Source organism: Dreissena polymorpha, chromosome 11, assembly GCF_020536995.1.
Source record: "Dreissena polymorpha isolate Duluth1 chromosome 11, UMN_Dpol_1.0, whole genome shotgun sequence".
Classification (NCBI taxonomy): Eukaryota; Metazoa; Mollusca; class Bivalvia; order Myida; family Dreissenidae; genus Dreissena; species Dreissena polymorpha.
The window spans coordinates 81,687,365-81,801,389 of record NC_068365.1 but is presented as its reverse complement, the minus strand read 5'-3'; the positions used below and the strand labels follow the sequence as shown (position 1 = coordinate 81,801,389).

At 35.8% G+C, this 114,025-nt stretch overlaps 3 protein-coding genes across 18 annotated transcripts; all 3 read left to right on the top strand.

Annotated features, from left to right (window-relative positions):
• Positions 1-12,425: 12,425 nt before the first annotated feature.
• Positions 12,426-92,872, top strand: LOC127850383 (disintegrin and metalloproteinase domain-containing protein unc-71-like). The gene is made up of 25 exons (XM_052383376.1): positions 12,426-12,464; positions 20,293-20,444; positions 21,245-21,327; positions 31,963-32,035; positions 48,202-48,284; positions 59,297-59,360; positions 62,886-63,026; positions 64,197-64,346; positions 66,014-66,180; positions 66,841-66,922; positions 67,935-68,022; positions 69,627-69,653; positions 72,755-72,806; positions 74,251-74,356; positions 74,987-75,058; positions 75,605-75,700; positions 78,313-78,393; positions 79,286-79,400; positions 80,611-80,722; positions 81,410-81,526; positions 83,292-83,463; positions 85,082-85,310; positions 87,274-87,376; positions 87,635-87,748; positions 90,435-92,872. The coding sequence occupies exons 1-25, from the start codon at positions 12,443-12,445 to the stop codon at positions 92,248-92,250; spliced, it is 4,317 nt and encodes a 1,438-aa protein (XP_052239336.1). The 5' UTR covers positions 12,426-12,442; the 3' UTR covers positions 92,251-92,872.
• A 188-nt stretch (positions 92,873-93,060) lies between these two features.
• LOC127850384 (uncharacterized) lies at positions 93,061-95,746 on the top strand. Of its 16 annotated transcripts, none has more exons than XM_052383393.1 (4): positions 93,061-94,446; positions 94,493-94,537; positions 94,763-94,852; positions 94,897-95,746. In XM_052383393.1, the coding sequence occupies exons 1-4, from the start codon at positions 93,970-93,972 to the stop codon at positions 95,215-95,217; spliced, it is 933 nt and encodes a 310-aa protein (XP_052239353.1). In that variant the 5' UTR covers positions 93,061-93,969; the 3' UTR covers positions 95,218-95,746. The 16 variants fall into 16 exon arrangements, with proteins under 16 accessions (XP_052239353.1, XP_052239350.1, XP_052239345.1 ...); XM_052383390.1 differs by having other exon boundaries at positions 94,673-94,852; XM_052383385.1 differs by having other exon boundaries at positions 94,628-94,852.
• Positions 95,747-99,073: 3,327 nt separating this feature from the next.
• Positions 99,074-106,759, top strand: LOC127850786 (thrombospondin-1-like). Its single transcript, XM_052384097.1, has 10 exons — positions 99,074-99,193; positions 99,280-99,324; positions 99,643-99,722; positions 100,078-100,146; positions 101,686-101,815; positions 102,188-102,310; positions 102,507-102,677; positions 102,893-103,060; positions 103,167-103,328; positions 105,638-106,759. Exons 1-10 carry the CDS (start codon positions 99,181-99,183, stop codon positions 106,054-106,056), a joined length of 1,380 nt encoding a protein of 459 aa, XP_052240057.1. The 5' UTR covers positions 99,074-99,180; the 3' UTR covers positions 106,057-106,759.
• Positions 106,760-114,025: the final 7,266 nt, after the last annotated feature.

Here is a 114,025-nt window from a genome sequence, read left to right as displayed (position 1 = left end):
ACTGTAGTTTTGATATGTTTCAAAAGCTAGTACTGTAGTTTTGATATGTTTCAAAGCTAGCTTAGTTTACACTGTAGTTTGATATGTTTCAAAAAGCTAGACTGTACGTTTCGATATGTTTCAAAAGCTAGTACTGTAGTTTCGATATGTTTCAAAAGCTAGTACTGTAGTTTCGATATGTTTCAAAAGCAGTACTGTAGTTTGATATGTTTCAAAACGTACTAGTTACTGTAGTTTTGATATGTTTCAAAAGCTAGTACTGTAGTTTTAATATGTTTCAAAAGCTAGTACTGCAGTTTTGGTGATCCATATTACCAGTTTCAAGCTAGTATGTTTGCAAAACATTAACAAAGGTTTTGGGGTACTCTTTTCTGATAATTGTTACACCCTTATTTGTATTCAAAAATAATTATTTTTGACCACTCATTTTTCGCACGTCCTGTTGTACATACATATTAAAGACTCTTAATTTCTGACACTTGCATTTTATCAGAATGTAATGATGTTTAATCATACGAAGAACATGTTTTAAATCAAAGAATACAAGTCATAAAAAACAGTGGACCTTTACAAAATCATTATATAAGGTAGTTTCTACCCAGGAAACGGACTTATGAGCATCTCAATAACTCTTTCATTTTCTATGCAAGTAACACTAAAATATAAAGGTTTAAAATAAAAATAACATACAGCCCTTTTAAAACAACCACTAACAAAAATAGTATACACCTGCAGGATATATGAGTGCTTACGTGAACACAAACTGGGTGAGACCTCGTCTCCTGCAGTATATATGAGTGCTTACGTGAACACCTACTGGGTGAGACCTCGTCTCCTGCAGTATATATGAGTGCTTACGTGAACACATACTGGGTGAGACCTCGTCTACTGCAGTATTTATGAGTGCTTACGTGAACACAAACTGGGTGAGACCTCGTCTCCTGCAGTATTTATGAGTGCTTACGTGAACACAAACTGGGTGAGACCTCGTCTTCTGCAGGATATATGAGTGCTTACGTGAACACAAACTGGGTGAGACCTCGTCTCCTGCAGTATTTATGAGTGCTTACGTGAACACAAACTGGGTGAGACCTCGTCTGTTGCTCAGCTTAAGACTGCTCTGAGTGAGACATAGTATCCCACGATCCTTCAGTGGCGCCATCTGTCGAATGTCGTCCCTGTGCACTTGGAATGATGTGTACTTCTGCAGGTGGGGACCATAATAGGATGTGACATGGCCCTGAAGAGTTATGAAGATGGCCACTATTCTCCATACTTAAATTAACATCTGAATATTGTATTCCTGTATCTTAGGGTTGGAAATGAAGGTTTTTAAACCTTGAATCTAGTAAAAAAAAGTCTTAAATTAATTTTAATTTTCTAATGGGCTACAAACGTGTCAAAGGCTATCTGAGTGGTAAAGGGTTCATGTTTACAGCAGAAAACAAAACTAACCCCTTGGTTCCCATCCACAAGAGCTCCTGGGTGTCAAAGCACAGGCAGGAAACCCCGAATCTGTCGCCACCATCCACCATGAAGCTGTGTAGCTCTCGGTATTCCTGGCTCTGCAGGGCAGACGCTTCACCTCCCGGAAACAGGGCCTGTAATATAGGTAAGGAATGCATAAAGAAACATTGTCTCTAGGTGGACTGCAAAGGCTAATCTTTGACGACACTAAGGCACACGCATTAAGCCCCAATTTCCCAAAGTGTGGCTCAAATATAAGTAACAAACATCAATTTTATCATAGTAAGATGAAGCCAACAACAACTTAAGCAACTTGCAGCAATATTTATCCAATTCTTAAATTTAAGTATTCAAATGCATTACCCAATCACTGTATTACATAACAAGAGCACCACATAACGGATGCCACGCTCGGCTGCGAAAGCTTGTCAGAATTTTGTAATTTTTTTTTTTTTAGAGGTCACATTGACCTTGACCTTTGACCTAGTGACCCAAAACTGGGTGTGGCGTGTAGAACTCATCAAGGTGCATCTACATATGAAGTTTCAAAGTTGTAGGTGGAAGCACTTTGATTTTAGAGCCTATGTTAAAGTTTTATATTAGAGTTCACAAAGACCTTGACCTTTGACCCAGTGACCCAGAAATGGGTGTGGCGTGTAGAACTCATCAAGGTGCATCTACATATGAAGTTTCAAAGTTGTAGGTGGAAGTACTTTGACTTTAGAGTCTATTTTAAAGTTTTATATTAGAGGTCACAGTGACCTTGACCTTTGACTAGTGACCCAAAAATGGGTGTGGCGTGTAGAACTCATCAAGGTGCATCTACATATTAAACTTCAAAGTTGTAGGTGGAAGCACTTTGATTTTAGAGCCAATGTTAAGGTTTTAGCATGTTGCCTACGGCAGAAGGCAGACGACGAGCTGGCTATGACAATACCTCGGGTTTTCTCCGATAACAGCCGAGCTAAAAATCATACAACAGTTTCGTATTACTTATGAGGCATATGGGTTTGGCATCATACAACAGTTTAGTATTACTTGTGAGGCATATGGGTTTGGCATCATACAACAGTTCAGTATTACTTGTGAGGCATATGGGTTTGGCATCATACAACAGTTCAGTATTACTTGTGAGGCATATGGGTTTGGCATCATACAACAGTTCAGTATTACTTGTGAGGCATATGGGTTTGGCATCATATCCATCATAGCTGCTCCCTGGGGTGACTCCATGTGCAATTCCTGTCCAGCATACGGGTGCAAGGGGTGCTGACTGAAGTCCTTTAGCATTCTGCAGACAAAAATATTAAATTATTTCTGAGACAGAATTTTCTACATTTTCTACAATTTAAAAAAAACCTTATCATATATCATTCAAGTCTTAATGCATGCAATACTAAATATGCAATGCTTTACAAGTGTTTTGTTTCAGTTGGTGTTTGCATACAAATATTAATGGATATCAATTCTTTTTATAATGTGTCAAGGTCCATTTGACTCAGCTAAAAGAGCTAAAGATAACTGATAACCTTACCTACTTTATTTGAACATGTGGATTCATAATTAATTGTTATAAGATGTCGAATAATAATGCAAACACAACAAGGGACAAAATTGTCACAAAACCAGGTTTTTATTGTGAAAAAAAAATCTGATAAAGGGAGAAAACTCAAACTGAACTTTTGAAATGAACAAACAAAATTAACCCCCTTTGTAAGTTTGTTTTTAAAAAAATATTTTTAGTCGTGGCGACCTTGACATTGGAGATATTGACGTGATTCTTTCGTGCGACACACCGTCCCATGATGGTGAACAAATGTGCCAAATGATTTAAAATCTCACAATGAATGACATAGTTATGGCCAGGACAAGCTCATTTATGGCCATTTTTGACCTTTGAACTCAAAGTGTGACCTTGACCTTGGAGATATCGACGTAATTATTTCGCGCGACACACCGTCCAATGATGGTGAACAAATGTGCCAAATGATTTAAAATCTGACAATGAACGACATAGTTATGGCCTGGACAAGCTTGTTCCGCCCGCCCGCCAGCCAGCCCGCCCGCATTCGCCAATCTAATAACCAGTTTTTTCCTTCGGAAAACCTGGTTAAAAACTCGCTGAATTGTTCTCACGTCTTTATTTAGTTGTTAACACAAGGTTTCCAAATCCATATACTACTCTCCAATTAACTAAAAACGTACCAAGGACATAACAAAGTCGGCCGTTATAAAAGGGTTGATGCTGTATTACCACTTAAACAACAAAATGAACTGGTCTTCTCTATAGATGTTAGATTATCTACTGCGTGGCCAAGATAGGTCTGCTTAAAACTTCTTAGCCATAACAATGCATAAAGAAATGTTAATTACATCTACTGTAAACGTATAGAATTTGTTGGTATAAAATTTCGTGGTTTAATGAAAAACAACTAATTTGTTGACACGTAATTTCGTGGATTTCAAATTTTCGGGGACGACTGACCGTCATAATAATTATACTTTTATTAAAACAACCAGAGTATAAAGAAGCATAATCTGCTTTTCTGTGTTGACAGCAAGACTTGAGGTTAATGAAAGCATGAAAGTGTTGCCGATAATTGTCGATAAGAGCGATAAAGCGGCGCACTTGTGGGTCCCAGCTCGCTAATTGCCATCGATGTTGTTTTGACAATATTTGCACTTTTCAGCGCAATCGGTCCACTAGTTAAAACACTTGCCTAATAAGGTCCCCAAAATACATGTGTGAAAAACGGTTATGTCTCTTTTAAATTTAATTTGCGCATATTTACATATATGATAAATCTGCAAACTGTTAATTGTATGACGTCACGTAAAAGAAATTTGTTTTTCTTCACAATGGTAATGCTATTTATTATCTTTATTTCATGATTTATAAAACGTACATTAACGATGATGAATAAAAAAAAGAAAAACTGATAGATATAGTGTAATGTGAACTACTGAAGTGAAGTAACTATTACAAAAACAAATATCTCGGATAACTGACAACACTAAAAAATGTCAGAAACGACATTCGGAAATGACCGATTTAGGATTAAAAATGTATAAATAATCGTTGATACTTGAATTCGTGGTTCAGTGGACCAACGAAATCCACGAAAATTCGTACCACACGAAATTTAATGGTTTTACAGTATTTGACAAGTACATTTTGTCATCCAATATGAAGACCAACACAAATTTATCATGTAATATTGTCATCATATGTAATTGAAACAACCTTAACGCAATTGCAAGCATGTTAGGGCTCCCGCTGCCATTTGCATTTGTCGCCAAATGCGAAAGTTTTAGAAAAGTGGCCAAACAATCTGTCAATATGCGAAAAACAAGTGGCCATTTAAATCAATTAGATTTTCAGAATGGCCGGTCAATAAATTACAGGTTGTGCAAAGTTTAAAATTGAAATGGACAATCGGAGCAATTAGACTTCTTGAAATTGTTCAAAGATGATGCATTGATTAATTGCCATGTGCCATTTAACTATGCTGCTGCAGTTAAATGGCCCATTAAAACAACAGTCAGGAATGAGAAAATGGGAAGAGGTAACCTCTAAGACTTTCCTGGTTCTGGCAGCCAGCCCCCTCACACTACTTTGGGGGAAGGGGTCCGCAGCCCTTAGGAGGGGGAATTTCTTGTAAATGGGGGAATTTTTATAACAAGACATAACAACTGTGTTTAACTGTTATAAACATATATTTCTATATATGTGAATGTCATCAGGACAGAAAGGTGTACTTAAACTCAATCTATATAGCAGTAATCTTATTTAAAAGTCCACCATTATGTCCTTTTTGTTCCTATAACAAGCTAGTGCTGTGTCCAGTTGCATGAAAAGTTTGTCTTAAAACTTGTATTCACACTGCAACTCCAATATAGCACTGTTGAAGGGGTCCAACGATCGTGACTGATATATCTGGCGCGCGATAAAAATTGTCAGGTTATTCATGCATGTTTTTATATGCATTAGCATAGTTTGGCAATCTCAAAACACGCTATTTACCTACCTTATTGAAGTATGTGGTATATCTATATGTTATTCATTGGTTTACATGTAACACAAAACATTATTCCATTCAAGTATTTTCAAATGCGTATAATTTAATTTGTAATAAAAAAAAAATTGCCAAGTTTTATTGTTCATATGCCCAAACTGTGCTTAGATTGCATGCCTTTGATGACTTTTTACATATTCACACAATTAAAACGGGTCTACCCTTCACTCTTTTCAACGATAAGCCACGGGAATTGTCCCTTCCACTCTGTTCAATGTTTGTTTTTTTGTTAAAGTTTGGACCTGTCGGGTCGCGTTTTTTTATATAGCTTTCCTACTGTGTCGGCAACTGAACATACAACATCGTATAAGATCTTTTCTATAATGTCTTTCTTAACATTCACCTTCGGCTCACTGTGACTTGAAAATAATTTGTAATTACGAAATTACGATCCTTATCTGGAGCTCTGATATATATTTGATTAAATATTTAAATGCGTAATATTTACAAGAAGATAAAAAGACACTTAACATAACTGGTTAAATCACAATTTGTGTAATTAATACAGGTACAAATAAAAAAAATCAAAAATGTTAAAAGTACCATCAAAATCAAGAATCAATGCCAAATAAGAAGAATATAGGGTTTTCAATGGTTATAAGAATTTTCAGTTCATAAAACTGGTTTAAGTAATATTTGTCAGGTCTGGTTCATTTAACAAGTTTACTAACCAGTGTCTACGAGAATTTTTGTGTGTATAGAACATATATGCTAGTTCTTCTTGAATGCCGTGAGCTTTTATTTGTACATATGTACACACCTGGAGAGTCAGTAGCTGGGGGTTGATGTATTGAAACTATTGTCCAGCCCTGACATGTGGAAATGTAAAACATGTTGATACAAAAACTGTTAGTTAAAATTTGTATTTTGTTTTAACATAAATTATTTAAGTGCAATGAGACATCCCATGAAATGCCGACCCATATAAAACAAGAGATTGCCAAGCAATATTGCCCCTACCGGTGTAACTCCACCCGTAGGCAGTATTTTTTTTAATTTGTTGCCATAGCAAACCATAATTTTTGACGTAGGAACAACATGAATTGCATAATCTCCATATTGCCATCTGTCCATGTTTCAAGTTTCATGAAAAAAAAATGAAGAACTTTTAAAATTATCCCAGGGATACAGAAATGTGTGATGGACTGACAGACTGACAGACCGACTAACACACAGAGCGAAAACAATAAGTCCCCTCTGGTTCACAGGGTAGCAGGTAGGGGACAATAAAATTGCACTACAAAAGAGAGTTGGTATTTACCATACTATCAGATCATTACAACAACGACAGCTCAGCAATATCTCTAATTGTTTTAATTTGAGATTTAAACAAAGTATTCATCTTCGCGCATACAATCTTCTTGTAAGACTAATGTGTTTTCCCTCGAATACAAGTTTCGGTCAGCATGTCCGAATATTATGCATATAATTCCTTACACAAATGCATAATTGATCTGATGTCATTCGATTGCAACATGCAAATAATAACCACACAATGCTTTACCTTTTAAATTAAGCTTACTTTGTCTTCATACGTAGGAACTCGTTGGAATCACATTAAACAAATACTGTGTAGTTGATGTTTGACATACGCAAAATCTTTATGTTGTAAAAATCGTCGAAAATTGGTAAAAGCGTGTGCCTAATAAAAACCTACCATACTGTACTTTATAATTCGTTACCGTCTTATACCATTATCCTCTGGAGCATTGGCGCCATTTGACTATTCAAATAGTTTTTGGCCTGGGTAAACCAGTACAGTCGTTTGGGGAGATCATAAGAACGCTCCCACACTGGGGATCGAACTCATGACCTCCTAGAAGGCGGACACATGTCCACTACACAACGGCGACCTGTTGATAACACACTTCTCACATAGGTAATCCAGGTTCAATCCCCACCATACCCGGACAGGTTGGATATTCCTCTGGGTACTCTGGCTTCTCCTCACCACACAAACCACACCAAAATTGTATGCCTTTCAGTAAATAATAAATTCAGCTAAACTTCAAAATAATTCTAAATTAATTCCAAGATTTGAGAGTCGGGTAGGTTAATTAGGTAGGAGTGCTGTGACAAAACTCTTGGTACTCATAAAACGCAGCCTCCGTATGGACCTTCCACACAATGCATAGTCAAGTAGTTATATAATATACAATTAAGGGATGGATATAAATATGTTGTCTTCTTCTTTGGAAAATTGCAAGAAGTGTCACTTTTACCAAAGAAGAAACAGTCAGCATATGAATAATACTATGGTATTTGCATAATTTACAAAACATAATACATTTTACATTTAATGAATCACTCTTCACAAGATAAATAAGATAATAGGAAGAAAAAAACAACATGCAGTATCTATTACAATTCACAATGTGCAAAGCCCCAACATTAACCGGATATTTATACACATAGTTATATGCTTGAACTCTGAATATATTCATGGGCTAGTGTGTTTGTGATTGTGTTTCATAAAATGAAAACATATACTCAGTAACAGTTAGAATGTGGCGCGACAATTCAGCCCTAGTCTACTAAGATAAGTAAAGTATTCCTCATAACGGTACTTTTATTCATGCATGCTTGAACAATTGCTATGACGTCATCTTTTCTCACTGCACCCTAAATTTAATATTTACGCGGTAGCCAAACAATATTAGGTTTTCGTAATTTAAGGAAAATGGCGTTTGTTATAGTAATGCTTAGCACTAGCAAAGCATGCAATACTCTAATAATATAATAAAATTAATTCTCTAGTTTATTTTAACAATGCTGTGTGTTCATCTTTTACAAAAACAAATAATAACATTCTTTGCGGATCTCGTGCGCATGAGATATCAAAATTGACCAAGCAGATATTGGTGAGTTCATATCACCATTCTAATAATAGAATCTCGCACAGCATGAACTTTTGTCATGAAAATTAAACATTTTAATCCTATAAAAATTAGCCAATAAATGTAAATGTTTAATGCGTTGCATGACGACACGTAAAAAATCTTTAACCGTGACATTGTTTTTCGCCTGCAATATCTGATTATTTTAGTGGAATCTAGCCCGCAGTACTATTCGGCGGCAAGATTCTTGTATTGGATTTTACCAAGGTCAATTATCTTGCACGGATCAGCGGCTTCTTTGAAGTTAGTCACTTCACGAACGCGAGTGTGTGAGTGATTGTAAACGTAAAAAATGTTGGAGTTATCGTCGAAACTAACTTAAAATGGGATTAGGAACAACTTAAAAGATTCATCATAGTGTGGAGTTTGTTCAACGGAATAATTTGTAACGATCAATGTAACCCTTTCAAAATTTTTGTAGCACTATTTTTGTACTTAGAATGTAAACAAAGCGAAAGACGAAAGTGTTTGATTCTTGTTCGTGACACATAATATGTCCGTTTGTTGTTTGATATACACACAAACAGTAAAATTTGCTGACTTTTATCTTCACATTTACTAAATTTGTGTGACTTACTGCAGACCTTACTTTGCGACGTTGGACATATCGAAACATTAATATTGCACATATTTTAATTACATTTGATTTATATTTAAAACTATGAAAACCTCGTTTTATGGTGTTTGTCACTTAATTGTTCTATCCCTTATTTTGCTTTGCCATCATTTGTACTTCACATAACTACTTCACATAAATACATTCTTAACAAGTCAAGCGCTTTCTCACTCGCCCTTTATGGAAATTTTTCACCTTGCCGTATTAAATCCTGGTTTGGGAACTGCTGAGGACTTTCATTCATGGTAATTTTGCAATTAACTATTACTTGCTCACAGGTTTTGTTACATGACATCCAAAATTGAAGCCATGAACTGTAAAAAATACCAATACAGTCGGTCGGGTAGTTCCGGATCACTAGCGTAAATAATGGTGTTAAATTTTTAAAAGAAAGCAATTGCTTTCAAAATACATGGATTGTTGAGGCAAATATTTCATCTTTCAGGCCATATTAAAATAGTAATACTTACTAGTACATTTTTGATTCCAATTTGAACTTATTCACTTGCATCAAGTCGGCTAGTTCCGAATCGAGTGCGGTAATTTCGGATCACTCGGACTATTTGGAAGATGTAGGTCAGGGAGCATCTCGAAACTTATTTTGACTGTCAAAAATTATTTTGACTGTCAAAACAAATGATGCATGTATTAAATAAACATCAAATAGGTTCGTTTGTTTCAGTTTAACAACTGTCTGACAATTTAAAAACATTATAGGGTGTGTGTCTGTACACAAGACGAATAAATCTGTTTGAAAGTATTTATGTTTTGATTTGAAATGGATTTCTCTGTATTATTGGGTTATATAAAACAAACACAAATACTCAATACAAGCAATTTTTCTTGGGGAAATAACATAGTATGATAACATTGAACACAATTAGAATCACAATAATGTAAAAAAAATGTATGAAAATACGACATAATATATGCTTATAACTAGAACATTTTATGTATGACTAGAAAATATTTTTATAACTAAGGTCCCTAAAAATACAGAACTTTATATAAATGTATTTATAACTAAGAGATGTGTTTGTCAGGAACTCAATGCCCCCTATTGCGCCGCTTTGATTTTTTTGATCATTTGGCAGGTACAGATAATTATCTCCCTTTAAAGCTTATAACTTCCCTTGGATTTTTTGTTACCTTGAACAATGAAACGATGACCTTGACCTTTCACCACTCAAATGTGCAGCTCCGTGAAATACACATGCATGCCAAATATCAAGTTTCTATCTTAAATATTGCAAAAGTTATCGCAAAACTTTAACTAAGATTTAAGTTTTGGGACAGGAATGACAGACAGACAGGCCAAAACCAATATGCCCCCGATCATTCGATCCGGGGGCATAAAAATGACAACTGAACATAAACAAGTACCTCTGGATTGCATTTGCTAATAATTGGATCAAAATAATGTAAAAATATATATAAGTATCCATAAAATTATTACAATAAACCAGTACCTCTGGAATAAATTTGCTAAAGAAATGGAAAACAATACTAGATATCAAGTTACTTTCTTGGTAAATAACATAGAATGATAACATGTAACAATAATACGATCACAATAATGTAAAATAATGTAATAAAAGTATCCAAAAATTTTTTAACATAAACCAGTACCTTTGGGATAAAAATGGTAAAGAAATGGAAAACAAAACTAGATACAATGTATCAAGTTAAATTTTTGGTAAATATTAACATATTATGACAACATTTAACAATAATAGGATCACAATAATGAAAAATATATAAAAGTATCCGCTTCAGCCTCTTTGCCAATGACTGTGCAGAGCACCCGTGCTTTTTAGGACCCATCAGTCCAACTTGACTATTATCTGAAATGCAAAATCACAGCATAAATACACATTAAAAATAGGATAAATATTTAAAATATTACCAATCTCCTTCCAGCACTACATCTTACCATTATTTATTAATCTATATATTTTTCTATAGTACAGTTTTTAGCACTCCGCTGGTTTTTTATTACTCCGCTATTATACCTTTAAATATTATAACTTATTACTACACACATAAACATAAAAACAAACCATGATGCATGCAACAAATGCTTACTGTATGTGTTAGCCTTGACCTTGTGACTTAGACCTAATGCCTCATAACTGGTTTGCATATTAGATCTTAATCAGATACATGAACATGTAAAGTTTGGAGAACCAGGTCCGTAAAGTTTCATTTTATGAGCAATTAAGGTTACAGTTTTGGGGCAGACAGACAGACAGAATAAACAAAAGTCAATCTTATTCTCTGTATTTCTCGACATTGAAGTCACAAAATAGTATTATAATTAAATAATTCCAATGAAACAATATGTCAAATTTATGAGAAACTAGGCACTTTTCATTTCATATATATACACAAACTTTTGTGGTGGCTAGAGCTTTAAAATATTACAAACACAGTATTTAAACAATAAACAACTGTTTTGAGATTTTCCCCAATCAGCTGATCCGCAACTGACATGTACACGAGGTGCAAGTTCCATGCTTTATTTCCAATAATCATTAACATATACTAAAATCACTCACAGGAATTAAAAAATAATAATAAATAAACAAATTCATACCAAATGTACAAGCATTTACCAAGGAAATGTGCTTCTAAATCGTCTTTCAATTGTTGACGCGTGTTATAGATAGACGGTGCGACGGTAAAATGACACGACTGTGATAGTTACCAAATCGTGATTTTCAATGAAAACACCGTTGAAATAAGAAGCAAAACTTTGTTATTGCTTGAAATCGATCACATTTTCCAAAAATCACAGTTATATTTATATGTCAATATCTTTAAGACTAATATTTTAATTAAAATCATAGAGTTGATTCGGAATTACCCGAGATCCGGAACTACCCGATCGACTGTATCCAACACTTTGAAATTTAAACGTTGACTAATGTCCCTTTGTGCAAGCTTTGATCGCAATTAAAAGTCTACAATGTGTCTTAACAGTAACACCAGTTTATTGAGTGAACAATATAAATAAAATTAAAGCTTTACTTTAATTAAGAGCAGAGGTTGAATCTGTGAAATTTGTTTTGTTCATATCATACTTAATACTTTCCAAACTTCCATAATTATGTCAATATGTGTTGAAACTTTCAAAATTGTATTTCCGGTACTTACAACTTCCAATTTTGAGAAGTTATAAAAAGCCCTGTTTACTGTCATGCAAAACTGTTACCTAGGGAAGCAAAATATAATTCATGATGACAGTGGGTCATTTGAGCTTTGAAATTCAGTAGGAATGGTTATGTTTATTCTCACATTTGATTAAATTAATTGCATTTAAAAGTTGTACATGTACATTAATCATTGTTTCAATGCAACCGACAGAGGTGCACAATAAAACATAAATGGTACATGTACCTGAAATAGGTAAGATAACTGTACATGCTTGGTGAAACATCATGCACAATATAAATTAATTTGATCCAAGTGGAACCATTCAGGGCCCTCTACACTTTGAGGGATTGGGGCCGGGGCCCTTAGAGGGGGGAATTTCGCATTGTTTTGGGCGAAAAGGGGAATTTTAGAACATCTTTTCACCAACCATTCAACACCTCAAATTGCTATATTTTAATGTGATTTACATATATATACATTTAATCAAAGGTTAGTAGCACGATACCAGCTGGCAACATAGGTAAAAAAAGTTTTTAAAAAAAATTCATGGGGGAATTTTTAGCTGAAATAGGGGAAAAGGGTATACTTTTTCATGGGGGAAACCGCCGATATTCGGCGGTAAAAAGAGCCAAACGAGGGCCCTGCCATTGCCAAACATGCTTAATAATATGTGATAAATGCAACTTCAGGTTTGGAAAAATTTTCACCAACAGTCCACTACCGGTAATTTGGGAAAAACTATTTTCATGTGACATTTTTACAATGATTTAAATTATAAGAACACAATCATATTAATTATAGCTGTATACTTTGTTAGATCAATTAAAATAAAATTGACATATAATTATAATATTACACTATTTAAAAAAAAAAATGGAGATTTTTTACCATATCTGACTTTGGGAATAGTACATGGAGCTTTAAACGGACCTGTAGATATGCCAGGAAAAAGCCTGAAACAGGTATTTTTAGCACTTGTTTATAAACAAGAGAGAAGGCTCCTATTCTCAACAAATTATAGTAAGATTGGATGAACAGTGCGGCAGACAGCAAAATATGTGCACAGATTTCTCAGGGTTTTGATTACCAGTATTTGCCCTGCAGGGCAATTACAAATTCATTATGTAAACAATCAATTAATTAACTGTATCAATTATTCAGTGTACGGTGTCTTCTGGATTGCCTTAGATTTCCCCAATACTAAAATGGGATTTAAGTAGCAGTAGTATACTATTTACTAGTGAATGCCCTGTATGGTAAAGGAAATTCAGGGATTTCAAATATAATTGAATGTTAGGCGTTTAATTGATTGAAATTTGCTGAGGTTTAAATACTTCAGCCATTGGTTTATTTGTTTCTGAATGTTTGTTAACTACCCTGAAAATATTGTTTTGCATTACTGAAGTGAAATACTATGCAAACAACACAAATTGTGTGAGAAAAATTATATACTGGTGATTTTGGTAACATTTACGTCAAAGTTATCTAAGTCAGCACTAAGTATTTTCACTATTTTGTTCAAAACACTTATTCTAAATGTAAAAGCATTTGTAAGCAAAGCAACCACAAAACTAATTTCTCAATTTTAGTCAAAAGGCAGCAATTTTTCCCAATCAAATGGCACCAGGCCCCATTCCCAAAAGGGTGGAAAAAACACTGTATGTATTGTAATAAAATGAAGGCCATGCATGCCATATGTTTCGCGGGTTTTGGGAGGTTTGTCCAGCGGCAAGACACAAAATCGAATTTTCATAAAAATCTCTTGGTCGGAAATGTTATGGCAAGTATAAGTTTGGTGTATTTCAATTTCGATGATGTCATGGTGATTTTTTGTTGGCTTTTATTGTAGTTGAAAATGAAACTACAACATTACTGCTGTTATCTGATGAGCACTACAACAGCTCGTAGGAAACCAACAATTTGTGCATGTTTGTATCAGAATAACCCTTACCCACTCAGAAGCAAACTGAAACCTTCATGTGCAAACAGCATAAAACCAGAACAGTTGTTCCAGTGCCCCCATTGGTTCATGCCAAGGGTTGCCATCAGTCCGTGCCAAGTTAGGACCCTCAATCTATCAAATCTGCGGCCAAATTTGGGCCGCAGTCCCCCGCATCAAAAGTTTTTTTCCCCCTTTTCCCCCCTAAAATTATCTTTCTATAAAAGAAAAAAAAAAAATTTATAGAAAGAGGTGTCTCGTGATTATTATATCTCAATTCTATTTCAATTAAGTCTTGTCAAACATACTAAATTATGAAAAACAGGGGTTTTCAGCACTGTCTGCGCCTCCGGAAAACAGAGGCACTCCTAAAGCAAATGGACCCGATCCCAAACAGAAATTATAAAAAACATTCCCAATTTCCAAAAAAAAAAAATTTTTTTTTTTTTTTTTTTTTAAGAATGAAGTGTCTTATAATATGTGTGACTAACCAGTGTTTGTTTTGGTCACAAATATCTGCTATAAGGTTTTGACTGTACAGTTCTTATCTCAGAGAGTAACTGTAACTGAAAAACAAAACTGCAGTACTTGAATAAACATTGAACATGCCCAATATTGCATCTGTTTATATAAAGAAGACAAAATAACAAATAAAAACAAATTTATTTGTTAAACCACTGAATTATTTAAGCATGATAAATTCCCAAAATTTTTCCAAATGAGCCGTTTCATCGAAGCAAAAATTCCCAAAATGGCCAATTATGTCGATAAAAAATTCCCAATGTGGTCACACTCCTTTTCCCAAAATAGGCAGAAAAAACCCTGAAAAAAGAAATGAATATAGTGCAAACATGTACAAATGTAATAATGAGAGTCAGTAAGTAAAAAATCCCCCAAAATGGAAAACACTGCAAAAATTCCCCCTCATGAGGGTATCGACCCGCTTCCCCTAAAATGGATTGAGGGCCCTGCAAGTGTCCACACTTGTCCATGCAAATAAAGCTCCTGCTCTATCATCCCCCTTCCCTGTTGGCCTTGATTTCTCTCCCACCAATTACCCTGTATCTTAGTTTGCTGCTATTGATTCTTCTGGGACTAATCTTGAATTGCCTGTTACCATGATTTACAAGATACTGTCATCTCTCAGACCCAACACTCAGTGGATCAAGCATTAAACTGCTGTATATACTTGATGATGCCTGTATCCATACTATAGTTGCACACTGAAAATGACCAAACCCTTCCTGCATGTGCTAATCTTGTAAAAATTGTATCTGGCAACATAAGTGTTTGTTGCTATCTTTTGTGAGGAATAATGTTGACATTCCCCTTGACAATCGTGATGACACAGTTAAACCATTAATTGATCACTATTAAGTTTACACGATTAGGCAGTTTCTGAGAGAGCAACAGTCAGATTGGCTGAAAACATGACATGGTAGTGGTAGCATCTGCCAAATGGTATCTTGAGACTGGTTTGGCAGAAGTGTAATCATTCTAACTTTTATGTTTGTTAGCTTGGTGAATTTGATTCAGTGAATTGCATCTTAAAGAAAAATGGAATAATATTAACATGGCAGACATAGATGTTTTGCTGTAATTGCCCCATAATATCACATTAATCTCTAGAAGAATTTTTTTTCAAATGTTACAAAAGACTTAAGTCCTTAAAAAACCACTGAAACTTTTTGTATTATTACATTTCTCATTATTAAAAATGCAATTGTTTTGCTGTCATTAGATAGAGTTCCTATAATTCTCTAGTTCTGAAGAGCCATCTCTAGCCCTTTCATCTGAAGTGCTGACGATACAATTATTTTATTTGCATTAGCAGAACTATTTTCTGAATCCATTTAACAACGGAAATTATATGCTCCTCCCTGGCACATGTTTCAGCACACATTATTTAGTTGCATGATTGTATCATTTTGTAGAATGTGAGATGACTCAAACATGAATGGCTCAGAAATCAATAGGATCGATGTGAGGTCTGACCCAGCTTGTAAGGTGTTTGTAATATCAGAGTGACATGCACTTGAGTGCCAAGATGGGTTAATGTGGGTTTCCTGTAGAGGCAATGAAAACACTGCTAATTTGTTCAGCCCTTGTTAAATGTTAGTGACAACTATTGATTATTACCTGTCCAATTAGTAAAGGATTTGATGAAGAATTAAATGCTTTTGCATTTCTGTTATTGACTTATAAAGTTATTCTCAGTGTATTCAGTTTTAGATGTGACTCAATCATACAGCTGGTAAGTATACATGTATGGCTAAATTATGATTAGTACTGTGTCCCCAATTTCGGTGTAAAATGAAAACAGTCAAACAAATTAGAGCTACTGGTACTGGTTATCATTTGTGCATTTATACAATTCTGCCTATAAAATTTGCGATTATGTATCAAACATTGAGTCCAGTGCATACTTGTCCGATTTTTATTATAGCAACATTTCATCGACTGTCAAGTCTACTGACGCAAGCCTGGTTCAGTCAGAGGAAGGTTATCCTACAGAACCTGAGGCCCACAGTCCCGATTTAGACAGTCGATACACTGAAGCAAAGCTTCAGTTGAAAGAATGTTTAGTTGAAAAAACTCATTGTTTAGTGTTAATAGAAACAGGATTTTGCTGTAAAATCACTAACCACATTGATGATTATGTGCAACTCATTATTTGTACATGTTTAATGAAGTTTTCAGCATAATTAATCATTTTCCCAATTTGGATGAAACAAAGCTAATATTCACAATTTGACTGGTACTGGTACCATTTCCAAAGTGGTGAGGAAAACTGCTGTGTGACATTGTTCCCTGGTTCCACCACCTGTGAACATTTGTTGCTTCTATTGAAATCTATTGTGAATTCATTGAATATGACACATTTTATTCAAGGTGACATCCTCTTATAAAATTGCATCCCATAAATGATTTACCCATATACCATAAAACTGTGTTAGGAATTGCATCCCATAAATGATTTACCCATATACCATAAAACTGTGTTAGGGATTGCATCCCATAAATGATTTACCCATATACCATAAAACTGTGTTAGGGATTGCATCCCATAAATGATTTACCCATATACATGTACCATAAAACTGTGTTAGGGATTGCATCCCATAAATGATTTACCCATATACCATAAAACTGTGTTAGGGATTGCATCCCATAAATGATTTACCCATATACCATAAAACTGTGTTAGGGATTGCATCCCATAAATGATTTACCCATATACCATAAAACTGTGTTAGGGATTGCATCCCATAAATGATTTACCCATATACCATAAAACTGTGTTAGGGATTGCATCCCATAAATGATTTACCCATATACCATAAAACTGTGTTAGGGATTGCATCCCATAAATGATTTACCCATATACCATAAAACTGTGTTAGGGATTGCATCCCATAAATGATTTACCCATATACCAGGGCTTTCCTTAGACCTCCAATCTCAAGAGTCAATGACTCTTGGGACCAAATTTTCAAGAGTCAAAATCAAATTTGTATGAGTCATAATAATAACGCAGGAGAGTCAATGATCTTTTGTACTTAAAGCGAATTACTGAGATATATATATATATATAAAGCAACAAATTTACAAATATCTAAACATTTATTTCTTAATATATTCCAGTCAATATAAGAGATAATGCAAACATACATTGTGACCAACATTGTGAAAAATACACTCGCACTTGTAGTGACATACATGTAATATATATCAGGGGTGTCAATTGTCCCAAATTTGAAATACGGAAAATTAAGCAGAGATTCAGAGACCGTAGGATAAAGGGAATAGAGGGCAGAGCCCCTCCAGCCCTTGCTTATTGTTATTCTTTATTTTCTTTCTATGTGCAATTTCTTGCGAGTACAATGCAAAATTTTATCAATCAGACCATCCGTAACACCGCATGTGTATTTGTCATTCTATAAAAAATGTTATAAAGACCGTTGGAAATAAATTAAAATCGACGAACCATACTGTATCCGAAAACGGGTAGAGATACGTCGTTTGCGAATGAAATAAAATATGTGTTTTGTTTGTCTGCAGAAAATGAAAGGCAGTAATAAGTAACCTAGCAAATACGCAATTAGTATATAATTCGGTGGACATATTGTTTTAAGTATGATATTGCAGTGCTTTACTTTGCTAATAGATAATTTATAGTTGGCGGACAACTATAGCAACGTTCGTAGAATGGTACGGTTTTGGGAAAGTAGCGAAGATGTTTTAAAACAAAACAAAAAGATGTTTCGTCAGTTACTTCTCATGTCAGTGCCAGCCGTTGACCATCAAAATACCTCCTTAAACTAACTAATTGGATTTCCTATCATCTCAAAATCGACCCTGGACGGCTCAAATCCGGATTTAATTATTTCATGTGCCATCTTTACCGAGGACGTGCGACAAACACGCCAATTTTCTATGCCGTCTCAAATGGTCAATTATTACACCTATGTTGTAATCAATTAGCAGATGCAGCATCCAAATTTGTCACTTTGCCACACGGTCAGTTATACCAGTTCTATGGTTATTATTAGCAACTCTGATGCAAAGCATGTAAATTTACTTTGTAGACAGTACATAATTATGCCAGCATAACTTTCGCGCGTCTTTGAACGGAGCAAACATGGAATAAAACAGTGTTGGGTACACTGTATTCAGCATTGGAAATACATTCTGACATATTGTGGAAGTATTTCTCAAAATATTGTGGATAGGGATGTTATAATTATATATTGGATATTATTAAAACTGACGCGGGTGAGTCCATTCTGTTTTGGTGGGTTGAATACATGTCGTTTCTGCAAACAGCTGATAACAAACGCTCAGATAAATAATGGAACGTTGATACACGCGTCATCGAACCAGCAGTGTTTTAATTGGTCATTATTAGATTTCTCAATGGGCAAAACTCCGCCTAATGGGCGGACTTGTGCTTCAAACGGGCGATATAGGTTAGCATCTACCAAAAGATACTCCGCCCCAAGCCAATTATCGATTACTCTTAATAACTTTTGATCTCTTTGACGCAAGTCGGTACATCCACGGGTCAAATGTGACGCATGACGTAATTTTCTCAAGAGTCAAACTAGGGTATTCTGTAATTTTCAAGCGTCAAAACCCGGGAGCTCGGGTCAAAGGAAAGCCCTGTATACCATAAAACTGTGTTAGGGATTGCATCCCATAAATGATTTACCCATATACCATAAAACTGGGTTAGGGATTGCATCCCATAAATGATTTACCCATATACCATAAAACTGTGTTAGGGATTGCATCCCATAAATGATTTACCCATAAACCAAAAAACTGTGTTAGGGATTGCATCCCATAAATGATTTACCCATATACCATAAAACTGTGTTAGGGATTGCATCCCATAAATGATTTACCCATATACCATAAAACTGTGTTAGGGATTGCATCCCATAAATGATTTACCCATATACCATAAAACTGTGTTAGGGATTGCATCCCATAAATGATTTACCCATATACCATAAAACTGTGTTAGGGATTGCATCCCATAAATGATTTACCCATATACCATAAAACTGTGTTAGGGATTGCATCCCATAAATGATTTACCCATATACCATAAAACTGTGTTAGGGATTTCTATTGAAGGTTCTGATGTCCGCTTTTTGATGCAAGTATTTTGAAGTGTTCTCAAATAATCACAGTGCATTATTTTGGCTCCTATTCATGTAACCAAGAAACTTTTTTTTATGTCATACATATTCTATTTTGTATGTCCCTTAATAAGTTTTTGCAAAGCAACATTTGCAAACTATTTAACAACTATGCAGAAACAAATACATGTACAAATGATCCTTAAACATTTCAAGTACAGGGTGGGGGGGGATAATTTGTGTGACTCCTAATTTTCAAAATGACATGCAATGCATAGTTTTATATTCATTTTAAGTTTAATGTCATAATCTTGCAGTAAAAACATACTTTCAAAGCCAATACTTTTTGCTTTTAATGGAATTTTTCGTTTACTGGAAGTCTGTTCTAAACAAAAAAAAGTTAAGGTGGAAATTTAAGTCAAGTGTCATCCCTGATTCAAGTTCCAAGCTCAAGAGATTTTTTTCTACATATACACCATATGTCTGTTTTCAGAGTTAGATGTGTCAAGCCTGCTGCGGAAGCACCCGTTCAACCAGTTCCTGTTTAGCACGGTTCCCAAACCGTTCCACATCGTGAACCCCAAGCAGGTCGTGCGACAGAGCCTGGAACCAGTGGACACGCGTGAACGACAGCTTCCTCACCATGTGAGCACTGAACTTGTGATGTGTTGCTCTTGTGTTCTTCTCTTTATTAGAGCCTGTTCTCAGAAAACCGGGTTTCATGCATGTGCATTAAGTGTTGTCTCAGACTAGCCAGTGAAGTCCGCTCAGGCTAATCATGGATGCGAATTCTGCTTTTATGGATTTTTGTTGTTGAAAAAAAGTCTCTTCCTAATGAAAGTTTAGTTAGGCAGAAAGTGTCAGCCCTGATTTGCCTATGTGGAGTGCACAGGCTTATCTGAGACAAGTCATTTTAGGCACATGCATTAAGACATATTGGAGTCGCTCTTAAAGTTTGTCTGGATGATATTTTGTTTATAGTTTGTAAGCATAAACTGTTATCACTTTGTAGAGCAAACTATTTCTACATTTCTTTAGATTTAAATTAAATTATGTCATCACCATGACCAATGACCCGCACTTTCTGGGGATGTTTTCCCTTGACTAGAGGTGACAAAGCAGTGTTTGTGGGGGTGTGGGGTGATTTTTCAACCTCTTATTTAAGATTATATGCATAAATGTCTTTTGAGACAATCTTGAGTCTATTTCCTTCATAGAATATATTCTGGATGTCAATCCAGACAGGTCTGGGTAATACTTTTGGAGTAATTAGCCAATAACCTCCCCAACAATAGGAGGGCCTTTATTTCCACTACAACACAACAACCATAGTTCCAGTGATTTCATATCATTTTGGATAGTAGAATAGGATGAATTGCCATTTATTTCAATTCGTTGTTCTTATTTGTAGAGTTCATACTTTTCATCCTATCTTTTTTTTACAGGGAATCTATGAGCATGCAGAGCAAGTGACATTTCAGATAGTTATTGACAAAAAGAAGCACAAGTTAAAATTACAGAGAAATGAGTAAGTTGCTATTAGAAATGCCATCACTTGTTATTTGTATTTCCAAAATGACAAAACATTATTTTCTTTTTTTTATTCAATATAACACATACAATGTATACATGTATTTGGTCATAAAACAAAGTGATACCATGTAGCAGCAATAATGTTCAAAACATGTTATACAATATATGCTAATATATATTTTTTTACCTTGTGGTTTCCTTTTGGTTAAAAAAAGTTTAATATGTATGTATTTCTTTGGTTGTTTGTGATAGGTGTTTTTTGAGAAAAAAAAGAAAAACAATATAATAGTTATGAATAAGAATGGGTTGCATAAAATGGGTAGAAAGCATACTAGACTTGTTTATGCAATTTTAATGTGTTTCCATTTTTGTTCAAATATATAAAGTGTATCATTGTTTAGGGCAATTTCTCTTTCAATTTGAATCTTCAGTTTTAAATAATTGATAAAACAGTTCATTGTGGGTATTTGTTTTCTGTTTTTCATGCTGAAAATAAAATAGTTCATTAATATAATTATGTAATTTACAGCATTTGCTGACAAAACATTCTTATCTGCCCCCATACTTTGTCATTTAAATGTAATGTTTGTAATCCCGCAGACTTAAGATTTGAGCCTTATTCTCAGAAAACTGGTCTGAATGCGTGTGCATAAAGTGTTGTCCCAGATGCCTGTGTAGCAGGACAGGCTGCGTGTTCATAAAGTGTTGTCCCAGATGCCTGTGTAGCAGGACATGTTGTCCCAGATGCCTGTGTAGCAGGACATGTTGTCCCAGATGCCTGTGTAGCAGGACATGTTGTCTCAGATGCCTGTGTAGCAGGACATGTTGTCCCAGATGCCTGTGTAGCAGGACATGTTGTCCCAGATGCCTGTGTAGCAGGACATGTTGTCCCAGATGCCTGTGTAGCAGGACATGTTGTCCCAGATGCCTGTGTAGCAGGACATGTTGTCCCAGATGCCTGTGTAGCAGGACATGTTGTCCCAGATGCCTGTGTAGCAGGACATGTTGTCCCAGATGCCTGTGTAGCAGGACAGGCTTATCAGGGGTGACTCTTTCTGCTTTTATATGTGTTTTCATTTAAAGGAAGTATATTTTTAGCGAAAATCCAGCTTAGACAGAAAGTGTCATCCCTGATTAGCCTGTGCAGACTGCACAGGCTCATCTAGGATTACTGTTTTGGCACGAGCATTAAGCCCCATTTTCCCTGAGCAAGGCTCTTTTTGTATAGAATCTAAAATACTCTCGCATCAAAGACATTTTTACTTGCCAGATCCAGGTGTTATTATTATTTTGTTAAGTTGCGAATTTGTGATTTGAATTTTACTGTAATAATTTCAGGCATGACGTTGAAATGCACTACTTTTCAGCTCATTTTCTATGTAAATAATTTTTTATTTCTTTCATTTTAAGAAGGTGTTGAGTATTCACAGATCTGTGTGAATTTGGAGTGTGGAAAGGGCATTTTAAATATTTGTCAAATACTCCATTACCTTGCCTTATCCTGTAATTTCGTTTATAATGCTTTTTAAGGTGCACTTTATTTTATGTGTTAAACATGCAATTGATACAATAGGATTTCTTTGATGTTCTGTAATCGCACTTTAGTTGAATGCACATTGTCTTGTACATGTATGTGCAGTCTTTTACCCAAGTAAACACTCTTGTCAAACATTGAGATATCAAATTTTGCAAGGTGAGCCCTATCTAGTAATTATCCTGTTTCAATTACACAGAAATTATGCACTTGCTGTAAACTTAAAAAGAAATTAGATACTTCAATTATTTGTCACTTATTTTCTTTTAAGTAGAATATTCCCATTCCCTTTCATTTTCAAGTTAACAGGTTTTCTTCTGTCACTTTCATGTTTTTCAGTTTTTCATTAATTGGTTTAATACATGTATGCCACGATATGTGTGTTATTATTGTGATCATAGAATGAAAGTCATGAACACTAAATAATTGATATTGATTTCTCGACTTTTGCTAGATCTATTGTGAGTCATATACCTGAATAATTACATTAACTTTCTATTGATACTTTTATCTTTGATTATTTGATTAAACTGCATTCAATATTTCTAACATGATAACAACAAATAATGCTTGAAATTAAAAAACACTCTTTTATTTAAGTGTTTTGTTTAAAAATAATGGAAGACAATTAACAATTACATAAATGCCCTTTCACTGGGTTGAGGTTATAATATACTAAATGTCTGAGACTGATTGAATGATGGAGGAAGTCCTAATACACACAAGAGCTCTTCATATTTTACAAGCAAGTTATTTGGAATTTTTGGGAGAAGATATTGTTTAAAAAATGAGCGAAGCCAGAGTTTTTATTGGTAATATGTTTTCCAGGCGTTTGTCTGAGAGTTTATGAGGTAATTCTTCCCCCAAGACTTAAGAGTCTTGGCAAAATACCAAACATATGGATTTGAACATTTCAGAGTTGCCTGTTATGAAACAGTTTCTCCCTGTTGTGTGTGTACAATACTTTGTCAGTTGAAATGTTTGTTGCATACTTCGATTTCCAGAGATTTCCATTTTGAAGGCCCACTTATGTGTACTTGAATCTAATTAAAATGTAGCATTATCCCCTAATTTCTAATCCCCACTTCATCTCGATACCTGTAATGATTTCTCTGTTTGCTAACACTTTATTAAAACATAGGCAACAAATCTTGAGATAAGAACACAATGTGATTAAAATTGTCTAAATAAATCAAGAAAAACAGAGATTTTATCTGAGCAAGAAATGCAGCATTAAGAGTTAATCTTCAAAATCAACACAGACAGATCTAAGCCCTGATGTGACATAAATAGTGGGTACCGGTAGCCTGCTATGGTTGCCTGGGCATGATGTGCTACATGTATGGTTTCACAGGCTGATGACACACCATATTATGTCATGTTGGACTGATTGGGACAATCTATGAACCACGTGCTTCACAGCCATGACAGGCTTATAAATGAACTATAATATCTGATAGGTAAATGTTGAGTACATACAACAATTACAGCTTCTCCCCAAATTCTACATTTGACAACCATTCAACCATACTGTTGTTCGCTTCTTCAAACATTAAATCATCAGTGTGCAGTCTGTAACCACTTTGATTTTCGAAGTGTACAGACATATTGATTATTTTCTTGTTGTGCATGGCAGTTGCATCATTTCACAGAGTGGCAAACAAAGCCTCCCCATCTGTGCCAGCTAACTTTCCATAATTTGTTGCCCAACTTATGGTCATAGTGAACAGTTTGGTTATCTTAAGCCCCCAATAGAACATCTGAGAACAGCTGTTACAGTAGTAAAAGAGGACCTTAAGATATAATTTTTTAATACTACATGTATATTAACCCATGTTTGTTGTTGTTGTTGGTTGAATTATTTTCTAAGGAAAATTTGAACATTTCATAACAAGATGCTTATGAAACAAGGAATTAACTTTTTGGAAAACATAAATTGGGGATGATACAGGGCTCGCGCTGTCGTTCGCCACTTGAGCCATTTGCGAAAATATTGAGAATTTGGCTCAAGAAAAATCAGATTTGCGAAAATGCTAAAATCTCGTAAAATTTCATTGAAAACAGCCGCCATTTAAACCCGAAACTGGTTTTCTATATTTTTCTCTTTGTTTCAATGAAAGTATTCGCAATTTGAACAGTGAACGAAAACCGGTCTGCACCTGTATCGAGACATCGCTTGACCTTATTGTTATTGAAGTGCACATGGTAGCTGGCCAATCAAAACTGAGCTGGCTTACACATGAAATGACGTTGTCGAATGAAACGTAAAAATGGGTGGAGCTATGAATACACAGTTAATATTGTCGTCTGCAAACAAAATAGCGGATGGTCGCAAATGTCGTATTATAAGATTAAAAATTAAAATAAGCGTGACAATAAATTAATTATTTCCAAGCTGACTATCGATCTAAATTAAAGAGTTATAATTAAGTAATTAGTTCTATGTCGTTGATGTTACAACTTTCTGCTGATTTTCGATTGAAATGAAAAGGTGTTAATTAATTAATTTGATCGTTTTACTCACACACTATGATAACTAACAGCGGCGTATTTTAATCAAAGGAAAACGTGAAAAACACGCGCGGTTTAATTGCAATTAAAATTTAATTAAAGTTATGAATTTTGTAACGCATAGGAAGACTAATTTACAGTACACTTCACGCGTTTTCCCCAATTTCCCTCCATACTCCGCGGGTTTCGACCTGGAGGGAGATTAAGAAAATCCCGCTATACGCGGCGTTTGCATGATTTTGGACGCGGCGGTTAACGATCGGCAAAACTGATAAGCCGAAGCGGCGGCCCTCGGCGTTGGCAACGCGGGGGAAACTCCGCGTTTTACGAGATAACGATCAATTTAATTTTGTTTGACTTCCTGATTTTCAAATAAAATTACATTTTTTACAAGTACATACATGTACATGTAGTATAATATTTACAATTAAAAATAACAACCAAGATAGATCGATCCCGACGTGGTTGTAGAAGTAGTTGTTGTTGTATAGAAAACTCGTTGATTTACGACACACAAAACGTCGTCTTTTAACTAATACTTACCAATTAATATATATACACAGTTTGCAACATTGTTTTTATTTTGATAATTTAATCCAAAGTTTTCATGTTAGCAGGTGATTTTCTATACTGAACATTATACAAATGATCTCGCAAATCTGTGTGAATTGACAGTTTGACGTAATCAAAGAAAAGCCGCTTCCTGTCTACAGGAATAACTTACTCAAGTAAACACGTTCAACGAATGCATAAGGAATGGTTTTAATTGTCGGAACAAAGTCAATTCTCTGCTCGCTAATGTATTGACTTTCTCTTTGTTTGTACAGTACACTCCACGCGTTTTCCCCAAAAAACGCGCTCCCTCCGCGGGTTTTTTCTGCTAGCGAGTGTTCACGCGGCGTTGGAAGAGCTAGGTGAACTCGATAAAACGCTCGGCGTTACGCCGCGTTCGCTAATTCCCGCGGCGTGTATTACTTTAGACTAGTCGGTAAATGCAGACACCTTCCGTTCTTATCAGTGATCGCCGCGCAACGCCGCGTTAGCAGTGTGCTACTGGGCATGCCAAAAAATAAAAACATTGTTATAATAAATTGTTTAAATACTGTAGTACATGTATAAAAAGATAATTGTATAGAAAATTAATACGTATAAAAATTATGTTTTTTAATTCACAGGTACGTCTACAATATGAATTAGTCTAATATAATACATTTGACAAATTAATATTTAAATCATAACACATACGACACAAGAATAAATGTTCCGTAAAATTTCCAAATGAGAATAATAATTAGTAATCCGAAACACACTGCGATTTTTAATTGTTAACACGACGTTTACAAATGCTTCCAATATACAGTCATGTATATTTCCCGACAAAAGCGCGCGAAAATTATGCTGCAATGTACAAGGTCAAGGTACAATGTATACTCCTGCAAAGCGTGCGTGTATTGAATTTTTTTATACAAACTTTGTAGCGCAGAGAACATTGTTGATTCCGGTTAAAAGTTTCTTTGGTATTTATTAACGAAATTATATCGCGAATAAGTTGATATTTCCTCTAAAATAATTTCAAATCGAACACGCCGAATCTTTATCGTTACGGTATTTTAGTAGAGTAATTATTTCAACACTAATTGTACTGTAAACTGATTACAGAAGACATCTGGGCGGAACTGGATTTTAAGTGTTTGACGTTATGAAAACACGCAAAGCTTGTCTACTGACCTATTGTGTAGACTGCTGTATTCGGTGTTTTGACAAAAGGGATTAACATGTGTGAATGTCACTCTGCCGATTTGGTCCATAATTACTGGTAAACATTGTTTAGAATGTCGACGCAACAAGAATACAACTGTGAATATTAAATGCAATTATCAACTCAATAGTTACCACCTTTTAGCAACCAATGGAATAACCTACAAACAAAGAGAAAATCAATGCATTAGCGAGCAGAGAATAGACTTTGTTCCGACAATTAAAACCATTCCTTATGCATTCGTTGAACGTGTTTACTTGAGTAAGTTATGCCTTTAGACAGGAAGCGGCTTTTCTTTGATTACGTCAAACTGTCAATTCACACAGATTTGCGAGATTTTTAGGGTCCTTGGTCATTTGTATACATGTTCATTATAGAAAATCACCTGCTAACATGAAAACTTTGGATTAAATTATCAAAATAAAAACAATGTTGCAAACTGTGTTTATATTAATTGGTAAGTATTAGTTAAAAGACGACGTTTTGTGTGTCGTAAATCAACGAGTTTTCTATACAACCACAACTACTTCTACAACCACGTCGGGATCGATCTATCTTGTTTGTTTTTTTTAATTGTAAATATTATACTACATGTACATGTATGTACTTGTAATAAATGTAATTTTATTTGAAAATCAGGAAGTCAAACAAAATTAAATTGATCGTTATCTCGTAAAACGCGGAGTTTCCCCCGCGTTGCCAACGCCGAGGGCCGCCGAGGGCCGCCGCGTCGGTTTATCAGTTTTGCCGATCGTTAACCGCCGCGTCCAAAATCATGCAAACGCCGCGTATAGCGGGATTTTCTTAATCTCCCTCCAGGTCGAAACCCGCGGAGTATGGAGGGAAATTGGGGAAAACGCGTGGAGTGTACTGTAGGTTATTCCATTGATTGCTAAAAGGTGGTAACTATTGAGATGATAATTGCATTTAATATTCACAGTTGTATTCTTGTTGCGTCGACATTCTAAACAATGTTTATCAGTAATTATGGACCAAATCGGCAGAGTGACATTCACACATGTTAATCCCTTTTGTCAAAACACCGCAGACAGCAGTCTACACAATAGGTCAGTAGACAATCTTTGCGTGTTTTCATAACGTCAAACACTTAAAATCCAGTTCCGCCCAGATGTCTTCTTTAATCAGTTTACTATACAATTAGTGTTAAAATAATTACTCTACTAAAATACCGTAACGATAAAGATTCGGCGTGTTCGATTTGAAATTATTAAAGAGGAAATATTAACTTATTCGCGATATAATTTCGTTAATAAATACCAAAGAAACTTTTAACCGAAATCAAGAAAATTCAATGTTCTCTGCGCTACAAAGTTTGTATAAAAAAAAATCAATACACGCACGCTTTGCAGGAGTATACATTGTACCTTGACCTTGTACATTGCAGCATAATTTTCGCGCGCTTTTGTCTGGAAATATACATGACTGTATATTGGAAGCATTTGTAAACGTCGTGTTAACAATTAAAAATCGTAGTGTGTTTCGGATTACGAATTATTATTCTCATTTGAAAATTTTACGAAACATTTATTCTTGTGTCATATGTGTCATGATTTAAATATTAATTTGTCAAATGTATTATATAAGACTAATTCATATTGTAGACGTACCTGTGAATTAAAAAACATAATTTTTATACGTATTAATTTTCTATACAATTATCTTTTTTATACATGTACTACAGTGTTTAAACAATTAATTATAACAATGTTTTTATTTTTTGGCATGCCCAGTAGCACACTGCTAACGCGGCGTTGCGCGGCGATCACTGATAAGAACGGAAAGTGTCAGCATTTACCGACTAGCCTAAAGTAATACACGCCGCGGGAATTAGCGAATGCGGCGTAACGCCGAGCGTTTTATCGAGTTCACCTCGCTCTTCCAACGCCGCGTGAACACTCGCAAGCAGAAAAAAACCCGCGGAGGGAGCGCGTTTTTTGGGGAAAACGCGTGGAGTGTACTGTATGTCGTCTACTATATAAATGGAAGTAACCACTTTGTCCGTACAGTCGCTAACATGACTTCTTTAACCTTAAATCGACGAAAATGAGTCTGAACAAACAAACACAATAATTAAAACACAAAAAACTAGAGCATTCCAAGAGTCATGGAAAGTTGATAATAATTGGCTTCGCTTTGAGAATGAATCAAAATCAATGTACTGTGACCTATGCATTAAGGCGCAGAATTCCAACACGTTCACTGTAGGTTGCAGTATCCTAAAAAAAGACTCGGTGACGAAACATGCAAAGTCTAAAGGTAAGATTTTGAAGATGAGAGGAATTTTTATTTGAAATTACTTTGAAATGCTATAGTCTAACTATATGTATATATGCAGATTGACTATGTATTATTTTTTTATATTTTCAGATCACACTCATGCCGTCGATGCCAGCAAGCAGTAAAGCAGCAAAACAATGTATTTTGTGAATGAAATGTATGCTTGTATTTTACATGCCATTCATCATGTTGTTAAAAATGCGCTGTATTAAAATATCTCTATTACTATGAAAATTGTGATGTGATGTATATTATGATATGTGACATGTGCTTGTTGTCATTAAAAGAAATATGAAAAATCTATAGTATATATTGTTATTTGATTTGAAATTGTATTGTATTGATGCATTTATGATGCACCTTTTTATGTCCCCCACTATAGTAGTGGGGGACATATTGTTTTTGCCTTGTCTGTTGGTCTGTCTGTTGGTCTGTCTGTTTGCGCCAACTTTAACATTTTTCAATAACTTTTGCTATATTGAAGATAGCAACTTCATATTTGGCATGCATGTGTATCTCATGAAGCTGCACATTTTGAGTGGTGAAAGGTCAAGGTCATCCTTCAAGGTCAGAGGTCAAATATATGTGGCCAAAATCGCTCATTTTATGAATACTTTTGCAATATTGATGATAGCAACTTGATATTTGGCATGCATGTGTATCTCATGGAGCTGCACATTTTGAGTGGTGAAAGGTCAAGGTCAAGGTCATCCTTCAAGGTCAGAGGTCAAATAAATGTGGCCCTAATCGCTTATTTTATAAATACTTTTGCAATATTGAAGATAGCAACTTGATATTTGGCATGCATGTGCATGTCATGGAGCTGCACATTATGAGTGGTGACAGGTCAAGGTCAAGGTCATCCTTCAAGGTCAGAGATCAAATATATGTGGCCCAAATCGCTTATTTTATGAATACTTTTGCAATATTGAATATAGCAACTTGATATTTGGCATGCATGTGTATCTCATGGAGCTGCACATTTTGAGTGGTGAAAGGTCAAGGTCAAGGTCATCCTTCACAATGTCAAGGTCATCCTACAAGGTCAAACATCATATAGGGGGACATTGTGTTTCACAAACACATCTTGTTGATTCATGCAGTTCATGGATATAAGCCGTGCTCTAGCAAAACGGGGTCTAATGCATTTGCGCAATGTGTCATTCCAGACTAGCCTGTGCAGTCAATACAGGCTAAGCAGGGATGACACTTTGCGTTTGAATGGAACTTTTTGTTAAAAAGAAGTAAATCCTCTAAGCAAAAATCTAGTTTAGGTAAAAAAGTGTAGTCCCTGAGTAGCCTATGCCTAGGCAGAGAAGTGTAGTCCCTGAGTAGCCTATGCCTAGGCAGAGTGTAGTCCCTGAGTAGCCTATGCCTTGGCAGAGAAGTGTAGTCCCTGAGTAGCCTATGCCTAGGCAGAGTGTAGTCCCTGAGTAGCCTATGCCTAGGCAGAGTGTAGTCCCTGAGTAGCCTATGCCTTGGCAAAGAAGTGTAGTCCCTGAGTAGCCTATGCCTAGGCAGAGTGTAGTCCCTGAGTAGCCTATGCCTAGGCAGAGAAGTGTAGTCCCTGAGTAGCCTATGCCTAGGCAGAGAAGTGTAGTCCCTGAGTAGCCTATGCCTAGGCAGAGTGTAGTCCCTGAGTAGCCTATGCCTTGGCAGAGAAGTGTAGTCCCTGAGTAGCCTATGCCTAGGCAGAGAAGTGTAGTCCCTGAGTAGCCTATGCCTAGGCAGAGTGTAGTCCCTGAGTAGCCTATGCCTTGGCAGAGAAGTGTAGTCCCTGAGTAGCCTATGCCTAGGCAGAGAAGTGTAGTCCCTGAGTAGCCTATGCCTAGGCAGAGTGTAGTCCCTGAGTAGCCTATGCCTAGGCAGAGAAGTGTTGTCCCTGAGTAGCCTATGCCTAGGCAGAGAAGTGTAGTCCCTGAGTAGCCTATGCCTAGGCAGAGAAGTGTAGTCCCTGAGTAGCCTATGCCTAGGCAGAGAAGTGTAGTCCCTGAGTAGCCTATGCCTAGGCAGAGTGTAGTCCCTGAGTAGCCTATGCCTAGGCAGAGAAGTGTTGTCCCTGAGTAGCCTATGCCTAGGCAGAGTGTAGTCCCTGAGTAGCCTATGCCTAGGCAGAGTGTAGTCCCTGAGTAACCTATGCCTAGGCAGAGTGTAGTCCCTGAGTAGCCTATGCCTTGGCAGAGAAGTGTTGTCCCTGAGTAGCCTATGCCTTGGCAGAGAAGTGTAGTCCCTGAGTAGCCTATGCCTAGGCAGAGAAGTGTAGTCCCTGAGTAGCCTATGCCTAGGCAGAGTGTAGTCCCTGAGTAGCCTATGCCTAGGCAGAGTGTAGTCCCTGAGTAGCCTATGCCTTGGCAGAGAAGTGTAGTCCCTGAGTAGCCTATGCCTAGGCAGAGAAGTGTAGTCCCTGAGTAGCCTATGCCTAGGCAGAGGCTAATCTAGGATGACTTTTTACGTACATGAATAAACCCTGTTTTCACAGAATGGGGCTCATTTGTATTCACCAATGACCGTCCATGTTTGTGTTTCAGTAAGCTGTTTTCTGCGGGTATCCAGGTGAAGTACTTTCAAGATGAGAAGTCGCAGAGGGAGATCGTAACCAAGGTGAGGGCAGTGCACACAACTGCAAACTGTAAAATTTCATATGCAACAATTATCAATTATGACAAATATTAAATATTTGTTCCAATGCTTGTCATCAAATCACTCAGGTTAACAATCACATGCTTTAATTCCTTCACATTGGAAATAGAAATAATTATTACTGCAATAACTAACTCTAATATGTAGCTAAAAAAATTAATAGATATATAACAATTTAATGCCCCTATTGAACAATTCCTAGCAGAGGTTTACAATTCTTAAAATGCTAGAATGACAGGGCAAGTGCATTTTTCACATGAAAAACACAAAAAAGCTGGGGAAAAAAACTTTAAAAAAACGTCAACTTGACAGGGCATGTGTCTTTGTCTTGAAATACTTGGGAAATACAGAATATTGTACATGGGCAACTCTGAAATAGAACAAGGCTGGGGACAAGAAATGACTTTATATGGGCAAGTAGGTACAGAACAGGCACCGTGCACTTAAACAAAAACGCCTGTCCGCAGTGTTCACTTTTCCTGATGGGTGACATTTCGCGGGGGGCGGACACGCTACTGACCGCTGTGTTTAGTGAACACCCTAAATCGCTGCGATTGCACGCTATCGTTAACGGGAAACACACGGGAACACCCGTGATCACCGCGATGACTTTCTTCCGAAGTGTATAGAACTCGTGTTTCTTATCCCTAAATGTTAAATAGATGTAAGCATGTGCACTATTAATTATTATGTTGGTCAGTACAAGAGGCCTATAGAAAACTGCTGACTGCATCTTTGTTTTATTTCCCAATCAAGCACCCAAAATCCAATATTCTATGTATTACGAAACACAAACTTTAGACAGGTATGTGTATTATTATTGTTAATACACATACCTGCTTTAGATAAGCACGTGTCGTCTGTCAAAACAATGATTGAACATGTCAGTAATTAATCGAAGTAATTTTCGTATATGATCTTGGAAACGGGACATGCTTTAAACATTAACAATTATGATATTTATTTTCATAAGATTTGCTTAAAACAAATAAGAACCAAACAAACGTACATAGACGACACAAACTATAAATAATTATGACAAATTAAATTTAAAAACGTTGGTTTGTTTTCGAAAATCGCTTTAACTTTCTCCGGATTTTCAGAAAATGACTTATACATGTTGAATGAAATCTTAATATAGATGAAGCTGTTAATTGGTCGTTGTAAAAGAATATTCATGAACTGTACACGTCACTTTGTGTGCAATCATATACAGTACAATAATTGTTGCAATATTGAACGAACTCAAAGATGATAATGACACAGCATTTTTATTAACCAGGTTTTCCGAAGGAAAAAACTGGTTATTAGATTGGCGAATGCGGGCGGGCTGGCTGGCTGGCTGGCTGGCTGGCTGGCTGGCTGGCTGGCTGGCTGGCTGGCTGGCTGGCTGGCTGGCTGGCTGGCTGGCTGGCGGGTGGAACAAGCTTGTCCGGGCCATAACTATGTTGTTCATTGTCAGATTTTAAAATCATTTGGCACATTTGTTCACCATCATTGGACGGTGTGTCGCGCGAAATAATTACGTCGATATCTCCAAGGTCAAGGTCACACTTTGAGTTCAAAGGTCAAAAATGGCCATAAATGAGCTTGTCCTGGCCATAACTATGTCATTCATTGTGAGATTTTAAAATCATTTGGCACATTTGTTCACCATCATGGGACGGTGTGTCGCACGAAAGAATCACGTCAATATCTCCAATGTCAAGGTCGCCACGACTAAAAATAGATTTTTTTTAAAAACAAACTTACAAAGGGGGTTAATTTTGTTTGTTCTTTTCAAAAGTTCAGTTTGAGTTTTCTCCCTTTATCAGATTTTTTCTTCACAATGAAAACCTGGTTTTGTGACAATTTTGTCCCTTGTTGCCTTTTATTTTTGGCTGAGGGAATGTCAATTCCAAATAATTTGCGAGATACCCTGATACTTAAATTCACTAGAGGTACGAAGCTTTTACAATGTTGATTGTTGTCTGCTCTTCGCAGTTTTTTGTGTATTAATTAATACACCACGCCTATTTTTGCGCGCTTTTTGTCAAGACAAAAACTGGACACGAAAATATCATGGGCATATACATGTATTTATTTACGGCTACAATTTTTAACAGAACATGAACTGTACACGATGCGCGCTTACAACGTTAAGTGATTTGCGTATGTTGGAATATCCTTGTCCCGATTGGACGCTTATTTCATCAAATCTTTAAATAGAAAGTTCAAACATATACGTTAATGTTCAATTTTTTTATTTTTAGAGAACACGATGAACACCGTGGTAGGTATTATGGGTCCGCGGTGATTTACGGTTTTCGCCTTATGGAAAACGGCCCCCGCGATATTTGATCTGAACACCTCATTTGGTAAACGAACACAGTGAGATGAACACCGCGGCGAGTGGCGTTTGTTTAAGTACACGGTTCCCGTAATGTATTTCCAATAATGTTTCACCCATGACTGTCCATAAAAATATTGATACTCTAAATCAATGATTATCTGATATACAACTTTATATGATTTCTTAATTATTATAATAAACACTCAACTCATGTTTTAAAGTACACATCGATTCTTTTAATTGATATTTTCCTAACCTTACCAATTTTGCTTCTCATGTCTCTGGTGAAAGACCCAGGGAATACTCTGACACCATTATACCCGTGGCATACTCTGACACCATTATACCCGGGGCATACTCTGACACCATTACACCCGGGGCATACTCCGACACCATTATACCCGGGGCATACTCTGACACCATTATACCTGGGGCATACTCTGACACCATTATACCCGGGGCATACTCTGACACCATTATACCCGGGGCATACTCTGACACCATTATAACTCGCCAGACATTAATTTTGGGTTATTTCATCAGTAGGCTGATTGACGAATTTAAACCTTAACCCCTTATAAACGCACTTTGATGCATTTGTAGTCCATTAGAAAATCTAATAAAATTAATTATTTTTTAATAGAATCATGTTTTAAAGGCTTCATTTCCAACCTTTAGATACTGATGAGCAGCAAACATCATAAAGCCTGAACAGACTAGAAATCCGCGAACAGCAGTGCCAACAAAATAGTCATTTTTTGATAAAAGACAATATTTCATGCCGACAAAATCAAATGGTTTCACAGTATAGGCTCTCTTGCTTTATACAAATGCACTATATACAAAATATTGAGAATGAATGAGATGAAAGAAGAAGTATTGTTAATTTCAAACACATGGATTTTAATACCTAGGACTAGGAGTCATTTTGGTTATGTGGATGAGCAAAGAAAATTAGCTCTTAAGCCAAGCCTTATTAATAGAGCTTTTCACTCACAGAATGTAATGGAATAGTCAAGATTTGTGGTAGCTACAAGGTATTCATGATTCAGACAAATTTCAGAAAAACGATTTTGCCTCTTCTTTTTCGGCGTAAGCTGTATTAAGCCAGCTTTTCACCCTGACTTGACCTTTGTAAGTGTCCAATAATACTCAAATAAAATTTCCCGCGGCTAGGTACGAATGAATACACTTCATTTATTCCATTGGCTGATTTGAGTATAACACCAGAACATTGGAAACATATCCGCGTCTTTGTAACACTGTTTTTCTGCATGAAACAATTTTATCTCTAATGAAAAGGCTCAATAGATAGAACAGTTTTTCAATCAATTTTCGGCATAAATACAGTTTGTGCGTTCACCTTTTATTTTCAGAGAATTACCAGCGCAAAAGCGTTTATACTAAAGGCTATGTTGTCATATTTAGTACTTACTTGCATTGCATTTCAACCCGCGAGGTTTCGGGTCAAGTCGCGGCCATTTGTGAAAGTCAGAGTTTATATACAGTTCATCACCGGAGTTCGCAGAAGGGGTTGCGATCATTGTGTTACACCGGTCTTACTGACAATAACGTAGTGACTATAATGCATTGCATTCCAATCCGCAAGGTATCAAGGTCAGTTTGCGGTCAGTTGCAGAAATCTTTATATAAACGCCGTCTCGTAAACTTTGTGCACTTGAAGTCTGTTTTGATCAGAGAGATACTAAATAAAGATATTCGGCAATATTATTGTGGTATGTCAATCATCGATTTTTAATATGGTTTCAACCATGATAAGGGCCAATTTTGATAAAATTAACTAGAAATATTTATCCATTTAGACCAGTTTATTAAGCAAGAGCACAATAATTCACTATACTATAATTATGCAATTAAATAAGATTCGAGTATTGCCGGCTGACCTATATGCACTCGTTTATTTTCATGTTTCTTGTGTTTTACTATTATGTAAATATAGATATCTGAGTAATAATATCACATAAAGCAAAATAAGCCACGAAATCTGGCGCAACACCCCGTAATTGATTTGCTTATGATGTAGCTAAGAACTGCGCAGAAAAAAGGCATCCGCTACTTTTTATCTCATAGAGATAACTTTTGATCGTTCATAAACATCGACCACAATCAACGCCGTATATCTTTTTTAAAGATATTTCTTGTTAGAATTGCATTAATTTTGTTAAAATGAATCATGTTCTGAGAAAACTGGGCATAATGCATGTGCGTAAAAGCTCATTCCAGATTAGTCTGTGCAGTCCAGGGCAACAGATAAGGTTTGTTTTATCGTTTTTACGATTTGTATTCTACAGAAAACAAATTGAAATTAAAAATCAATCGTACAGAAAACGATAGTGCAAATGGAAAACAAATTAAAATCTATTCTTTGTCGTTTAAGTTATTCTGTTTTCCGCTGTACCGCGTTTAATGATAATTAGTGTATTGTAACCTTTAAGTGCGGCTGTAATATTTTCAGTTAGTTCATATAGACACCGTTTTAGGCTGGTGTAAATATAAAGTTACTTCCGCCGAAATAAGTTCGGGAAAAGCTTCTCTGTTAAACTCGGTCGGGTTTGGAAACTTTCATAAACGGCGTGCGCGCCCAATATTTTACAAATCATTACGAGACCCAAACCCCCAGGAAAAGACATTGTAAAGAGTATACTATCACATTAAATAGCGCAGGTGGTGACAGATTCTCAAATACTAGGCTCAAAACACTGCTGCGATTCCGTGTCTCAAAAACTAACAACATTGTGATTTCTACTGGTTTGTTGTTGATGGAGAGGGTTTGGCAATGTAGGTGAGCTCTGAGACTGAAAGGCAGGAGTGTTGAAACTGGTTCAAACAAATGACTCCATCATCCATTTGTCAATGCACAATAAGTACTTATATCCAAAAACAACCATTGTCAGCGTGAATTTATAATGACTTAATTGGAATAAGAATTGCTGAGAATTACCAATATCCAAAAATGAAGCGCTAATTTGATCCAGAAATATATGTATGTTTTGATCAAATTGTAAAAAACTAATTGACAAAATAGTTCTAAGGGAAAAAACTAATTGTTACAAAAAGCTTGCTGTGTAATGAAGTCTCTTCTGAGCAAAAATCCCATTAAGGCAGAAAGTGTCATCCCTGATTAGCATGTGCGGACTGCAAGTGCATTATGCCCAGTTTTCTCAGAACCCTCAGAACATCTTATACAAAAATATACCAAATGAGCCTTGATCAGGGAACACGGTGTTTAATTGATGTGCATAAAGTGTCATCCCGGAGTAGCCTGTGCAGTACAAACAGGCTCATAAGGGACGATTCTTTCTGATTTTATGTTGCTGTTTTTTTATTTAAAGTAGCTCAGGCTAATCAGGGATGACACTTTCCGCTTTTATAATATTTTTGTTTAAAGAAAGTCTCTTCTTAGCAAAAATCCCATTAAGGTGGAAAGTGTTGTCCCTGATTAGCCTGTGTGGACTGCACAGGCTAATCTGGGATGACACTTTACGCACATGCAATAAACCCCATTTTCACAGAGCCCGACTCAAATAATGTTTACAGCAAAACTATGGTAGTTATAGTATAAGAAAAAACAATGTTGTAAATGAACATACAGCCCATAAGAATTAAGATACACCTACAATGCGTAACACATGCTATATTGCAATTGTAAGAGGGATAATACAGTACTTCCATTAAGGGAGGTCCAGTTAAATTACTATTAACATAAAATGATTGGAATCCCTGCCTTTGAACTGTCAATTCAAAGTATTAGGGTTTAATACCTTGTGAAATATGCATAAGACAAGGATGACTTGCTGGAATGTCTATCGAAACAATAAATGAAGATTTTTTGTTTGTTCTGAACTAAAATTCTTAAGATAATTTAAAAATTAAATACTATTACAAAGATTATTTAATAGCATTCATGAGGATGAAATGGTGTAGCAGATATGGTGTCAGCCTAGCCACAGGGAGGTCATGGGTTCAATGGTGTAGCAGATATGGTGTCAGCCTAGCCATGGGGAGGTCAAGGGTTCAATCCCACTGTTGAGAGTGTTTTTTAGATCTCCCTCAAAGACAACAAGTACTGGTTCTACCCAGGAAATAAACTTGAAAGTATTTCAATTAGCCTTTGGCTGTTGATGCAATCAAGCTGAAATAAATAGGTTTAAACTAATCAAATAATATTTTCAATAGCACATACCACTAAATTGGATAATAAAACTGTAAAAATGATCTCAAAAGAATAGCTAAAATCTTTTAAGCAATCTTTTTCAATCTGTATTACAAAACACACTTTGAAAAGCTAGAATCAGGAATGCTGTTAACTCGGAGATCAAACCAGCAAACTTCATAGTTAGCATGCTGTTGTATTTTTCCTGCTGCACCGCACTGAATACCCAGCGATCATCAATCACAATTCCTAGCGGAATAATCCCTGCCAGCTAACACAGACATAACAGGCCTGCTGTGATCTAAGAGACTATTTGTTGCTCTTGTGATTGCAGGTTTCCCCTCAAGTCATGTTTCCTTGATATTGGAGACCTGGAGCCTTTCAGCTATCTCTTTTATTCTTGGTTCAACAGACAGATGATGTGTCTTTGATTTCATTGTAAATTGTTTGCCTACACCCACCATTTATCAACAACACATGCAACTGAAGAAAGGCAATCTGATGTAGAACCTAATGCCATGTTGTTCCTTGCTGTATAGCACCATTGTTACAATTTTAGTTCATTTTTGTGAGGGATATTTTACCAGGATGAAAAAGAAGGGTGCCGCAATATTACTTATAACTTGCACAGGCTTATCAGGGAAAATAGGTTCTGCAGAGACTAAATTTTTGTTTTTGAAGAGACTTACACAAATATATGCATATAAGTGGAAAGTGCACTTTACACACATGCATTAAGCCCACCATGTTATTTCCCACTAAATCTTTCCCAAGTATGCTGAAATCCACACTCTACTCTCTGATATTTCATGGGTCTTTGCCTCCTGATAGCTTGGCATCCTCAACAATGCCTCAGTACCATGTAATAATAGTTGGCATCTGGTTTATGAACAATAAAACATAATTGCTTGTTTTAAATCTTCCTATTTTGATGTTTCTTGGAGTAAGTTTTGTGCTCTGGTGCTAGTGTTTAGCCTTTCCCCCCATAAGAAGCAAAATGAAAATGGCTTTTGCAACCAGCATAAAACCAGAGCAGCCTGCAAGTAACTCGCAGTCTGTTCAGGTTTTATGCTGTTTGCTGCTCATCAGTAATTAAGGTTTAAAAACATGACAACGTTTCAACACTCTAATCTTGCTTACATTTTAATTTTGAAATTTGGAACAGTGTAAATATTTGGCACCTGTTCGACATAGTTATCAACTTAGGTTACATCAAATATTACGATGTGCAAAAGATTGATGTACTGCGACCTTACCGGTAGCAACACTTTTTGTCGGCAACATTGCGACCGTTTCCCAACCGTGGATAGAGCGTGCTGAAAAATAACAAAGTAAATAAAAAGCAATTATTTCTTGATTTAATAGTACCATTTGCATGAGTTTGAGCTTTAAACGGTAAAGACTGATAAGTTTTTGAAGTATCAGTGTTCCTTAGCATTTTCAGTGGTGATCAAATTTTGCACCTTTGGACAAAAGATGACGCATTGCAACTCTCACCAACCCTTTGGGTTACATAAAGCTTAGAGTGGAATTATTGCATCCGGTTGGATCAGTGGTATTTAACACCAATTTTGTTGTAATAATGATAACTTTGATGAACATATTTTTGTTATTGATTGAATACCTTTTACAAAAGGTTGGGCCAGTGGTATTAAAAAACAATGTTGTTGTAAAAATGATAATTCTGATGAACATAGTTTTGTTATTGATTGAATACCTCTTACCAAAAAGGTAATTGATGTAGTATACTGTTTCACATCGCAGTCAAGTTTGGCATTGTAAGATGATTTGTTTTTTCGGCGTAAGCTGTATTAAGCCAGCTTTTCACCTGACCTGACCTTTGTAAGTGTCCAATAATATTCAAATAAAATTTCCCGCGGCTAGGTACGAATGAATATACTTCATTTATTCCATTGGCTGATTTGAGTATAACACCAGAACATTGGAAACATATCCGCGTTATTGTAACACTGTTTTACTGCATGAAACAATATTATCTCTAATGAAAAGGCTCAATAGATAGAACAGTTTTACAATCAATTCTCGACATAAATACAGTTTGTGCGTACACCTTTTATTTTCGGAGAATTACCAGCGCAAAAGCGTTTATACTAAAGGCTATGCATTGCATTTCAACCAGCGAGGTTTCGGGTCAATTCGCGGCCAGTGTGTGAAAGTCAGAGTTTATATACAGTTCATCACCGGAGTTCGCAGCCAGTAAAATAATCGTTATATAATAAAGACTCTATCCGTGAACTAGGTGATCTGGAATTTTCTTTAGACCAGAAATATGTTAAATGAAGATATTCAGCAATATAATTATGATATGTCAATAATAGATTATTAATGTGTTTTCAACAATACAATGATAAATATTATTTTAGATTAATTTAACAATAATTATTCCACCATATTGACTATTGTATTAAGCATGAGCGCGATGATTCTCAAAACTGTTAATAATCGAATCATATAGCAATGCCGGACAAACCACTAAAACAGGTTTGTTCGAAGAACGCGCCTATAAATACGGATACTTCGCGTGTGGCCGGTTGACTCGTATGTTTTAATTTAACTTCCATTCTTCTTTTGGTTTTCTGTTTTGTATCTAAAGGTTTATGACCAGCAATATGTTATAATGTAAAATAAGCCGCGAAAACTCCGCGTAACATCCCTTACTGCGTGTGATGCAGCTATGAACTGCACAGAAAAAGACATTCGCTATCATTGATCTCATTCATTGAACTATCAACGCCGTTTATCTTTTTTAAATATATTTCTTGTCTTCTATAACTGGTCAGTAGTTTTACTTTTTGCCTTTACTAATGGGGGGGGGGGGGGGCAGTTTAATGTTATGTTTGTCTAATAATTATATCCTGCATGCCTATTACATTCAGATATTTACTGGTATTGTGTCTGTTTGATATTTTGTGTGTATAGCATCTTTACAGTTCTCATCAACTTGATTACTTTATGTATTAAAGAATTTGAAGGTATTAGCACTAGCACTTAAATACACACTTACATTACTTGATAGATCAAGTGATACAAAAATTGTTAACTTTAAATTATTATTCTCTTATCATAAAATAGACAAGTGGTTGAGGGAATAAAACTTAATTGCCCCAAAAAAATTGAACATTTGTTAAGATATGTGTTGGATAAATACTTTTGAAGAGATTTAAAACAGATTAGCTATGACAGTGCCAATTTTTAGTGATTGATGAAGCACAGATATTTGTGATTGTTTTTCCAGCCTGTTCTCCCAGAATTTAGATCTGGGGAACAAGTATATACTTTTTGTAACTGCCAAAAAAGCAATTACCGTTACCGGTTTGCTAGCTTTGAACATCAAAGATGCTTAAATTAATTGCTGAAATATGAAGAGGAAACAAGAAATTTGTTTTATTTCTTATGATTTTAGTTTACCCAAAAGATACTTCTTACAAATACAAACACCATAATATTTATCTGCTGCAATGCATTAGCATCGCAGTATCGTAAAATATGGGTGATCATATATGTGTTAACCTTGCAACGTTTCTAGAAGTCACATTTATGACCAAATGGTGATGAAACTTTTGCAGAACTATCTTGACGATATCTAGGTCAGGTTCTAAACTTATCTAGGTCAGGTTCTAAACTTATCTAGGTCAGGTTCAATTTTTTTTTAAGTCAGGTTCAAAACTTATCTAGGCCAGGTGCAAAACTGGGCCATGTGTGTACAAAAAATATGTTACTAGGTAAAATCTTTGAAAACTATATTGCATTTCTAGAAGCCATATTGAACTCGATCTTGATAAAACATGTTTAGCATGTTTATCTTGAAAAAATCAAGGTTATTTTTTAATATGGGTCACAAAGTGTAAAGAAACATCAGGACAAGTCTTCTACAAATAGTGCACTTCCAATTCTGGTGAGCACTTTATTGTGGTACTTTTTTTTTAATTAAGGTATAACATAAAGTACTTTAAGACAAAATGTTCATTGGATGATTGGCTGGGTTGTGGCTGCATTTAAGTTTTTGTTTGTTTATTTTTGTCTGTTTGATTTGCAGTCTTAATAAAAAATCATAAAAACAAATTGATTATCATGCTGTAAATTTTATGGAATGTAATGATTATTGACAGTAGATGGAGGATCTAACTCAATAATAGAATAGGCTTCCACTATATGTTTGAGGATCTGACTCAATAATAGAATAGGCTTCCACTATATGTTTGAGGATCTGACTCAATAATAGAATAGGCTTCCACTATATGTTTGAGGATCTGACTCAATAATAGAATAGGCTTCCACTATATGTTGGAGGATCTGACTCAATAATAGAATAGGCTTCCACTATATGTTTGAGGATCTGACTCAATAATAGAATAGGCTTCCACGTTATGTTGGAGGATCTGACTCAATAATAGAATAGGCTTCCACGTTATGTTTAAACAAATATTTTTTTTGTACATATATGAGCTTCACTCTGGGAAAACTATGAATGTGTGTAAAGTGTCATCCTTTATAGGCCCAAGTAGTCGTATAGCCATGCATGTGTGTAAAGTGTCATCCTTTATAAGCCCAAGTAGTCGTAAAGCCATGCATGTGTGTAAAGTGTCATCCTTTATAAGCCAAAGTAGTCGTATAGACATGCATGTGTGTAAAGTGTCATCCTTTATAAGCCCAAGTAGTCGTATAGCCATGTGTGTGTGTAAAGTGTCATCCTTTATAAGCCCAAGTAGTCGTAAAGCCATGCATGTGTGTAAAGTGTCATCCTTTATAAGCCCAGGTAGTCGTATAGCCATGCATGTGTGTAAAGTGTCATCCTTTATAAGCCCAAGTAGTCGTATAGCCATGCATGTCTGTAAAGTGTCATCCTTTATAAGCCCAAGTAGTCGTATAGCCAGGGATCATATTTTCCCGCAACATCAATCGGTCGGATATAAATGGGGAAAAGTATCCGAAAATGTGTATCCGAAATCATAACAAATTACGTTAAAATATATACCATTGATTTTGCCATTCATGAAGGTGGTATAATACATGAGCAAGTAAAATTCCCTTAGGCATTTTATTTTAAATGGAATGAGTTTTCTCAACTGGTTTTATCATTTGGTATTTCATTGTTGTTGCGTGTGCTGTTTTATCAGACTTTTTTCATCGTTGTCAATATTATTAATCTGTGTAAGTCTATACCGATGTTTAAAATTGTTGTCAATTCGATAATATCTTACAAACATGCACTGAACCAAACAAATGTCTGTGCGTAGGTTGGCTACTGACAACAACATACCAAATAATTAAGAAATAATTTGTTGTCAAATAACCCACGTCCGATGGTTTAGATGCGTAGGGATTTACGAGAGCGAAGCATTTGAAACCACGCATCTAATTTTCCGGTCGTGAGTTATTCAACAACAAAGTATAAAGTACACGAATTATTTCGATTCTAACACGGTTTTACTAAAGATTTATTCAATGTATATTATTTTTCTTGTGTACTATTTTATTTGAAGTTCCGCCCATAAAAATAACTTTCGGCTGTTCTGTCGATCAGATCCGCGACTTTCATTCATAATTATATTACCTCATTATAACGCTGGTGGGAAATGTATCGGCATGTTTTGTTTAGTAACAGCGCGTGCATTCAGACGCGTCTTTTCGGATGCGTCTTTAATCCGCTGTTCACAAGTTTTTTATTCTTGGTCTGACGTGCAATAAACCGGTCCTGACCGGTTTAGAGACTGCAGCGAATGGTTTATAACACCTAATTGAGATAAGAATGTCATTAGGGTGTGTAAACATGTACACTGTGTATTCGATTTCATGACATGGGAATTTTAATAGCAACAAGAATCGGACCGACTGATTGTGATTTTCAATCGGTCTTTCATGACCCCAATCGGTCTAGGACCGACAAAACCGAAAAAAAATATGATCCCTGCGTATAGCCATGCATGTGTGTAAAGTGTCATCCTTTATAAGCCCAAGTAGTCGTATAGCCATGCATGTGTGTAAAGTGCATAGGTGTCAAAGTTCAGGATTATTCCTGAATTCAGGATTTAGGCCCTCAAAAACTGCTTTGATATTGATAAAAATTTGAGAATTTTTGTTCTGGTATTTAAAGATTTTTGTCACAAAATGTCATTTTAAACACAAATTATTTTAATTTGACATATTGTTAACACATTTAACATAATTAAATGAATTATTAACCCTCTTTTGGCACTGGCCCCCACATGTAAGGCCTATTTTCAGGATTTTAGATTTTGGGCAATTGACACCCCTGAAAGTGTCATCCTTTATAAGCCCAAGTAGTCGTATAGCCATGTGTGTGTGTAAAGTGTCATCCTTTATAAGCCCAAGTAGTCGTATAGCCATGAATGTGTGTAAAGTGTCATCCTTTATAAGCCCATGTAGTCCTATAGCCATGCATGTGTGTAAAGTGTCATCCTTTATAAGCCCAAGTAGTTGTATAGTAATGAATGTGTGTAAAGTGTCATCCTTTATAAGCCCAAGTAGTCGTATAGCCATGCATGTGTGTAAAGTGTCATCCTTTATAAGCCCAAGTAGTCGTATAGCCATGCATGTGTGTAAAGTGTCATCCTTTATAAGCCCAAGTAGTCGTATAGCCATGCATGTGTGTAAAGTGTCATCCTTTATAAGCCCAAGTAGTCGTACAGCCATGCATGTGTGTAAAGTGTCATCCTTTATAAGCTCAAGTAGTCGTATAGCCATGCATGTGTGTAAAGTGTCATCCTTTATAAGCCCAAGTAGTCGTATAGCCATGCATGTGTGTAAGTGTCATCCTTTATAAGCCCAAGTAGTCGTAAAGCCATGCATGTGTGTAAGTGTCATCCTTTATAAGCCCAAGTAGTCGTATAGCCATGCATGTGTGTAAAGTGTCATCCTTTATAAGCCCAAGTAGTCGTATAGCCATGCATGCGTGTAAAGTGTCATCCTTTATAAGCTCAAGTAGTCGTATAGCCATGAATGTGTGTAAAGTGTCATCCTTTATAAGCCCATGTAGTCGTATAGCCATGCATGCGTGTAAAGTGTCATCCTTTATAAGCTCAAGTAGTCGTATAGCCATGCATGTGTGTAAAGTGTCATCCTTTATAAGCCCAAGTAGTCGTATAGCCATGCATGTATGTAAAGTGTCATCCTTTATAAGCCCAAGTAGTCGTATAGACATGCATGTGTGTAAAGTGTCATCCTTTATAAGCCCAAGTAGTCGTACAGCCATGCATGTGTGTAAAGTGTCATCCTTTATAAGCTCAAGTAGTCGTATAGACATGCATGTGTGTAAAGTGTCATCCTTTATAAGCTCAAGTAGTCGTATAGCCATGCATGTGTGTAAAGTGTCATCCTTTATAAGCCCAAGTAGTCGTATAGCCATGCATGTGTGTAAAGTGTCATCCTTTATAAGCCCAAGTAGTCGTATAGCCATGCATATGTGTAAAGTGTCATCCTTTATAAGCTCAAGTAGTCGTATAGCCATGCATGTGTGTAAAGTGTCATCCTTTATAAGCCCAAGTAGTCGTATAGCCATGCATGTGTGTAAAGTGTCATCCTTTATAAGCCCAAGTAGTCGTATAGCCATGCATGTGTGTAAGTGTCATCCTTTATAAGCCCAAGTAGTCGTATAGCCATGCATGTGTGTAAAGTGTCATCCTTTATAAGCCCAAGTAGTCGTATAGCCATGCATGTGTGTAAAGTGTCATCCTTTATAAGCCCATGTAGTCCTATAGCCATGCATGTATGTAAAGTGTCATCCTTTATAAGCCCAAGTAGTCGTATAGCCATGCATGTCTGTAAAGTGTCATCCTTTATAAGCCCAAGTAGTCGTATAGCCATGCATGTATGTAAAGTGTCATCCTTTATAAGCCCAAGTAGTCGTATAGACATGCATGTGTGTAAGTGTCATCCTTTATAAGCCCAAGTAGTCGTATAGCCATGCATGTGTGTAAAGTGTCATCCTTTATAAGCCCAAGTAGTCGTATAGCCATGCATGTGTGTAAAGTGTCATCCTTTATAAGCTCAAGTAGTCGTATAGACATCAGGGGTGTGATTTTTCCGTGGATCCGCGGATTTCCGCGGATCGGGTTGTCCCGGATGTCACTTCTGAGATTTGCGTAAATTCGTTTTAAAAAATGTGGGGGAGAGGGGCTACCACCGATTCCGCGGACGTATTTCATAAGCGGCCCGAAATATCCGCGGCCTGCGAAATCTCACCGCATTTTACACTGGTAGAATCTGCCTAAGCATTTTTAAAACGAGCCATATAATTGGCTGTCGTTTCCCAATCTTCCAATTAAAATCGTGTTCTTTAAATGCACGTAGCTGATTTGTTTGCAAATGGCGCCGTTGTGAAGAGAAAATTAAGATTATTGAAATAACAAATAGCTATCGAATAAACGACTGACATCACCTAGTCTGATAGGAATAATGAAATGTGTTTGTCAAAAAAAAAAGACTACGTTTTAGATCCAAGCAACACATATTTTGTTAAGAAATGTGCCCACTGAATTTGTGTCACGGAAACCAGTGTTTGCAAATTGGAGTTTAGTCTACTCGCGAAGTAAAACAATTCAGAAGAGTATCGTTCGAACATGGAAATAGACAAACATGATTTGATTTATATGTCTGTGGGTCTGTGTATAATCAGATTCATATGCATATTCTGCTTTATTATGTTTGTCACGCTGTTCAGTTAACTGAAATAGCTTTGAACTGAGTGAAGATGTGAAAAGCAAGATATTGAAAGGTAAACAAATTAAATATATTAATTTAACTCAGTTAATACATCATTAACACCAGAAGAACACTCAAGTGTGTTTGTTTATATTTAGTCTATTAACTGTAATTCAATACATTGAAAAACTGCTGCTATTGATCACAATAAATACTTAACTGTTTACTTTGCATCCTCAGTATGTTAAATGTGAAGTTTAACAGGTTTTTATAAAGAAATATTGTTATGAAGTTCAAAAAGTTGTTTATTTTAATGTCTGTATTTAGGTTTGTCATTGCGTAATGCGCGCCATTCGCGTAGTCAAAATCAGTCAACAGAATTTTCCTCCCCTCTGACTTTGCCTCAATCACACCCCTGGACATGCATGTGTGTAAAGTGTCATCCTTTATAAGCCCAAGTAGTTGTATAGCCATGCATGTGTGTAAAGTGTCATCCTTTATAAGCCCAAGTAGTCGTATAGACATGCATGTGTGTAAAGTGTCATCCTTTATAAGCCCAAGTAGTCGTATAGCCATGCATGCGTGTAAAGTGTCATCCTTTTTAAGCCCATGTAGTCGTATAGCCATGTATGTGTGTTAAATGTCATCCTTTATAAGCCCAAGTAGTCGCATAGCCATGCTTGTGCGTAATGTGCAGACCTTGATTATCCCAAGCAGTCTGTACAGGCCAATCATGAATGACCCTTTCTGCCTAGATTAGTTTTTCATCTAGAAGAGACTTCCTTTGAACAAAACAAATTTGGTTGAGCGAAAAGTGTTTTCCCTGATCAACCTTTGCAGACTGCACAGGCTTATCTGGGACAATTTTTAACACATATGAATTCAGCCTGGTTTTCCGAGAACTTGGCTCATATTTATATTACATGTTATGTGTTTCAGACGGTGGAGCACTGCTACTACCAGGGCACTGTGAGGAGGGATGAGTGGTCGGCAGTGGCCGTGTCCACATGTCAGGGAATACGGTAAGCTGATATTGTGATGTGTGGGGCACTGTGAGGAGAGATGAGTGGTCCGCAGTGGCCGTGTCCACATGTCAGGGAATACGGTAAGCTGATATTGTGATATGTGGGGCACTGTGAGGAGGGATGAGTGGTCCGCAGTGGCTGTGTCTACCTGTCAGAGAATACGGTAAGCTGATATTGTGATGTGTGGGGCACTGTGAGGAGAGATGAGTGGTCCGCAGTGGCTGTGTCCACCTGTCAGGGAATACAGTAAGCTGATATTGTGATGTGTGGGGCACTGTGAGGAGGGATGAGTGGTCCGCAGTGGCTGTGTCCACATGTCAGGGAATACAGTAAGCTGATATTGTGATGTGTGGGGCACTGTGAGGAGAGATGAGTGGTCAGCAGTGGCCGTGTCCACATGTCAGGGAATACGGTAAGCTGATATTGTGATGTGTGGGGCACTGTGAGGAGGAATGAGTGGTCCGCAGTGGCCATGTCCACATGTCAGGGAATACGGTAAGCTGATATTGTGATGTGTGGGGCACTGTGAGGAGGGATGAGTGGTCCGCAGTGGCTGTGTCCACATGTCAGGGAATACAGTAAGCTGATATTGTGATGTGTGGGGCACTGTGAGGAGAGATGAGTGGTCCGCAGTGGCTGTGTCCACATGTCAGGGAATACGGTAAGCTGATATTGTGATGTGTGGGGCACTGTGAGGAGGGATGAGTGGTCCGCAGTGGCCGTGTCCACCTGTCAGGGAATACGGTAAGCTGATATTGTGATGTGGGGACAGGATAATCATCAGATTCATGTACATTACTTTCCGCCTGAACTGGAGTTATGCTTCCAAAACTCTCACTTTAAATGAAAAAATACCACTTAAGCATAAAGTGCTGTCCCTGATTAGCCTGTGCAGACAGGCTATCTTGGACAACACTATGCACATGCATGAAGTCCAGTTTTCCTAGAATGAAGGAATATTGTAAAAAGTATCAAAGTTAAATAAGCATTACCTAAATTGATAATTTGTGAGGAATTATCCATCAATTGCAAAAAAGAAAAGAAAAAGAACATTCTGTTTCCAGTTAATATCAAGAATGAATATTATTATAACATTAATAGCTGTGATGGCTGTTTCATATTGATAAAGTGAATTCAATTCGAAAAAGAAATCTTTGTAAAGCTAATCAGCAAATTGCTACTGGCATTTTAATCTTGCATTAATTTTGATATGATGGGAAGAGTTACAAATGCTGTGTGCCTGCATCAGTAGCCATCTGCTTTAAGAGAAATCAATATTGCTCTCACATCAGAGTAATTGTGGATCAAATCACCAGTAAAATCTCTCTGGTGAGTCACTACAGAGTAAAGGAAACCATATAAAGTACCATGTTTCAATGTGGTGTCCACACGTGTCATCTTGATGCTTTCAGCAACATACAGTGTAAAATAAAAACAGCTGAGACTTGCTCTGTGAAAACAGGACTTAATGCATATGCTTCAATTGTCATCCCAGATTAGCCTGTGCAATCCTCACAGGCTAACCAGGGATATCACTTTCTGCTTTTATGGTCTTTTTTTGTTTTAAGGAAGTCTCTATTGCAACAATCAAGTTTTTTTTACAGAAACTGTTGTCCCTGATAAGCCTGTGGAGACAGCACAGGCTAATCTGGGACAACACTTAACATCCTTGCATTATTCAACTGGCTGTGTGAAATACATATTTGATTCATTATCTCGAAAGACTCAACTGGCATTATGTGTATTGACAGAAATGTTGTTTAATTATTATTTTCACTCATTTGAATGCCCTTTAGTACCTGTGTTCTGAAATCATAAAGCTGCAACTTCATCACTGTGACTTTCTTATGAATTTTATTAACGCAAAGCATTTCCAATATTACCATTAGAAAAAGTATCTGCATTCTAATATTAATTCTACATTTTTATAATGGATTGATAATGTTATACAATTCATTACCAAGATTTTTCACCAAGATGTTCACATCTTGACTGTAAATGACTCATTTGCCATTTCCATTTTTAAAAGATGCTAAATGAAGACAGCATTTAATGACAATTTCACCATGAAAAAGCATTGAATGAGAGAATTTGCTCATGGCCATGAGCTGGCAATTCTGCTAATTATTCTTATTTCCTTTGTTTATTTTTCAGACATTCTGGTTATCTCAGTTTAATTTTGTTCTTATACAATTGATGTCTTCATGAAAGGGTTTGCAATTATTGACTTTTAAGATCATCAAATGCCTAAATAAACTAAACATATTTGAATGTTTTGTTTCAAATGAGATTTTGTTGTATTTATCAAAATCAAAAACAAAGAGGTCTTCATGTAAATCATAGAAAGTTTTTTTTCGCAACCTCCAAATCATTAAAAAAAATAATTTTAATCCTTGATAAGCTGAAGTGTTTTCTTGATTACTTTCTTTGTTTATTGGGTAGATAATACATTAGTTTGGCTAGATATGGGCAGTGCTCTGTGAAAAGGGGGTTTAATGCATGTGTGTAAAGTGTCGTCCTAGATTATCCTATGCAGTCCGCACAGGCTAATCAGGGACGACACTTTCTGCTTTAATGATAATATTATTTTAAAGAGTCTCTTGTTAGAAAATTCTAGTTTAGGCGGAAAGTGTTGTACCTGATTAGCCTGTGAGGACTGCACATTCTAATCTGGGATGACACTTTACGCACATGCTTTAGACCCCCTTCACAGAGCGCAGCACATTTGTAATCAGCTATTTCTACATTCATCTTTATGGAAATCAAATAGTCTCGGGAGTATAATTCTTTGGACACTTACTCAAGTCCAAAGTCTAATTATAATGTCAACAGTTTTTTTCTTTAGATTATTACTAGTAATTGCAAGGTTATGAGATATTTAACTACATTATTATTATTCATAATATCTGAATTATTTTATACAATTGAAATGCTTGATAAGATAGTTGTGCCATGTGAATGAAATTGACGGATTCACAATTTTACTGATGCTGATTTTCATTTTCCCATTTTCTTTGTAATTTTTACCTGATTTAAAAAGTTAACAAACACATAACAGCAAATTGTCATACCATATTTATATCCTTCAACTTATGAGTGGGTAGACATATTACTGAGTTTAAAAGTTTAAAGTATATAACTATAACAATTAAAAATATATGAAACCACAAGGGTTAGGTGTTTAATACTTGATGTGCGACAACATAATTATGATGGTCCTCTACTTACTTTTTTTCAAATCAATCCCATGGGTTCAAAGTTTGTCCAACCCTAGGGGTTACTTGTTTGTTGTTTTTATAGCTAAAAGCTAATGGCTAATTTGTTCTTATACTTTTGTCAGCATTATTTCACATTTCACTTGGCAAGAATGTTTTCCGCTTGTGCTTAGACAAAATATTCAGTAAATTTTGGCAGCTTTTTAGTTATCTAACAGATCATTGATTTTGCTGAGCTTGGTTACATTACAAGGTACAGAACACACTGGTACAATGTGAACATATACAAACTAATGTACATTGACTATAAGAAATTGTAACACTCTAACACCAATAATGTTTTTTCATCATTTCTTTTTTATTGATTAGTAAAGCATTCTGCTAAATATCTGCTCAGAAAAAATCTTACAATTCTAGTTTTCTTAGCAGCAGTGCTGTACATAAATCATTTAACATGCAATAAACGGCCCTGACTCATTCAATAGATTTCTCTCTCACTTACTGACATCAAAACATATTAACTCTTTCAGTGCTGGAACCGAATTTTGAAGGCCTTTGCAAACAGTTTGGATCCAAATGAGACGCCATAGAATGTGGCGTCTCATCAGGATCCAAACTGTTTGCTATTCTGATAGTATTCTTTGGAAAAAAAATCAAAGAAAATGCTAATTTTAGAAATTCAGCAGACGACATTTTAGCAGACGACAAATTTCCCAGCAGACGACAAATTTCCCAGCATGCTTGTGAACATCTGAGACTGATTTCAGGGTGTTCAGAAGAATACAAATGGGCGGGGCTCTGTGAAAAAGGGGTTTAATGCATGTGCTTGAAGTGTCGTTCCAGATTAGCCTGTGCAGTCAGCAGAGGCTCATCAGGGATGACACTTTCCGCTTGTATGATATTTTCTGTTTAAAGGAAGACTTCTTAGTTCTTAGGGAAAGTCTAGTTAAGGCGTAAAGTGTTGTCCCTGATCTGGGACGACACTTTTCGCACTTGCATTTAACTCCCTTTTCACAGATCAGCTGTAATAATCTTTGGATCCAAATGAGACGCCATAGAATGTGGCGTCTCATCAGGATCCAAACTGTTTGCTATTCTGATAGTATTCTTTGGAAAAAAAATCAAAGAAAAGGCTAATTTTAGAAATTCAGCAGACGACATTTTAGCAGACGACAAATTTCCCAGCTGACGACAAATTTCCCAGCATGCTTGTGAACATCTGAGACTGATTTCAGGGTGTTCAGATGAATACAAATGGGCCGGGCTCTGTGAAAAAGGGGTTTAATGCATGTGCTTGAAGTGTCGTTCCAGATTAGCCTGTGCAGTCAGCAGAGGCTCATCAGGGATGACACTTTCCGCTTGTATGATATTTTCTGTTTAAAGGAAGACTTCTTAGTTCTTAGGGAAAGTCTAGTTAAGGCGGAAAGTGTTGTCCCTGATTAGCCTGTGCAGACTGCACAGGCTAATCTGGGACGACACTTTTCGCACTTGCATTTAACTCCCTTTTCACAGATCAGCTGTAATAATCTCAAAGATTCTGTCCTGGTTGACAACAATTCCCCAAGTAATTTGCAAATGACAACATGTCAGGGGGCATTGTATCGTGTAAATGTTACAGAAGAAATATAGTACGAATTTTTTAAATTATGGAAACAAAAACACCATATTATTCTTGTCTCTTACTCCCATGTATGAATGTGTTATAATATAACGGAATTTTTTCTTCAGATTTTTTCTTATTTTCCAAGGGATCTTATTTCACTAAAATGCTTTTTCACAGAGAGAAAGGTGAAGTAGTGAACCTTGATGTACACCTCAAGAAAGTTTAATTTACAATAAATTTAATTTAATAATTACTTTTCCATTGTTTATCATCACTTGAAAGTAGAATAATGCTAAAGCCGATGCTCATTTTTCTCATTGGTAATTATAACAAGCTACTATAATCATTACATTTCTTCTGTTATCAATGTTTCTATTACATATAAGTTGTTTTACTTGTTCAATATTTTCACTACACATTTCTTAATAATGTGCTAAAACTGTAAATATCATATTTCTCTGTGCATGGCACTTAGTCATATGTTTTATTATGAAAGTTAATAATCTGGACATACACAGCTGTTTGTCTTTGTATTCCTTATGCAATCCATGTGTGTTATACAAATGAAGAAACCATCAGATCAATAAAAAATCAAATTCTACAAAACACCCTGTCATGCTACATGGCCATTAGAGATCAGACATTTCCTCTTCTCTTGCAAATCAATCATTCAACAGGTATGATCTCCAACCCAACCAATACTGAAAATAAATATTTTTATTCCAGGTTTATTTAATACCAATTAACTCCGTGACATTTGCACAGCCCTTGTCAGTTACAGTTTCCTGAAAGTAATTCTAGACAGAACTCTTCAGCAAAACATACAACTATTATGGTCCCGAAGGCTGTCAGTTTGTCAGGAGATTGAAGGCTATTGAAGGAAGCATTCAGTGTTACTAATAGTTAAAATAATATGTTTCTGAGTCATAAAGTTGATTGGACAATAATCTTTGTGAATTCTTACATGCCAATAAAGCAAATTTAATGATGTTTAGTCACTTAAAAACAGTGCAAAATCTATACGTCCAGGAACTATAAAATATGAATGCACACTACGTCCAGGAACTATAAAATATGAATGCACACTACGTCCAGGAACTATAAAATATTAATGCACACTACGTCCAGGAACTATAAAATATGAATGCACACTACGTCCAGGAACTATAAAATATGAATGCACACTACGTCCAGGAACTATAAAATATGAATGCACACTACGTCCAGGAACTATAAAATGTGAATGCACACTTGATTTAATACCAGGAACTATAAAATGTGAATGCACACTTGATTTAATACCAGGAACTATAAAATGTGAATGCACACTTGATTTAATACCAGGAACTATAAAATGTGAATGCACACTTGATTTAATAATTTATTTTATGATATTTGATATGCTTCAAGTTTTTCAACTTTGTTGTACAAGTTACTTGGTTTTGTTAAAGACAGAAAACCTGTCATTCTGCATCTGACTCAAAGAGTTCTTGTTGAAGTCTGATTTGGTTCTTATTGGTTACTGATACATACAACATTAACAGATATCAATATGTTCATGTTTGGATGACCATTATGAGCAATGGTATTTAAATATCAATCAGTATACTCATTATTTATATGTTCAGGCAATATTCTAGCAAGCTTTAAATAAGACGCAATATTCCAGCCAGATTTTAAATAAAGATACGAGCACCATGTATGCTTATGTTATATCTACCAAGCAATTGTTGGAAAATGAACAAGTGAGGAAAAAAAACAGTAGGGTAATTTAAAATGCCAGCACATAAAAATCATTCACGGATTGTAGAGTATGTACCATTAAGATTTAAATCTTGGCTATCCACCACTATATTTTGCGCTATATTTCAAAGCATGTTTAATAGCAGGAAGACAGGCACAGATTAGCAGGTGCCCATCCCTACTGACAATATCAATCAAGGGAAAAAAAATAAAGCTTTAAAAATTCAGCAAGAAATTCTTTCACATAAAATGTTTTTCAATGTTCTCACCTCATGGGAGTGCAAAGCCAAAAGCTTATCAGGTAGTTATCGCAATATTATCGAGAATTAGAACATTCAAACAGGAAATAGCTCAACCAGATCAAGAATAAACTAAAAATTTTGAAAAATATGTATGTCTCTTGTGCCATGAAGAAAATAAGAAATTAGTGGAAAGATTTTGGAAGCTTATTAACCCATTTATGCCTAGTGTCTAGAAAAAAGGCCTTGGCAAACAGCGTAGACCCAGATGAGACGCCGCATGATGCGCTGTTTGCTTAAAGGAATTTCTGTAAGAAATATTCTAAATATAGAAATAAATATATACTAGACATAATTTTGGAAATAAATTGATCCAATTTAGAAGGATGGGAGAGTCCACTTGGCATAAATGGGTTAAACAAGAGAGCCACAGGCCCTAGGGCACTCACCTGAGCGGTGTTCACCTTAACTTGATTTTCGGTAATAAGGGACTTCCTTGAAACAAAAAAAAACATAAAAGCGGAAAGTGTCATCCCTGATTAGCCTGTGCGGACTGCACAGGCTAATCTGGGATGACACTTAACGCACATGCAAGCCCTGTTTTCTCAGAACACGGCTCAAATGTTCTGAGTAGTTAGTTTCATCAGATATCATTTCGATAAAATTCGCCCAATTAAGATTTAGCAATAAATGTCGCCTGTAGATTAAGGATTGAGCAAGACTAAAAATGGCAGGGCAACCTCTTTGGTCAAAGGTGCGGTAACCTATCAACCTCTTTGGTCAAAGGTGCGGTAACCTATCAACCTCTGCACAGAGATTTAACTGGAACCACCATTAACAAGTATTGAACAAATAATTTTTCATGTTTCTAAATTATACTAAATTAGTTTTTGTTTTGGAATTGTGTATTTCAGCCCTTACTAAATATTATTATTATGTGCAGTCCTTATTGTTAAAATTAATGTAGCAATTAAGTGTAACAGAACGCTAAAGATGGGAAATGATTTTTTTGTTAATCTGTGAACAAACATTCCTTACACCCTAACAGAACAACAAAAAATATTTTCTTCAATATTACTGAAAACAATGTTTTTTAAACAACAATTTACATTTGGAACCATGTATCGCCAAACAAAATAGCAGCATCACACCGTCATATGATTAACTGTAAGACCGAAAATAAGGAGTTCCACAGGAAAGAGTTCAGTAAAAGCTCCATACAAAATGATAAAACAATTATTAAATAAGATAAAAGCTTATCTGTTTGTTATTGCGTCTTAACACCATGCCAAAATGTGTCTGTCTATTAGCCTGTCAATGTTTTGCAAAAAGGTTTGGCAGAAGGTCACATACTAGTTATAAATGCCACATAAAAGTCAGTTATTTGGTTTGCGCTGCAAGAAATATTCAGACTGTCTTGTGTATTATTGATGTGGGCTAGGAATTAGAAAAGAAACTTGATAGTGATAGAAGTATACATGTCAATATTCTCCTGGCCTATACTTTGTATGTAATTATTCATTGTATAATTTCTGCCAATGCAGACATTGTTTGTCCAGTTATCTATTTATTGAACCAGAACTGGGTCTTGTATAATGTTTTTGCAAGTAGATGGGAGCATCATGTTTTTTGTTGAAGCCCAACACATTGTGGTAGCATTCTATGTTTTTGTGGCATGCAGGTGTTTAATTAACTTTCCCCCTCAGAAGCAAAGTAAAAATTACTATGTGCAACCAGCATAAAACTACCGTAGAACAGCCTGTGAGTAACTCGCAGTCTGTTCAGGTTTTATGCTGCTTGCTGCTCATCAGTATCTAAGGTTTGAAAATGAAGCCTTAAAATGTGAATCTAGTAACTTAAAGAAAGGTCTTTAATAAAATGTAACTTTCTCAGGGACTACAAATGCATCAAAATATGTATCTAAGTGGTTATGGTTTAATAAAATGTCCAAGCTTCGGCATTCAAAAAGCATGTATGGTAGGAGTTGTGGAGCACACTTAAGGTCCTTATGTTATGTCTTAAACGTCGAAATGCACATGCTATTTAATAGTCACATACATACGGAATATTACACTTGTCAATTGTTCCAAGAGTTTGTATCACTCGAGTGGCTTGTGTAATGACGTATCACACGAGAGGCGGAGCCTCGAGTGTGATGCGAAATAGCACAAGCCACGAGAGTGATACAAACTCTTGGAACAATTGACTAGCGTAATATTCCTTTTATTATATACAACAACTAACGAAAACAGTTAACAAATGTATTGTTTACTTAAACAAACTGACAAAACAATGACTAAAACGGTACGCCATAGTTTATTTAAGACGCGTATGAATACTGTGAAACCATTTATTTTCGTCGGCACAAAATTTCGCCCTTTTCATAAAAATGACTATTTCGTCCGCTCTTAAATTCGTCCATTTCTGGTTTGGAAAAAAAACAACGTCCGATTTGTTTGTAATACATGTAATACGCTAAAAAATAGTAGATGCAGTTAAAACCAAACAACCAAACACAAATCAAAATGTTCTTTATTAATTTGTAACAAAGCGCAGAATATATTTCAGTCAGGTGTTGATCACACATCGTCATATTTTAATTGGGTTTAATAGTATTGTCTTTAATTCGGATACGCCGCGTGTAGGCTGTATAATCTGCAACACCCCTGAAAAACACAATACACACAATGGGTAATAAAGTTTTTAACAATTAGCGCTAATCAACACTATTATACCTAAACGAAGTCGACGCATTCGATACAGCCTTATTGCATTCGCGTTTTACAGGAAATGTCAGTTGTCAGTACACTGTATAATGAACACCCCTTTGTGTCAAAACCGGATTTAACTTGAGTGTGAATAGTCGACTTTTCATGTTCTTTGTATCAATACCATCTGTGTATCTGTATTATAAGTATACCAGTCAACAAACAAGGTGCGCGCCTCCGCATATGGGCATTCGGACGTTCAAAAAATTGACTAACGGTTTAGCGTTCACGCCTTCGAACGCATTAAGCAATATAACTCGTTTTTTTTCACTATTTCTTTATTTGCAAAAATACTAGTGGCTTATAACGTACCTTGCAATCTTTTTTTCTCGCATTTTGCGAGTGTGCGAGTGTTAATTTCGAGCCCTGTGTATATGCGTGGATTACGCTGGATTTAAATGCCTCATGCCTACGGTAATTCAGTCTTATTTGTTTCAAATATGGGACATGATTGTTCGTTAGGATCTTGAATTAGTCCATCGGTCGAAGGACGAAAAAGGCGAAAATTAATGTCGGACGAATAATAATGGTTTCACAGTACAATTTATGTAAATTAACGTGTTAACATTTGAACCGGGAAAACACAGGTTTCCGACACGCTTACCTTAATGCCATCATTAATCCAATTTTTAAAACAATAAAGTTGACAACTTTAATCCGATGTTTATAACAAAAACGTTTAAACGATATGCACTTCCACTTCTATCTTCCATGTCTTTATCGAAACTTAGTTCAAACCACACTATTTTATTGTATTCCTATCGAAATATACATTTATGCATGGTAAACACACACTCCAAAATACGTTTTTAACACAGAGTTTACTGTTAAAAAACACCATGTCCGACATGTCCTTACAGAGTTTAGATAAAACTATTGTGTTTTGTCACAGAAATGACGTCACACGATGTACTTCGTAATATATTTCGGAATATAAAATATTTCTATTTTCGGTGCGTGAAATGTGACGTCATTAAATGTGTCCAAGTTGTCCGGCTAGTATGGTAATACGGAATTGGAAACAGCGAGTAGCGTAATACGGGATTTTTTATTTCAACGATTGATACAACCTGTATTTTGTCAAAAGCATTAAACAGGTATATAATAAAACAAAATATAGCAAGGGTACCTTCAGCTCTTTCTGGTAAAACGGGATTTGATGCAGTCTGCACAGGCTAATTAAGGACGACTATTTTAGCCCAGACTGAGACTTTTTTTACATGAAAAGTACCATAAAAGCCAAAAGTGATGTCCCTCATTAGCTTGTGCAGACTCGACAGGCTTATCTCGGATAGCACTTAATGCACATGTTTTGTTTCAGACTCGGGCTCATGTGCTGACTTTATGTTGTCTTTGTAGATTTCATAGACCATCAGTATTGAAGCTACTTTCAGTGGATTAAGCAGGGTGAACCTATAATTCTGGCATTCTCTATTTTCAGGGGTGTCATACAGATGAACAATGAGACCTACCTGATTCATCCGATGGAAGGAGGGGTTGCAGGGGTAAGTGATGAATGAATTTGAACAGAAGATTTTTAAGTTTTCTTTATCAAATAAAACAAATACTTGAATTGGGCTTGGCATTCTGTGTTACTATGGCTGGTCTATGGAAGTGGTCAAAGTAGCCTATTAAGTCAGGTGGCTTAAATAAACACCAAAAGCAACAACACTGATAAATTCATCACAATCATGTCCTGTCTTAAATGATTTCCGCGGATCGGGTTGTCCCGGATGTCACTTCTGAGATTTGCGTAAATTCGTTTAAAAAAATGTGGGGGAGAGGGGCTACCACCGATTCCGCGGACGTATTTCATAAGCGGCCCGAAATATCCGTGGCCCGCGAAATCTCTCCGCATTTTACACTGGTAGATTCTGCCTAAGCATTTTTAAAACGAGCCATATAATTGGCTGTCGTTTCCCAATCTTCCAATTAAAATCGTGTTCTTAAAATGTGTTTTGTGATTTGTTTGCAAATGGCGCCGTTGTGAAGAGAAAATTAAGATTATTGAAATAACAAATAGCAATCAAATAAACGACTGACATCACCTAGTCTGATAGGAATAATGAAATGTGTTTGTCAAAAAAAAGACTACGTTTTAGAAACAAGCAACACATATTTTGTTAAGAAATGTGCCCACTGAATTTGTGTCACGGAAACCAGTGTTTGCAAATTGGAGTGTAGTCTACTCGCGAAGTAAAACAATTTAGAGAGTATCGTTCGAACATGGAAATAGACAAACATGATTTGGTTTTTTTTATGTCTGTGGGCTTGTGTATAATCAGATTCATATGCATATTCTGCTTTATTATGTTTGTCACACTGTTCAGTTAACTGAAATAGCTTTGAACTGAGTGAAGATGTGAAATGCAAGATATTGAAAGGTAAACAAATTAAATATATTAATTTAACTCAGTTAATACATCATTAACACCAGAAGAACACTCAAGTGTGTTTGTTTATATTTAGTCTATTAACTGTCATTCAATACATTGAAAAACTGCTGCTATTGATCACAATAAATACTTACTTAACTGTTTACTTTGCATCCTCAGTATGATTAATGTGAAGTTTAACAGGTTTTTATAAAGAAATATTGTTATGAAGTTCAAAAAGTTGTTTATTTTAATGTCTGTTTTTATGTTTGTCATTGCGTTATGCGCGCCATTCGTGTAGTCAAAATCAGTCAACAGAATTTTCCTCCCCTCTGACTTTGCCTCAATCACACCCCTGGTTAATAAAGAAATGTTATTAATCTGTAATGTGTTCATCCACTTGCATCTAGAGAACTCTATTAAAGAAAGATTACAAAATGTTCTTGTCAAATCGGTATTTATGTATATAATTACTACTGTACATGTACCTTAAAGTTCTAATTTGAAATAACCAAATTAGTGAGAATTATTTAAAACATGCAACTTTCTCCGATATATTTTAGTATAAAGATTTTTATATACAATGTAAAACAAACTTTCTCAACACCCTAATATTACATGTTTATTTCTCAGAGAAGGCAACATCTTTCAATGGCGGCTACAGCAATCAGTGTATTTTATCCCCTTGCACAATAAATGCTTAGACACACGCAACCCTCATCAATTTCAATGATGAATTTTCACACCTTGAAATGACTGTTTCTTGAACACTTTAGGCCACGACTTTTTTTTGTATTGGTTTACAAAAATTATTTTGAAAATGGTCCATCGGGCGGTCGAAAAAAAAAACATCATTGGAAAAAAAAGTTAATGCTAATAACATCAGAACAAAGACAACATATCTTTTATAACCTTAACACAGAGACAAAAAATCAAATTATGCAATGAAACACATCTATATCTTCAAATGAAATGAGTCCTAACAGCACCTTATGTAACATCAGGCAATTTTAAACACTCCATTACATGACATGCGTTCTTCTCCCATTAAAACGAAAAACTGCACTTCATTTCCATAATTGGATGCGCACCATTACGCAATGCGATGCCCGTTGCATAAATCTTATATAAGATAAACTACTCATACACAAATTACCCGGTATGTGTTTGCTCTTACTCGACTTATGAGATCGTACATGAAAAAAAAAATCGAGGTAGATCGATCCATGCGTCGTCGCGGTAATGTTTGTCAAAGTTGTTGTTGTCATGAAAACTCGTTGATTTACAACGTAAAAACGTCTTATTTGAACTGACGCGAATTAATTTAATCATATTTGTCAACTTCGCTTTTGCTTTATTTTGATAATTTAATCCAAAGTTTAATGTTAGCAAGTGTTTTTTTTACTGGAATTGTAAACAAGGAGTCAGTTAAAGTCTTCCGAAAATGTGCAGTCTGTGTGAATTGACAGTTTGACGTCATCAAAGGAAAGCCGCTTTCTGTCGGAAGCAATAAAGCGACAAATTTCGCGCCGAAAAAATTGGCTTCCTTTGTCTAGCAATCAACATGCCGAACCAATCGTGTGTTTGTTTCTCAATTGCAATCCTCCAATTTAATAAAAGCACGTGCATAGCTCCGCCTTCGAATCTTTTGCAGAGAACGGAGGCGGAGTTTAACGGTTAATTGAGCTAGTGTTTTACACAAGTTGAGTTCCGATTTGCCGAAATTACTCGGCCCTAAGCATTGAAACGACAAATACATTTATCAATGATTTTCCGAGATATACCGATTTGTTCCGATTTCCAAACTTTCTGTACAGTTCCTATAAACTATGGCGGACGTGTTTACAAAATTCCTAAACACATATATCGTAAATAATGGCAGTGTTTTATTGGATTATTTATACTTATTATCAAATACTATCGGGTTTGTTTAATATAATTAACATGTTAAACAATATAGTTGCGTCACAGACACGGAAATAAATTTTGATGGGGTCGACATTTGACTGACGCTGATTTTCTTATTGTCTGTAATTTTTACCCGAAATAAATTTTGAGAAGTGCCCATAAAAGGACTGGTACATAATGTGTCACATTGAAAAATATCCCGATCTCTGCAATATATGTGAACCAATCGTTGATTGTACTTACTTGATTTTATTCGCAACCGTACTCAAACCGGATCGTTTTTTTTCTCATTTCGCTCATTTTGAAGTGCGGTCGGGAATAAAATATTTAAAAAAAAGACGATTTTCCGATTTTATTTTTTTTTCCATTTTCCAAAAATTAGGGTCGGCGGTTTTGTAAACCAAGAAATATAAAAGTCGTGGCCTTACATGGTGAAAAAAGGCTTTCATTGTGAAATATACTTGCTGCTTGTTGCTGGCTGCCTTACAGCAGTGGAACATTCAATTCAGGTGTTATAACTACTGATTCAGAGGAATCTAGACTGGCCTCTTAATCCAGATGACCACTGGAAGGTTAGACTGTGAATTATACATAATTATGTAAAGAACAAAATGGAGGACAGTAATAGCAGCTGCAGACCTTCACATAATAGTCAATTCATGATTATGGCAATTGCCTCCACTTGCAGTGGAAAAGGGATAAAATAATATCTCAATGGTGTGCTTTTATTCGTTGTTATAATTTCAGGAGGAATGGCCGCACATGATATACAAGGGAAGTAACTCAGAGGTGGAAAGTTGTGGAAACAGTCAGGGCAAGTGGCTTCCCTTTCATGAGCTGCACAAAAATGACTACATCAGCAAATTGAAATACCTCAACCACAAGCGGGTAAGATGTCGACAGTATTCATAACTTTTAACAATATTGAATTAAGTTTGTGTTCTCATTTTTTAATAAAAATCAGTATTAGGATTTTATGTTGTTTTTTTATGTCCCCCACCACTATAGTGTGCTTTTTTTTGCAGAATATATGTGCATTTAATATTTACACTGTATGACATACGTGGAGTTTTAATTTATATCGCTTCACAAATCAGTTGTTTGCTCATGAGCTGGTATTTTGTTCAGCTCATAAAAGGGAAGCCAACTTCAACATTGGCCATAACTTTTGCAATATTGAAGATAGCAACTTCATATTTGTCATACATGTGTATCTCATGGAGCTGCACATTTTGAGTGGTGAAAGGTCAAGGTCATCCTTCAAGGTCATCGGTCAAATATATGGGTCAAAATCGCTCATTTAATGTACACTTGCAATATTGGAGATAGCAACTTGATATTTGGCATGCATGTGTATCTCATGGAGCTGCACATTTTGAGTGGGGAAAGGTCAAGGCAAGGTCATCCTTTAAGGTCAAATATATGGGGACATAGTGTTTCACAAACACATCGCTTGTTTTATTAAAAATATTGATGTGTAAAGTTTCATGTATTTTATGCATCCTTTGTTGTGTTCCAAGTTATTTACACCATCAGTGTGTAACTCTGCCATACTATTACTGATTAATCTGAGGGAAAACTATTTATTTACTTTGATTTTAATAATAAATGAGGTCCCTAGAAAATTTATATTTATATACTTAAACTTCATAAAATTGTATATTGTTTGGTTTGTTTCATTATACACTAAACACTTACATAAATGCTTTGCATTGTAGTTATCATCTTGAATACCACAAGGGCTTATCAGAATGTGCAAAAAAGCAACTGTCCTTAAATTTTTTAGCTGTGTTCTGGGAAATTTTGTCTTTATGCATGTGTGTAAAGTGTTATCTCAAACTAGCCTGTGTGGTTCGCACAAGCTAATCACGGACAACGCTTTCTGCCTAGACTGGATTTTCTTTTCAGAAGAGACTTCCTTTAAACAAAAAGTTCCATAAGAGCAGAAAGTGTTGTCCCACAATAAGCCTGTGCGAACTGCACAGCCCAATCTGGGACAACACTTGACGCACCTGCATTAGGCCCAGTTTTCTCATACATGGCTCCTATTGTTACCAGAAGCAGAATCCGGAGAGTGACTCGCCCCTGGTGACCAACAAATTCCTGAAGCTGGCGCTGGTGCTGGACAACTCAATGTACTGGAGCCTGAACCTCACAGTGCAGGACATGCTGCAGTATGCAGCGCTCACTGCAAACATTGTGGACATGGTGAGTAGACATGCTGCAATATGCAGCGCTCACTGCAAACATTGTGGACATGGTGAGTAGACATGCTGCAGTATGCAGCGCTCACTGCAAACATTGTGGACATGGTGAGTAGACATGCTGCAATATGCAGCGCTCACTGCAAACATTGTGGACATGGTGAGTAGACATGCTGCAGTATGCAGCGCTCACTGCAAACATTGTGGACATGGTGAGTAGACATGCTGCAGTATGCAGCGCTCAATGCAAACATTGTGGACATGGTGAGTAAACATGCTGTAGTATGCAGCCCTCACTGCAAACATTTTGGACATGGTGAGTAGACATGTTGCAGTATGCAGCGCTCACTGCAAACATTGTGGACATGGTGAGTAGCCATGCTGCAGTATGTGGCGCTCACTGCAAACATTGTGGACATGGTGAGTAAACATGCTGTAGTATGCAGCCCTCACTGCAAACATTTTGGACATGGTGAGTAGACATGCTGTAGTATGCAGCCCTCACTGCAAACATTTTGGACATGGCGAGTAGACATGTTGCAGTATGCAGCGCTCACTGCAAACATTTTGGACATGGTGAGTAGACATGTTGCAGTATGCGGCGCTCACTGCAAACATTGTGGACATGGTGGGTAGTCATGCTGCAGTATGTGGCGCTCACTGCAAACATTGTGGACATGGTGAGTAGTCATGCTGCAGTATGTGGCGCTCACTGCAAACATTGTGGACATGGTGAGTAGTCATGCTGCAGTATGTGGCGCTCACTGCAAACATTGCGGACATGGTGAGTAGACATGCTGCAGTATGCAGCGCTCACTGCAAACATTGTGGACATGGTGAGATTGAGTATAGTAAATGTGCCTCACTCTGTTATAACGAGACTTAATCCATTTGTGTTAAGTGTCCTCCCAGATATGCCAGCGCAGTCCACACAGGCTAATCAGGGACTACACTTTCTGCCAACTCTGGATTTTAGTTTTGAAGGGACTTCCTTTTAACAAAAAATCCATACAAGTGGAAAGTGTAATTCCTCATCTGGGATGACACTTTCCGCTCATGAATTGAGTGTGATATTCCCAGAGCAAGGCTTACTTTTACACTCACACACACACTTTGAGAGAAGGTCTATTGTAGTCACTGTCACACACACACTTTGAGAGAAGGTCTATTGTAGTCACTGTCGTTGTTTGGTCTACACTCACAAACACACTTTGAGAGAAGGTCTATTGTAGTCACTGTCGTCGTTTGGTCTACACTCACAAACACACTTTGAGAGAAGGTCTATTGTAGTCACTGTCGTCGTTTGGTCTTTCAGTCCACATAAAATGTTGTAAGGTTGTTGAGCAAACAACTGATTTGTGAAGCAATATAAATTGAAACTTCACGTATGTCATAAATATTAAGTGCACATTTATGCTCCAAAAAATGTTTAGAAAAGGGATTTATTTTTCCTACAATTGTAAATATACAAAAAATAAAGATAAGATTGCATATAAAAAAAGGAATATGACCTTGAAACCTATTTGTAACATGACATATTCTTAATGTCTATCTAAGAGGCGAGAAAATGTGTGATTGTTAGTTTAAGTAAGCACTATTATACAACTGAATTTCTACTAAATACAGTAAAAATGTATTCAATATTAATTGTATTATTCGTTCCCTATGCAGTACTATGAAGAGTTGAACGTGGATGTAGCACTGTCCTATGTGGAGTTCTGGAACACGAGGAACCGTATCCCTGTCACAGAGAGGCTTAGAGAGACCCTAGAGAACTTCATGAAGTTCCAGGACATCCACCTACGTGACGCGGAGTATCACACTGCACATCTCCTCACGTGAGTCTATGCATTTGTAGCAGATATTTTGTTGTACCCCACAGGCATATATTGGAGCCCTGTTAAGCTGTATCAATGGGTCTGTTAAAGGGACCCCACTGCCAAAGCAAAGGGGTCAAAATATTTCCTATTTGAATAAAATTCCAACTTGATCTTTTATTATATTTAAAAGAAGAGTTTAATGATTATTATATCTCAATTTTATTTCAATAATATCTTACAAAGTAAATTTTTATACATTGGAATGATTTTTTTCTTATAGTGTAACTTAAAGAGTTATATTTAATAAGTTTTTATTTGTGGACTGTTCATGCAAAATCCTGAAATTGCTTTTCTGTTGTCTGATAACGGCATGAAAGCCTGGGTCTCTCTGTTAGTTAGACTGCATAAAATGCTGTTTCAAATTTCTAAAGCAAGAAGATTGGCACTAAAATGCTCGTTATGGCAAATCAGGGCTTAATGGATGTGCATTAAGTGTCATCCGAATTTAGCCTTTGAAGTCAGCACAGGCTAATCAGGGACAACACTTTTTAATTTAATGAACTTTTTCCTTTAAAGGAAGTTAGTTCTAAACGAAAATCCACTTTAGCCAGAAAGTGTTGACAATATAAGCACTTGCATTAAGCCCAGTTTTCCCACAAGGCAGCTTTATTGTTTCAGTCGTCGTCGGTTTGAGAGTACATCAGTAGGAATGGCGGTGCCTGACTCTGTGTGTACTTCCAGGGCAGGAGGCATTAACTGGGTACGTTGTAGCGTAACATTCATGCATAGGCTTTATTTTTTGGTGATGTGTAAATATGTTCATCAAGTAAACACAAAAAGAGCACATTGTAAGTTTCATTTACTAGAAAATGTTTCATGAACCATTTCATTAGCCCAGGAAGTGATGGAATAAGTCAATATTACCCAAACCCAAACATCTACATGGAAGTAATAAATGTTAGTTTATAAATAAATGCTTTTTACAAGTTATGTACAAAAGGCTTAAAATGCTTACAAACATCTTAAACAAAGTTCATGCAAGTGATTAAAAACAGTTTTGTAGTAAATACTTTTATCCTGCCTCTGTTGCAAACATTGACCAAATAAAGCAGGGTCGAATAAATTTTCCTATCTCCGGTCAACAGGAAGTAGTGTATTCCTACGCATGCTGTGACACATGATAACAAATAAAAATCAGTTTTTGTTTTGCTGTTGCACATTGTTTTCGATTTCCAACAATAAAAATATCACATTCTCGATTCATTTTTTATTTCTTCTCATAATTTCAATAGGAAAGTATTAAAAGGACCAGTTAAATGTGGAACTATTTTTACGTGACATAATCGGTAGTAATTCGGTCGTAAGGAATGTTTGTGTACATGTAGGAGCTGACCAGAATAATTAATTTATTATCTTAATTAATCATTTTTCTTTGATAAAATGTGTTAGCGGCATAATTTTAAATGAAGCAGGATAAATAGAATACATGGTTGGTGCCGAGATGATGGTTGGTGCCGAGATGGAGAAAGTTTATCTGGTTCGGCCGGAAAAAGAAAATGGCTCGCTAAAGCTCGCCCTATTTTCTTTTTCTAAGCCTCACCAGATAAACTTTCTACATCTCGGCACCAACCATGTATTCTTTAAAATAGGGCTTAATGCATGTTTGTAAAGTGTCACAGACTAATTCTGGGTGGACAATTCAAGCACATGCCTTAAGCCCCATTTTCCCTGAGTGATTCTCATTTGTTTAGTTTGTCATTATTCACTCCCAGAACCCCAGCTACCTGCAGATTCAGCAGGGCGCCACCATCCTGTCCCACATGATTGGACATAACCTGGGCATCAAGCATGATGAAGATGGTGAGTAACCTCTACCCAGGTATCCATGGAAACTAAGGTCTGGTCAGGTAGTGTGTTGCATGTAGCCTGGCTAAGGTCTGGCCTGGTAGAAGATGTGGCAAAATGGATGTCCTATCGCTAACCTTGGTGCAAACAATTTCAAAACATATGCCAGTTTATATTGCAGGGCCTTCCCTAGGTGTTTATCAGACCCTCTAGTCTATATTTAGTTATGACCCTTGGTCTGTTGCTACAAGCTCGCTTTAAATGCATGGAACAATAAAAAGATTAAAAAAATAGCTCTTTTCATATCTTACATGTACAAAAAATTGTGTAAACTGTAGGTGAGAATAATGTACTTTGCAGCTGTAAGCGTGTAACACCTCTATGACAGTACAATATAAGTGCTACGCCATTTCTAGGAGCCTTGGATATGTCCATGTTTAACGTCAAGCGCCTCGGCATGGGGGCCCTTAAACAGGGAGGGAAGGCCCATATGTTGAACAAATTTAAAAGTTGGATTATAATCATTAAAAAAATACTTATATTTTTCTTATAATTAACAAAAACGCACTACTGTGTGAAGATGGAAAAAGACATGAGAACATTGTTTTTTTCAGCACAGATATATATGCAGGTTTTGTTTTAATTTATAATTAGTTTTTAAAAAGTCTATTAATAAAATAAACACATGCATATAGAATAGTATAATTTACATTAATTTCACTACACAACTGTATTGAATGGTTTTAAAAAAGATCCCTTAAAAATGAAACTGAGTCCATGCATACAAGATCACAGTTTAAAAATACATTGAACATGAGACACAAAATTTGGGTGAAAAAGTCACCAAATGGATGTCTATTCTCAGTTTGACGTCTTATCCCAACTTGACAAAATACAATATCACAGTGTTATAAGTAGTCTAGTTTATGTGCTGTGAATTAAAACAACTAACTGTAAAATTAGTTAGCTTTTATCCCTCCTTAGATAGTGGTGTAATACAAAAATAATGGTGTTTTTCTTGTGAATAGGAGGTCCTTGGTTCGATCTCAAAACGGGGCATTCCAAGTATATTTTTAGAGACATCCAAGTACTGGTTCCCAGGAAACAAATGTAGTTCTAGGCTTTTATTAAAATCAAGCTTAAATAAAATTGTTGAAACTAACCCTTTCTAGATGCCTGCTAGTTCAAATTAGACTGACCAAATTGCATGTAGTATTTGTATTACCTTATTATAGTGAATAACCCTTTCCTGCTCAGAAGCAAATTGAACATGGTTATATGTAACCAGCATAAAACATTGAACATGGTTATATGTAACCAGCATAAAACATTGAACATGGTTATATGTAACCAGCATAAAACATTGAACATGGTTATATGTAACCAGCATAAAACACATGGTTATATGTAACCAGCATAAAACCATAACAGCCTGCTAGTAACTCATCAGTCCCTTATGTTTAGAAATGCAACCTTTAAAACTTTAATCTAGCAAGAAAGGTCTTAAATTAAATTTGATATTCTTAGGGACTTCAAATGTGTAACTGAGTGGTAAAGGGTAATAGATAATTAACAATATATAACCTGTTTGTATATTTTCTCTTTAATCAACCTTCCAGCGAAATGGAGAAATTTGTATCATGAAGGTACATGTCAAAGCTGTACTCTCTGTTGTGTGTTCAGAATCTGTTGTTCTGTGTCTTCCAATATTACCTGAGCACTAATTGACTTGATCAATAAGCACTGCCAGGGTCAAAGACCCACTCACAGTTTTACAGGTGCAATCATATGAATGATGATGTTATGATTTTTATAGCAAATACAGTGATTAACCATCTACAAAGCCTTCTTAAAGCTGGTAAAATAATATAAAAAATTGTCAATGAGAACAATATTTTGAAACTTAAAAAACAATTATCTGCACTCTTAGAAAACAGGACTTAATGCTAGTGCATAAAGTGTTAACCAGATTTGCAGGTTGAGTCAGCACAAGCTTATTAGGGAAGACACCTTCCACTTTTATATTAAAGGAAGTTTCTTCTTAACAAAAATCAAGTCTAGACGGAAAGTGTCGTCCCTTATGACGACTTCACAGGCTGATCTGGTACATTACTAAATGCACATGCATCAAGTCATGTTTACACAGAGTGAGGCACATGCATCAAGTCATGTTTACACAGAGTGTGGCACATATAGGAAGATCATGCTTAAGCATCTTAATTTCTTCAATTGTGTGTGCACTCCTTCGGTTTTCTGCAGCTTTGACTGCTTGTCTTTATTCACCTGCACTGCATCTTTTATTCATCATTTCAATGCAATGCACCAACTTCTACTTCACACTACAAGGTTTGTTTTTGTCCCCTACCGGTTTCACAGGAGGGGACTTAATGGTTTGCGCTCTGTGTGTGTGTGTCTGTCTGTGTGTGTGTCTGTCTGTGTGTCTGTCTGTCTGTCTTTCCGTCACACTTTTCTGGATCCTGCGATAACTTTCAAAGTCATTCATTTTGTTCCCACGTCAAAAATTCTGGTTGCTATGGCAACAAATACAAAAATCTGACAATGGTGGAGATGGTAGGGGACATTATATTGCTTGGCAATAGTCTTGTTTCATTGGCCCCTGTCATGGTAATAGCCTAAGGGAATTAAGTGTTTAATCAGGTCATGTGTGTGGGGGGGGGGATACTCTGCATAGATGGATTAAATAAATAAAGTTAAATAATTAAATGATACATTATTAATAAAATATTAATTAAATAAATCAGCATGACTGATCATCGTATCAGCACTGTGTGTGGCAGGTAAAACCAAGCTTCTCTCTTCAAGGTAAAGGTATATGTCACAGTGGACACTTTAGAGTGTGGCAGGTAAAACCAAGCTGCTCTCTTCAAGGTAAAGGTATATGTCACAGTGGACACTTTAGAGTGTGGCAGGTAAAACCAAGCTTCTCTCTTCAAGGTAAAGGTATATGTCACAGTGTGTGGCAGGTAAAACCAAGCTTCTCTCTTCAAGGTAAAGGTATATGTCACAGTGGACACTTTATAATATTCCTGATAAGGATATAGTGTATGTAGATGATTGAATACAGCCTATACCTTTATCATGCATTATGGGATTTCAACATAAATGTGCCATCATTGATCATCTTGTCAACACCACACACAAAAATCATGTCATAGCTTTAAGGTCAAGGACACTTGACTTTTGTATTTGTTATGTATGAAAACAGACATCAAATGAAAAAAATATGAGCCATGCTCTGTGAAGAGGGGGTTTAATGCATGTGCGTAAAGTGTTAGCCAGTGAGGACTGCACAGGCTAATCTGGGACGACACTTTCTGCTTTGATGATATTTTCTAAAGAAAGTATCTTAGCAAAAATCCAGTTTAGGCGGAAAGTGTTGGCCCTAATTAGCCTGTGGAGACTGCACAGGCTAATCTGGGACGACACTTTACTCACATGCATTATCCCCCTTTCCAAAGAGCACATGGTTACAAAACAAATTTGACACAAATAAAAATCCTATGAAGATGTTGCATAAAAAACTTTTTCACTGATCTCAAGGCTAAGATCACTGTAAGGGAACATGAATGTTGTGTAAAAACAGTTAGCAAGGTATATAGCATGCATTTACCTTGATTAATAATGTTGACTTCTCGATGTATTTATTGTAAAAATGTTGTATTCAATATTGTAATGTTTTCTAATACAAGCTTGATTTGTACATGGAATCAACCTGTGTTTGCATGCTATCTATCCATGTTTTTTCTAATTTATCTGATTTAAAATGTGCAGTGTTATTTGTAACCAGTGCTTCATGCAAGTGTGCGAAAGTTGTCCCCAGTTAGCCTGTGCCCTTCACACAGGTCCAGCAGGGACAACACTTTCCGCTTTTATGGTAATTTTTGTTTCAACTTAGTCTCTTCTTTGTAAAATCATGTTAAGTGGAAAGTGTTGTCCCTTATTATCTTCTATACACTGCAATCTGGGACAAGCCTACGCATCATGTTAAGTGGAAAGTGTTGTCCCTTATTATCTCCTATACACTGCAATCTGGGACCACACTACGCATCTGCATTCAGCTTCATTTTCCCAGAGCGAGTCTCAAATGTGCATGCAAGAATTATATTATCTATTTTGTACATGTATTAAATGTATTTGTAGTGAAGTGGACTTTTCTTAGTCAGGAACAGGAATACTATTTTTTCCATATAAGTTATCAGTCTCTTTTTCAAGCATAACACAACAACAACACTGTTGTTGGCTAAAAAAAATAAATGTAGTAATCACGGATGTTTTTTATTACGAGGTTACTTTTTACTCTATAGGTGTTGTAACCATGTTTGCCTCTGTTCCAGGGGGCTGTGATTGCAAGGATGAGTTTGTGTTGTTACCTTGTTTGCCTCTGTTCCAGGGGGCTGTGATTGCAAGGATGAGTTTGTGTTGTTACCATGTTTGCCTCTGTTCCAGGGGGCTGTGATTGCAAGGATGAGTTTGTGTTGTTACCATGTTTGCCTCTGTTCCAGGGGGCTGTGATTGCAAGGATGAGTTTGTGTTGTTACCATGTTTGCCTCTGTTACAGGGGGCTGAGATTGCAAGGATGAGTTTGTGTTGTTACCATGTTTGCCTCTGTTCCAGGGGGCTGTGATTGCAAGGATGAGTTTGTGTTGTTACCATGTTTGCCTCTGTTACAGTGGGCTGTGATTGCAAGGATGAGTTTGTGTTGTTACCATGTTTGCCTCTGTTCCAGGGGGCTGTGATTGCAAGGATGAGTTTGGCTGCATCATGTCCACTGAAGTTCTGTAAGTGACTGGTAACAATGCTCTAAAACTGTTTAAGCCTTGTTCTGTGAAAACTGGGCTTAATACATGTGTTTTAATTATTGTTCCTGATTAGCCTTTGCAGTCCGCACAATCTTATCTGGGACAACATTTTCAGCCCTGACTGGATTTCGGTTTAGAAGGGACTTTCTTTAAATGAAAAATGTCATAAAAGTGGAAAGTGTCATCACTGATTAGCCAGTGCGGACTGCAAACGCTGATCTGGGAGGACACTACCCTTTTGCAATAAGCCCAATTTTTTGAGCTTAAGGCTCATTGTGTCCTTTTTATGTAACATATTAAACTGTTTTCTTCCTCTTACGGGGTGTGATTTTTCTGCAGATTTGCGGATCTCAGCCATTCAGGTAGTCCCGGGGGGTAATTTCTTACATTCGCGAAAATTCATTAAAAACAGTGGGGAGGGGGCTTAGACCAATTCCATGGACGAATTTCATAAGCGGCCCGAGATATCCGCGGCCTGGGAAAGCTCTCTGCATATTACATAGATATATTTTGCCTAAGCATTTTTGTAACGAGCATTGTCATTGGGTGTTGTTTCCCAATCTTCCAATTAAAATTGACCTTTCAAAATGTGTTTGGTATTTCTTTGTTGATTTGTGTGCAAAGGGCGCTTTTGTAAAGTGAAAATTAGAATTACTGAAAGAAAAAACAAATCTCACAAAATCTTGGAGATTCACACATAAGTGAAAAGCAAATTTAAATGGGAATGGTTAGAAACAAATTGGATATAAATCAGAAAGCAATAGCACATTCAGAATGGGTATGGAAGATCGACTGTCCTGGTACGGCATCCATGTTAACAAATCTTGAACTACGGATCCTGTGGTAAAGTGTCGCTAGTTGAACATTGTTACAATGTTTTCCATATTTCACAGGTAAAGACATTGAGCTCAAAGGAAAGCTGGTCGTCATTGTTCACAGGGATTGGATCACATATTATTGTTGATCACTGTTTACCTTGCATAATACTTAATACTAATATGTTAAATGTGAAGTTTTAAAAGTTTTCATAAATAAATTTTGTTACTAAGTTTAAGAAGGTGTTTATTTAAATGTCTGGTTTAACCTTTGTCATTGCATTATGCATGTGAATCGCATAGTAAAAATCAGTGTACAGAATTTTCTTCCCCTCGGACTTCACCTCAATCACACCCCTGCTCCTAGTATTTTAATACCTTAGCATGAAAATAATTGTTTATGAATGTTGATTTTATTTGCCTTAAAATGACCTGGTCATTCCTGGTATTTACCATGTGTAAGTAAGTCTTTCTTATTCTTGAGCTACAAAAAGTTATTTTTCTTTTTAGTTTTAGGCTTATCAGAGACGACACTTTCTGCCTAGACTGGATTTTCTAGGGTGTGACTCAATCAAGTTTCAGGTTGATGTTATTCACTGATATTTCAGAGGTACCCCAGATCTTCACTCGCGGATGTTTTCCCGCTGTAGCTACAAGGACTGGGACATCTCCCTCAACATGGGCATAGCTAACTGTCTCACCTTGGACCCTCAGGTAAGTCATGGACTGGGACATCTCCCTCAACATGGGCATAGCTAACTGTCTCACCTTGGACCCTCAGGTAAGCCATGGACTGGGACATCTCCCTCAACATGGGCATTGCTAACTGTCTCACCTTGGACCCTCAGGTAAGCCATGGACTGGGACATCTCCCTCAATATGGGCATCGCTAACTGTCTCACCTTGGACCCTCAGGTAAGCCATGGACTGGGACATCTCCCTCAACATGGGCATTGCTAACTGTCTCACCTTGGACCCTCAGGTAAGCCATGCACTGGGACATCTCCCTCAACATGGGCATCGCTAACTGTCTCACCTTGGACCCTCAGGTAAGCCATGGACTGGGACATCTCCCTCAACATGGGCATTGCTAACTGTCTCACCTTGGACCCTCAGGTAAGCCATGCACTGGGACATCTCCCTCAACATGGGCATTGCTAACTGTCTCACCTTGGACCCTCAGGTAAGCCATATGCCAGAATATCTGCTCATAACCCTTTACCACTTAGATATGTATTTTGACGCATTTGTAGTTCATTAGAATGGTACATTGAAAAGATTAACTGTACAAGTAATTGAATGACAGACATTTTGCTGATCAGTTGGTTATATTCTACACTGCAGCCCAAGTTCCAGCAGACGTGTGGCAACAAATATGTAGAGAGAGGGGAGGAGTGTGACTGTGGATCACCAGAGGTTAGATTCCACTATATGAGCCAAGTTCTGAGAAAACTGGGCTCAATGCGTGCTAAAGATGTTGCACTTATGGAATTTTTTGTTCAAAGGAAGTCTCTACTTACGGAAAATTTGTTTTAGGCGGGAAATGTCACCCTGATTAGTCTGGGCAGACCTGACAGTCTTATCTTCAATGGCACATTCACACATGCATTTAGCCCTATTTTCCAAAAAGGATGCTCATATAGACTCAAACATCAATTATATATGAGGCTTTGTTTAAAGTAAAATATATCTTCAAGGACAAAACTGTCAATTTGTTTTGACATGTAATTTCTATAAAATGTTTTGTGATTCAACCGTAAATGATTTAAAAAAAAAGTGTTTAAGACTTCAAAATATACATTACAAATATTGTTGTTGTTTTTTTCTTGCCACACTTTATTAACAATTATTGCTTGCCTTTTTTTAGCTTTAATAAGTTATTATTTTGTAACTTAATTATATACGGTCTCTGTGTTAATTATGAATAATTCCCATTATGTTTCCCATCCTTGATGTTTGTAGGAGTGTGCCCTCTCTGACCCCTGCTGTGACCCGGGCACCTGTCTGCTGAAATACTGGGCCCAGTGTCGTACAGGGGCATGCTGCCATAACTGCTCAGTAAGTAACAGCAGTCTGCACTTTGTGGCACTTTTTATCCCCCCCCCCCCCCCCCCCCCATAGGCGGAGGGATATTGTTTCGGCGTTGTCCGTCTTTCAGTCCGTCCGTCCGGATTCATATCTTGGAAGTGCTTTGGGGGATTTCATTTAAACTTGGTATGAGTATATATATGGATAAGAGAATGATGCACGCCAAATGGCATTGTACACCATCTGTTAATAACGGAGTAATGGCCCTTTTTATCTTGAAAAAATGCTTTTTTTTGTGTATCCGGATCCATATCTTGGAAGTGCTTTGGCGGATTTCATTGAAACTTGGAATGGGTATGTATATGAATGAGAGGTTGAGGAATGCCAAATGGCATTGTACACCATCTGTTAATAACGGAGTTATGGCCCTTTGTATCTTGAAACATGAGATGTGTTTGTCAGAAACACAATGCCCCCTATTGCGCCGCTTTGAAGCCATAAATTTGATTTTTGACCTTGAAGGATGACCTTGACCTTTCACCACTCAAAATGTGCAGCTCCATGAGATACACATGCATGCCAAAAATGCTATCTTCAATATTGCAAAAGTTATGACCAAGGTTAAAGTTTTGGTTAAAGTTTTGGGACACACATACACATACAATGACAGACAGGCCAAAAACAATATACCCCCGATCTTTCGATCCGGGGGCATAAAAATGCTTTTTTTGAGTGTCAAATATAACACTTTTGTGTCCAGAAGAATATTGGCGGGGGATATCAATTCAATGAATTTGCTTGTTGAGTCAAATTTCTGTCTCAAGTCATAATTATGTTGTTTTTAGCCGGATTTTTTTCGAAAAAATCTCGGCTTATAGATTGATGTTGTCGGGCGGGCGGGGGGGGCGGGCGGGCGGGCGGGGGTGGCGGCGTGCTCGAAAATGTTAAAGTTCTTATTTCATGGTATAACTTTGGTATGCTTGGACCTAGAGTCTTCAAACTTGACATGAAGGTTGGCCAGGATTAACAGATGACCACTGGTCATTTCAAGGTCATTCATTTGAAGGTCAAGGTCACTGTGACCTTCAATATAAAAAATGTTAAAGTTGTTATAACTTTGGTATGCTTGGACCTAGAGTCTTGAAACTTGACATGAAGGTTGGCCATAACTAGTTAGTAACCACTGGTCATTTCAAGGTCATTCATTTGAAGGTCAAGGTCACTGTGACCTTGAATGTAAAAATGTTAAAGTTCTTATTTCATGGTATAACTTTGGTATGCTTGGACCTAGAGTCTTCAAACTTGACATGAAGGTTGGCCAGGATTAACAGATGACCACTGGTCATTTCAAGGTCATTCATTTGAAGGTGAAGGTCACTGTGACCTTCAATATAAAAATGTTAAAGTTGTTATAACTTTGGTATGCTTGGACCTAGAGTCTTGAAACTTGACATGAAGGTTGGCCAGAACTAGTAAGTAACCACTGGACATTTCAAGGTCATTCATTTGAAGGTCAAGGTCACTGTGACCTTGAATGTAAAAATGTTAAAGTTGTTATAACTTTGGTATGCTTGGACCTAGAGTCTTGAAACTTGACATGAAGGTTGGCCAGAACTAGTAAGTAACCACTGGACATTTCAAGGTCATTCATTTGAAGGTCAAGGTCACTGTGACCTTGAATGTAAAAATGTTAAAGTTCTTATTTCATGTTATAACTTTGGTATGCTTGTACCTAGAGTCTTCAAACTTGAAATAAAGATTGGCCAGTACTAGAAGATGACCACTGGTCATTTCAATGTCATTCATTTGAAGGTCAAGGTCACTGTGACCTTAAATGTTAAAATGTTAAAATTGTTATAACTTTGGTATGCTTGGACATAGAGTCTTCAAACTTGACATGAAGGTTTGCAAGCACACTTAGATGACCACTGGTCATTTCAAGGTCATTCATTCTAAGGTCAAGGTCACTGTGACCTTGAATGTAAAAATGTTAAAGTTCTTATAACTTTGGTAGGTAAAAATGTTAAAGTTCTTATTCCATGTTATAACTTTGGTATGCTTGTACCTAGAGTCTTCAAACTTGACATAAAGGTTGGCCAGTACTAGAAGATCACCACTGCTCATTTCAATGTCATTCATTTGAAGGTCAAGGTCACTGTGACCTTCAATGTTAAAATGTTAAAATTGTTATATGCATTCAAAACATAACACAAGGTTTGCTCATGCCTTGAAAAGTACTTACATTTCATTTTGACCTTTGAACAATATTTCAGTAATTTAAGTATTGCATTGACAAAAACAAATCAAAAATCCGGCTTCAATGCGGTCATCTCCGACCGCGGAACTCTTGTTCTGTGTTTTTTTACCATTCCATGGTTCAGTATAAAAAGATTGAACATAGTAGTTAGGTCATTGAATAAAATTTGTTTTAAACAATAAACGATGTATATGGATTAAGATGCTTTAGTTGCATTCACACGATATTATGTAATACTATGTTTGGATTTTCAATAGGAAACAGTTTATTAAAATAAATTGTAAATTTACAATATGTAAAACATGATTTATGTTGTGCAACACATACATAAATTCCCTTTGAAGCAACATGACCGTGACTATAAAGTTGCACCTTGCCATTGCAGTACCTGGCCACAGACTATGTGTGTCGTGAGAGGTCCACAGACTGTGATGTGCCTGAGTTCTGTACGGGGCGGGACGGAGAGGTAGGCTCAACATTGTACTGTGATTGGCATTGCAAATATTGTGCCATCTAATGGAAATGTATGTTTGTATAGAATACACTTCTGTTTTTCCTCAGTTTTCGGACATTCTAAGTTTTTTAACAACCGCTTTTTAGCGAAAATAATTATTTTTCGTGACTCTAAATTTTTGGAGTTACATGTTTCCGTCCATAATTAATGTCTTTTTATTTTACCGCGCTTTTCTACAGACTTCAGCCTTGTTTTTGCTTATCTTGCGACACTTCGATCATGGATTTTTACAACAGGATTAAGGCCATAAAATCTTGCAGATTTATGCCTGAGGGCAATGGACCATTACATTTGTGGAATTGGGTAAATAACCATGTATACCGGTAGAAAGTTATTGATTCACCCAACAGCATTTAAGGCAATGTCGTCCTATTAAGGAAGCAGAATGTTTTCTGTTTTTACGTTATTGTTCTATATCATTTCAGGCAAGAGTTAGCAAAGCTGTAAAGTTGTATTTATTTTTTTAAGCAGAAAAAGAAGAGTTAATGACAAAAAAATTATTGAGCATCGATTAATTGCATTTATTTCAATATTATAAAAAGTTTTGGACACCTTATTTTTTGTCGCTAAATTTTTGGACAGCTGTAATTTTAAAATATTTTTAGTATCTAAATTTTAAGACAGGTAAAAATTATAATTAAGTGTTCGAATACTTAGAGTTATAACAGTATACTTGAATTATTCTGTTAAAAGATGTGTATGTGATAAAAAATGTTTACGCACAATTACCTAAAGAAATGGACCATATAACTATCATAGCAACATGAATTGTCATTGCATGTATCTCAAGCTGTCAACCTGGTTTAAATGTTCCATTGTATGTATAACAACTTCTGTGTTTCAGTGCCCTGCCAACAACTATGCAAAGGACGGTCACACGTGTAATAACAACACAGGCTACTGCATGGGGGGAGTGTGTCCCACACTAGACAAGCAGTGTCAGCACATCTGGGGCTCAGGTAAGGCTCATGACATGGGATGCATGCTGGGCAAATGGGGCTAGACGAAGCCTGGAAAAACTGGGCTCAAGCCATGTGCGTAAAGTGTTTTCTCAGATAAGCCAGTTCAGTCTTGCACATATAAATCAGTGGCGAGGTTTTCTCAGATTAGCCAGTTCAGTCTGCACATATAAATCAGTGGCGAGGTTTTCCGCTTATTTTTTATTTTCGTTTAAAGGACGGATCCTCTTTAATAATATCTAGTTAAGTTGGAAAGCGTTTTGGCTGTTAAATCTGTACAAATTGCATAGGCTTATCTGGGACAACACTAAACGCACATGCAGTAAGCTAAGTTTTTTTTAAACGAGGCAGAAAATTGCAGAAACTTGTGAATTCTCACATACAGAATACACAAGTTAGTGTAGAATAGAAAAGGAAAGAGGAGTATATTGGAAGGATAATAATTGTGCATGATTTTTTTTCATTATTATCACCAACCTTTTTATTCTGTTTTTCCTGTTATTTTCATTTGGTTCAACGTCCAATTTTACATGTCATTTCCATTCGTTTCAACACCATAGTATTTCACATAACATAAATCATATGACATTTAAGCCATGATGATGTTCAGCTGAGACTGTAATTATTCGCAATCGTACAAGATTGATCTATGTATCATGTATAACATTTATCAATATGACCTATATGTCTGTAATCATATGAGTATGGCCTCTATAAGTTTGACCTATATAAGTATGACCTGTATGAGAATCATATATATGATCAATACATATATAAGTATGACCTTTAATGAATATATTGTATATGAGTAACTATGATCTATATTAATATGAGCTGTATTTGTATTACCTATATTAATATGACCTATATTAATATTATAACTAATATGACTAAACCAATATTGGTATGACTTAATTAATATGACCTATATTCAAATGTCCTATATCAATATGACCTGTATTTATATGTCTCATTTTAATATGACCTATGCGTATGACCTGTAGGAATATGACTTACATATTGTCCTATATAAGTATTACCTATATTAGTCTGACCTATATGATTTTGACCTATATTACTATGAACCATATTTATTAGACCTATATTATTATAACCTATATTAATTTGACCTACATCAAAAGACCTATATAATTGTTACCTGTATAAGTATAATGTAGATTAGATCAACCTTATATACATGTCTCCACAGACGCACTGAAGGCAGATGGCCAGTGCTATGAGAGGTTCAACCCTACTGGGAACTTTAACGGCCATTGTGGCAAGGAGAACAGCACCGGCTCTTATGCCAAGTGTCTGCCTGAGTAAGTATACCTCTCAGATCCTAAGTTGTAATTGGGCCGTGCTCTTTGAAAAGGGGTTTAATGTATGTGCGTAAAGTGTCATCCCCGATTAGCCTGTGCAGTCAACATAGGCTTATCAGTGACTACACTTTACACTTGTATGGTATTTTCTTTTTAAAGGAACTCGCTGGAAAATCAAGTTAAGGTGGAAAGTGTCTTCCCTGATTAGCTATTTTTAGTTTTTGTGGACTGCACAGGCTGATTTGGGACGACTCTTTAAGCACATGCATCAAACCCCTGCATTAACAGAGCACGGCCGAATTAAATATTTATCAAATAACTTTTGTATGCACTTCTACAGATTTAAATCGCATTTATATTGGTGTACAATTTATTAAATCCATTCTGTTTGTGATCTTCCAGCAAAATGTATGTGGTTATGATAATGATTTTTTAGAGGAATTATCATTTATTCTTTAAAAATTGCTGGGAAGGTGTTAAAATGTTGTTCAAAACCCAGATTTGCCTATTCTCCATAACAAATTGTTCATTTTGATGTTGTTGCTTATATTTTTGGTCATTGTAAATAAAGATCTGACATTCTAGAACAATTTTTCAAAGAAAGCAATAGGTGATAAAGGTACTTCATCGTTGATTCAAAGTTGAGTCCTTATATTGTCAATGATGTTTTGTCCCTTGTTTCTCTAGGGACATCCAGTGCGGCCTGTTACACTGCTCTGGTGGACTCAAGCAGCCGCTGTATGGGCCGGATAAGGACTCTTCCAAGACCACTTTCTCATCTAATGGACATGAATATGAATGCAAGTAAGGACACATATAGGAGGACCTTGAACTGAATCTCTATCTGGGAACACTGAGCTTAAGCCATATGCTTAGTGTTGTCCCAGATTAGCCTGTGCAGTTGTCACTGCCTAATCATTAAAGACACTTTCCGCTTTGATGTAATTTTTCTTTTTAAAGAAGTTACTTCTAAATCAAAATACATTTTGGGTGAAAAGTGTTCCCCCTCATTAGCCTGTGCACACTTCACAGGCTCATCTTGGGCGATACTTTAGCACATGTATAAAGCCCCATTTTACCAAAAGAATGCTCAATTTATTATGACTATCAGACATATATGTCAGAGATTAGAATGATTGTGTTGAAAAATCAGTGATGTAAATAATGAACATATACAATCCAGGCATTCATCTGGTTATACAAGTGTATCAATATATTATGTAATAATATGTTAAAATACAGCTTTACACATTCTTAGATTGACTAATTTTGTAGACATCTTTCTAATATGTGAATCATCCAACTGACTGCAATTTTTTTTTAAATAAATGTGCAAACAGCATAAAACCAAAGTGACTGCAGCCTGTTCAGGTTTTATGCTGTTTGCTGCTCATCAGTATCTAAGAGTTGGAAATGAAGCCTTTAAGACTTGAATCTAGTAAGAAAGGTCTTCAATTAAGGGGTGTTGCGGCAGTTTATTTAACCGAGGATATATTTATAGCAACACCGATGCTATTCTCACAACCCAATAGTTTTGTTATCAGAATCATCACAAATTAATGACCGAGTAGGTTCATAATAGGTACTCAGTGGTTCGATCCGAGGTGCAGTTAACATTTTTTTTCTTTTTTTATTTCATTCTTGTTTTTTTTCCTGGAGCTCTTTAGTCCTGTTGTTTACATTAATCAATTAAAAGCATTTAATCACAAACTTCAAAACATGCCGAAATTTGACAACAAGTCCCTGTTATTGATGATTAAGGTTGAGTTTGATACTGTATGGTCTTATGTTTGTTATTAAATATTGAATTAGTGTTGTGGTTTTTTTTTGGAAACTGTTGTGATCCCAATTAAGATTGTAAACAATCAATAATGTTTATGCATATCTCTTACAGTCTATGTACCGGTACTTGTGTTTCGCCTTATTGCTGTATTTTATGAAATTTGACATAGACGGTAGGGATAGTTAAACAAAAAAACTTCTGTTAAAAGTGCGGTGACCCCCCTTTTTTATTTTTGTTTTATAATAACAATACATAGATGAACATATTTGAGCAGTTTCGCAAAAAGTTATTAGATAGTACTTTTTTTAATTCCATTTTTGTGGTTTAAATAGTAAAAATTGACATTGGGGTGACATAAAAATTATAAAAATAACATTTCTTAAAATTTAACTTGTGTTCTCCATTTTTTTGGTAGTTTGTGGTTTAATAAAATGGTATATGATATATCTTAGCTTATATAATGTCTACATGTTGCCAATTTCATAGGTTATTAATCATTTTTATGCAATTAGAGATTTTTCAGTTCTAATGAAAAAGTACATGTTATATAATGGTGAATAAAATCAAAACAAGGCTGGTGACCCTATGTTTTTATTTCATTTTTCATATAATGTTAGTATGTATTACTCAAATATAAATTTTGAGCAAAAGTTATTAGATGGAAAAAAATCAGCAAAACTGCAGCAACACCCCTTAAATAAAACTTTTTAAGGGACTACAAAAACGTCAAAATACGTATCTAAGTGGTAAAGGGTTAACGTATTTGCTCATTGACCTGTGTTATAGAACGGTGCATGGACCGTCGACCCTGGACCTCCCCAACCTGGGTATCGTGCTGGATGGCACCAGGTGTGGCGAGGAGCGTGTGTGCATGAACAGGAAGTGTGTGGCCCTTACCAACCTGCAGCCCCTGCAGTGTCCAGGAATGTCACAGGGGGCCACCTGCTTGGGGCGTGGGGTAAGACTTTTGATAACACTACCAAACAAACATCATACATATGTATGATTTGGCTTAAAAGTCATTATAATTGCAAAATTATGTGCAAATTGAATAATGAAATGAAATTGAATAATTAATGAATATTTTAATAGTTTCTTTAATAAAAATGTATGTCTTCTTGTTTTAACTTTTGATGTCAAGTTCAATGCAAATGGGTCAAGTAATTTTTTAGAGTCGTCAAGTATTAATGAATCCAGAAAGCACAACTTGTTTGATGAATATATAATTATATTGGCATTTTAAAAATTTTAAGCTTTAATGACCAGATGAATATTTTAAAACTAATTTAGGTTTTTAAACGGACTGTCATCCCAGTTGACGAAAAAAGAAGTTATAAAATACGTTGTTTTTTTTACAATAATTAGTTTATATTTATTAAAATATCACAACTGGTATATTACATAACTTGAAAAAAGTTCATATTTTCAGTATATTCGGTAATAAAATTTGGCGATGTGAAATCGAAAGTACACAACGAAAATAGGTGAAATAACGATATACACACTATAAATAACAAAAGTAGAATGATCATTTTATATATAAAATATATACAATTCACTATGCATGCCCAATTTGCATTCCTGGATTTACCACATGACTATCATGATCAATCTACTTGCGTTATTTATAGTTAATTGGTAGTTACCTGGTGCCTGTACCCAGTAAAATTTATTACAGAATATACTGAAAATATGAAAACATAACAAACTTTTTTCAAGTAAAGTAATATACCAGTAGTGATATTTTAATCAATATAATGTAATAATGTTAAAAAAATACTGTATTTTAAAACTTTTCATTTTTGGTCAATCACTGTTTATGGTCCCTTTAATGTCATTCAAACATTTAATCTACCGTATATGTCCTTATTGACGCGCACTGTGCGTGTTTTTCAAGTCCCCTGCGCGTTAAATCCAACCACTATTACCTATTCCTCACATTTGAACAGTGTAACATTTTCATTACGTGCGGCTTACAACATTGTTAAACCAATCGTATGACATTGTCTGCTGCAGACCCACTACATTGCGATGTCCAATTTAACGCAGATCAGCTGTGGATCCCATTTTATTTTTCATTGACTTTGATATTTCCCCATTAAGAGACGCTCACCATTAAATCCAGTTTGACCCGGTATTTTGGGCCTTCACTGCGTCTAGTTGATAAGTATTTATAGTGTGACAAACAATACGCCCGAACGCTCATTACCATACAGTTGGCGTCATCGGCGTACCGTGTTGCAAAGAAAATGGCCGCAAAAACGATGTTTTCAGATGTTATGGGCCACTCTTCAATGGATTATGGGCTACATAAATCTTATCTTATGGTCCCGATTAATTCCGATGAACCCCAGATAAGACGGCCTGCGCATCTATTAGGGCATGAGCGTCAATAAGGAAACATACGGTATGCACAGGCTAATCATCTTAACACTTTCTGCTTTAACAGGATTTTTACTATGAAGAGACTTCCTTTAAACAAAAAATATAATAAGCAGAAAGTTTAGCCCCTGGGACATCACTTCATGCAAATGCATTAAGCCCTGTTTTCCTCCGAGCATACATAATATTTCCAGGTGTGCACAAAGGATGACACGTGTTTCTGTGACCCCATTTGGGCAGGGCCTGACTGTAGTGTGCGGCTGAAGGCCCCCCGCCCTGCCCTGTCCCTCCACTCCTTGCACACTACTACCGTTGTCACGACAACCAGTGCAGAGAAAGTCAGGGTCATGCCTCTTAATGTGACCTTCACCTCACCTCCCCATGCAGTCACTACTGACATGTCATCATCTGCAGTTGTGCAAGGTACAGTTCTTTATTCTGCAGTTGTGCAAGGTAGAGTTCTTTATGAAGTCACCACTGACATGTCATCATCTGCAGTTGTACAAGGTAGAGTTCTTTATGAAGTCACTACTGACATTTCATCATCTGCAGTTGTGCAAGGTAGAGTTCTTTATGCAGTCACTACTAACATGTCATCATCTGCAGTTGTTCAAGGTAGAGTTCTTTATAAAGTCACCACTGACATGTCATCATCTGCAGTTGTACAAGGTAGGGTTCTTTATGCAGTCACTACTGACATGTCATCATCTGCAGTTGTACAAGGTAGGGTTCTTTATGCAGTCACTACTGACATGTCTTCATCTGCAGTTGTGCAAGGTAGGGTTCTTTTTGGTACATTTACAATGAAGTGTTTTCTTCAAGTGATTATTCAGATCAGCTTGTGGAGAGTATCCTAGCTTGGACTGCACTTTTATCTTTCTTGGTATTTTTACTTCTAAGGAATTCTTTTAGGCAGGAAATGAATTATAGATGAGTTGTTTTGCCACTTACATTTGAGCCTCGCTCTGGGACAACCCTAAACTGTTTTGTGTTCAGTGTCATCCCAGATAAGCCTGTGCAGTCCACACAGGCTAATCAGGAACGACACTTTCAGCCTCGACTGGATTTTATCTAGAACAGACACTTCCTAAAATGAAAAATTTGACAGAAGGTTAAAGTATTTCACCACGTTTTCCCAGAACTAGGCTCAAATGCTTGTTGTATGGTTGGACTTTATATCCTTGAAAGTACTGTAATAATGAAACTTCTCTAGGGTCGAACTTTATATCCTTGAAAGTACTGTAATAATGAAACTTCTCTAGGGTTAAACTTTATATCCTTGAAAGTACTGTAATAATGAAACTTCTCTAGGGCTTGTGTGGACTTTATATCCTTGAAAGTACTGTAATAATGAAGCTTCTCTAGGGCTTGTGTAGACTTTATATTCTTGAAAGTACTGTAATAATGAAACTTCTCTAGGGCTTGTGTGACTTTATATCCTTGAAAGTACTGTAATAATGAATTTTCTCTAGGGCTTATGTGACTTTATATCCTTGAAAGTACTGTAATAATGAAGCTTCTCTAGGGCTTGTGTGGACTTTATATCCTTGAAAGTACTGTAATAATGAAGCTTCTCTAGGGCTTGTGTGGACTTTATATCCTTGAAAGTACTGTAATAATGAAGCTTCTCTAGGGCTTGTGTGGACTTTATATCCTTGAAAGTACTGTAATAATGAAGCTTCTCTAGGGCTTGTGTGGACTTTATATCCTTGAAAGTACTGTAATAATGAAACTTCTTTAGGGCTTGTGTGGACTTTATATCCTTGAAAGTATTGTAATAATGAAGCTTCTCTAGGGCTTGTGTGGACTTTATATCCTTGAAAGTACTGTAATAATGAAATTTCTCTAGGGCTTGTGTGGACTTTATATCCTTGAAAGTACTGTAATAATGAAACTTCTTTTGGGCTTGTGTGGACTTTATATCCTTGACAGTACTGTAATAATGAAACTTCTCTAGGGCTTGTGTTACTGCTGTTTCACTTACCCCATCAATGGTTTATATTTATGCCTCGCTCTGTGAAAAGGGGGTTTAATGCCTGTTGCACGGGCTAACCAGGGACAACACTCTCTGTTTTTATGATATTTTTCGTTTAAAGAAAGTCTATTCTTAGCAAAAATCTAGTTTAGGCGGAAAGTGTCATTTCTGATTAGCCTGTGCTGACTGCACAGGATAATGCGCGACAACACTTCATCCACATGCATAAAGCCCCCCTTTTACAGAGCACAGCTAATTTGTTATTCAAAATTTGCAAGACATTTCATTCCCATGGATTCCTGTAATGGACACAGTCTTTATGAATTGGGCACATCACATATATATTTGTGATCAATCAACAACTTTATCTTTTCTGTAATACTAAACAATGAACGTATGTGTGTGTTTCAGCAAAAGAAAACAGCTGGATGGACACAAAGTGGATGATGATCATCCTGGCAGGTGTGGTTGGAGGGCTGGCATTGTTGCTTGGAGTCTCTTTCCTCTGCTATAGGTGAGCATGGCTAGAACTAAGGTCATACTGAAACATACCATTGCTTTTATAGCTAGAACTCACAAGGTTTGTTCAACTGTCCTTTAAGTCATTGGGGACTAGTATAGAAAACAGGTAGGTACTACCTACTACTTTTTTCCAAATCACTTTAGTCTAATTATTAGGTAAAGAATTGCCAGCATTTCAAATAAATTGGAGTTTAATATAGGTATTAAAAGATTATATTATAGCATACCATGCTATTTATTCTCTTTGCAGACGACGTAGCCCAAAGACTTCAAAAAAGAAGAAGAAGTTCATCCATCACTGTGAGGAAGGGGAGGTAGAGTCAGCCAACAAACTCATCAAGTTTGGTTCCCTGCCCTCATACAGGTACAACACTCATCAAGTTGGGTTGTATGTAGTTATACAGATATAAAACTCATCAAGTGTGATTGCATGTCCTTGTACAGGTAACAAACTCATCAAGTGTGATTGCATGTCCTTGTACAGGTAACAAACTCGTCACATTTGTTTCCCTTCCATTGATCATGCAACACGCTCATCAGTTCTGGTAACATTTCCCTTTACAGGTTATAAACTTATCTGTTTTTGTTATCATTGTCATGATGTCATTTTATGTACCCTTTCGAAGAAGAAGTCTGTCTGTCACACTTTTCGTGTCCGCTCTCTAATTCAAATAGTTTTCATTCGATCTTTACGAAACTTTGTCAGAAGTTGTATCTAGACAATATCTAGGTCAAGTTCCAATATGGGTCATGCTGGGTCAAAAACTAGGTGAACGGGTTGAAAAAACAAATCCAAGGAAAGTAATAAGCTTTAAATGGACATACAGTCCACTCTCGTTATCTCGAAGTCGGCGGGAACAAGAAAAAATATCGAGATAACGAGAGTTCGAGATATCCGATTAGGCGTTTTCAAAGAAAAAATGAGACGAAAATTTACCTTGTTTTTAACATCTTAATACCTGCTAAGTGATCTAACTAAAGCCGTCACCGTGTGGCATAATACTCTCTTCCTGATATATACGCGTTTTACGAGGCACGATTAATTTTGCTATTTAAATGCTTAAAATGACGCTTAAAAGTATTACAGAATTGCATGAAAACATGCAGTTATAATTTTTCTAAACTGTCGAGTAAACGACGGTATATATACGTAAAAATATAACTCAATGCATTTTGGAATGTTGTTTGTAAAAACAATTAGTCTTTCGGCCTTTCGGCAGGCTGTGTATTAATTGCAGTTAATTGATGTTAAAGTGACACTTAAAGTGACAGGCCTTAATCAAGTGTTAATGGCTAACGACATTACACACGTGTGATAATTGATGCAATTAACGGATTAATTTCCTACCGCACAGTATCGGGAGCAGCTGGGCGAAGCGGGACGGTGAAGTATCAAAGAAAAAGTTTCTCACCTTTTGCCGACACTGGTAAAGTTATTCGCACTTCGAGATAAATCACAGTAAATACATGTTAAATCGGGACTCGGGACAAAATTTAATATCGACATATCGAATTATTCGACATAACGAAAATCGAGATAAGCGATGTTTATTCATATAGATAAAGAAGGAAAAAAAATGGGACATTGAGCTTACTTCGACATATCGAGAATATCGAGATATCCGATGTCGAGATAACGAGAGTGGACTGTAATTATCTGACCTGCCAAATTATATATTTTTGTTAAATAAATCAAAGCGGCGCAGTAGGCTGCATTGTGTTTCTGACAAACACATCGTGGTAAAAGGTCAAGGTCATCCTTCAAGGTCTAAGGTCAAAAATACAAATCCAAGGAAAATTATAATCTTTAAAGGGAGATAATTATTCAATATTGAACTTAGCAACTTGATATTTGGCATGCATGTGTATCTCATGGAGCTGCACATTTTGAGTGGTGAATCTACAGTCACGGTAGTGGCTTTTAATTATTTGCTACTAAAAATAGAGATTTGTTAGAGACAATGATTTTCAAGGGAAGTAATTAATATAATTATAAATCTCAGATTATATATTTCCTTACCAAGAATTTAAGTTCTTTTCACAGTTACTGTACAGATTTTTTATTTTGATTATTTATAACTCAAATGATTTAATTTGCCAAAGTTTTTTTTTTAAATGATATAATTATCATTTCTTTCCTGTACTAATTTGTGAATGGTAGGGTTCATTACATCCATGTGGACTTATGTCCATAGATACATGATGAACTCTGGCTATGATCTCTTTGATAAACCACAGGCCTTGGTTGTCAGTGATGTCTGACTTGGTCATTTTTGACTGTCTACAGCCCCCTCTTCCCCCCATGATTGGATTGGACAAAATCCAAGGGAAGTAATAAGCTTTAAAGGGAGATGATTTCTATACCTGCCAAATGATAAATAGAAATTTTATTTCAAAGCGGGGCAGTAGGGGGCATTGTGTGTCTGACAAACACATCTCTTGTTACTTTCTAATTCAAACTTGATCATTTTGGAAAAAAAAAATCCCAAAATTTAATGATCATTTATAAATGAACTGACCTTATCTTCATTAAAGTTATTGTTTTCTGTGACTTATAATAATCGTTTGTAGCTGCTATACTTTGTTCCCATATCCTGACCACATAACCAAAAACAAGATTTGCAGCATAATGGGATGAAATATAGACGCACACAAGTTGAATACATGTTAATTGAATTTTTTTTTGCTCATTAACACAAGCACTTTCCAAGTTTATACAATATTTTCAAAAGGACCTTACTACAATGTACTGTAACTTTTACAGCATTTGAATATATTGATATACCTTGAAATACCAAATGGAAGTAGGTCATATACATGGAGAAATGTGTAGCTTAAGAAGGAAAAGTTCAGTCAGTTAAAGATGAGGTGTGATTGATAAAAGTTATTAAGGCATGGGGACAAACAAAATCCTATCTGTTCAATAATAAGTCACTATCGACGTTTAAAACATGTGTGATGTCTGAATATTTTATCAAAATTTTATTATTACGTTACAATATATTATATATTGTAGTAAAAATCAATGTTGTTGTTTTTTCTTCTTGTAGAGATGAGAAAACAAAAAGAAAGAAAGGCAAGAAAGGTAAGAAAGGAAATAAGTCAGCAGAGGACAGTGATGTGGAATTACCTCACCCGCCCGTCATTATATCAGACCCAAACAGTGCAAAACCGGAAAAGGGAATCCTCAAAGGTGCCTTCAGTGCTATGAAGTATGAGAACGACCGACGCAGCAGTGAGTCCAACACGGCCACCTCGTCTGGCAACGGAGAGGGAGACAGCGTGGGTCCGTACGACGAGATTGACGAGGAGGACACTGAGGCGGGAGAGATCCAGGACATCTTTGGAACGTTTGACCAGCAGGGGAAGTCACTCGATAACATGATTGAGTCTTCCAGCTTTGATTTTATGTTGCCACCGCCATTCAGCAATCTGGGTCTGCAGAATCGGTCTCCTTCGCCACCTCGCAAGTTCACCGGCTATGATCGTCCTCTCTCAAACCTCACTCAGAGACCAAATATGTGGATGCAGAATATCACCTCGCCGCCAAAGTCCCGTGTGTTGCGGATGCGGAATCTGGATCAGCTGTTACAAACCATCGATCGCAATACTATAGACTTATCTCCGTCGCCCGATGACCCACCGGTTGTGATTTCGCCGTCGACTTCGGAAGATGTGAGGTCCAGTTCCACGGATGACAGGCACTACCCTACGAGTAGTCAGGACCCACAAAGCCCAAACTCCATCACGAGTGGCAGCACATGCACGGCTCTACGGCCACTGCTGGGCAGTCAGTGGAGCAAGTATGTGCTGCACAAGAATAATAGCAATGTTGGGAATTTTTGTTTGGACGACATCGAGTCCCCATTACCTCATATTAACATACCCCCACCTATGAATCCGATTAATATAAGAAGCATTTTCAACTATGGACAAAAACTTAGTGGCAGGGATAACAGTGATACCCCTCTAGGAAGCCAAAACGGTGAGTGTAGCTCAAACAATGGGACAAACAATTCTCGCAGTGGTTACGAGAAAAGTTCTGGGTATGGAAGTGAACATGACCCGGAAAGGTTTAGCATCGAGGATGTTTCTCGGAACCATTCACGGTCTGGTTCTGCGTCTCCACCTTCATTCAGCGCAGTGATAAGGACTGGTCCCAACCAGATCAAATTGGTTCCAGCTGGTAAATATGGTGGAGCAAGCTATAATCCCATGGATAATGACTTGCAGAAACTTCTGGATGGAGTTCCTAGAATCGATGCGGGGTGCTATGAACGAAGCCCAATCCTACTGACTAATGAGGGATCAAGGGCAGGCACGTGTAGTAACGTCACGTCAGGAACGAGCACTCTGGAGACTTTGAAAAACTCCTCCCACGACTGCCAGTCCTCGAGTATGAACTCAGAAACAAACACTCTTGTCAACTCTGAGTTGGACATTTCTAATGACATCTGTGACGAGTCTGTCGACACGCTTGATCAGCAGCTGCGTGAAGCGAGCGAGGGTCGTTTCATAAATGACGGGGACGAGTCATTCACAAGTGAACATTCAAAGCACCCGCTACCTGAATTACCAAATGGTATTTTGCCAAATCCCAAGCCTTTGGGTGAAATAGACCGAGATCAAACAGAAAGTGGTCAGTGTATTGACAGAAGCTTGGAAGAGATATCTCCTTTGGACAATCACAAGAATAGAAATCATAGGAAAAACTTGCGGCATTCAAGCAAGGGCAATCGGCCTCTGAGTCAGAGTTACAGTTCAAAAGACACAAACTGTGATGAGGTTGCCACTGAAAGGGATTCCTTGTTAGTGAATAGGTTTAGTGCAATAGAACCCCATACTGTGGACATCTGTGACTGCTAGTTACAAAGATAGCAAATGGTGTTCTAGTATTTATAGAAATATTTTTGCATTGTGAATATCATGTATTTTGTTATAATGTAAGCCTCACTGCCTCTGGCCTAGTCAAAAGACATTATTCATGGCCATCTATATAGTCTGTTTATACAGTTGATCTTCATGTTGAAATGTCACCAATATTGTTTAATCCCATTTCACCTCATTTTAAAAAAGACTTCAAAGTTGAAATTAGTTGTGGTTAAACAAGGTTTGTATGGGTAATTAATGAGTTAATTGATGAGATTCTCGCATAATTAAATGAAACCCATCTTTTCATATCATGCTCATACTATGATAGAACATGTATATTTATTAGCGCATCTTACATCATGGGCTAATTTTAAAACTATTGTATTCGTTAAACATTTTTTGGACAAAAACTATAGTTTTAAACTGAACCCTTTATTTATTTGCGTTTTTTTCTTGCCAGGATATGGTCTCAAATATAATAAATGTGCAAATTTTCCCTTTTTACATGAATCTCAAGTGTTTCTTTGAAACAAATCTGAATTCTGAAATAGTTTTGCATATGGTTCATCAATAGAAGTTTTTATACAGTGCATTTGAATTATCATGCTTGGGAAATTGTTTACCTAAGCTATTTAACAAAATGCCAAATACACTATTTTTGTGTTGTATATTTTCTGAAACAGTTTCTTTGTGTGCTTTCCGTTATAAAAGATTTTACAGCTATCAATCATTTTAATAAGTATATCATATTACTGTTTAAACTTCATTTTTGAATTTCATTTTATTGGTTGCTCGGATGCTACTGCCATAAGAAGTAATTCTTATTACCATGAAACCGTAACTTATTTGGATTGGTTACTTTTTTCTTGATAAGATTATCGTCTCAAATATAAATAAATGTGCTTATAAGATGGTGTAAATAATCTGTCATTATCACACTGTTCATACGACCAAGTCTTCCAGGAACAATTTCCGTCAGTGAACAGAGTATCATGTACTCCGGTTGTGTTTCAAACCTGGTTAAGTGCACTGGATCAGCATTCTTTTTCCAACAATGAGCTACTTGCTTCGAAAACGATGAGTGTAAAGTGTAGTCCAAGATTAGCCTGTGCAGTCTGCATAGGCTAATCAGCGACGAAACTTTCCACCCAAACTGGATTTTTTATATGAAATTACTTCCTTTCAACCAAAAATACCATGAAAGCAGAAAGTGTCGTCCCTGAGTTGGGAACAACAGCTTACCCGAAACAAAGCTGAAATATATGTAACAATGTGACTGCAATCATACTTTTTGTTGTACAAGTTGTCTTTTTCATTTACTTGGATGAACCACTTAAATATATTTGCACAATTTTTCAAGAAAAAAATGTTTTTTTTATGTTTTTACAACTTGTTGCAATGTTTATGTGCTTATGGATTTTCTCATAAAGTTTATTATGTTAGATGACCAAAACTTTGTTTATAATGTCATAATGAAATGTGTAAAAATCGATTGCCTGTTGTGCACATATGCTTTTAAGTTATGTTCAAACTGACAGTCCCAATGCATTTTTATGATTTGTATCATGAGAGATATATTGGCCATATTTTCTTTTGTTATTGCTATTTAATTGGATTTTTGCTTGTTAATTTAATGATATCTTGTATTTTAGAATATGTTTTCGTAAACTGTCTATTCTGCAAATATTTATTAATACAAAAACATTTACTGTTATGATTGTTGTGAATACATTTGTGTACCTTGTTAAAGAGTACGTATGGGAACATGTGAATACATTTGTGTACCTTGTTAAAGAGTACGTATGGGAACATGTGAATACATTTGTGTACCTTGTTAAAGAGTACGTATGGGAACATGTGAATACATTTGTGTACCTTGTTAAAGAGTACGTATGGGAACATGTGAATACATTTGTGTACCTTGTTAAAGAGTACGTATGGGAACATGTGAATACATTTGTGTACCTTGTTAAAGAGTACGTATGGGAACATGTGAATACATTTGTGTACCTTGTTAAAGAGTACGTATGGGAACATGTGAATACATTTGTGTACCTTGTTAAAGAGTACGTATGGGAACATGTGAATACATTTGTGTACCTTGTTAAAGAGTACGTATGGGAACATGTGAATACATTTGTGTACCTTGTTAAAGAGTACGTATGGGAACATGTGAATACATTTGTGTACCTTGTTTAAAGAGTACGTATGGGAACATGTGAATACATTTGTGTACCTTGTTAAAGAGTACGTAGGGGAACATGTGAATACATTTGTGTACCTTGTTAAAGAGTACGTATGGGAACATGTGAATACATTTGTGAACCTTGTTAAAGAGTACGTATGGGAACATGTGAATACATTTGTGTACCTTGTTAAAGAGTACGTATGGGAACATGTGAATACATTTGTGTACCTTGTTAAAGAGTACGTATGGGAACATGTGAATACATTTGTGTACCTTGTTAAAGAGTACGTATGGGAACATGTGAATACATTTGTGTACCTTGTTAAAGAGTACGTATGGGAACATGTGAATACATTTGTGTACCTTGTTAAAGAGTACGTATGGGAACATGTGAATACATTTGTGTACCTTGTTAAAGAGTTGTTTGGGAACATGTGAATACATTTGTGTACCTTGTTAAAGAGTACGTATGGGAACATGTGAATACATTTGTGTACCTTGTTAAAGAGTACGTATGGGAACATGTGAATACATTTGTGTACCTTGTTAAAGAGTACGTATGGGAACATGTGAATACATTTGTGTACCTTGTTAAAGAGTACGTATGGGAACATGTGAATACATTTGTGTACCTTGTTAAAGAGTACGTATGGGAACATGTGAATTTAAAATGCAAGATGTCATTATTATTTGGTAAATTGGTTAATAGATACACATACTTTAATTTGTTGAAAAATATGTACCTTAATACAATAAAAATATTATATGTCTGAGGAATTGTATTGCAGTGACATCTATCACCAGAAAATTCTGGTCTGTGTATCTTAAGTTTTGCTTAATGGATGGCTTTTAATTAAATATTTATTGCTGCTTTTTGTATCTTTGTTCAGATATTGTTATGGAATGGGCATACATGCTATATTTAAATAATGGTGCATGTACCTAAGGTATAAAGCATGCTCTGTAAATAAACATACCTGTTTGTTATTTAGCTTAAGATGATCACATCGTATGGGCTTACAACACTCATTGAATGGCATCCCACTAACAGAGTAAAAACATATGTTTCTGATAACATTTATTTGTGCTGTACATTTATTTGTAGCCTGTGTTTTGGTAACATTTGTATGTGCTATACAATCATGTGTTCATTTACCCTGTAATTAACCAATGAGTTGTTAAGAACTTCATTGTTTTATTTTGTATTCACCTTTCTTATTTTTGTATCTTGACGCATAATTTCATTGATATTGTTGACAATGTAGGACTAGACAGATATTTAAATAAAAATAATAACTACAATTAATGTATTGTTGTTAGTAGTTATACTTTGGAACCTACGATTACTCACATACGTTGTGCTTCTTGATCAATCGTGGGGGATAAGGTTAGAGAACTTTTGTATCATGATTAATTGATGAGAAACTTCATGGGTTCGGTGTCTTATGCTGCATCGAAATTAAACCAATTGAACTAAGCGATATTGTACCAGTTACATGCACGCGGTATTTTTTATGTCATGTTTGCCATTTAAGTTCACTTTTGCCATATTAACCGTTATCTGCTCAATACTCGTTACTTTTAAGACTTCATTAGACGAGTATATCTTTCACTGTATATAATGTTGTGACAACTTATCTCCAAAGTATATAATAACCTATCCTCCACAGTATATAATGTAGTGTCAATAACTCACACAGGATATAATGTAGTGACACAGGATCTCCATAAGTTTCATTACATGGCACACTCACTTTTAATATGACATGGTGCAGCGTTGGGTTTTCAAATACTTCTGTAGCTATAGCAACCACGATTTTGGTCTGACAAAACTCGATATCAAGGCCATACGACCATCTATCCACTTACCGAGTTAATAAAAACATCTTTAGTTTTTTTGGTGCTGTGCATTCCAGATTATAGTTTGCCCTTATTTATGTTAGCATAGCAACAACATTATTTAATCCGACAAAAATAAACTGAAACAACGTCCATTCGCCCAATTCGGCCCTCTATCCATATAATGAGTTAATCGATCTATTGAAATACAGACACCTGCAACAACAGTACACAAACCGTTATGTACGACGGATAATATTATGTACAATCATTCATAAAAATAAATGTTAAAAAATGTGTAGAAAATTGAACAATGCAATAATAGAACCAATATCAAAATAGCTTATTTGAAAATAAAAAAATGAACGTGAAGGTTTACATGTTTCTATCTATCAAACTATTTGTAGAACACGTAGACGTTTAAATTTCGTTCTTGCTTGACCGTAGATAGGGTTCGGCAATTTGAACAAATGATAACCTCAACTAGAACACTATCTAATTTAAGAAAAGATCTTACTTATTGTAAGTGTAACAACGTTGCATTTTACCAAAAATAAGTGTGCAACAATGGATACATGGAAAAAAAAACTATAAACTAATCAGCTTTTAATGGGTAACAATTCTTTAAAGAAATAATTATGGACCACCGTTTTAAAAGTGGGATCATGACTGATATGCAGAGCTGGGTTTTACGCATGACACATCGTCCCAAGATGATGGCCATATACACTAAGTTAATTAGTTATTTTATAGCAATGTCAATATCTCAATTAACGAGGTTGAAAGTCTAATACACGATATTTGCCCGAGCGTCACATCAGCTGTATTGCACGTTGCAACCAACTTCTGTCATTGTGAATTTTATTTTAGTTTTGATTACAGCATACTGCAGGTCTAGGAATGTTCGCCGGTCAATGCATGTTGCTTGATAACTAAATCAGTAAGCTTAATAGCAATTGCATAATGTGATATTCGGCACAAACAACTTGCAACTTCAAAGCGTCTTTGTGTTGTGTTTTTATTTTGCAAAATCTTGTTGTCGATTGCTTGCACATCAAAGTAATGCGAATAACAAGACAGAAAATTAAGTTCAAACAAGCATTCTAGTGGGTGCCATGGCTGCTGTGATGATGAACCCTCACTTTTCGATTGTTTAATTCTGTTTAACATAAAGCCCGAATTGTTGATCACGCTCGTGACTTGGCTACGTTTATTTTGTCATCTGCACCACCGATGACACAGACTTCACGGCAAGTTGGGGTGACTCCGATAACCCGTGTCGCTATAAATTGCGTTCTATTTTTGTGTGAAAAACTACTAGGCACATTTAATTGACTTCATTTTATTCACGTAACAATGCCCCAAGAAGTGTATAGTATGTCCTGTAAACCTAACATAGAGCAATTCGAGTTGAGCAGGTTCTTTTGTTTGGCCCTACTGATGTGTACATTTGACTTGATATTAAGGTGGCAGAATTCTGCATTAGCGCTTTCGTATGTTTGACGAGCACAAACATCCACCAGAATACAAGGTACAAGGTACTAATGACCTGTCATCACGCCACACCAATAAATCAGAGGCTTGTATAAGTTTGTTCTTGTCGGGATAAAACGATACATATCTCTCGTTGTACAACCGTGTTGTCGTATTGAGGATCTGTGACAGTAATTGATTTAAAGGGGCCTTTTCACAGATTTTGGCATTTTTTTTAACTTATTCATTAAATGCTTTATATTGATAAATGTAAACATTGGATCATAAAAGCCCCAGTAAAAAATCAAGAAAAAAATTTAAAAAAGGAAAAGAACATTGCCCGGAGCAGGTTTCGAACCAGTGACCCCTGGAGTCCTGCCAGAGTCCTGAAGTAAAAACGCTTTTTAGCCTACTGAGCTATTCCGCCGAGTACACATTATTGACGTATTTTATACCTTATATAAGCAATCTTCGTAGTTTCACAAAATTTAACGACAAAAACAGAACTCTCCAAATTATTCAATTGTTTCGCGTTGCAACGCTTTATAATTTTTAGGTTTTAAAATCGTCAAAAGATGCATATAATGGCTATATTAGAGCATGGTTAATGTTCAGTATTACTGTTTCCTCACAAATATCATAACTAAAACGAAAACTTACGAATCTGAAACAACTTTTTTCAATTTTGTCAATTTACCAAAGCGTGAAAAGATCCCTTTAAAGAAGCAAAACAAAGACGCACAGAAGTTGCAGAAGGTTAAAAAAACTAACAAGTTAACACAGTGCGAAAGACGACTCAGTAATTAGCAGCACTCAATGGTTATTCAGAAATAAGAAATTGTAATTAAGCCACATGCAAGTATCATTTAGTAAAATGCAATTGATACTTAAATGAATGCATTAATTTTGTCAATAATATGCAACAGTCCCCCCCACAACATTCAGTTTTATTTAGCAACTTGCAATTCACATCGAGCGACATAAATGGACTTTTGGACATTTTCTTTCATAGTGCAACTTTCAAAGTGCAACAAACAAACTGGTGAATAATTAATGTGTATTTTATACGGCGCCTGTTCAAATATGCATGTAGAACTGTTTCATGATCTTCTGGTCAGCATCATTTGCTGCGAGGTACCATTTGGTTTTAAGTACCAATTGCTACGAGAAGTCTACACTCGTTTTGAGTAAGTACAGAATTAAACAGTACATTTCATACAACATTTCGTGTCGATTCGACTTACCTTTACTGACTGAATCGCAAGCCTGTGTGTGTTAAGGTCAGTCGTGACTTTGCTGAGCTTATTTTGTCATCAGCAAACCAGATGACACAGTATGCACGGCATGTTCCGTAATTCCGATAACCGTTGTGACTATAAATTGCGTTCAATTTTAAAACTCTCTGCAACTCCGTCAAAACGAGAATGAATTTATTATGTAAGTCACGTTTATATATACGTTTATAGAGTTATAAATGCCAGACGTAAGAGCTATTATATCAACAGATTTGTTTCCACTTACAGGTCCCTTGATTATTGCGGGAATACTGTGTGTCGTTGAAGTATCAGGTATGTTACATAGTGTCATGATTAAGACAATAATACAATTATATAATTTCTTAAAACATAAAAAGTTGAGCTATTCGATGGAGAGTCAATGTTCCTGATGCATATAATTATCCCAAGATAAATAGGTATAACAACATTTCAAATAACTATGACGAAGAATGTCTCCTTTAAGTTCAAACTCTTCCACCTGGCGAATATTGTTGGTGGTATGAGAGACACAGGATTCGGAGGGAAGGACGTTCAAACGCAAATCTATATATAAACAGACTCTTACTTGATGAATACATGATTATAAAAGCTTCTAAACTTTTATTTCAGAATGCCTTGAATGCTTCAGTTGTCTAAATATCACTGACCCACGGGCGTGTACAAACACAAGTCAATGTTCATATAGTGAGGTTAGTTTCATTCGAATTATTAACAAGAATGGTAAGTAACTGATATTGTATTTGCATAGTTATACTGATATATAAACATTTCACCGTTCCTAAACTCTGAATTACGTATCTAAATTTTCTGTTGTTTTTCCCCAAAATTCATTGTATTTATAATAAAAACGGTTTGTATTCTTATTCTATGTCTTCTCTGTAATACTAACATCGAAATAGTCTGTCGAGCTGCATTAAGCGATATTTAAATAGATGATATACTGCTCTGTCTATATACCATACCACGACTCTTTTTAGGAAAACGGTCAATACTTAATGGCGGTATTACGAAATTAACCTTATTTAATATTCTTCTCGCCAATAGTCATGCTATTTGCAAGCGCTCCATTCCGGCAACGAAGTACTTTACAACATGGGTTGTCAGAACAATCAGGTAATTACTTTGATTACAATCAACTCGTTTGTTTCAAACTCGTTTTCCATTCCGCCTTTCCTTTCTCAAATATTTTTTAAAATATCATTTTATATGTCATATTATATTTTTATTTCGACTGTAAATGATATATACAATGACAATAGTTTGTTTGAATTTAAATTTAATTGAATACTTGAAAAAAATCTTTTAATGTAGCTATTGAGAACTTTGATAAAGGCCCCACCTGCCACTTTGACGCAGACGCAAATGCTGCAATTTGTTAGTTTATCTCGGAGTATTATCTTAACGGTAGCGATTTGATGCGTGTGCGTGTAAAATCTACTTCAGCAGTTTAACAATTAAAAAAGATCTGATGAAGTCTGAAGTTTACTTCGTAACATAAAATAGAATGTGAATGTAAGCTTAAATGGTTCTTCTACGTGCCACGCCGAATCATAAAGCTCAAAACGAATTCTAAAGACATTTAAATTCCTTCAATACAGTTATTGGTATTAAAGAGATGAACAGTTTTATTTTAAGATGACCTCAGAGTTGAACCTTGACCTTGAAGGTAGTCATATAGTTCGTGCCGATGACAAATGATCACATATAGTTTTTTATTTGCAGTCATGTAGTTGTCAGGTGTACTTTCTTTAGTGCCCTACTGGTGTACTATTAACTCCAGGATAGATGAGAGGTGTGTTCATATGTTCTTAGATTCGCTTCATGCGTTTATCGCTACTTATAATGCAGTCGTAGTTATTGCCTTATATGTCTATTTATATCTCTGAAATAATACCAGAATACGATCATAATAATATACATGTATTCAAATAATTCATTTAAACTTTGCATTCATAATTTATAAAAAAAATGCTTTGCAATTTTGAAACAATATATATTGTTTAAGTTATTTTCGAAACATAAATTAATTAGTAATTAACAAAAATAATGATATTAATTTATTTTTAATATTATGACGCTTATGTCAATTTCCATATCATGTTAATGTTTGATACCATACAAAAAACAATAAATCCTACATTATTATTTACATAACAATATATCCTGTAAAACAAAAAATATTATATTATTCCCATGACATAAAAACCAAATCAAGTTTCAAACATGCCTTTACTATAAATTGTCACAATTTGTAAAATAATATGAGTGAGATATATATATTTAAAAAGTAAGATAAATATAACTATAAGAGTCTCAAATCAAATAATACCAGAACATATGTTCATATATGTTTAACTAACATTGACATTTTTCAATTCATTAAGCTATACCTCTTAACAGTCTATCTGTCTATAAAAAATCGAACGGCGTTGCAATCAATATTGGCACGACATAAAGAAACAAAAAGACCAACGTGACTGGTCGACCCGATAATATTCTTTACAATTTGCGTGTCATAGTTTAACTATGCAACGCAAGTAAAATAAGTAGGTGACAAACATGTGGATGTATCACGAGACACCTGAGACGTTTCAGCTATAAAATGCATGCTCAAACCCTACCCCGACTTATATGAAATGTTTACATTTGTAGTTGTGCAGTTCAGTGGCCGTTGACCCCAACGGTATCATCGGTCGCTCCATCCAGACCAGGCAGCAGTACTCATGTCATGAATGTTGCGGCAGTAATCTCTGCAATGAGCAGCTGTGTGCACACAGAAAACGTATGCATAGTAAAGGCGCATGTATAGTTTCCTGTAAAAGAACGCGTTATCCAACTTTTATGAAAAATACATATGCTAATCTGACTATAATCAGCTCAGATGTGCAAAGAATTCATTGTTATTGTTAGGAGCTAATTCAATTTAACATTAGTAGACATTTTGAACATAAAAACAATATTAATATTAAATAGGTGGCAATATGATACAATTACCGGTAATGATAGTTTAAATATGCCTTTCGAGCCCACCATCAGAATAAAACCCCGATATTAAAATCGTAAGGTTTATCGTACGATAAGCAAAGGTGATTCCATATTTTATCAATATCCCTATATTTATTTACGCGTTTATAGATTGAATATGTTATTCTAGCAACATCGTGCATCGATGACGAAACCCTGGACTGTGCCCGTCTCAACTCCATCCTAAACGTCTGTGCAGATGTTCATCACGCCAAAACGATATGTCCAAAGTTTTGCGGACTCTGTCAGCTCGGTAAGAATATTTTATGCCAAATATTATTTATAAGTAACAATTTTTCGTGATGATATAGATCTATGAAGCGCATATTTTAATATGAGGTTAAAGTCTTTAGTATAATTATAAAAGATATTCGTCTTATTTGTGAAATGTTAAAATATATATTAAGAATTTAAGGAAATAAAAAAACATTTCTATTATATCGACACAGTTGATGGCAACTGGGCAACTTGGACCGCCTGGACGACATGCAGTGTTACCTGCAGTAACGGCACTCAGATTCGAACAAGGACCTGCTCAAACCCGGCTCCTGCCAACAACGGACTCGACTGCAATGGGCTGGCCTCGGAGTCAAAAATGTGTGTGAACCAGCTTTGTCCGGGTATGAATATGCATTGTGTTTTTATTATGACTTTCATTGTGAATTCCATCTAGGTAACAATTTAATTTTGTTCTACGTTGAGCTAATAAAAACCAATGGCGATAAGGGTGTTATGAAAACAATTTTAACCACATTTTACATCGATATATTATCTGAAATAATTTTCTGACATTGTGCAACTAACGCATCTACTTGTAAAATATGTTCTTTTCAAGTACACGGCAACTGGTCAGATTGGTCTACGTGGTCAGGTTGCTCAGTTACGTGTGAAGTGGGGCTAAGAAAGAAGACAAGAACCTGCACTAATCCAAAACCAGACCGGTCTGGGGACTATTGCGTCGGTGAATCAAGTGAATATTCAATATGCCCCTGCAGCGTCAGGGGTGTGTATCCAATTTGAATTGTATGATAATGCAAATTCGGTGTAAAATTTGAAACAGTCAACTAGATTAATCCAGTATTAATCACACAATTCATAATTTAACTAAGATGGTGGCTGGTCGAGTTGGGATCCGTGGCAGGGGTGTTCCGTCACGTGTGGAGTGGGCAAAATGCTGAGGCAAAGGAGCTGTAGCAACCCGAGTCCAACTCTATACGGAAAGAGTTGTGAAGGAAACGCTGAAGACTTTGATATCTGTGTCAACACATCATGTAAGTAACAGTTTATGATCAAGTTAATGTGAAGTCCATCGACACTTGTGAGGGCAACTATCAAGATTCCTAACTAAACGTGTATTTTAGTCCTCAGAATGTAGCTAAACGTGTAAAATCAAGTTTATGCGAGCGTAAAATATAGTATTTCCATTGGAAGTTCACTAAATGACTACCAAACATCAACACTGTAAATGATAGCATTATTGTCAAGCTTAACCAAGCTGCTACGCTCCACATGCTGCTAATTGCAGTAACGCTAAAACCCAAGGGAAAATCGCACGGTACTAATTATATAGCAACGTACAGTAGTGTTTGTTAAAGGGGCCTTTTAACAGATTTTGGCATGTTTTATAAATGCTGGAAAACGAGTTTGAAAATGCTTTATATTGATAAATGTAAACATTGGATCCAAAAAGCTCCAGTGAAAAATCAATAAAATATTTTTTTAAAGTAACCATCAGCAGTCATATCTAGAAAATTGAAACACAAACCAACCAAATCTTGGCAAAAATATTGAAATTCGAAATAACAAATTCTTTTACATCAGTTAGGGTGAGTTTTATTTTCAATTACATTGCACAAATGAGTCCCTTACGTTCGACCTTTGTAGTTGACTTCCTGCCTGCAACTCAGAATGTTAGCCTTATAAGCATCGCTTTAAATGTGGAAATGTTGAAAGTGTAAGGGTAGTTATTTTGCAAACTTGCGGGTTTTCTCAAATGTCACATTGAAAAAACAAGACACACACTCAACAAAAGGTACCGTTAACATTATTTATTTTATTATTACTATGTCAAACGACGAAACAACATAAACTTACCTTGGTTTTATTCGTTTAGAAGAATAACCACATTTTAGTGACCGCTTTAAGGGCGTTTGTAAAATACAACTCATTAGTTCGAGCCAATCTGCAATATGCAAGAAGTATTTATGGACAACGTTTATCTTTACTAAACCACAAGCAATATACTACCGGCAAATAAATTAAATGTTTATTAAGTAAACATTTCTCGAACGATTGTATGTACATGTTACGTCTAAAAAACATATAAATTTACCAAAACTTGACTTGAATGATGCAAAAACAAAGCGTAATTAACATTCTAATAAATGTACTAAACAAAATATATTTTATCAAATAATATTACAAACATTGATTTTCATTAAATGTTTATAAGTAACACTGAAGTTTGTGGAGCAGGATTGGTTCGCATCCCCATTTCTTTGCGTTGCTGTTTTCTGTGCGTACAATTGAACACTGCCAGAGCACAGCATATCGTGCTTTTTAGTACGTTTATCTTTTTGAAATAATAAATCTTCATCAAGTGCAAATATATTTGAATTCTTAAAACGTGCTGATTTTTGTAGCCCTTGAACGAGGCTATAAATAAATTTTGTATTATCATTTTGGTGAAACGTGGTGTTTCAGTTTCATTGACCTTGCTTAAATTGCTTCATGCTGCAAATGTCTCCAGTTAACCTTTCACAAAGCACATTGATCTCAAATTAGGACAATCATATCGAAAAGGCGGAATTATAGAAGTGCGACATTGATCGTTTATATTAAGGTTTTAAACCCAAAATTAACTTTATATTATATCGCCTTATTTCGATTATTTGCGTAAAGCCAAACGGGCTTCGAGTATGTGCGTACAGCGATCAATCGAGTATGTGCATAAAGCCGCGATAATTCAAGTATGTGCGTAAAGCTGCAATAGTTCGAGTATGTGCGTAAAGCTGCGAGAATTTTGTCTAGAATAAAAACAAGATACGGGTTCACATCGAGAATTCCCTGGTTCGATTCCTTTGGGAGGCAAACTATTTTTAGTAACGTTGTTCTGCTAGTATTGTTATTCTATACTATTCCAAACAGAACAGTGTTGTAAATAAATTTATTAAATGATTTTATAAATAAAAGAATGTATGAACTAATCCATGTATATCCCAAGTGAACAGTTCTCTTGCTTATACATTATTTACAAAGGGGTACAATTCAAGATTTATGTGAGTAATTCCTTCCAGAGCTCTGTAGGTATCATGTTAACAAATTGTTTGTTACGATATTAGTTGAATATGAACTTTTTATCAGTTTCGCTTGTTTGTTTATTTAAATCCATTTTTCTCCTTCATTATAAAACTTAAAAAATGCACATTCATATTTATCCTAACGTCCACAAATGTGCATAATTAACCACATGTGATTTAGTATCTGTGACATAAGTAGAGTGTGTGGCTACATACTAGTAATGTATTTCTTATAAAAGACACGTTTAACATTGGAATAAACTATCGATGTTATATTACAGGCCATGTAATAGTCTTCAACGCCCACGGACTCAATGTTTTGGCAAATCGTGTCAATGCATTTGGAACCGTGATCTTCAACGAAGGGAATGCATATAACGCAAGCACTGGACATTTCACAGCTCCTGTGAACGGGATATACTATTTTACTGCCCAAATCTGCTCTTTCTCTGGTAGTAACATAAACTTTTTCTTGGAAAAGGGCAGTGAAAACATGAGCGTCAATGAGCGTCTTACAGCTACCTATCAGTCCGAACATCAGTCCCACTCATGTACATCGGCCTCCAGCTCTGTGAAACTGACCACGAATGAGCACGTATGGGTGTTAATGAACGATCAGTACTCCAGATATCAGGTATATGAAGATGGTGATCTCGCTTGGATTACATTTACTGGAACGTTGATTCAAGTTCTTCAGTAAATTCGTGAACTCTTTATGGTTATTTCATCTCTTCAATGCCCAAGTAGTGCGTATTATACGTACAGACTGCTATCTGACCAAAAGCAACAAGACACTACGTCAGTGTGTAAACACCAAATTGATATGAAACATCGTTCATTTAACTTTAATTTACCACTCTTCTGTTCATATCAGCTTGAATAAGAAGATTTAATTCAATAGTTTCAGGAAGTTTCGTGGTTGTAGTTTTCTCATTGTTACTGTTCCATATTTTGTGTTATGGCTATTCCATCTCGTCGCTAAATGCCATGCATTCGCTAGATGAATTCCAATTATGTAGAAATAATGATAATTGTTAGCCAGATTTCCTATGACGTTTTGGTCCCCTATATGACTCTGACACGAATCAAGTGGCGAACGTTATGAAATAATTGGATTTGTGCGAGATTTTATTGATATTGTACTATTACATATGATCTTAATTTGGTGGATTGTTTTTCACAAGTCGTGTAAAAATTCAATGTTTCTGTATAGGATCTACAACGTAGACATGGAGATAACGGTGACATTCGTTTGGTCAGTTAAAATTATTCAATATTAAATCGGATAAAAGAACTTAACGCCGGTGCACAGGAACAAATTAAAACGCGAAAAAATAATATATTTTATTTGTATTCCTGTTGAAATCACTTAATCGCTTTAATTAATTAAATTATCAAAATGACTTAACTTTGATTATTTTGTGAATATATATTATATACATATTGTCTGCAACGACATTAACGTCTTGCTTAGCACCTACTGATGCATTAAGTACGTTCGACCCTTTGCAAATGTCAGTCGGCAATAGTCGGTTTAGAGACACAATGCTCTGCTTTACCATATCTTCCATAGTTAATATTAATTAAGGTGCAACTTGATTTGGAAAATCCCCATCCTTTTTTAAGTTTTAACAGTTTGCTCAAACGATGTTTATGTTATTTAGTTGCCGCTTTAACTGAATTGAATCTTAATGCAGACTTTTTAAAAAATACATATTTCCTCTTTTTTAAAATGTATTGTCTATTTACCACGATATATAGCGTAGCACGTTAATAAAACATATTTTAAAGAAATAAAATTTATATAAAATAATATAATTTTTCAAGAAACGTCTCCAGTTGCCTTTGAGCTTACGACACTTTCCATTTTACCCCGCTGCAATACCGTCATCAATAAAGTAACCCTGATCGTTCATGTAATCGAGTTCAAACTTTGTTGGTTACAAATTATATGACGGTAAAAATGACTACAATTTTAAACACATTACATAGTAATAGTATTGTGGACGTTGGAAACATACGTTATCATAAAAACTCGTGATTAAATATAAAAAAATCAGATTTGTTTAATTTGTTTTACTTACATTGTTCGTGCGTAGTTTGTCCATAGATAGACACATATGCGAGTACAACACAATAATTGCGATCGATGACCGTTTGCAAACGTATGCCAATTATGATATTATAGTGTATGCATAGAAGTGAAATGAAGAGAAATAATCATGCTATTAATGGATTTCTTTTGCTATAAATGTTATAAAATATTAAATTTTAAACAAAATCTTTATATATAAAGCATATTCGCAAATATGTTAAAGGGAGACTGCACGATTTTGTCAAATATTTATGAATTTATATAAAATGTGTAAAAAAAACTTATTATACATTTATTTCAATATAAATTAGAATAAAAGTTAAGAAGAGCATGTTTCGAAAATGCGAAATAAGCCAGATATTTAATTATGAAATCGAAAATGTCTGTTCAGTCGATTTCGCAAGCATGTATATCATGCATGTACAATGTGAATCTAAATTTAGTTTTAGTGCAGGTTCGTTCATACGACACAAAGACACAATTTTGTTTTACTGATCATTTTAATTTCCGTCAACGATATCTATTCAAACGGCACACACACACTCACACCGATCCTAATAAAAAGTTGAATGCTTCGGTTATTGTAGGAAAATATGTACGAAATATCTTCGTCACAATCGGCTCTAATTTGCCTTTGCTGCATTTTATGAAATTCGTCTTCAATGTATCATTTTTCTTGCCTATTTTGTTTTATTGTAACATATTTTTATCAATATATTACAATTCAACACATATAAAAATCGTGCAGTCTCACTTAATTCGCAAACAATATAAATATGTAGTGTCGCCCTAATTACTCACATGGATAACAAAATGAAATCCGGTCTCCATTTAGACTTTTTTAATCATAAATTATTTTTATCAATTACTAAAAGATTAATATTATGGCAAATGTGGTGAAGAAACCCCTATAAATTTATAAATATAAATGAAGCTCTTTTTACAACAACAACATAATGCATTGCATTGTTATAGAATAATAGATATCGCTATCTGCGACCAGAAAATCGCCTGTCCAACACCCGCCGAGGCAACATGCGCAGAAAGATAGAACAAACTGCGATAGAGTTGAATGAAGACATCTTTGAGACTTCAAAAACCGTACAAACGAACCTTTAAAGGTACCGTCAACCACGACGACGAAGAAAAGAAAAGTTGTAAAATACCGTATTTTTTTACAATTATTAGTTTATATTGATTAAAATATCACGACTAGTATATTACATTACTTGAAAATAATTCATATTTTCAGTATATTCGGTAATAACATTTCGCGATGTGAAATCGAAAGTACATCGCGAAAATAGGTGACATAACGATATACAAACGATAAATAACGCAAGTAGATTGATCATTTTATATATAAAATATATAAAATTCACAACGCATGCACAATTTGCATTCCTGGGTTTACCACGTGACGATGTTGATCAATCAACTGGCGTTAACTGGTAGTTACCTGGTACCGGTACCCAGTAAAATTTATTAATACCGAATATACTGAAAATATGAAAACTAAACAACTTTTTTCAAGAAATGTAATATACCAGTCGTGATATTTTAATCAATATAAACTAATAATTGTAAAAAAATACGGTATTTTAGAACTTTTCTTTTTTCGTCATTCGTGGTTGACGGTACTTTTAGCAGCTTTTATATTCTGCAAGTGTTGGCACCCAAGTTGAACATGCCAATGTGTGCCGAGAGGTTCCGCACTAGGCTTTTGATGATATATTTGTATTTAATGTACACAATCATTATTTTTATCATTAAATAAATTAATTAAGTTGTTTAATGTGAGGCCCTTATGTTATACACTAAGTTATAATAGATTCTAATTACTCGTTCACGTTGATTTTATGTGCACGTCAAATGGTCTCATCTTAAACGAGCATAAACACCAGTACTCAACTCAGTAGACGCCGCTTGCTAAGACTGACTATTAAGCTGAACAGCGCAAAAACAGACACAACTAACACACATAACGTTTAAATCAATATATACACATACATTGTTAAAAGGGATGCACACATACAGTTTAATCAATGAATCATAGATAAGGTTTGAATCTATGTATGCGCACCTAACGTTTAAATCCATGGATACAACCAAAACGTTAAAACCAATTAATGAACACATTGTTTGAATCAGTTTTTGCATGAATACGTTAAAATTAAATGATACGCAGATTATGTTTATATCAATAAATACACACATGCCGTTTGAATCAATTGATACATACGTTTGAATCAATTGAAACACATGTGACTTTTGAATCAATTGATACACATATTACGTTTTAATAAATTGATATTATAACGTTTGAATTTATTGATACACACGACCCGTTTAAATCAATAGATATACACATAACGTTTAAAACAATTGATGCACAAATAATGTTTTTATCACTTCTAATTTAGTTTGAGATGTTAGACCCTGATATCTTGATAAACAAGGTGTGCCTGTAATTGATTGCTGTTCACGCAACTATTATTTGGCATCATTTAAGTACTGCTACGGCCATTTATAACAAAAACAAACTACTCGCTCAGTATCATAATGTTCTTGAAGATCTGTTACAATTATATTCAGACGCTTAACTACTATGAGTACCAGGGGATACCACCATACGCAAACGTCTGATTGTCTCAAAGTCTACATATAAGTTGTTCACTCTGTAAGCCCATGAAGGAATTAACTTAACAGAGGAACTTTGTAGTGCAGTTGTCTAGCAAAACACGAAACACATGCCGACAACATATTTCCTACAACAAAAGCAATTTTCTAATAAATGTTAAATGATATGACTTCAAATGTTTTTTACGTTTAATTTAAGCTTTATATTGACATGCGTTACGAGTAAATCAAAACGTTCTCTGTGCATTAATCTGTTAACAGTTTCTAGAAGGACCCCCTGACACGCAAATTTCCATTAAACGAGTTTTTAAAGAACGGAAACACTCTGAAGCTGTATTCAAAGAGACAGTTGTTATGTATGATAAACATGCTCTTCCATTGCATAAATCGCAAAAAGTGTCTTAAAAATAAAACCTTAATCAGAAAGATGATGTACAGTTTAAGAAAGTCGTGTTTTAACAAATATATGTTAATCAACATGGGATTATTTATGTTCAAATTTTTTTACTAAAGGGCATGAGACTTGTTTATATTGGGATATTCACCAATACCATGTATAATCATATTCTACAGCTGATTATTTTATCGAATGCCAAGACCCCTACGTGTATGAAAACATTATCAGTTTCTTCAAATTATAAATATGATTTACCATGTAAAATGTCAAAGATAAAATAAGCCATACTTATGTTAAATAAACGCAAAACTATCACGAAACAACATCTTCAAATACATTGTTATACACAACTTCTACATTTATCGAGAGAGAGAATATCAAACAGATCATAAAATTGAAAAGACGTAAAATGTACATGAAGTCATGAAGTCGCGCCTGTGTTAACACTACCGAAAATGCAACTCTTTCATTTTGAATTGTGTGTTAGATGTGTATTATTTTGATACTGTCAAGCCTAAATTATTGCGGTGTAAATACATTTTATTAACTAATATACATAATACATTCCATAACAAGTGAATTAAACTTATTTGCTACACAAAACAGGACAAACCGAAAATAAAAAAGAAAAACGACTGCATCACCAGTAGGAGACAAAGCATATAAAAGCGCGTGGCCTTTTGCTTATGGCAAGGAATCAAATAGCTGAAAAGTGCGACACATAACAAATTAAAGATACATATTAATGTTTAATGCAAATAATTTGACTTACATCTTCACATTTGGCCCAGAGTTATTTATAAAACAGATATTTTTACACACAAATTAAATATCATTGCATCGCTAATCAAATTAAAAGCAATACAGGAGATCATATTTCAAATTAATTTCTATTGAACTTTTCAATGGTTTGAAGCAAACAAGAGCAAGACAACTGCCTCCTTTTAAGTCAAGACGAAATAAAATGGAGCAAGATTCAAATGCTTATCGCCTTTGCGCAAAATGCTTTAGAGACATAACACCTAGTTGATATTAAATAACTGCTATAAACGGCCGATTTCAAACATTTGGTTGTTTATGTTAATTTAAATGAGGTAAAATAGTATTTACTTATTAGATCATGGAAATTTGAGTCCCCAAGAAAACTACGTTCAATTTCGAAAAAACAACAGATTACACAGGACACCAAGGGCCCTTCTCATTAGCTGTATATTCCAAGGCTTACACAACTTTTTTCCAAAAAAAAAAATGTTCAAATTTAAGCAACTTCCATGTAAGGTTGGGTGAATGATAATAATACCACCTGACTGCCACACTTAAAAATAGGAAATCCTCGTCGATTGGCAACAAATTGCCATATACTTTTTTTACTGTCAATGCATTTGTAAATGGGACATGAAATAGTCGAAAACAATTATTTTCGCAAAAGCGAAGATTGTAACGATTCACGTGTGTATACATGCAACACTGAGGAGGTGTCCAAATACGTATATACCCATTATACAAAAGCATTACTTGAAAAAAAAATACAACCTTGCTAGACCAGAAACAGGGAGACATGTTAATCGAACTAACGTCATTCGTAATAGTTCACGGAACCTTAAGCTCAAAATCAACAGCAAAACTATTCACGCTGAAAGGGAATGATGAGCTCTGCAATCGCAAAACCTAACATAGAAATAACAAATACAACACGTGTGGCAGGGATAACAACGCAAGTTTGATCCCTCTCGGACAAAGCTCGCGAAAGCTATGCTACGCATGTGAAGAAGACACCACTACTCTAAAGCACTCAAACGCCTTGAACCAAAACACCGCACTTGCAACTCCGCATAAACTCTGAGATTACCATGTCCAGCTACAGTATAATAAGAAGCAAACAAACCAGAACGACAAAAGTGACGCCCGTATGTTTGCAGACTAAAGGCAACTCTCATGCACGAGGCACATGCAGACTTTGACTAAAAATCGGGCTCCAACACGCTCCATTGCACAAACCGACAGGGTAGTTACCTTTTGTTGTTGTACGTTTATAAATGAATGATATGGACGTTTGATTTAAATGACATGATTCTTGTTATCCAGAATATTATCAACAAGATGTGTTTGTGAAACACTATGTCCCCCCATATATTTGACCTTTGACCTTGAAGGATGACATTGACCTTGACCTTTCATCACTCAAAATGTGCAGCTCCATGAGATACACATGCATCCCAAATATCAAGTTGCTATCTTCAATATTGCAAACGTTATGGCCAATGTTAAAGTTTTACGCAAACAAACCAACAAACAGACAGGGCAAAAACAATATGTCTCCCAGTATAGACTAGGGGACATAAAAAGTAGAACGGAATACAAAGATACAATTGTATCAATTATAATAACACTGTATTTGATACTGCTTAATTGACCCGAACGATTAGGTGTGAATTCCGCATTTTCATTGCAGGAATCTTTTAGACATACTGAATGTAGTTATAGCGTTCATTACCGAGCACACATTTATACCGCAATTTGATTACTTTATAACTTATATTTATCATAAATATTTTAACATATTCTCTAGAGAAGATTCAATTGGTAAGTAAGCACATTATTGTGGCCATGATTGTACTAGACATGTGTCAATGAGATCAGCGAACAAAGAATTGAAAACGAGTTTTCTGCAGGGAATAATCTCGTAGAGGAAAATTCATATGTTTGTTAAATACACAAATAATGCTTCGAGTGCATTTTATTCACACTTATTAATACTTTACAAAGACTCGTAAAGATTTGCGCAAAAGCTTGATACAGAATTACCTTCAATGGGTTGTTTCATAGATATACGTTCATAAATCGTTCGCAAGTGCAAAACGAAAGAGTAGTAGCAATGTTACATAAACAAAATCGTTTACTTATGTTTGCACGTAAAGATACGTTTGCTTGAACGATTGTTTACTCAGTTCTTTTTCGTTAATATGGCGGCGTATGTTCCGATATTTCGGAGACGCGCACGTTTGCCTCGAATTTATAACAAAAGAATATTACCAATAGATGATTGAATAGATTCGGAAAGCGTCGAAAGATATAGACTTTTACGAGCAATTGTCTATGTGTACGACTTAATAGAAGACATATTGCGGATTGAAGTTGTGCATACAAGGAATTTCACCATGTTCGTACCGATTGTCGTTATGAGTTGCACCTTGGACAATTTATCCAACTTGTATTTGTTACATGGCTTATTTCCTTACAAGTGGAAGGTTTATCATATAAACTCGACGAGTGATCTATGGTGATTCTTGTAAATATGGGTAAAAGTTAACGTTCATTGTTAATATTCATCTATAAGCATAGCATAATGTAAGTAAATACTTGTTTAAATATCAATAATCCATAATCAATTCTAATATTGATTGTTTAGCCAATAGCGTTTTACAAATATTTTATGGGTATCAGTTTATTGTAATTTGGCACAAATAGTATTGTTAATTTTTCATATGTAAGTGGCATTGAGATACCTAGCCAAAAGTGACTTTTATAGCAAAGTTG

Bases quoted from the DNA above. Each gene is read 5' to 3' on its own strand.
- LOC127850384 (XM_052383377.1), top strand. From the start codon at position 93,970: ATGATTGTTGTGAATACATTTGTGTACCTTGTTAAAGAGTACGTATGG. The intron at 94,447-94,492 runs CTTGTTTAAAGA...ACATTTGTGTAC, and splicing joins ATGTGAATACATTTGTGTAC to CTTGTTAAAGAGTACGTAGG. The intron at 94,853-94,896 runs CTTGTTAAAGAG...ACATTTGTGTAC, and splicing joins ATGTGAATACATTTGTGTAC to CTTGTTAAAGAGTACGTATG.
- LOC127850786 (XM_052384097.1), top strand. The intron at 100,147-101,685 runs GTAATTACTTTG...TTACATTTGTAG, and splicing joins TGGGTTGTCAGAACAATCAG to TTGTGCAGTTCAGTGGCCGT. The intron at 102,311-102,506 runs GTAAGAATATTT...ATATCGACACAG, and splicing joins TTGCGGACTCTGTCAGCTCG to TTGATGGCAACTGGGCAACT.
- LOC127850383 (XM_052383376.1), top strand. From the start codon at position 12,443: ATGGTACATGTACCTGAAATAG. The intron at 64,347-66,013 runs GTGAGTAGACAT...TTCCCTATGCAG, and splicing joins CTGCAAACATTGTGGACATG to TACTATGAAGAGTTGAACGT. The intron at 66,181-66,840 runs GTGAGTCTATGC...TTATTGTTTCAG, and splicing joins CACACTGCACATCTCCTCAC to TCGTCGTCGGTTTGAGAGTA.